The sequence below is a fragment of the Armigeres subalbatus genome, chromosome 2, assembly GCF_024139115.2.
Source record: "Armigeres subalbatus isolate Guangzhou_Male chromosome 2, GZ_Asu_2, whole genome shotgun sequence".
Taxonomy (NCBI): Eukaryota; Metazoa; Arthropoda; class Insecta; order Diptera; family Culicidae; genus Armigeres; species Armigeres subalbatus.
This window is the reverse complement of record NC_085140.1, coordinates 450,947,167-451,091,345: the sequence shown is the minus strand read 5'-3', so window position 1 is coordinate 451,091,345 and position 144,179 is coordinate 450,947,167. Positions and strand designations below refer to the sequence as shown.

The 144,179-nt window shown below is 39.6% G+C and overlaps 5 protein-coding genes across 8 annotated transcripts; 1 reads left to right on the top strand and 4 right to left on the bottom strand.

Annotated features, from left to right (window-relative positions):
• Positions 1-19,135: 19,135 nt before the first annotated feature.
• On the bottom strand, positions 19,136-21,003 carry LOC134218203 (probable cytochrome P450 9f2). The gene is made up of 2 exons (XM_062697111.1): positions 20,417-21,003; positions 19,136-20,354 (listed from the first exon to the last, which is right to left on the bottom strand). Exons 1-2 carry the CDS (start codon positions 20,950-20,952, stop codon positions 19,298-19,300), a joined length of 1,593 nt encoding a protein of 530 aa, XP_062553095.1. The 5' UTR covers positions 20,953-21,003; the 3' UTR covers positions 19,136-19,297.
• A 12,695-nt stretch (positions 21,004-33,698) lies between these two features.
• LOC134218202 (probable cytochrome P450 9f2) lies at positions 33,699-35,564 on the bottom strand. The gene is made up of 2 exons (XM_062697110.1): positions 34,887-35,564; positions 33,699-34,823 (listed from the first exon to the last, which is right to left on the bottom strand). Exons 1-2 carry the CDS (start codon positions 35,429-35,431, stop codon positions 33,767-33,769), a joined length of 1,602 nt encoding a protein of 533 aa, XP_062553094.1. The 5' UTR covers positions 35,432-35,564; the 3' UTR covers positions 33,699-33,766.
• A 7,446-nt stretch (positions 35,565-43,010) lies between these two features.
• On the bottom strand, positions 43,011-78,958 carry LOC134213738 (alpha-tocopherol transfer protein-like). The gene is made up of 7 exons (XM_062693060.1): positions 78,704-78,958; positions 78,308-78,491; positions 56,624-56,718; positions 56,299-56,452; positions 43,551-43,855; positions 43,334-43,484; positions 43,011-43,270 (listed from the first exon to the last, which is right to left on the bottom strand). Exons 2-7 carry the CDS (start codon positions 78,489-78,491, stop codon positions 43,236-43,238), a joined length of 924 nt encoding a protein of 307 aa, XP_062549044.1. The 5' UTR covers positions 78,704-78,958; the 3' UTR covers positions 43,011-43,235.
• A 244-nt stretch (positions 78,959-79,202) lies between these two features.
• Positions 79,203-120,140, top strand: LOC134213737 (retinaldehyde-binding protein 1-like). Of its 4 annotated transcripts, none has more exons than XM_062693057.1 (7): positions 79,203-79,345; positions 102,005-102,292; positions 103,452-103,546; positions 103,607-103,760; positions 103,829-104,133; positions 104,211-104,361; positions 119,917-120,140. In XM_062693057.1, exons 2-7 carry the CDS (start codon positions 102,112-102,114, stop codon positions 119,982-119,984), a joined length of 954 nt encoding a protein of 317 aa, XP_062549041.1. In that variant the 5' UTR covers positions 79,203-79,345; positions 102,005-102,111; the 3' UTR covers positions 119,985-120,140. The 4 variants fall into 4 exon arrangements, with proteins under 4 accessions (XP_062549041.1, XP_062549040.1, XP_062549042.1 ...); XM_062693056.1 differs by lacking the exon at positions 79,203-79,345 and adding an exon at positions 86,371-86,458; XM_062693058.1 differs by lacking the exon at positions 79,203-79,345 and adding an exon at positions 86,555-86,579.
• Positions 120,141-130,224: 10,084 nt separating this feature from the next.
• On the bottom strand, positions 130,225-132,853 carry LOC134218200 (alpha-tocopherol transfer protein-like). Its single transcript, XM_062697108.1, has 4 exons — positions 132,017-132,853; positions 130,990-131,294; positions 130,613-130,763; positions 130,225-130,516 (listed from the first exon to the last, which is right to left on the bottom strand). Exons 1-4 carry the CDS (start codon positions 132,447-132,449, stop codon positions 130,461-130,463), a joined length of 945 nt encoding a protein of 314 aa, XP_062553092.1. The 5' UTR covers positions 132,450-132,853; the 3' UTR covers positions 130,225-130,460.
• Between the last annotated feature and the right edge of the window lie 11,326 nt (positions 132,854-144,179).

The following is a 144,179-nucleotide window of genomic DNA, read 5'->3' as shown; positions in this document are numbered from 1 at the left end:
TGTCGTATCGAATACGAGTTTGGGTCAACCAGGCGAATAGCCATTTAGAGTGACTTTAAACCATTTAGTATTAATTTATTTCAGAGTGTAGATTCAGTTTTATACAGTACAACTGTCAAAAAATAAACGGTATAACGATCCGTTCTATTTTCGCAGATTTGAACCACGATTGAATCACGAGATTCAAATATTTTCAATTGTTTTGATGGATCGTCATTTTATCTACGGATCAATCCACTTTGCAATTCTGGCGCCTTTCGGCAGTAACATAATGATTTCCAAATTGAAAATTTGAAAAACATGAATAGAACACTGCTGGGGAAACTAGCGAGTTTGTTCATTTTGCCCAGATGCAAACTAGAATAGTGGTCGAAAATTTAGAATCAAACTGAATCACTCCTGATTTCACCTCATCCTCAGCAAAGATGTTCCGGACAGCGACGGCAGCGACAATCTTTATCTGCAGATAAAGTTACCATTAGGCTTTCTGTGAGCGTGTACGCCTAGTTAAAGGAAGATTACTCTAATTTGACCCTAATATGAGGTAACTCAGAAAGTTACTCTAATATTCTCACTAACTTAGGAAAATGAGACTAAATTCAGACAGATCTGCAACACTTTGTTAGAGCACTCCACAGGAGTCCCTATCGCTATTCTTATATAGCGCTCCTTCCTGAGTGCTATTTAATCTTCCCACCGGTGGTTTCTATTTTAGATATAGCGACTTTATAAACATATTGAGTTCTCACCGGCGTTGCTAAAATAGTCATCTTCTTCTTCAATGGCTCTAAATTCCAACTGGAATCTAGCTGCACAACTTAGTATTTTATTAGCATTTCCTTAGTTATTAATTGAAAGTTTTTCTATGCCCGCTTTTTCATTGAGTATGGTATTTTGAGTAACAAGCCAATGGATATACTATGTAGAAGCCCACTCGAAAAAAATTGGCCGGATCGGAATAGAACCCACCATCTCGGAAGGCAACTGGAGATTAATCTATGCTTTTGCTGCTAAAGCTAACTGAAGACTCAACCATAGTACTTAAATATATTATATCACATTTTTCATTTTTTAAGTTATTCCTTCTGGTTTCCTTCTCCTGGATTTTTTTTTTTTTTTATTAGCGAGACTTTTAACCCTACTGACTCGTCTCATTCCTGGAAATTTAACTCGAACAACTTCGGAAAGAATCCGGCGAATTCTCTTCAAAGTTTTTTAACCACAAAAAAAGATTATATAGGACAATTAATAAAAAATAAAAAGATTCTGGAAGAAAACCCTAAAACTAATCTGGGAACGGTAAAGATTATTAAAAGAACCAATGATTGCTGGGGAACTCCCGGAGAAATCTTCAGGGATCTAGATGAATTTCAGGGGAACAAAATTAAAACTTTGCGGGTCCTCAGAACCAATTGATGATGTCTTTCAGTAGATTTTGGCTCGCTGAATCCGAATCTGCGAAGATATGCTCTAACACGTCCAAATTTTGAGATATAGCTAGATTAATACCGCTAATTTAAGAAATTGGCATTTTCGAAGGACTTTCATGAAGATATAAACATAATTTTAGGTCAATCAATATCCGAAACGGTATAAACACATCTGATCTAATGAATTTCCATCAGATTTGCACGTTACAATTGTTTCTACTGGTTTCTTGAATTTAAGTTCAGTAATTTAATTTAAATATTCCATGTGTTGTTTTTCAAAACTTTATGTCAAACCCCACCCCAGTTCGAAGCCACAAAAATTCAACAACATGCGGCCAGAGGAACGGGGATATGAAAATGTTGAATGAAGTATAGAGATACTGGTAAGTTTGTAAATATATGTTTTACGCTACTTTCAATAAAATATCTTTTTTTTTTCATCATGCTCAACATTCTCCTCCTCCTAAATTGTTGTTCTTGCTCGATTTCTGGTTGTTTTTTATCGATCAACTTCCCAAGAACCACACGTAATCTCATTGGCGTAATTAACGAAAAATTTAGGGGGCTAACTTTTCAAAATTTTATTTTTAACGGTCAAATTTTTTTTAACAAAAGTTATCGTTTTTCGCCCTATGCTCAACAAACTTATGTATATTGTTCAAAGTTGGTCTACCAGTTCACCATTTCAACTTATCTTTCGACGACTTGGATATAACAAACGATATTTATCATAAGCTTCGACCTCATGAGAAGTCATAGGTGTTGTATGAATTCGTTTCAGTTTATTTACCCTCCCTGAAATCTCAAAGTTTTGACGAACTTTACCAGACAAGAAGACAGAAATAAATACGATGTGGCCATATACCTGTATTTGGTAAAACATTCTCTGAATGATTCTAACCAGATTCTAATCTTCAGGAATCCGAAGCATCTTCTAGGATTATGTTGAAAGCCAGATATTATTTGAATATGGTCGGGTTCTGCCAAACCGCACAAGCGGCTTTTGACTGACTTGTGGTATTTTCGTTCGTAAAGGTAAAAGGAAAACGTAAATAATTTCAATTCTACATACATTTGTTGTAGGATACCCTAGTTATGGGTTGATGGAGGGAGGCCCTCCTTTTGACATTCGATGTTTTAAAAATCGGGCGAGAATAATTTCAGTTTAAAACTTAATAAAGTGTAATCGAATTTCTGTAGTGTTTCGTAGAGATTCAATGAAAAAAATTTACTCGCTGTAGCAAAAATTCTAGGGGGCTATTAGATTCTAGGGGGTATATGTCCCCTATCTGTAGTTACGCTCAATGCGTAATCTGTTATCATGTTGCAATTGTGCTAGAATATAATGCGAACATGATGATCCGAAAGTTCTTCTTTTTATCAACAAGGAAACAGATTGGATTGAACAAATTCAAATCCTCTCCGGATCCCCTACCAGAGCATTCAAGCCACATTGACTAATAAAATAACCCAGCACTTCGAAAATAAGTTGAAACTTGAACTATGTAACTTCATCGTAAATTTTCTCATTTATGCGTTGTTTTAGAGAAATATCAGAGTGCAGAATTGGATCATCAACCATATGCTCAGGTAGCTGTACATGTTGAACAGCACAGAAGTGGAGCGGAGCCCAAGTTTTATTTTCTGGCGCATAACCTTGCGTCCTAGAATAACAAAGCTTGATAAAACTAGTGAACTTTTTCCGTTTCAATGACCATAGATAAAAGAAATTGCATTGGGATTATTGCAACATTCACGCAGCATTTTCAACGAGAATCAAAATGAAAAGTCCCACGCATCGAGTGGTTGTTGACGTTTTCCGGTTTCTGTTGCGTAGCCGTCAACGTCGCTTCAGCTGTATGCAATCATAACAAGAACTTGAATGCAACTTATCGATTCGTTGATTGATTTGCTAATTGATAGTGTTCTGCCCAAAATTCTATCATAGGAATATTGGCGATAATATAGCAAGAATAATCAAATGTATAGAATTGCGACAGTTCTCCTACTTGCTTTATTCGAATGAAAATAATAAAGGAGCAATGTGGCAAATACACCATATCACTTGAGCAATTATAAAAATTTATCGTGCCATAGGAAATACAATCATATTTCATTCAATAGAACTTACTTCAATGAAAACATATTATTTTGTTTGGACAAACGGTCTCGTCTGGGAACAGTTGGCACTTCATCCCACAGCTCCTATTTCTATCCCATCAAAACAAAGCAATGAAAAGGAATTTGGTTGGTTTCTATTTTGTGATTTTTTCACCAGTGAGCACGCGTGTTAGCAAAAAATGCGAGATTGCGCTGTATTTCTTGTGTTTGCGGTGAGATGAATATATGTTCAGTGAGATGGAAAGACAGTTCCCTAAATTGAATCTTTTACTTTTCTCTCAGGTTCGAGGTGGCTTTGCATAAAACATATTTTTAAATGAGCTTTTACTTACTGAAATGTAGATAAATCACACTCTTTATAGTTTAACCTGTTCAATGTCATACATTTCGAAAGATAAGATGTTTGTGATCCATTTTACCTTGATTGACTAGTAATTCTTTTTATAGGGTTAGATGGCTGCTCCAAAATGATCAAAATCATTGATTTTACGACATTTATTGAGGTATATCTCAAAATCTCGACGTGTTAGAGCAAATCTGAAGTCAGATTCGGATTCAGCGAGCAAAAATCTATTAGGGACACATTATTTGGTGTTAGGGACAAAATCTTGTTGAGCTGTGTTTCAAAGCAAATCATGTAGGGAACTGCTCCTGGATTTCATCTTGCATTATATTCACCCAAAAACAAGATATATATATATAATTATATAATATTATATAGAAAGGTATTAGATTTATTTTCTCTTATTTCGCATGTTTAAAAGGAGGCCCGAAATTGGCCGTTTTTCTTGTTTTGCGATGAGATATAGTTCAGTGATCTTCATGATCGAAATGAATCTTGTAATGAACAGAAAAAAGAAACTTGCGGTAGATTTTCTGAGGAACTCCTTGAAAACATACTGAACATCGAGCTTCTATTTGAATATAAGGAATGTTTAAGTTGCTTGACTTCCCTCTTAATAAAAGTGAGACAGCAAATTTTGTGTTTTATCACCCCAAGATAGAAAACAATGCGAACTTGCATTGAGGTGATAAACTGCAAAGAAATCCTTACTTGTCACTTTTATTCAAATGAGGGGAAGTCGATGAAGAGAATTTCTCTTACATTCGCCTTTACCAGATAGAGCTTGAATTATTGGTTCTAGATTCCTTGAAGACTCCTCCTGAAACAACTTGCAAAAAAACTGAAAGCAGTAGGATTTTCTTTCACGGAAAATCCATGGATATGTAGGCTCTACCGAGGCTCCTGATCTGTTGTGTAAATACTTTTATTTCCCTGATATTTAATTACACAGCCGAAATTTTTCTGAAAAAGATAAACAATTTTATCAATACTAAAGTGACGTTTCACAGAACAGCAACTGTACTAGAAATTTAGCAACCCAGTATAGGGCGCTAAATTTTGAAATTCACGGATAATTTTGAGTTGCGTTCTTATTTTACATTCCCGGTTAGATACTCACGGTAGAAGTGGGTCCCTATATAGGCCTGGAAATATGGATAGGGACCCAGATGGGGCCCCATACTGGGTTACAATTTCAATACAGGGTTTCTATTTTGAGAAACGTCACTTTAATGTTGATAGAAAATTGCAGGAAATCTGTTTTTATTTGAAGAACAATTTTGGCGTAAAATAAATAGCAAGGAAAATAATAATTTTATGGATCATTTATAATGAAGAGCAATGCGCACCGGCGCCAGAACCCGAAATATTAATGAATTGTTCGGCGAAAGAAAATTCAATTGTTTTCCTTTTGTAAGTTGTTTCAAGGAGGAGGTCTTCCAGGAATCCCTCAGAAAGTTTCATTAGTACATAATTGTTTATAATTGAACATACATAAGTATGTTCTTCAAGTAGTTCTTCCAGAAAATCTTCCGCAAGTTTATTTTTTTTCTGTCATTCATTTAAACATGATTTGCTTTGGAAATTCATCTAGGATCCCTGGAAGTTCCCCAGCAATCTTTAAGTTCTTGTAAGAATCTTTAGCAGCTCTCCCAGAATAGTTTTAGGATTTCTTCCAGAATCTCTCTGGATTTTTTTATTGAATAACCCTATGATTTCTTTTTGTGGTTTCATCTAAAACCTTAGCAAGTTTTTCCAAGAGACTTCTCCAGATTCTATCGGATGTTGTTATAAAAATTCTTTGGGACATCCTTCAGAGAAAAAAATGTGGTAGCATTCCTGCAGGGGTTTGTCAAGAGATTCCGTAGAAAACTGGTGGGAATCTCAGGATGAATTCTTCGACGTAAGTTGAATCCTGAAATAAATTTCCAGGAGGAAGGAACCGGAAGATGACGAGTTCTATTCCTGTTTCGGTCAAGGATGTTTTCAAGTGGTCTGTTGGGCGTAGTTGTCACATAAAATACATACTCATGCAATGGTGAGCACAGAAAAGCTTTCAATTAACAACTGAGGAAATGCTAATATAATTCTTACTTTTTCCTTTCTTTCTTCAGTATCTGTGCACGACCGAAGCCGGTCGGCGGAGTGAAACGAAAGAACTGTCAAAATTTAAAGAAAAATGGAATCAGTATAAAAGCAAAAAATGGTTATGTATTCGAGCCGTAACATAACCAACAGACCCAACCAGTGTCTAACTTCTCAGATTGTTACCTTGCACACGCACATTTCACTACACTTTTACTCAGTTTGTTTGCAACCACGAGCAGTTGTCACGGCAAAATCAAGTGGGATTGTTTGCAACCACGAACCGTGCGTTCGTGTTGGTGAGAAATGTCGGCGAGACCCTAATGGTAACTAAAATATCTTTTGTTAAAGACTTCTGTCAATAGATGGGAATAATCAGCGGGGGCACCCCATTAATTTTCAGTACAAACGTAAACAAACGAGCATAAATTCCATATACAAAATCCAAGATGGCTGACTTGGGGACTGTTGAGAGTAACCCACCCGTTCTAGTGCTACGGCATTGATTATAAGAGAAGGTAGATAGAAGGATCGCTCTCTGTATACATACCCGTATTTTAGAGGGTAATCGAAGCTTCACGATAAGCCGAAGATGGATTAATCAATAGGACCATAAGAGATTTATCGAGAAGGTCTCCCAGTAGGCTCTTTTGGTTAGAAGCTAGAATAGGTCAAAGAGCTCTACGATGATTTTATGTTTTGTTTTTATGATTTCTATTTTTATTTTATGATTTCTAGTGTTGTTGCTTCTCGCACTAACGCAAACGATTTTGCTAGCATGGCTTATAGCATCAAGTAGCGCATATAGTTTGGTTTTTGATGAGATGTTTCGTTGGTAAACAGCAGCTACCACCTTTGGTTCTATTTTTATTATTGTAATTCTTTTGAATCTCTACACGGTTAGAAAAAAGTGTGTAGTACATTTTCACATTAGAGGACAGGGAAGCAATGGATTGCGAGTGATTTGATTATGCGTCCAATTTGAGAATCTCGAGCTCGTTCAGTAGCCGCTAGGTTGTGAAGGCCGACGGAGGTCCTTCGTAGCTTAGTTGGTTAAAGCACCAGTCTAGCGTACTGTAGGGTCATGGGTGCGAGTCCCATCGATGGGAAAGTGGTTAACTCCAATACATTTTCCAAATCAAGCCTTGACCGGCACCGGGAATCGAAACCAGCCACTCTCGATGGTCTTTGCTTGTAACGCGTCTTACCGCACGGGTTTAGAAGAAGAGCCCCAAGCTTATTCCATGTATCTTCGAGTGGCCTTTTCCGTCTTTCTATTTAACTTCCTTTCTTCAGGTAAATAATGAATAAGAAAAGAAGGCGATGATAAAATCATCTCTTACCTCCTAAGGTTCGAGTCCCTCCAAGACACGTGGAATATTTTCGCAAATTTTATATCAATTTGTCCACTCTGAAAATGTGCTGCATATGCAGCCAAGATATTTAACAAAAATGATTTTCGTACGGCCGAGTTGCGAATAATATGCAATTAAAAGATAAGGATACACGTGCAGACCTTAAGGCCTATACTCTAGGTAATTCTTTGTAAAAATTGTTGAACCCTCATCAAATTCAATTCTACTGAACACAATAAGCATAAACGAGCTTGCAGCTCTCAAGGAGGTCAAGACCTATACTCCAGGTAATCTTATATGAATTGGGATGCAATGAATGTTGAAGGAATATCCATTTGTATTCTTTCACTATTTGAACATACTAAATTACCAATTACCATTCTTCTTATAACGAAGTATTTCACTCTGTTTTATTTTTGAATGCTTACATTCTGTGCGTACTGGTTACTGATTCATGTTCACAAAACTGATTTTGTTTGTCATCCAGCGTTTCTGGGTTACAATCAATTTCATCACTTTCACACTCATCATCCCACAGACCATTGGTTGTTTCAAATGTCACTTGTCCGTTCAGCTTATTTTGGAGTGGACAGAACTAGCGTTACAGTAGGCGTAGAAATAGCAATCGTACAAGTCTTGCATAGCGGAACCAAAACAGTCTATTAATCGAACATAATAAACGTCCGTTCATCGCAAGAATTAAATGACTTTTGAATGACTTCCATAGGGAAATTAACCAACGTGCATCCGCCATATGGAAAACAAAGGAACGGGAAGGATTCTACGTAATTCAATCATATTGCGGAGGGAACGAAAACCTGTTGGTTGTGTTGCAAGCATCACACCGCACCGGTAAGGCAATGATAAACCTTTCCTCTGCACCAGAGGAGTTGCGCGTCGAGCACGTGGTCCAGTGCGATCGCTTTCCTGCCTTTCTCGAAAATGTGGGTGATGTTTGGTTCTATAGCCTGTAGGCAGATGCGCATTAGTTTTGTTTGTTCGATTAAGGTGTACGAAAGAGAGTATTCGCTTCAAAACGTTTTTTGTTGTGTACAGCCAGTTTGTATTTTTGAAACTTTTCATTATTATTTTTTCTTGTAATAAAATGTAATATCATGCTCATTTGTACGTGCTTCATACTATTCATAAAGAAATATATGTACATAAGTCATGAAACAGAAATAATACATCAGCCTTAAAATTGAAATCGAAAAAAACTGCATTGGAATTGAAAAATTCACAAATGTTATTCTTATGCTATATTATTTTTATTATTTCGACGGAGCTATCTACCATAAATATGAGAATTTTCAAAGACTAGTTTACCCAGCAAACGTTGCCACATAGTAAGGAAACTGCGCGTTGTAAACCGCATGCGAAATTTTCTGTGAATTTTAATTTAGTTTTTCACGATTTACTCAACTTTACTCGTGATTTCATGAGGAAGGTCATATAACAGCAACCAGAGACCGGCGGAGGAAAACTGACGAAATGGCAACGATGAAATTGCATGAAATCGTGAGAATAATACTGGCATCACTTGAACTTTTTTTGCTTCTTGGATGCAAAACACGGGACTGACACTTGTATACCCTACCACAGTTTGTTTCGTAGTCAACATTGGAAATTCCACACTGACAGCCATAAGGATAATCACGGAAGAAAAGAGATAGGTGCAATCCACACCGAGTTCCATAAACGAAGAGCAGAAGAAAAGAGACTGCATCTATAATACGAAAACTCAACCAAAACATCAGACCCCGATGCAAAATGTAAACAAGTCAAATTGGAACCGCTTTTGACGGTTCGATTGGAAACAAGATGTCGTCCTTGCCGATAACTTATTATAGTATTTCTAATATAAACCCGTCGTAAAATAAACCATATACGTACATATCTGTTGAGTTATGTGGATATGAACACGGACCATTTTATTTTTATCTATAGAGATAATCTAATATATTTTTTTTTCTGTCGAGTATGTTTTATAGCAGGAATGATTCTTTATTGCTAGGTGGATTAATCTGCAGTTAGTTTAGGAGACCGATAAAGGACAAGAAATCATAAACACCTTTTGACTTCCGAAGAGTGGAACGCATAATTTGTAGTTAGACTCTGATTATGTGGGCTGTCGCGCCTTTCGTAGTTGAGTCAGTTTTTCCTTTTTTTTCGCTTCCCAATTCTATGCGTTTCTTATCATCTAATTGCGCCTCCTCCGATGTCTGGAACAAGAGTTCCGGTGAGTATCATAATAAAGAATATCCAGAAAATGTTTCAAATATCTGAAGATTCAACGATGATTCATTTCCATAAACCAACACCATCAACAGGAGTGGAAACCTCACCTACCCATTGATGGTGTTGGTTTGCGGAGAGCTATCAGATTCGTCAAATCGTCGTTTGAATCTTTGTTTACAAAAGCAGATAAGTCGTTTGTAAATTTGCCTTGAATTCTGAGAGCAACAATTGAACCTCTTCGTTCTACCTAAAGTTCTACACCAACAAAGCACAGCTTCTGGAAAGTTTGATTGCAATAGTCAGTCGAAACTCTTCCTCTTGGCCTTAGTGCTCAAATCTTCTATGATGATTTTGACGTCGTGTTCAGGTAGCTATCGTGTTCACGTTCGCGTTGCGCACATAATGTGTACTGAAGTTGAAGAACGCCTGAATCAAGGGTTTCTGATCCTCAACTTGTAATTTCTCTCATTGATCGACCACCACCTAACCTGCGTATCACATATCGCCATTGTGTGGCAGTTAAACAGCACTTGCCGTTTACTATACAAAGCAAATATTCAAATGCTTCTAAACCATCAAAGTAGGCCTAATGTGAACCACAACCGATGGTCGAATTATTAAAAATCAAAGCAATCGGGCTATATTTCGATAGACATGTAGTGAACTATCAGAGGTGTCCAAAGTGGTCTCTACTTGCCTACAATCAGATTAAACTCCACATAGGGAAAAATATTAAAAGTTGAAAGTTGTTTGTCTAAACTAGAGAGTGATGTGATCGTAGTTCATAACAACAATAAATGGATACAGTACTACTGTGGAGCAATCGAAAAAAAATAAGTAGTATAGGGTCAATTTCAGCCTATGGACCCGGTTCCCCGGTCTACCACACAGAAAAACAAATGATTTATACTGTTTCGAAGTGTAGGTTTATGATTGATAATTTTTCAAAAGTCTCCATTTATTTTCACAATATTCAATATCTTTCAATCACTTGTTTTATCTCTCAATTGATCCAATTGTAGAATAAAAGGTAGATTTCAAAATCTCACTCTCGATGCCACACCACTGAGCCGGAGTGATTCTTTCCACTTTTACAAAACGGTATCATCAAAAACACCTACCTGAAAATCGTCCTAGTGCTCTTTACAATCATTGCTTCAAGCTTTAATCATACCACACCATAATGCTCCACACACGACTTCAATCTAATCACTAGAACGTATCACTAGAACTAAAACATATTAGAATACATTTAAAATGTATTCTCAAACGAACAAAAATCACCTCGGCCCAAAACTTCTAGCCGCACTTCGTGCGCCAAAAGGCCAGGAGAATGAAATGATCCTTCATCGTTGATAGGAAAACTGTTTAATATGTTGACGCTATCATGTTATTTATAATTTTCTCGATTTCAAAAGGAAAAAATATTTTTAAGTATTTGGAAAAAATTGGATGAGTAAATATATCTTCTCAACCAAATAAAATGATTATGAATGATACCATCTGGCATCTTGTTGCGTGGAACGTGCATATTTTTGTTTACGTCGCATTTTCTACCATCCCGAGAGAGAAATGAGAGAAATGTTGAGAGATTAGTGAAATTTTCTTAGGCGGGAACTGGTTTGTGATATGCCGAATGGAAATTAGTATGACTGAAATGAGTGCTGCACCTCGTCAATTTAAATCAATAAAAGCTTTGAACGATATTTAGCACGAATAGCTATTTTTAAGCAGAAGTGAACCCCAATGCAGATTATACGCACAAAATTCAGGAAAAGTTGCCTCGTCATAGATATCAATTGAATAATGCAGTCGTACGCATGTTAGGCTGGGAATGGGGTAGAAACCCATGGTGAAATAAACACAATTTTTCCTCACTACATTTCCACAGAAAGTAGCCTGCTTTCTCACTTGTCATCCTTTTTGTGCCCAGCATTTGCAAAAGAATATCCCTTTATTGAACAATCAACCAATGGAATAATGCAGTCAATGTGGTGGTATGGCTGAAGTGTCCGATCACAAGCTATTTTTGTTGAAGTTCGAGCATCGAATCCGTTCCGGTTTAATATTTCCGCACGTTAAAAGTGATGAGGCATCAAAATTGTAAAACGAAAAAGGATTTTATCAATGGACACGATTTTCGTTAATCTTCCAGGTTTTAAGAAAAGAGGTGTGGAGTGAAAGATGTTTTCACCACAAACTAAAGAAAAGATTCTCCTTCGACCCGGAAATCGCTTGATTTTCATTTTATCGGAACAATAAATACGAACTCTGCTAACAGCTATACCACAACTCAGTATATTTCATGATGAAGTAACAGGTCCACCTTTATTAGCAAAGCAATTTCTATTATTGGCAAAGAATGTTCCTTTTGCCAACCAGACATGGAAGTAGAAAACTGTCAATATATTGGCCAAATTATGTTTATTAAAATCTTTTACTAGGAAAAATCACTCATATTAAAGGGTTAGACGCTCGTCTGGCTCTGACAATTTCAGGTCAGGTTTCAATTAATGATAGCTTAACCTAAAAATTGAGTTTGTAGCCTTGACATCAACTTTCATTTATATAGGCTATTACATTTGATAAAATGTATGGTCGGTGTATAAATATAGATAATGACTATACAGTGCCATAACGCATTACAAGAGATGGTACTCTATTACAATATTTTGATAAAGTATATCATAAAAAAACAACTATTGTTAACTATTATCGGTTAAGGCTACCAATTTAATAATTAGGTCTACGTAGTTGATTGACGACACAGTAAATAAATAAATAAATATAGTTTTTTAACAATTACCGTGGAGGTACCATATTTTGCGCATTTAAGAAAATTTTGAAATAAAATCATTGTTATCGAGAAACTATGATGATTATATCATTTATGTAGTAGTTAATTTAATCCACGGAAGACTATAACATTAAAATTTTGATTAAATTGACTAAGAAAATATATTATTAATCGATTTGTGGATTGGCATATGGTTCCTAATTCTGGGCAATATATTTTGAATGTTCATATTCGCACAATGTCTTAATTCTGCGCAAAATAATAAACACTCAGTTTGAGTATATTTTTTATCTCATGAAATGGTTTGAACATTTATACAAATATTTCATTACTTTTGCACGTTTTTAGTACCATGTAAGGTTTCTACCCCATTCCCGGCCTAACATGCGTAGACTGCATTATTTAATTGATATTTGTGACAGGAAGCAACTTTTCTTGGATTTTGTGGGCTGTATATATTGCATTGGGGTTCACTTGCTTGAAAAATAGCTATTCATAAATATCGTTCAAAAAGCTTTATTTGATTTAAATTAAGAGGTGCCACCTATTTCAGTCATAGCGATTGCAATCCGGCACTTCAGACCAGTTCCTGCCTAAGCAAAATTTCGCTCAATCTCTCAACATCTTACTCTCATTCACTCGAGAGGTAGAAAATGCGACGTAAACAAAAATATGCAGTCTAACGCCGACATGATGCCAGATGGTATTATTTATAATAATTTGTTTTGTGAAAGATATAGGAAGTGACCGTTTTGGCCAACTTAGTGCCAATTTGGCCAACCCTGAAAAATCTATTTTTCCAAAATAATCGATCAGTTGAAAGCAGCGTTGAACCGTGAGGGATATATCTTTGTTGAACTAATAAAACCTCGAATTGCTTTATTTTTGAGTTATTCGCAAATTGGCCAAATTAGGAACACGGCCAAAACCGGCAGCTACTCCTATTCAGTCATCCAAATTACTTCCAAACGCTTAAACACAATATTTTTTCAATGAAATCGAGAAAATTATAATTAACACGATAGTCAACGTATTAGATAATTTTCCTTGAACGATGAAGGATTTTTTCATACTAAAAGACTCTGGCCTTTTGGCAGCACGGTGCGGCTAGAAGTGCTTAAGCCGAGGTGAATTTTGTTCGGTTTGATGTGGTACATTTTAAATGTATTCTATTAATATGTTTATAATAGTTCTAGTGAAACGAACAAATAGAAAAGATTAAAGTGCGTGAGTTTAGAATTATGTGGGTGATCAACAGCTCCAAGCAATGATTGTATCGAGAACTGTGAGATTTTCAGGTAGGTGTTTATGAAAATACCGTTTTGTAAAGTGGAAAGATTCACTCGGCTCAGTGGTAGCAACGGAAAGCGAATGTTCGGAACCTGCATTTTATTTTCTATAATTTGACCAATTAGGAGGAATAAATGGTTGGAAAATATTGAGTATTGTGCGAAATAAACGGGATACTTTTGAAAAATTATCAATCATAAACCTACGGCTTCCAGAAAGTACAAATCCTTAGTTTTCTGTGCAGTGAGCCGGGAATCGGGTCCATAGGCCCAAGTAGTGATTTACCCTATGTTGCCTAAAGTCTATCTGACTACAACGTTTTACCGTTCTTGTACACTAAGTATACGAAAAAACGTCTACTCCAAAACGAACTTTAATATAAGACCTGCCAAATTAGACCCAAACCCAGTTGACTAAGCTGTGATGAATTGAGATGATGCCTGTGTGTGCGTGTATGTGTGTATGATGTATGTGCACAAAGATCTTATACACAGAGAAACAGACGTCTCACTCAACACATGTTACATCGTTCACCTTTTTAACGGTTGATTTAATTTTTTGTAGGTGGTCAATCGGCCACCGATTAAGCGCTTCCATAGATTTTGCTTGTGTTTGACCACAGAGAAACAGACGTCTCACTTAGAACAAAATGCAATCAAAATCATCGTCACGAAAACATTACCGCTCAATGCTAAAAGCACTGTAGGTGGACAAGCGGCAACCAGGTGGCGGTAGTGAGTAAACGTCAAACACAAGCAAAACCGATTGAAGCGCCATCGGTGGCCGATCGACCACCTACAAAAAATTGAATCCACCGTTAAAAAGATGAACGATGATACATGTGTAGAGTGAGACGTCTGTTTCTCTGTGGTTTGACGTTTGCGCACTACCGCCATCTGGTTGCCGCTTGGCCACACACAGTAATTTTAGTATTGGGCGGCAATGTTTGCGTGACGATGATTTTGATTGCATTTTGTTCTAAGTGAGACGTCTGTTTCTCCCTCCCCTCGGATATGTGATCTTGCCGCGATGGGTGGGCTTACGGCATTAGCACTGATATGGCAACCAAAGACATATCCTGTCGTGGTGGTATCACATGTGGACTATTTTTGTTCAATGCCGCGTCACAATTTGGCATTGACGCACTGATTTTACGAATGTGCATGTGATCCAACGGACATCATCGTGTCTTGGAGCCTGGGATAGTGATGCAGTGAGGTGGGCTTCTTTCCTCAGTAATAATGAAGTGAGAACTCCTCCTTTTTTTGCAATACTTTTCTGATGTGTTCCCTGAAGATGATGAGTCGTAGCTACGCTGAACTCTAGCTAGATAGGTATATATAGAGAAATTGTAATCAACTTTATCGACATTAATAGGAAATTGACATTAATAGGATTCACTGAGTAGAAGTCTTTTCAAAACTAGGAGCGTGGCGCTTCTTTTATTTTGTTATGTCCAAATTAAAGAGCCATAATATAAAATACCACACTTGACAACAATGGTATACAAACAATCTAATAATGGCTTCATTCTCGATAAATTTTATTAACAGATAGGGAATAGGCGTAATGAAGCTTTATGTTGCCACCGAAAAGTGAATCCTATAGCTGACCACGACTTAGATAATGATAGTTATTTTACTTGTAAGGATTTAAGACGATTAGATACGGTAGGGCAAATTTCATTATCTTCGCTCAACTTTAAAGCGAGCCTCTTTCAAACTTTAAAACTAGGTTTTCCATCTATGCAGAAACGACCCTGGGAGATTAGTATTAGACAAATCTAATGAAGGAACGACGCAACATAATCTACAATGAGTATTGACTTAAACTGAATTACGTAGAAAACAAAAAACTAAGAAAGACAATGGATAGGTGAATTAAACAAGATAAAACAAATGACATCTTACGAAATACTTGACAAAATTAGAAGTAAACTTACTGTTTGACTATTAAAACTTGTAATGCCAGACATCACTGTAATTGGTAGAAGACATAAAGATGGGCACAATTCCTGTCAAACGTGGCACATGACGTTACTCTTCTTATAGGACTCTACTCCAAACTACTTCTGATGTTTTGGTTGTGTTTTCGTAGTGTAGATGCAGTCTCCTTTCTTCTGCTTGTCGTTTATGGAGCTGTCAGTGTGGAACGCACCTATCTCTTTCTTTCCCATGATTCTTCTTATGGCTGTCAGTGCGGAATTTTCTATGTTGGCTACGAAATGAACTGTGGTAGAGGTATACAAGTGTCAGTCCCGTGCTTTAACCGCATCAAAATGTGTGAGAGAATGTATGTATGTTTTTGTGAGTGTGTGTATAAACCATCATCTGAAGAGTGTGTTTAATCTGTGAATCACACTATGAAGAACTGAATGTTTAATACGCTCATCAAGCTAGTTATCATTAATTAATAGTGTTTTCAAATATTTGGATCTGCTTCAAGAACAATAGCATAAAATTTGATTTAGGAAATGAGTGGAAAATTATGCTGAAGTGTTTTGGGTGATGACTGAGAAGTGCAAAATATAAATAATGTAAAAAATTATGAATCGATGTTAGATGGTGTTGGCAGTCATGGGTGTACATTAAGTGAATCAACTCATCATTAAACACACGACTGCAATATATGTTCAACAAAATAGTAAACAGGGACTTATACAGTGAACGTTCGCTAATTGGAGTTTTTCTAGTTGGGGCGCTTTTTAGTTGGGGGTTCGTTAATTGGGGCGAAACCCAATTAAAAAGCAGCTAAACGTCAGAATATGATGTCAAAAATGCGTTGACGTTTTGTTTCCGTGTTTGGCGGGATCGATATTTTCTGGCGCGTAAAATTTTCCTTTGTTCAATGCAAAAAGTAAACAACATTGACGCTTGTCAAAATGCCCCAATTAGCGAACGGCATTCGCTAGTTGGGGTGAGGTCGTGCCCCAATTAGCGAACGATCACTGTATACTTATTAAGGAGTGACGTGAATTTGGAAATGTACGGGATTTTGAACAAGGATGATTCTGAAGATTTAGTAATTTGATTTTGACCGTTTAGTGATTTCTCAGTGATCCGTTTCTGGGGATGGTTTTCCTGCCTAAGAGAGTTATAATAGTGGAGAAGTTGTGGAAGAGAAGAAATAACTGCCTAAGAGAGTTATAATAGTGGAGAAGTTGTGGAAGTGAAGAAATAACAATACGGTGATAGTGACCGCAATATTGTTGGTGATCGCGATGACTGTGCCAAGATTAACGTAATGATAGTAGGTGAATAGGATGAATGATTTCATTGCTTATACTGAGTGAAGTGACTGAGGTGATTAGAAGTGTCAGAAAAACGTATATATTTTTTAAAGTTAAAAGAGAAGAAATGAGTGATGTTGATGTTAGTGATAGTAGTTTGACAATACTAAGTGCTTATAATGATGGGGGTGGGCTGTTAAACAAATCCTTGTTTTCATCAACACGGCCCACAACAGTGACCACATGAGCAACATCGCTTAGGAACGTTTGTGTGGTGATGAAAAACGGGAGGCTCATAGAAGCCAATATGGGCGAGGTACAGTGTAGATTAATAGCAAGGGACAGCTGCCATTGTAACCACCACAAAAAAAAAAAAAAGAAAAAAAGTGAGACGTCTGTTTCTCTGTGTCTTATACATTTTTCAAGTCCATTATCCGATTGCTCACCGTCGCCACAAGTTGCTTTCGACCCGGGATACATTTTTTCCGGGGATCCTGGCTTTCGACGATACATTTTTTCCATTAGACAACTTTGGGGCCGTACACTAATTACGTAAGCACTTATGGGGGGAGGGGGGTCGGCCATATTCTTACACTCCATATAAATAAAAATAGATTTGTATGGGAAAAATCTTACATGGGGGGAGGGGGGGTTGAAAACCCCAGAAAAATTGCTTACGTAATTAGTGTACGGCCCCTTTCCAGATCGGTTATTGTGTTCATGCCAATGTTCAAGTCACTGTTTTGCCTTGTTTACTAAAGTTCGCTATTGATAAAAAGGCAATTTTTTATTCCGATCAAATCCGATATTTATATGGAATAGAAATAAATGTAATCCAACGCGAATAATAAGACCAGTCTTACATAAAATGCAGATGGTGCCGAAAGTGCTATTTATCTCAAATGTCGAAATGCCAGTCCGACCTAGGAAATCTCCGAGTGTCGATTTTTCAGGGAAAATTATACGTGCTAGTCACGTTGAGATTGAGATTAATATTGAGATTAGATACCTAGAAGTTTAAAAAACGCTCAGTGGAGATGTGGTGCGCAAGGCCAAGTAGCAGATGTCCCTTGTCTCTTTCCGGATAATCTATCTTCGCATTTTTTTGCCCTCCTTGTTTTATTCCAGCATTTTGAAATATGTTTCCTTGCCAAAACAGTTGCTACGTTCAATTTGGGGTGACAAGCCAGGCTTATTTGTACCTATGCATTCCGCGCGCACAATTAGGAACAGAAAGTAAATTTTGTGCCATATTCTGCGCAACATAAAATGCTTTCTATAAGATAGAAATTACACTCTGAAAGCCGATTTTCATCATATTAAAGCAACAAATGATCTGCTTTTGCACTTCACCTTAAAAAAAATGAGTTCAAATCTTTTTTTGCTCAATTTAGAGAAAAAATTGTTTATGTGCGTTTTAGCGCTGCTGCTAATGAGGCCATTTTTTGACATTTTCGATTTTACCAATTTTGTTTTTCTTCATATTCCCGTTATCAACGCTAATTTATTACTTTATTATCTGCCCATGACAACAATAAATTCCCAACTTTTTGATGATATGTAAGTAAATATAATAATAACAGTAAAGAAAATTTTAATTTTAAAGAATTAGGAGCCGCGCAGAATAAGGCACGCTCACGGTACAATACTTCGCGTTTCCGTTTTCTAAAGTTTTAAGCAAATCTTAAATATATTTGCTCGTTCTGGTAATAATTAAGTGGTGATCAGGTGAATTAAATGGTTTACTTCAAAAATTGATCGTGGTCATACACAACGCATCGCACCCTGACAATAATGCCGTATTTTACAATTCATTTAATTAGGGCAAACATCAGAGACTCGTGAGGAGAAAGTCGGACAAACAGAAAACTGAGTGGAGAATGGACCATTGGTTCTCGAAGAAAATTAATATTCATAATAATTAATCTCGAGAATCATTTTCGTATCGCTAATTAAAAAAATCCCCATTGCCAATAATAACTGTGATCCCTGATTTATTAGAAGGGTGGATTAAAGTTATATTGCAGATATGAGCCTGCAAATCTCTTGAATAAAGACAATAATAATAATTGTATTTGTTACTTTCAGAAGTAGGACTTTCAATTTAGTATCCTCGAAATGATCAGAATAATCCTGCTTGAACTAGATAAGTCTTCTTTTTGCATAAGTATCAATAATCAACGTAATTACATTAATAAGATGCTTACTATTATAAAAATTGACCATCTTGTCCCTTATTGAAATATGTTTTAGTTAGATGAACAACAGTGAAGTGTGTATTTTGATTTAAAAACATATGTAAAACAAAAACGAGCAAACATAGACAACCATTGGTGCATTAAAATAAGTGGCGACGACGGCAACGGTTTTTTTCCAAGCACAGCGGTAAAATCTCATGTTTGAAACTTTTCATGATGTAACTTTTCTTGGTGTCAATTTAAACCAAAATCCATTCAATGCGGTATATGTCAAAGATAACTTACTTATTTTGATTGGCACATCCATTTTGTTGGAATACTCCACAGAAAAATTTGCGAAAAAATAATACAACAAGCATTTGGCTTGCATCAGTGCCAGTCTTGATCCGATGCAGTTTCGGGGTCCACTTCCAAACGGTAGGAACGCATCCTGATTGATGTTGTGTTTATTTTCGTCGGAGAATCGTTCCGGATCGAATCGGTACGGATCGGGGAAGAATTTGGGATCTCGATGAAACGACTGTATAGGTATCTGAACAACTTGACCTTTTTCAACAGTTACTTTAGTTCCGTTGTGGTCCTCGAAGATGTACGGCTTAACGCAAACGCGGTTGGTGAATCCTAGAGGTGACCACCGCCGTAGACTCTCCGTTATGACCATGTCAAGGTATTCCATCTTCTGGAGTACTTCATAGGTCAAAGCTTTTCCTCCCAGTCCTTCTCTAACTGAATTAATTTCTGCTTCCAACTTTTGTTTAACTTCTCGGTTCCCCACTATTTCATACAAAGCGAAACAAAGCAAATTCGTTGTCGTTTCTATGCCACCAAAGAAGAAAGACGCAGCTACAGCTGTGATGTCCAAATCGGTATATTGACTGTTCTCCGTTGATGCTTCAATATGCTCCACAACAGTAGTAAATCCAGCACTTTTCAGTTCGTCGTCTGCCTCATCTTCTTTAAGTTCATTCAAACGAGCTTGAACTAACAAATGAATGAAATCAGGTCGCACGATTTTATTTGCTTCGCGTAGTTTGATGGTCTTCGATACGACATCAACGTAGAAATCAGCCACCTCCTTAGATAGGAAACTCAGTCTGAAAAATTTAAAAACACTATTTGGGATAACCTTCCATAAGAAAAATTTGAGACCCTGGAATCCTGCAGCGGCAGTCAACTGTTTCCCTCTTTTAAAAAATTCGTTGTTCGGATTATGAACGGAGTCGATTTCCACGCCAAACGAAACTGAAGTGATGATGTCGCTGATAAGTCTGAAAACAGATTGCAAAAACACATTAAATACTATTATGCGCACACTTTGAATAATTCTTACTTTTGAAACAGATCACGTATATCCAATTCCATCTCCCCATGTCCAGCATCCTGCGCCAATCTCTGCATAGCACCATCCACATACTTCGACAGCAAAGTAAACATGTTCCTCATTTTGCTTCCTGTGAAGGCGGGACTCAATCCAGACCGTCCATGCCGCCATCGTTGACCGTCCATGAAAAACAGCGCACGCCCCAGAATGGGATCCACATCCTCCGAAATCGTATTCAAATGCTCGGTGAAGTGATCAAAGTCTTTGATCATAATCTGTTTGGCCAAAGCTGGATCATGGACCAAATATCCCGGTTGGCGGAACGTGAAAAATCCTGAGAAACGATTTTCCGGGAACATGTTGTACCCCATATCGGCTACATCACTGAGGTGAGAGAAAACCGGCCACAGGCCCCCGAACAACGGATGCGGCTTCACGTATGGTACCTTTCGCTTATCGAAATAATCATATGTCGCGATGCTCCACCGATAGATCAGATACGCCGCAATGAGTGTAGCGAGCACAAACCACTCTGATACACCCATTGCTTCCGCTACGGTAAGCAACGCTGAACGAACGTTTGCTGTAGATGAAAACTCCATGGGAACTAACTGATTACGTCGATTAGCTCACTGATATATGTTGTTTAGAAGAAAGTGGGACACGTCAGTTCTAAGAGATAACAAAAATTTCATTACCAAAATAGATTCAGTTTTATCAAACACATTCTGATTCGAATTGTTCTATAATCTTCGCTATCTGCGGCGAATGTTATCGTTACGCATGAGTCAAGTTTACGTTTGCATCCCTTGTGGGGATGATCTGTGATTCTGGTACGACGAATAACGGAAACATCGTTTGAAAAGCGTTCGCGTGGAGAATAAACAGTATCCAGTCGACATACTCGCGAATCGGTACACCGAAATCTACAAGTAACAAAACAATAAGTTAAGCTCGGGTAAACGTTTACCCAAAAGTGTACTACAATCATTTTACCTAGTTTTAAGTTAATTAAATTTAAGGCCGATTTTTTTATACTTTTCTAATTTTATCAGAAGATCATTAGTTCTTGACATGATACTTCCAGATATCCATATAGCATTTTGGTAAATTATAAATCAATCCTTAGTACCAAAATTGTTAAATACGTTGTTTATATTTTAGATTGAGATTTCACTACAATGGTGAATCGAATGAACGCTTTTCTATGTTTCTTTTTATTGCTCTTTATTATTTTTTTCGTGGAAAGTTTTTAATTTTTGTGTAAAAAAAAATATTTATTTTGTTTAAAATTTTGTATTTGTATATTGCTAATATTGATTTGTTTATGGAAATTTTGTATTTTTTCCGTGCAACATTTTGATTTTTTAATGGAAAATTCATCGTTTAAAAGACTACTATGTTTGCTTTAAAAAGTGATTTTTTATGGAAAATTCCTAATTTGTTTATAGAAATTTTTGCATTATTTGTGAAAATGTTATATTTATTTATTGCTCATACTCTGATTTCTTTATTGGCTATTTACGGTTTACGGCTATTGCGGCCTCTTCCGGGTTATCTACTAAATATTATCTTCGCTTGTATTTATTCCGACATACGAACAACGTGACCAGCCCACCGTAGTCTGCCGTGAATCAGAGTAGTATACAGTGCGAGTTTTGTTTTTGTTTGCAGACTACGGGACTTAAGCTAATTACGAGTCCATAATAAGCCCTATTTGCAGCTGCAATACGCCTTTTCACCTCGCGTGTAACATCATTATCGCACGTCACTAATGTTCCAAGATACATCAAACTCTTCTACCACTTCAAATTTTTCACCATCCAGCACCATTTCGCTACCACCACCACCACTAATCGTAAGTCCAATCCTCGCTGTCTTCCTTTTAAAAGGCACAAAAAAAAATCTTGAGATCAAATTTCACATTATTGATACTGATGTCATCTATGCAAATGAATTTATGCAGCATCTCCCTCCGACGCGCGCTTTTAATTCTTTCTGTGGTCACCAAGCGAATGATTTTCACTTTGAACTAAATTCGTTCAAGTTTAACCTTCCCTTATAAAGAATATTGGTCCTGAGAAGAACCAATTGACCTTCCTTCCGAATCACTAACAGCAACCACTCACGACACGCGCTTGTGATTCTGCTGTCAAAGTCAAATTTCTGCTGTCGCCAAGCGATGATGATTTGCACTTTGATGAAAATTTCTCTTGGCTCTACTATAAAATTGAGGTGCTGAAAAGAGCCGATTGATTTTCAATAATGCGCCTTCCATATTAACTGCAACAAAACCAGATTCAGAATCATGCGAGAAAATGTCACTGGAGTGCCGCTGACGCCAACGATAGTTACTCGATAGCTTACCGCTGAACCGCTGCAGATGCAGAACTAACCGCCTTCGATACTGGGAACGCTCTAGAAGCTGTCGTTCTGTCCGTTCTCCGTGCCCGCTCTCGGTGACTATTCACTGTGGAACAGAAATGACGCTCAAGTGCGAAACACGGTGGGCCAACAGGACCGAAACCTACATCATTCTGATGTCCATGGTGGGAATGCATGAACGGGATTAGTTGGTTCTCATATTTTTGCTGGATAGGACAACCCAGGTAACACCGAAAACAGCATTTTTAGCGAAGACCTAAGAATCATGTAGCATTAAGGCCGGGGAAAGGAAATACAAAACATGTTATATGTTATGTTCGAAGAAAGCAATGAGAAAGTTTTTGCTTAACCATGTAATACCATCTCACGACTTGCTGATAACATGTTGGATTTTGTCATTTGGGGACCCTGAACGTTTGGGGAAACTGGAGGAACAACGCCCAAGACCGACGATTATGGAGCTCTACAATACGTCAGGCATAGGTGTATCGACGCTGTAGCCAACCAGGTATCCTGGTAGGTATTCAATTTGACTGAACGAATCTGTGTCAAAAGGTCGAAGGGCAAAAGGTCGAAGGACAAAAGGTCGAAAGGACAAAAGATCGAAACTACAAAAGGTCGAAAGAACAAAATGTCGAAAGGGCAAAAGGTCGAGAGGAAAAAAGGTCGAAAGGACAAAAGGACAAAAGGTCGAAAAGATAAAAGGTCAAAAACAAAAGGTCGAATGGATAAAATGGCGAAAGGACAAAAGGTCGAAGGTCAAAAGGTCGAAAGGACTGAAGGACTGTTCTAACGAGGTATGCCTTATGTTTTAAACCCTATAACACCAAATATTTGTTTTTGCTCAAAACAACTATTTTGCTTTCTAAAACTGATCTGAACACATTTTAGGCAATACATTCAAAATGGCGATTTCACCTTTTTAAAATTTTGTTTATAATTATTTTTTTAATCAGACCTTTTGTCCTTCGGCGTTTTTACTTTCGACCTTTTGACTCAGATTTTTTGTTTCGATCTTTTATCCGTGCGACCTTTTGACCTTTCGACCTTTTGTTCTTTCGAACTTTTGACCTTCGACCTTTTGACCTTCGACCTTTTGTCCTTCGACCTTTTGACTCAGATGTTTTGTTTCTGCCTTTTGTCCCTTCCACCTTTTGATCCTTCGACCTTTTGTCCTTTCGACCTTTTGTCCTTTTGACCTTTTGTCCTTTCGACCTTTTGTTCTTCCGACCATTTTGTTCTTTCGACCTTTTAACTCAGATTTTTTTGTTTCGACCTTTTGACCCTTTGACCTTTTGACCCTTCGACCTTTTATCCTTTCGATCTTTTGTCCCTCGATCCTTTGTCCTTCGACTTTTTGAACTTCGATCTTTTGTCCTTCAACCGACAGAGCCATGTTGAGAGACAGTTATTGAAAACTTGTTTGGTACTTAACTTTAGTCGTTTGAATGTGCAATCAAAAACTTGGTTGCAACTGAGAGATGTTGAAAAAATAAATAATTTTTGCGCTGTTTAGGTCGTGTGAAAGTAATGAAACAAGTTTTTAAACCAAAACATTCCGAGTCGATTAATATATAAATCTTCAAAATCTATCGGAAAATAAAGGCTCTATTAACGTTCAAAATCCTACATGATTTTATGACGATCCCCAATAAGGTACCAGTCGACACGTTCAATGCAAAAGATGGCTTTGATTCAGTGACCGTAAAATCGAAATTTCATCACTATAAAACAACTAATCACTGGGGATAAAAAAAGAGAGAGATGAGGAGATAAAGAGAGAGAGAAAGAAATGTAAGGAAAGTAATTACCTACAATGTAAAAAACTAAGTGCAGGAGATCATCTTTTCACCTCATACACCATACACCACCTTCTTACATAAATTTAAGAAATACCTGATTTTTCCATACATTATATCGAATTCCAACTAGGTTAAGTGTACCGGTTTTGGCCACCTTAGTGCCTAATTTGGCCAACCCTAAGAAATGCATATTTTCAAAAAATATCATCAGTTTCAACAGCGAAGAAATATAAGGGATATATTTCCTGTTATAGCTAATAAAACCCTCGAAAATAGCTTTACCTTTGTAGTTATGCGAGAAACTGGGCAAATTAGGAAAATGGCCTAAACTGGTTCAGTAGGACTTTTTTCCGTCCCATAATCGGTAGGAAGAGCCTTCACTCCGCTACCAAAGACAACGGCTTAGGGCTAGTAAATTGCGCTGCTGCCAGAAGGATGGCTCAACACCATTGCAAATAAAACCAGATAACATATCTTCCCTTCCAAAACCTCCACATACCAGATTTGGTGTCACTTGCTTGATAAATTCTCGAGTTATGATGAAATTGGTGTTTCATTTGTATAGCAGCCCCCCATTCCAAAGAGAGGAGGGGTCTCGAATATCTCAAGAACCTTCTGCCCCAAAAACATCTGTATACAAATATTTTACGCCGATCGGTTCAGTAGTCTCCGTGTCTACAAGGGTCAGACAGACAGAACTTCATTCTTATGTATATAGATAACTGGTACTGAGCATTTTATGCAGGCTATTGACATCCTATTGTTTAGCCCATCGCCAGATCGTAGCCAGGATGTCCCGGGCTATAATTTTTTTCATACTGCGTTTCAATGATGACAGCGGGCTATGTCTATTGATGATGATGACACCACGCTTGTCACCGGCTCGATTTTATGCGAGCACCACTCGCGCTCTTTACGAAGATTAGCAACGATAAGTCACACTGAGCACTATATGCGAGCACCACTCGCGCTCATTCAAAAATTTGCAACAAATAATTCGTGCTGAACACTGCTAAGCATGTCAAGTTGGCAAGTTGAATTAGCCAACGCATTTTATTAATTCTGGTATCAAAATTTATAGCACTATCAGAAAAAGTTTCAATTGTTGACCATGCGACCCTGTACGCGTGTGCTTGGGCCCAATTTTTTTTTAGATAAATCTTGAAGCGCAATTTTGAGGATTTAGTCGAAGAATTCATAGTGTTCTATGCAAGCACCTCTCGACACATCGAGACGCTCAGTCAAAATAAGTACCCGAAGAACAATCATGCGAGAAATGAATAAAATCAAGCAGTAACACAAGTGACTCAACGGCTATCAAACTGATCAGTTTTTAACTCAATGTATCTTTCTTTCCATTACCCATTCTTATATTTAACGAACACCAATAAAAGCAAGGAAAAGCAAACAAATGTACACCAGTTAGTCTATAAATGCGTTTTTGGGGTAAATATATTCCATTATTTTATCCTTGATTTTATCTTTCAAATTGGCGAAGGGCTTAGATTGCCAATAATAGGTATTTTCTCCAAACACAAACTTATTCAAGCGAACGATCGATGCGAAAAGGGAATCACATTTTTAAGGCAAAACTCTGGTAAATATTTCAAAATTGTTTTAAATGTAGGTGTGTGTTTCAAATTGATTTAGCAAAGGGTGTTTCAAAATCCATTGCAACAACAACGAAGTGAAAGCTATGCCCTTTCTAGACAAATTTCTAACGTACTGTTTAATAATTGGAACATATCTAAGTATTTCAACAGATTTCATTCTCCGAGATACACTCAAACCTCTTTCACGGCTCTTATTGGGGGCGGGACGTAGAATTTTTACCTAAATTATTAGTATTTGTAATTCATTGATCTTTGGACACTTTGACACATAATCATAGCAATAAAAAGACCTAAAATGGATATGTTTTTTAACATGTTCATGGGCTTCCAAAAGTCCCCTCCAGTTTAGGCTTTCAGAGCACCACGTGTACACTAATACCCATCCTTTTTTATATGGTACATGCTCCCAGTGGTCTATATATTAATATTCCTAGCGATTCTTGAATCTAATTGGACATTCCTTCAACATGCGTTCCATTCCAGGTAATCCAAGAACTCCAAGAATTGGAGTACATCCCTTAAGGTCAATACGCGTAACCAAAGATCTATTTGCTCCGTTTAGAAGTGAAACATGCTTTTAGTGAGTATTTGAGCCAAACTGGATATGAGTTGAATGCATGTTCCATTTCAGGCCATCCAAGAATTGGAGTTCAGGCCTTAAGGTCAGCTCGCGTAACAAAAAATCTATTTGCTTCTTTTTTTTTAGTTTTATAATGAACATTTTTAGTTTTATAATGGTCATGAAAACCATTATTGGCTCTAAATGACTTCTATAAAACCAGCATAAATCCAAAATGTTACTAGGGAAATGAAATATGCTTTTAGTAATAATTTGAATCAAATTGGTATTCAATGTCCAATGTGATTCTATGGATCACAAAATCTATGTTTGGAAAGATTCAATAACCGTAAGAGGGTAGAGTCCAAGAAAATGTTAGATGGAATGGATTTTTTATGGCGTTTCCAATTTGAATCTAGGGATTACGAAGGGTATTTGAAAAAAATATGTAATAGCGTTCATTCAATTCAATTGTATGAATCACAAACAGCATGAACGATTAAAAAAGATCAACAGCTCTCAAAGTGCCCAAGGACTATACATCAGAGAATTCTTGGATAAACTGGGATGCATCCTGGGATGTATATCCATTGTTTTTCTATGGAACACAAGGGCATCAATCATTTCTTAAGTTATTAGAGACCTTGGGCTATGCGTGTAGAGCTTAAGTCATGTGATCCAATAACTGATTACTTGAAACGGAACTTTTGCTGAAGGGTTATCCAATTTGGCTCTATGAATCAAAAAGGGCATAAACCATTCTTCAAAAAGACAAATGGCCTTTGGTTACGCGTGTTGATCTCCAGGGAATTCCTGAATGATCTGGAATGAAACAGTTGTTGATGGCGTATCCTATTCGCATTCATGTTTCAAAAGGTCATGGTTCAAAAGGTGCATGATACTGAAGTTTATTCTACAGATTAGAAAGTACATGAACCATTTGAAAAAAGAGATAACAGTACTTTCGTTATTGGTGTAGACCTCAAGTACTTTACTCTAGGAAGTTGACCTGAATTAGTACAGTTACTGAAGACGTATCCAGTTTGATTCTACGCTTCCCCTTTTTTCCTTGATTCTACGGATTAGAAAGGGCTGAACCAAAAAAGAGTTAACAGCCCTTTGGTTATGCATGCAGCTCATAATGCCTTTACTCCAGAGAGTTCTTGGATAAACTGAAACAAAATAGCTTTTGAATGTGTATCTTATTTGATTCTACGGATTAGAAAAGACATGAACTATTTAAAAAAGAGATATCTGCCCTTTCGTTACTCGTGTGGACCTCAAAGCCTAAAATCCAAAGAATTCTTGGATGGCCTGGAAAGAAACAGGTATTGAAGGCGTAAACTCAAAAAGTCTCTGAAAGTAGGACGGTTGAAGGTTGTAGCAAAACTTCCTTTTTTGCATAAAATAGTCTCATACATTAGTAAGCACATATCCGTTTAAAATTTAAATTTGCTTGCCTATGACCGTTTCTGCATATAGGGAAGTGGATAAAATGAAACATGTTTGAAACACAAAGTGAAACATGTTTTTGTAATTATTCTTCTGTGACTAAAATGTTTCCTTTGGTGTAAGTCATGTGGGAAGGTGTCCGCTACAACGCCTGCCAAATATTTTTCGACTGAGGTGTTTATTTTCGATAAAATAAACATTCGTTGCCTTTCGCCATACTGATTTCCAAAAGTTAAATCTTAGTGTGCCGCTGTAAGCATGCTCAAAGACCAAAGTACCTACAATTCTCCAATCTCTAGACGGTTTTTTGGCACTCATCCTTGACCGATTTACTCTCAACTCATCGACACGTCGAAGACGAAGTACATGATAGGAAGAGGTTAAAGAGAAGACAACGTGATCCACCCTCCAAGAGTTTGTATCGGCGGTGACGAAATCGTACGTGCTTTGGATCGAATAGAGTTCGCCGCCGTACCCAACTGACTATCTACAATACGATCATCAGACACGAGATGGACACGAGACCTGGACGATGCTCGTAGAAGATCAACGAGTTTTCAAAAGGAAAGCGTTGCGTACCATCTATGGTGGGGTGCAGATAGCTGACTGCATATGGAGAAAGCGAATGAACCACGAGTTGCCTCAGCTGTTGGGAAAACCATCCATCGTTCACACCGCGAAAATCGGACGACTGCGGTGGGCCGGGCGCCTAGCCAGAATGTTGGATAGTAATCCGGTGAAAATGGTTCTCGACAACGATCCGACGGGCACAAGAAGGAGAGGTGCGTAGCGAGCATGGTGGATCGATTAAGTGGAATACGATTTGCGGACTCCGCAGACTGCGTGGTTGGTGACGTGCAGTCATTAACCGAGCCAAATGTAGAAGACTTTTGTTTACTGCACAGGCCACTCTGGCCTTAGTATGAGCGTATACCTAAATAAATTATCGACGGGGAATCCTGTTACATTATTTTCTATCAAATGCAAAATGGTGCAGATCGTACCAACGTGTTGCAACGGTTCAAAAGCTATGGGTAAAATACTATTCTTGCAATACACGAGGGTGTCAATATTACTGCTAGGTTGATTAATCAGTTTTTTTATTTTTCCTGGATATTATCAAGATATCAACGGGAAAATCTTTTAAATATTCTAAATTAATGATTTCGTGTGTGTTACTTCTACGTGAAGTTAAACGATTTACAATGATATGGAAATGCTAATATCATCTTCCAAACTTGAACGTACATGTTCATGATAGCATTAGAGGCGAAAGTATAGAATTGATAGTTCCGTTAGGATACGGCAGGCATGAAGAATGATAGGTCGATTTGCGATATATGCCATCACAAATATTTGTGATGGCTTTCAAATCGACCTTCCTATATTCTTCATGCCTGCCGTATCCTAACGGAACTATCAATTCTATACTTTCGCCTCTAATGCTATCATGAACATGTACGTCCAAGTTTGGAAGATGATATTAGCATTTCCATATCATTTTAAATATTGCCGGAAAAATTTAATGATCGTCCTCAGAAAATTCTTCAAAGTTTCTTCAAAAATAGTTTTTTTTTTGCAGCACGAACTTGTCTAACGCTTAACCTACGGAGTAGTAACTGAAGAAGCCGGCTTCGAAGATAGCACTTAATTTCCGCCTGAAGACTGTCCGTGAGAGAAGGATTTACATGAAAATAAGAGTTCTCAAAATGGTCGGCGCACTTGTCGCACATACCATACAAGTTTTCCCGATGCGTGACCAGGGTGCCACGAGACGCACTACACTGTGTCAAAGAATTGTCACATTAGTTCTAGGCAAAAGTGCAATGTCTGCTTATGTATTTTCAGTGTTGAATTTAACAAATAAATTGCCTAATATTTTCATAAAGTTCATTACCAGAAAAAAGATAAAAAATAACGCCAAAAAATTGCCCTTATAATGCTCAAAACATTGTCTAAAGAGTGCAACACTTTATAATGGTTAATCCTTCATATTCCCATTTTTTCTACAATAAGGATCTGAAGACGACTTTCCATTGAATCCACCAGTTTTGGGTTGTTTCCAGGGAGATAGGGTATCTGTTCCCATATTAATAACAGTCCGTATATTAATCTCAACCGTCGATAAACCAAATAAAAAATCAATTTGATTACAGTTTCTCACATCGTATGTACACAATAATGAATAGACCACCTTCTCCAATGTTTGGAATATTATTTAAAATTCCGTTTGAGTAATGTTTTAGTTCACTAGACTCAAATTATTAAAAACAAAATTATAAAACACATTTATTTTCATTTTCCTACCTCTGAACTGTTGATTTGATGCACTGCTCGATTGCTACTAGCAGATTCATCTCATTTCAAGCCGTTGTTTTCCACTCAATTTCAAGCTGAAACAAATGAATCCTTTCAAAATACACTTCACAACACATAGAGCACATCCCAATTTCACTATAAATATAATCATATTTGAAAAACTAACGCGATTTCCTATAGTTTTATATAGGTTTATTTCGAACAACGTCTAAATTATCCTTGTCCGTCCTTGGCTTGCAGTACTCTCAAGGGTTGCCGACCTAGATTTTTAATTCAAAACGCTTGAATGAACTTTCACTGTGAAATTCAACTCTTATGTTTGTAAAATAAATTATATCGAAAAGATAAATTATGACAAACACAAAATTGAACTGATAAGATGGAATACTGCAACAAAAACAGCAATTTTGTAATTATATTTCAACTCAAATACAAAACATTGAAGAATTCGGCATCACTGTAATCATATCGTTACGTATACACACAAGTGATAGTGTGCGTATTTTATGTTGGAAACAGTATTATTGATATAGGTACAGGCATAGGATTAACTGTTTTTGAATGTTATTGAAATAGGTGCATGGCAGTGATGATGTTTTTTAGCTAAATACTCTTATAATGTGATAACAATTTCATTTTTTAAGTAAGCAAATTGTTATCAATTAAAAATGACGTGAGCCGAGCATAATTATTCTCATGTTTCTTGATTATTGGGTGAGAAATAAATGCATTTCATATGCGCATTGGCTTATTGTTATTGATATAGGAACAGATACCCTATTCTACCATTTTCCCACGAATGGTTTATGTTCTTCAATTGGTTTATGTTCTGTATCGTGTGATCACGAGCTTTCTACAAGGACACCTTAGGTTTTCATTGAGGTTGAGGTCTAGATATTGGGGAAACTTTACTCTTTGACGAGATTGTAAAAATGTTTCGCAACATTGTTTTGGACAAAATAAAGATTGGAGCTATGGCCCAATTTATCAGCGCTTGCCTTCAAGTTATTCTACAAAATGGCCAAATTAGCGGAAAAATCCATAGAACTATTGGCAAACGTTAGGTTTTTGATGATGTTTGCACTATAAGCACCCCTCCAAACCATTACATGACCACCTCTTTTGCTACGTAGTTGATGGTAATTTCGTTGGATCCAATAAGAACCCGATAAGGTTTAATTTTCTCTCGTCTATGAATATGACATTCTGCCAGAGCTTTTGCGGCTCTGCCACACTTTTTTTTCTAGCATGCTCCATCCGCTTTTTCATATTCCTGGCAGATACGATCGCGGTATCCTTCAACGACTACGATATCCGATATCGTTGACCTTGATTTCCGCACACTGTGTCAAGCTATCAGCTAGTTCAGGGGCAATCCTTAGGATTTTGCGTAATTTCGTGGAGAAGAATACACTTGTGATGATCAATATACTCCGACTTACGGCCAGTGTCGGAAACAGTTTCATATTATTGTGATCTTTAAAAGTTATGTATCACATACTGTACCGACGATCACAACAGATTACCAAAACCGGCTATTTCGGCCAGTTTTTTCCACCATTCTTGTTTAATTTTAGTATAACTATCAGAATTTTTCTTAATGGAAAAGCCATTTTTCTACAAAACAAACACATTGATACTAAAAATCAATCAAACTTGCTAGACAGTTTTATTAATCAATTGATAGTGTTTGTATACACTAGATAAAGCTTTCCGACAAAACTAGATATTGATAAACTGGTAGATCATTATGTTCTGAATAAATTTTCAAAAAACCCTTAGGCGAACGAACAACTTTTTGGCATCGGTTTTGTGACTTTTTCAGGTAAGAAGATTTTGTTTCCTCGATTGTGCTTTTTGTAAGCACAATTTTTTGACTAAGATTTTGATTAAGGTGAGCACTAGAGTGATTCAAATTTTGACTTTTCCGCTCCCCAATGTTTAAACTATGATACATATTTGCTGTTTTAATAAACCTCCTAAAATTTCAGCTAATTTGGAAGTAATTTAACTGAGCACGTCCAGTTTGAAGTTCGTATGAAAACTGCTATGAAAACAGTATTTTTTGTGGAAAACCGTTCCGTTGCGTTGCTTATTAAACTCTAAAATATATGAGTACGTTGGCAACATAGAAAATTGTGTAAGGGAACAGATCGTCTTTGCTGCGAAACGATTTGTTGTTTGCAAGAAAAGTTATTAGGAAAATAGTGAGTCGTGAGAAATTCAATTTAACACGTAAAAGAAAAACAGCAATATCAATAATGAGCATTTTTGTTTTCTTTATAACTATGCTTACAAAAGTCAGATCGCTTCGCAACAACAACTATCTTCTAGCTTGCAAAGTATTCTATCAAGTCCATAGGTCAAGTCAAGTCAAGTCCATTGATTGTGTTAAAATAGTTAATGGCGATTTATATAGTAATTTCCATACAAACTTCAATCTACGCGAGCTCAGTCAAATAACATCCAAACTAGCTAAAAATTTAGGAAGACTGTTAAAACCACAAATATCATCGTTTAACTATAGAGGAGCCAAAAAGTCAAAATTTGAATCACTCTAATGAACAACAATGAATCACATACAGTGGTTGGTTTCCTACCCGCCGTTGCCGTATCCAAGCGCTAACGTATAGGTTAAAATAGCCAGCATGAGTTAACCATCTGAAGTTAGTAAGTAGTAAAATTCTTCTTTATTGTTTCATTTTCTGTTCTACAATTACTTTTTACATGTACAGTGCTCGGCCGGCTTGGCCCTCCAACTTTAATTTTAAATTTTCATGTTTACATTGTTATTTAAGTGTTAATATGATATATCATGACGGCCTTTAGGAGGCGCTGGTGTGTGATCCATCTGAAGTTCGTTTGTCAAAAGGTCTAACGCAGGTTTTCTCACCAACAGGAACTTTTCACGAAAATCTATTTGGTACCAGTTATGTAGGAAGTTGTCCGCTACTACGCCCACCAAATATTTTTTCGATTAAAGTGATTATTTTCGAGATATTAAACCTTAGATGCTTTTCACCATTCTGGTTTCCGAAAGTTTACTCCTAGTATGCCGCTGTAAGCATACTCAAAGTAGGCGATTCATTAGAAACGAACAATCATGACCTAGGTATGTGCAAAAGAAAAGGAGAAGAGAATAACGTTTTTTTAGTAATGATATTATTTATTGGTTAAAACATTAATCTTAATAATGAATATTGACAATTTGGCAAATGCTCCACACTTCTCATGTTGCTACTTTTCTTGGCGTCAAATTAAACCAAAATCCATTTAGTGCGGTATATGTCAACGATAACTTATTAATTTTGATTGGCACATCCATTTTGTTGGAATACTCCACTGAAAAATTTGCGAAAAAATAATACAACAAGCATTTGGCTTGCATCAGTGCCAGTCTTGATCCGATGCAGTTTCGGGGTCCACTTCCAAACGGTAGGAACGCATCCTGATTGATGTTGTGTTTATTTTCGTCGGAGAATCGTTCCGGATCGAAGCGGTATGGATCGGGGAAGAATTTTGGATCTCGATGAAACGACAGCATTGGAATCTGAACAACTTGACCTTTTTCAACGGTTACTTTTGTACCGTCGTAGTCTTCGAAGGTATATGGCTTAACGCAAACTCGGTTGGTGAATCCTAGTGGTGGCCATCGACGTAGACCCTCCGTTATGACCATGTCAAGGTATTTCATCTTCTGGAGTACTTCGTAGGTCAAAGCTTTTCCTCCCAGTTCATTTCTGACTGATTCAATTTCGGCTTCCAACTTTTGTTTGACATCTGGCTTTCCCACTATTTCATACAAAGCGAAACAAAGCAAATTCGTTGTCGTTTCTATGCCACCGAAAAAGAATGACGCAGCTACAGCTGTGATGTCCAAATCGGTATATTGACTGTTCTCCGTTGATGCTTCAATATGCTCCTCAACAGTAGTGAATCCAGCACTTTTCAGTTCGTCGTCTGCCTTATCTTCTTTAAGTTCATTCGAACGAGCTTGAACTAACAAATGTATGAAATCAGGTCGCACGATTTTATTTTCTTCGCGTAGTTTGATGGTTTTCGATATGACATTAACATAGAAATCAGCAACTTCCTTGGGAAGAAATCTAATTCCGAAAAATTTGAAGACACTATTCGGAATAACCAGCGATAGGAAAAACTTGAGACCCTGGAATCCTCCTGTGGCAGCCAGCTGTTTACCTCTTTTGAAAAATTCGTTATTCGGATTATGAACTGAGTCGATTTCAACGCCAAACGAAATCGAAGTGATGATGTCATTTCCAAGCCTGAAAACAGATGCGCAAAAACACATTAAATACCATTGAACACTCTTTTCGAATAATTCTTACTTTTGAAACAGATCACGTATTTCCAATTCCATCTTCCCTTGTACGGCATCCTGCGCCAACCGCTGCATGGCACCATCCACATACTTCGACAGCAAAGTAAACATGTTCCTCATTTTGCTTCCTGTGAATGCGGGACTCAATCCAGACCGTCCATGCCGCCATCGTTCGCCGTCCATAAAAAACAGCGCACGCCCAAAGATGGGATCCACATCCACCGAAATCGTGTTCATGTGATCGGTGAAGTGATCGAAGTCTTTGATCATAATCTGTTTGGCCAACACTGGATCATGGACCAAATATCCCGGTTGGCGGAACGTGAAAAATCCTGAGAAACGATTTTCCGGGAACATGTTGTACCCCAGAACGGCGGCATCGCTAGGGTGGAGCTTGCCGGAGAAAACCGGCCACAGGCCCCCGAAGAACGGATGCGGCTTCACGTATGGTACCTTTCGCTTATCGAAATAGCCATAGGTTGCGATACTCCACCGGTAGATCAGATACGCCGCAATGGGAATGATGAGCACAAGCCACTCTGACACACCCATTATTGCTTCAGCGACTGTAAACAACGCTAAATGCAGGTTCGATGAGGGTGAAAACACGATGAATACTGATTCATAACATCGATTGAATCACTATTATACGTTGGATAAAAGAAAGAGGGACGACGCCAATTTCATAAGTGATAACACAAGTTTCAGTATCAAAAAAAGATTAATTTTATCATCTGCTTTTTGATTTGAACAGTTTTGTTATTTACGCTATCTGGGGTTTCTGTTATCGTTACACATGAGTCAGTTTACTTTTGCATCCCATACGATGGTGGGTAAAACGGTGATCAGTGGATCTGGTTTCAATGGCGAAAGATGAAAAAGGGTATTATTAGAAAAGTAAATAAATTATATCCAGTGGATATACATTGGATGTGGGCGTTTTATATATCGAACGGGTAGCAATTGTAAGATAAAACAAACTTTTATGGGGATTTAAGTACCGTTTTTAAGTTGTGGAATGCAATGCTCTTTAATCTTCTTCTTCTTCTTCTTCGATGGCTCTATATTCCAACTGAAACTTAACCGGCTTTTCAATTTAGCATTCTATAAGCATTTCCTCAGTTATTAATTGAAAGCTTTCTTATGCACGCCATTGCATGAGTATGTATCTTGTGTGGCAAGTACAATTAATACACTATGCCCAGTGAGTCAAGAATGTTTTCCACCCGAAAACGTCCTAGACCAGACCGAGAATCGAACTCGCTATCTCCGGATTGAAAATCCTACGCTTTTGCACGCAAGGCTACTGGAGACCCTTCAATATTTTTCAATACATAAATGTTGTATAAATATGTATTTTATGAACAAATATTAATTATATGAAATATGGTTCAGTTAGCAGTGTGAAACAGCTTTTTAACTATTCTTACGAATTTGGTACAAAGAGAAATGGCCCGAAAGTGTATTACATTGTCATAGTCCTCGGTGGGATTCGGCGAACTGGAGTGTTCTCCAGAAACATCTTAGAATAAATTCGCACAACGATGGCAATGATAACAACAACGAATGCTCTACATTCCAACTGGAATTTGGCTTGCAGACAAGTGGTCAGCTTTGTTGAGACTATCTTGAGTTCAGCTCCAATATCCTTATCAGCTGCTATATAGTTCTTGAGCTGTTGGATAGCGTCCTTGTTCTCCCACAGACCGGGGTTAGGTTCCCATCGTCAGCTGAACTGACGTCGTCTTATATTTCGCTGTCTTGATTCTTATTGCGTCATTGAAGTGTTCTTCGGAGTGTTGGTTTCAGTTTACATTCCTCTGGCCAGCTGCTCAAGTACATCTCAGTTGAAGAATCAGAAATAAACTTAACTTTCTGCCGAATTCCAGGTCTGAAATTTACTAAGCTACATTTTTTTTAGGATAAAATCGGTAATGTGACAAAATAAAAAAAAAAAATATCTTCAATTTTAAATTCATCTCACAAGTATAAACCAGCTTATGTCTTGGTAATGCAAAATGCGTGACTGTTATTTAGGCCGATACAAATATTTAAAAACTATTTTGTCTCCCCCCCCCCTTCGGATTTTTTTGCCAAAAAATAATATTAATAAAAATAATATTCTTTAACAAATCCGAGGAGTTTTTTTTAATATTTATTTTTTATTGGAACTTTAAATGCAATTAAAAATCAACCCCCCCCCCCCTCATTTCAGAGACCAGTAGGACAAAATGTTTATTAAATATTTTTAACGGTCTATGAGAATAGACAAGGATGAGGGTGACAAATTTGGATCAGAAACGTGATGATATCGGGCCGAAAGCGAATCGGGAGTAGTCAAAATCGGGGAGTGACAAAATCCGGTCTACATTGTATTTTATAATTTTGTTTTGAAAAATGACGTTATGCTTGTATAAATTTTCGCCATTAATTCTATGGTCCAACTACTTGACTAAAACATGCTTTCAAAACAGTTCCAAGAATTTTGATACCCATACTGCCAGAGTTTGTTTTCTGAACCCTCGGGAATCTGAGATCGCGGATGTGTTTTCTATTTTTGCCTGTCTGATTTTTTTTTCCTATTTTCCTCCATTTCGATGGAAAAGGGCATATAAAAATAAAGTTTAGTGTAGGGATCAGGAGAGTGATGGTATTGCGTTCCATTAAAAGAGTGACTAGGCTAAAGTGAAGATTTTTTAGCATTAACATTAGCATTGAGCAATTCGCACAAATTCGTAGGTGGTACAAGCCTGGACAAGTCGAGATTTGTCCTGGCCACGTCCTTGCGAATGCTGAGGAAGGGGAAGGATAGCTATTTGGACACATACTTAAGAAAGATGCAAAGAACTCTATAGAGTTCGTATATATATATATATATATATATATATATATATATATATAAAATATATATATATATATATATATATATATATATATATATATATATATATATATATATATATATATATATATATATATATATATATATATATATATATATATATATATATATATATATATTAGGTGGCTCAAAAACACTTTTTCAAATTTTTGATGGGCCGCCCTCTTATCCAATTCTATTTGATGCCCTGATGCTCTGGACAAAATTTCAGCCGAATCGGTCAACGTTTGGGCAATGCTAAACCCGTTCGAAGTTCATAGGGAAAAAAGTATGCAGAAACATCCAAAAACAGTAATTTGCAGTTGGACGGCACAATTTACGATCAAGAACCATGATACTCATTCAGTTCTTGCAAAATAAAATACAGAATGTTATGCTGAAAACCGCGAGAAGATTAGAGTTTATTACGCAAAGATATTAGCATTTTACTGGAGTGTTGTAGGGGTGAATTTATTTCTTTTCAAAGGTAAAAGAAACGAAATTTGCTCAAACCTCACTGCAGAAAAATGCTAATAACTTAACCGGGCAAACTCGAATCTTCTCGCGGTTTTCTGCATAACATTCTGTATTAAATTCTCCAAGATTTGAATGAGTATCATAGTTCTCCATGGTAAGTTGTGTAGTCCAGCTACAATTTACTGTTTTTGGATGTTTCTGCATACATTTTTCCATATAAACTTCCAACGAGTTTAGTACTGCCCAAATGTTGACCGACTTGGCTGAAATTTTGTCCAGAGCATCAGGGCATCAAATAGAACCGGATAAGAGGGCGGCCCATCAAAAAAATTGAACAAAGGCTAAAGTGAAGATTTTTTACGCATAAAATCGCAAGACGACAAGTGGACGATGACGGATATTCCTCGGCCTTTTCGCACACCGTTTGTGCGATCTACGCTGGAAAGATACGAGACAATACGACAGAACCGGTACCCTTTTGCTTGGTAACCATTATTAGCCCGATACAAAAAAAAAGAAGATACAGAAGCGAAAAAAAAATCCGAAGTATTTTTTTTTATTTTGAACAATATGCATTACTTTTCATTTATAGACCATAAATTTGTCACCAAGAGTATTTTGAACCCAGCTGCAAGGCCATACGAATTATAAATTTTAGACATCATCTGCGTTATGTTTCGAAAACTCGCGAAGGTAGCCCCAGCCTCGTTGACTCGTGCTTCCATGTCGATCTTAATTTCGCCATCTAATGATATCAGACTGTCAAGATATTGAAATCCTCCGATCGTCCAGCTACTGCAAAATTTGAGAAGCTGTTCCCGTTGAGACTCAACTACATGGTCATGCTGACGTTGATGGTGATCGATACCCGCCGTAATGAAGCAAACGGTCAGCTCGTTGTATTAATATAGCATTTCGTGAGCATTAGCCAAATTAGAGTCGTCTAGATGTTCCAAAACAATATAATACTGCTTATACTGGTACACGGTAGTAACAGTAGTAACAGTGGAGACGAAATGCATCCTTGCCTCACATCAGTAACTATCCGAATAGGGTCAGACAAAGCTCCAACCCTACCTGAAAATCCTTTGTATCCTGGGTGCCACACAGATTTTTGTGATTCAGACAACAGAAATCCCTTCCGTAGTCAATGAATACCAAATAAATACCTACTTGTAGGCCAGCTCCAGAATGATGCGGAGCATGGAAAAATATTGAATAGGGTAAATCACTACTTGGGCCTATGGACCAGATTCCCGGCTCACTGCACAGAAAACTAAGGATTAAATCCTCGCGTGATTTTTGAAATTTCGTCGTAAGTCCAAATGAGAGATTCTCTTTCATTACGCTCTCTTTTGCTAATATCTAGGCAAGTTTAAAATTTGTTGCAATATTTTCACCTCAGCACACTAGACAAAGCTATTTTCTTCATGTTGGTGCTGGAAAATCCGATGTAAATGTTAGTATGGCTTTGTAATAATCGAAAGAGAAAGTAAACAAAGAGAGCCTATCTTTTGGACTTACGACGTTTTCAAAAATCACGCGAGATTTATACTTTTTGGAAGACGTAGGTTTATGATTGATGATTTTAAAAAAGTCTCCCATTTATTTCGCACAATACTCAATATTTTCCAACCATTTATTTCACTCCTAATTGGTCCAATTATAGAAAATAAAAATGTAGATTCCGAACATTCGCTCTCCGTTGCTACACCACTGAGCCGGAGTGAATCTTTCCACTTTTACAAAACGGTATTTTCATATAAACACACCCAACCGGCGGATGTTAGATTTTCTAACAATTCTGTATAAGAATAGCGCCAGCGTTAGCGTTGTTACGGTATACTTCGTAGATTGGACACTAGTGATATTCATGTTTCTTATGAAGTCCTTATCCAGATTGCTATCAAGGTGGGGAGTTATCCTTAATTCCAATCTAAGATAAAAATTGCATAAGCATGAGGATCACTACTCCCGGCCACGCCCATCTTTACCGTAACTAGGGATAGGAAAGGAAATGTTGATGTAGAACTTACTTAACGAGAGGCCCCTGACTTGGCGACGCCCTCATAAGTTCTACGGAGTTGGTGGTTGGGTAGGGTAAGGTAGGTCATGGAGGTTTGCCTCAAGCTGGCAATTCGACCTATCCGTTGAACAAATCAAAATTTACCAAATTTGTACTTTCTGCTCAGTGAGCTAAACGATTCCTCTAGGTTCATCGAATACAAAAATCAACAATGCATTTTAAAGATAATTATACTAAACATGTTACAAAGTTTTATATGAAGTATTTTCGCGATTTCTGATATAAAATTCAATAGCTCTGTGACTTACACGGTCTAAATGCACCACCACCAGAAAATATTCATCATGCGCTAATCTACCTATTCCCGGAACAAAATGCAATAAAAACTAAAAACTAAAAATCGTTGCCAGGAAAAGTGGTACATGTGCATTTCCATTTTTTTGCCTTTCTCGTACAACAAAGTTGTACCGAAAGGCTATCATTTCACTCCAAAATTGAACTTTTTATAGAAATCTCGGAGACCCATGATGTTATATACCAATCGACTCAGCTCGTCAAACTGAACAAATGTCTGTCTGTCCGTGTCACTTTTTCGTTGTTGCGTTGCAAGATGCTTGCAAATAGAAGCCGTTTATGTAGAACACTCAATATTAACAAAAATGGTTTATGTACCACTTTTTCTGGCAACGATTCATATATAGATTATTCTTTCTTATTATCATTTAAAAGAAAAGATGCATTTTACATCCATCCTGTACAAAGCATGGCAGAAAAAAATCAAAGCAAAAAATGCACGCAGATGTGTAAACTTAACCACAACCCTGGAATACATATACTAACGCATTATGGGAAAAAATAGGGTCTTAAGCACATATTAAGGATAATCGGGACATGTTTATGGATTTAAGTAACTAAAAATAATAATTCTTACCTGAGAATCCAGATAGAACATGTCAAAACTGACTTACGTAAAATTGGTAGTCCCATTTGCTCTCACCACAGCGGAAAAAACAACATCCTCTCGATATTAACAACAGTTCACGATATTTTTAATTTGCCCAGTAACCTTCGAATAATTTTGATTTTTCTCGTCCGAAAATACTTGCGTGCAGAGCATGTAGCTGCCTTTGATCCGGATCGATCGGTCAAGTCACTACAATGTAAAGGTGGCCGCTAGCGTTCAACTCACTGGCATATTCTTCTCTCGCAGCTAGATTGATCCATTATGGTTGATCTCATCGAATGCGGTATCCTGCTGAAATCCTTCAAATGCTTTCACTAATTTGCCACAAAATTTTCTTAATTTCTCACAAAGAAAAATACTGGAGGCGAAAAAAATGACAGATCATTTGCGGATAGAGCGTATGACCTACACAAGCACTAACAATTCTGTATAAGAATCTACCAAAACCTGTATAAGAACTGGGCATATGCGAAATTGTTAGGTTCTTATACAAGTATTGTATAAGAATCTAACAATTTTGTAAGCTTTTCTAACAATATTTGTTTGAGAGCTTAAATTTTTTTTATAAGAATCTAACAATCTCGCATATGCCCATAGTTCTTATACAAGTTTTGTTAGATTCTTATACAGAATTGTTAGAAAATCTAACAACCGCCGGTTGGGTGCACCTACCTGAAAATCGTCACAGTTCTCGATATAATCATTGCTTGAAGCTGTTAATCACCACACAATAATTCTAAACTCACGCACTTTAATCTTTTCTATTTGTTCGTTTCACTAGAACTAATATAAACATATTAGAATACATTTAAAGATGTATCCTCAAACCGAACAAAAATTCACCTCGGTATAAGATCTTCTAGCCGCACCGTGCTGCCAAAAGGCCAGGAGTCTTCTTTAGTATGAAAAAAAATTCTTCATCGTTCATAGGAAATCTATTTAATATAATTAATTAAGAGAGAATGAGAGTAAGATGTTGAGAGATTAAGCGAAATTTTGCTTAGGCCGGGAATTGGTTTGGAAGTGGGCCGGAAACGAAATCGCTATGACTGAAATGAGTGCTGGCCCTCGTTAATTTAAATAAAATAAAAGCTTTTTCAAACGATGTTTACCAAGAAAAGCTATTTTTTAGCAGACGTGAACCCCATTGCAGTATTGCACGGCCCACGAAATTTAGGAAAAGTTGCTTCCTGTCATAAATATCAATTAAATAATGCAGTCGTATGCATGTTAGGCCGGGAATGGGGTAAGAAACCCTATATTTCTTTTTACTCGTTTCAGAGAGCGTACAAAGACTTATTAGCCAGTGCAAGCTTAATAACTTCGCCCCATCACAGCAAAATCATCAATAGAGTGACATAAAGGCAAATAATGTTCAATGCAGTTTGTTTTTATTGAACCAATTACAATATTATCTAAATAATCTTATCTAACTTAGTTAATGTCACGAAAATCGAAGATACCAACAACATTTATCAACCAATAATTGTGTCCAAAATAGCAAATTGTCTTTGTTTACAAAAGAAAAATGCTGACTATATATTCGTTACTGTATCAGAGGAGTATTGATGTGATTCTGTGATTCTGAAGTCTGTCTGCTCAAGTCTGATTAGTTTGCCAGTTTGTGCTCTTTCCTCATCAAAGCGACCAATAATTGTATGTGATCCATGATTGTGGGGGCACGTTATGCCGAGGGTACGTTTTATCGAAGATCACCTGTAATATGAAAGTAATACCAAAGCGGACGGGATGCAATGTGATACATAGAAGTGATCTAATAAACTGTCGTTCTAAAAGTATATTTATTTACACAAATGATCTAAAAACAAATAATTTATATCAAATTAAGTATTAAGCCAATGATTTTTGTTCAGGTGGTCCCATGGAATGATATTTTATCACATCGAATAGCGCATGCTTATCAGAAAAAAATGTGTTTCCCTTCAACAGGCATCCATACCGCATTTTAAAGTATCCATAAATATGTACATTGAGCTGCATACTAATATTACACTTTTTTAGTATATCCGTAGGAATTCGCAACTGAAAGAGACAGCATAAATTAGTTTAACAACCTGTTACTAAGGTAGTTTTCCAACAAATTACCTTCATACTCCTTATGGTACAGTGCGAACAGTTCTCCGACCAATCGTCCTTCATATTCTGGAACATCCATAGTACCACCATACCGTGACCATATGCAGGCCGGATCTACGTATGAAGTCAACGACTTCCAGTCCTTGGAGTGGAATATAATCTGTGGCAAACATTAAATGGCATTAGTCAAGTTTTTTTCCCCGGTGAAAGCATCATCCCTCCCTACCCTTTTCCGCAGCTTCTCCGACAGGAATGGCTTGAAGATGGTGAACAGCATATTGAACAGGTAGGAATTGTTCACGATGTGGACCGCTTTGAGCCGGATGGCCGTACACTCCTGAACCCAGTTGACGGCCATGGCCGCAAAACGGGGCGTAAATTGAAGAATGTGCGACAACGACAGTCCGTCCATGTCGAAAATGACGACAACACCGTTCAGCTGCGTCCTGGGCTCGGTCATGCCCGCCTCCATGGCGACCTGCAGCGCGCGGAACAAGTCGTTCAAGGCCACTTTCGAGGGTTTCCATTTTTCTGGGAAAAAATGGTAGAAACATTAATGGATTAAAAGAAATATGTTTCAATAGAAAATTAGGAGGTATCTGTTAGACAATCCAAGGCCACTGTTTTTTTACCACAAACTAGTTGAATAGAATATTTAATTGCCTTACAGAAACTGTTGCATTTTCTATATGGGTTTAATAACGTCTCACAAAAGAAAATAGTAGATTACAATACAACTACCACGGTAACCATGATTCAATCCGATGCAATTCTGTAGAATTTTGATTTATAATCAAAACCAATTTAATTATTCAGAACATGGCATACCCTTAACCAAGGTGTGCAATTGGATATCGAAGGCATATCATTACACGCAACAGTTCGGTATCGAAGTACATTGTTTCCGGAACTGTCAATCAATTATACATTTCTGATGACGGGGTTCGTCGTTTGCCTCAACCGCATCTTAATGAAAACAGGTCTTTTGTATCGCTTACGCATTTAACAACCGCTGTACACTGGGACAGGATCCGAAATCACTATGCAAAACCCATACCCGTTATCGGATGCTATATTTTCAGTTGAATTATTTGTGATGAATGAATTTCTATGAAATTTTATTTTTTTTAAAGCCACCCTCCTTTAAGGCCACCTTTTAATAAAAAAAATGCTTTGCAGCATTTGAGTTAAAGTTAAAAGTGCTGCTTTCAGTTGCTGCGCGTAGTCTTGGGCCAGTTTACCATCCTGTAGCCGCCCAATGTTCGACTTCGACATGTATTGTGTGGGGTTTGAGTAAAATGCCTTCAGCGTGTGTTTATAGATTCACACCAAAGGATGTCAATCGGTGAGCAGCAAGCCATGACTCTGCCTCTTCTGGTCAGATTTCCACGGCGTGCACACGAATCCACGGAGAGTCTCTGTCTCGGCCATTTAAGGTCACTGGCGATCCCGCCATTTTTTTTTGTGTCTTTATTAAGGAGACTTTCAGCCCGAGGCTGGCTCGTCTTCGGGATCCCGCCAGTCTAGTTTTTGGATTCTGACTCCGATTTCATGAGGTGAGTTGAATTCAAGTGGTTAAATTGTGACGAGTGATATATTTTAGTTTGCAAAATCACAAGGCGCGTCTGTAAGAATGTCGGAAAATGATTTAGGTTGGCGCGTCTGAAAGACCGCTGGAAAATGGTTGGTGGTTTGAAGAACCACAAGGCTCGTCTGAAAGACAGTTGGAAAATGGTTTTGTGGTTTAGAAAATTATAAAGCGTGCCTGAAAGGTGGCCGAAAACTGTATTACGATCTAGAATATCTCAAAGTCCTGCGAGTAGGGACACAGCAGGTATTTTCGTCTGTTCGTCATAGTCTCGAAAACCAATAAAAAAGACGCTTTTTTGTAAAACTCATACATACCAAATGGTAAGCTCAGAAGAAACGTTCTGCTATAGTGGAGTTCTAGCAAATGTACGTTGCTTTCGTTGGTTTTAGCCCCTACGACGAAGGACGGAAAAATATCTGCCGAGTCCCTATTGGTTTTAGTAAAAATAATAATTTAGATTTCATGTATCCTCTTGGCGGCGTTAGTGTACATGAGGCTACCAGTTGAGCTATGATATAACGAAATCTGAGAGAAACGGAGAAATATTCAATCCTGCACTGTTCGAAACTGTTCATAAAGCCAGTTATTTGGAATTATTGGCTAGCAGTACTAGTTTACACGTCTCTGATTTAGGTATAATATCTGCGAAATTTATGATAAATGTAATTTGCAAGGCGTTTCCTCGGAAGGTCAACATCAACATGCTGAAGTTCAGATTGATGGTGTACTATACGCGAAACTAAAAGTTGGATGAAAGGTACGGATTTGGATAGGATTTTGAATGAATTTGAATTGGATCTGGATTTGACTGGATTGGATATGGATTGAATTTGGATTGGGTTTGGACTGGATATGGATTGGATATGGATTGGATTTGATTGGATTTGAATTGGATTTGGATTTGATTGAGATTGGATTTGGAATAAGGTTGGATTGAATTTGGATTGGAGTTGGATTAGGATTGTATTTGAATTAGCTTTGGAATGGATTGGATTGAAAATCACGTTTTATGTTTCGCGATCCACAGTTTGGGAACACATGCTCTAAATCAGCGGTTTTCAACCTTTTTCTTAAGAGGTACCCCCTATTTTTTCACTGTTAGTGAAAATAAGCATAAAGCCTGTCCACGTTAAATTTCGGACAGTCAGATAATGTTCAATTCATTTGTCGCCATTTCATCAATTTGGACGAGAGCTAAAACATGCTGAAAGCAGCGGTTAAGGGAAGAGATTGAGCTGTCATGTAAATAGTACGTCTCAGTGGTTGGTAAAAATGGTTAAAAATCGCGTTGGATGATGGGTGTCCGAAATTTAACGTGGACAGGCTTTAACTTATGAGATGAATAAAAAACGGAGCTGAAAACTAACGAAATATATGCTGTCTATGATCTTGTATCAGCCCCATCTTTGCTGGATTACCTATTCACATAGGACAAATATGCGATTTTGGGTAGTATGGCTCTCCATAAAGTTGTCTAAAAGTTTTGTTATTCCGTGAAACTTTCTAGTTCAAATTTAGTTTCATCAGCATTCCTATAAGACTATAAAGACATGTGAAGGCTTTCGAGCCTCTTGAAAGTAAACATCGAAGCCTCCGAGCATCTTGAAAGACGCTTCTGAGCCTCTTGAAAGGAGGCATGAGCATTTTGAAAGGACCCTCTTGAGAAAGGGGGCTTTCAAGCTCCTTAAAAGAAGAATTCCAAGCTTCTTGAAAGCAGGCTTGGAGGGAGGCCTCCGAACCTCGTCAAAGAAGGTTTTTCAGCATCTTGGTAGGATGCTTCCGAGCCTCTTGAAAAGAGATTTTCAAACTCCTTGAAAGAGGAATTACAAAGCTTTCGAGCATCTTGAAAGGAGGCTTCCAGGCCTCTTGAAAGGAGGCTTCCGGGCCTCTGGAAAGGAGGCTTCCAGGCCTCTTTAAAGGAGGCTTCCGGGCCTCTTGAAAGAAGGCTTCCGGGCCTCTTGGAAGGAGGCTTCCGGGCCTCTTGGAAGGTGGCTTCCGAGCCTCCTTAAAAGCGACTTTCAAACAGCTTGGAAGGAGGCTTCTGAGCTTCTTGATGGCAAGCTTTCGAGTAAGCTTCTTGAAAGAAGAATTCCAAAGCTTTCGAAAGTAGGCTTCTGATCCTCTTGAAAGGACGCTTTCAAGCCCCTTGAAACCCCTTGAAAGGAGGCTTCCGAGCCTTTTGAAATAAGACTTCCGAGCCTCTTAAAAGAGGACTTTCGAGCCTCTTAGAAGGAGCTTTCCGAGCCTCTTGAAAGGAGGCTTCCGGGCCTCTTGAAAGGAGGCTTCCGAGCCTCTTGAAAGGAGGCTTTCGAGCCCCTTGAAAGTAAACATCGGAGCCTCCGAGCATCTTGAAAGACGCTTCTGAGCCTCTTGAAAGGAGGCATGAGCATTTTGAAAGGACCCTCTTGAGAAAGGGGGCTTTCAAGCTCCTTAAAAGAAGAATTCCAAGCTTCTTGAAAGCAGGCTTGGAGGGAGGCCTCCGAACCTCGTCAAAGAAGGTTTTTCAGCATCTTGGTAGGATGCTTCCGAGCCTCTTGAAAAGAGATTTTCAAACTCCTTGAAAGAGGAATTACAAAGCTTTCGAGCATCTTGAAAGGAGGCTTCCGGGCCTCTTGAAAGGAGGCTTCCGGGCCTCTTGGAAGGAGGCTTCCGGGCCTCTTGAAAGGAGGCTTCCGGGCCTCTTGAAAGAAGGCTTCCGGGCCTCTTGAAAGGAGGCTTCCGGGCCTCTTCAAAAGCGACTTTCAAGCAGCTTGGAAGGAGGCTTCTGAGCTTCTTGATGGCAAGCTTTCGAGTAAGCTTCTTGAAAGAAGAATTCCAAAGCTTTCGAAAGTAGGCTTCTGATCCTCTTGAAAGGACGCTTTCAAGCCCCTTGAAACCCCTTGAAAGGAGGCTTCCGAGCCTTTTGAAATAAGACTTCCGAGCCTCTTAAAAGAGGACTTTCGAGCCTCTTAGAAGGAGCTTTCCGAGCCTCTTGAAAGGAGGCTTCCGGGCCTCTTGAAAGGAGGCTTCCGGGCCTCTTGAAAGGAGGCTTCCGAGCCTCTTGAAAGGAGGCTTTCGAGCCTCTTGAAAGTAAACATCGGAGCCTCCGAGCATCTTGAAAGACGCTTCTGAGCCTTTTGAAAGAAGGCATGAGCATTTTGAAAGGACCCTCTTGAGAAAGGGGGCTTTCAAGCTCCTTAAAAGAAGAATTTCAAGCTTCTTGAAAGAAGCCTCTTGAAAGGAGGCCTCCGAACCTCGTCAAAGAAGGTTTTTCAGCATCTTGGTAGGATGCTTCCGAGCCTCTTGAAAAGAGATTTTGAGAGACTCCTTGAAAGAGCAATTCCAAAGCTTTCGAGCATCTTGAAAGGAGGCTTCCAGGCCTCTTGAAACGAGGCTTCCAGGCCTCTTGGAAGGAGGCTTCCAGGCCTATTGGAAGGAGGCTTCCAGGCCTCTTGGAAGGAGGCTTCCGGGCCTCTTGAAATAAGACTTCCGAGCCTCTTAAAAGAGGACTTTCGAGCCTCTTAGAAGGAGCTTTCCGAGCCTCATTAAAGGAGGCTTCCGTGCTTCTTGAAAGGAGGCTTCCGGGCCTCTTGAAAGGAGGCTTCCGAACCTCTTGAAGGAGGCTTTCGAGCCTCTTGAAAGTAAACATCGGAGCCTCCGAGCATCTTGAAAGACGCTTCTGAGCCTTTTGAAAGGAGGCATGAGCATTTTGAAAGGACCCTCTTGAGAAAGGGGGCTTCAGAAGAATTCCAAGCTTCTTGAAAGCAGGCTTGGAGGGAGGCCTCCGAACCTCGTCAAAGAAGGTTTTTCAGCATCTTGGTAGGATGCTTCCGAGCCTCTTGAAAAGAGATTTTCAAACTCCTTGAAAGAGGAATTACAAAGCTTTCGAGCATCTTGAAAGGAGGCTTCCGGGCCTCTGGAAAGGAGGCTTCCAGGCCTCTTGAAAGGAGGCTTCCGGGCCTCTTGAAAGAAGGCTTCCGGGCCTCTTGGAAGGAGGCTTCCGGTGCCTCTTGAAAGGAGGCTTCCGGGCCTCTTGAAAGGAGGCTTCCGGGCCTCTTGAAAGGAGGCTTCCGGGCATCTTGAAAGGAGGCTTCCGGGCCTCTTGAAAGGAGGCTTCCGAGCCTTTTGAAATAAGACTTCCGAGCATCTTGAAAAGAGGACTTTCGAGCCTCTTAGAAGGAGCTTTCCGAGCCTCTTGAAAGGAGGCTTCCGGGCCTCTTGAAAGGAGGCTTCCGAGCCTCTTGAAAGGAGGCTTTCGAGCCCCTTGAAAGTAAACATCGGAGCCTCCGAGCATCTTGAAAGACGCTTCTGAGCCTTTTGAAAGGAGGCATGAGCATTTTGAAAGGACCCTCTTGAGGAAGGGGACTTTCAAGCTCCTTAAAAGAAGAATTCCAAGCTTCTTGAAAGCAGGCTTGGAGGGAGGCCTCCGAACCTCGTCAAAGAAGGTTTTTCAGCATCTTGGTAGGATGCTTCCGAGCCTCTTGAAAAGAGATTTTCAAACTCCTTGAAAGAGGAATTACAAAGCTTTCGAGCATCTTGAAAGGAGGCTTCCGAGCCTCTTGAAAGGAGGCTTCCGGGCCTCTGGAAAGGAGGCTTCCAGGCCTCTTTAAAGGAGGCTTGCGGGCCTCTTGAAAGAAGGCTTCCGGGCCTCTTGGAAGGAGGCTTCCGAGCCTTTTCGAAAGCGACTTTCAAGCAGCTTGGAAGGAAGCTTCTGAGCTTCTTGATAGCAAGCTTTCGAGTATGCTTCTTGAAAGAAGAATTCCAGAGCTTTCGAAAGTAGGCTTCTGATCCTCTTGAAAGGACGCTTTCAAGCCCCTTGAAACCCCTTGAAAGGAGGCTTGAGCCTTTAGAAATAAGACTTCCGAGCCTCTTAAAGAGGACTTTCGAGGCCTCTTAGAAGGAGCTTTCGAGCCTCATGAAAGGAGGCTTCCGGGCCTCTTGAAAGGAGGCTTGGGCCTCTTGAAAGGAGGCTTCGAGGCCTCTTGAAAGGAGGCTTTCGAGCCTCTTGAAAGGAGGCTTTCGAGCCTCTTGAAAGTAAACATCGGAGCCTCCGAGCAACTTGAAAGACGCTTCTGAGCCAATTAAAAGGAGGCATGAGCATTTTGAAAGGACGCTCTTGAGGAAGGGGGCTTTCAAGCTCCTTAAAAGAAGAATTCCAAGCTTCTTGAAAGCAGGCTTGGAGGGAGGCCTCCGAACCTCGCCAAAGAAGGTTTTTCAGCATATTGGTAGGACGCTTCCGAGCCTCTTGAAAAGAGATTTTAAACTCCTTGAAAGAGGAATTACAAAGCTTTCGAGCATCTTGAAAGGAGGCTTCCAGGCCTCTTGAAAGGAGGCTTCCGGGCCTCTTGAAAGAAGGCTTCCGGGCCTCTTGGAAGGAGGCTTCCGGTGCCTCTTGAAAGGAGGCTTCCGGGCCTCTTGAAAGGAGGCTTCCGGGCCTCTTTAGAAATAAGACTTCCGAGCCTCTTAAAAGAGGACTTTCTAGCCTCTTAGAAGGAGCTTTCCGAGCCTCATTAAAGGAGGCTTCGGGCCTCTTGAAAGGAGGCTTCCGGGCCTCTTGAAAGGAGGCTTCCGGGCCTCTTGAAAGGAGGCTTGAGACCTCTTGAAAGGAGGCTTTCAGGCCTCTTGAAAGTAAACATCGGAGCCTGAGCATCTTGAAAGACGCTTCTGAGCCTTTTGAAAGGAGGCATGAGCATTTTGAAAGGACCCTCTTGAGGAAGGGGCTTTCAAGCTCCTTAAAAGAAGAATTCCAAGCTTCTTGAAAGCAGGCTTGGAGGAGGCCTGAGACCTCGTCAAAGAAGGTTTTTCAGCATCTTGGTAGGATGCTTCCGAGCCTCTTGAAAAGAGATTTTCAAACTCCTTGAAAGAGGAATTACAAAGCTTTCGAGCATCTTCAAAGGAGGCTTCCGGGCCTCTGGAAAGGAGGCTTCCAGGCCTCTTGAAAGGAGGCTTCCGGGCCTCTGGAAAGGAGGCTTCCAGGCCTCTTTAAAGGAGGCTTCCGGGCCTCTTGAAAGGAGGCTTCCGGGCCTCTTGAAAGGAGGCTTCCGGGCCTCTTGAAAGGAGGCTTCCGGGCATCTTGAAAGGAGGCTTCCGGGCCTCTTGAAAGGAGGCTTCCGGGCCTCTTGAAAGGAGGCTTTCGGGCCTCTTGAAAGGATGCCCCGGGGCTCCTGGAAGGAAGATTCCGGGCCTCTTGAAAGGAGGCTTCCGGGCCTCTTGAAAGGAGGCTTCCGGGCCTCTTGAAAGGAGGCTTCCGGGCCTCTTGAAAGGAGGCTTCGGGCCTCTTGAAAGGAGGCTTCCGGGCCTCTTAAAAGGAGGCTTCCGGGCCTCTTGAAAGGAGGCTTCAGGGCCTCTTGAAAGGAGGCTTCCGGGCCTCTTGAAAGGAGGCTTCCGGGCCTCTTGAAAGGAGGCTTCCGGGCCTCTTGAAAGGAGGCTTCCGGGCCTCTTGAAAGGAGGCTTCCGGGCATCTTGAAAGGAGGCTTCGGGGCCTCTTGAAAGGTGGCTTCCGGGCCTCTTGAAAGGAGGCTTCCGGGCCTCTTGAAAGAAGGCTTGAACCTCTTGAAAGGAGGCGTCCGGGCATCTTGAAAGGAGGCTTCCGGGCCTCTTGAAAGGAGGCTTCCGGGCCTCTTGAAAGGAGGCTTCGGGCCTCTTGAAAGGAGGCTTCTGGCCTCTTGAAAGGAGGCTTCCGGGCCTCTTGAAAGGAGGCTTCCGGGCCTCTTGAAAGGAGGCTTCAGGGCCTCTTGAAAGGAGGCTTCCGGGCCTCTTGAAAGGAGCTTCCGGGCCTCTTGAAGGAGGCTTCTGGCCTCTTGAAAGGAGGCTTCCGGGCCTCTTGAAAGGAGGCTTCCGGGCCTCTTGAAAGGAGGCTTCCGGGCCTCTTGAAAGGAGGCTTCCGGGCCTCTTGAAAGGAGGCTTCCGGGCCTCTTGAAAGGAGGTTTCCGGGCCTCTTGAAAGAAGGCTTCCGAGCCTCTTGAAAGAAGGCTTCCGGGCCTCTTGAAAGGAGGCTTCCAGGCCTCTTGGAAGGAGGCTTCCGAGCCTCTTCAAAAGCGACTTTCAAGCAGCTTGGAAGGAGGCTTCTGAGCTTCTTGATGGCAAGCTTTCGAGTAAGCGTCTTGAAAGAAGAATTCCAAAGCTTTCGAAAGTAGGCTTCCGACCCTCTTGAAAGGAGGCTTCCGAGCCTCTTGAAAGGAGGCTTCCGGGCCTCTTGAAAGGAGGCTTCCGGGCCTCTTGAAAGGAGGCTTCCGGGCCTCTTGAAAGGAGGCTTCCGGGCCTCTTGAAAGAAGGCTTCCGGGCCTCTTGAAAGGAGGCTTCCGGGCCTCTTGAAAGGAGGCTTCCGGGCCTCTTGAAAGGAGGCTTCCGGGCCTCTTGAAAGGAGGCTTCCGGGCCTCTTGAAAGGAGGCTTCCGGGCCTCTTTCAAGGAGGCTTCCAGGCATCTTGGAAGGAGGCTTCCAGGCCTCTTGGAAGGAGGCTTCCAGCCTCTTCAAGCGACTTTCAAGCAGCTTGGAAGGAGGCTTCTGAGCTTCTTGATAGCAAGCTTTCGAGTAAGCTTCTTGAAAGAAGAATTCCAAAGCTTTCGAAAGTAGGCTTCCGACCCTCTTGAAAGGACGCTTTCAAGCCCCTTGAAAGGAGGCTTCCGAGCCTCTTGAAATAAGACTTCCGAGCCTCTTAAAAGAGGACTTTCGAGCCTCTTAAAAGAGCACTTTCGAGCCTCTTAAAAGAGGACTTTCGAGCCTCTTAAAAGGAGCTTTCCGAGCCTCTTGAAAGGAGCTTTCCGAGCCTCTTAAAAGAAGGCTTCCGAACTTCTTGAAAGGGGGCTTTCGGGCCTCTTGAAAGAAGGCTTCCGGACCTCTTGAAAGTAGGCTTCCGGGCCTCTTGAAAGGAGGCTTCCGAGCCTCTTGAAAGGAGGCTTCCGAGCCTCTTGAAAGGAGGCTTCCGAGCCTCTTGAAAGGAGGCTTCCGGGCCTCTTGAAAGGAGGCTTCCGGGCCTCTTGAAAGGAGGCTTCCAGGTCTCTTGAAAGGAGGCTTCCGGGCCTCTTGAAAGGAGGCTTCCGAGCCTCTTGAAAGGAGGCTTCCGGGCCTCTTGAAAGGAGGCTTCCGGGCCTCTTGAAAGGAGGCTTCCGGACCTCTTGAAAGGAGGCTTCCGGGCCTCTTGAAAGGAGGCTTCCGGGCCTCTTGAAAGGAGGCTTCCGGGCCTCTTGAAATGAGGCTTCCGGGCCTCTTGAAAGGAGGCTTCCGGGCCTCTTGAAAGGAGGCTTCCGGGCTTCTTGAAAGGAGGCTTCCGGGCTTCTTGAAAGGAGGCTTCCGGGCCTCTTGAAAGGAGGCTTCCGGGCCTCTTGGAAGGAAGGCTTCTGAGCCTCTTCAAAAGCGACTTTCAAGCAGCTTGGAAGGAGGCTGCTGAGGCTTCTTCTTGAAAGAAGAACTCCAAAGCTTTCGAAAGTAGGCTTCCGACTTTCTTGAAAGGACGCTTTCAAAATGAGGCTTCCGAGCCTCTTGAAAGGAGGCTTCCGAGCCTCTTGAAAGGAGGCTTCCGGGCCTCTTAAAAGGAGCCTTCCGAGCCTCAGGAAAGAAGTTTTCCAAGTCTCTTGAAAGGAAGTTTCAGAGTTTCTTGAAAGTAGGCTTTTGAGTCTTTTGAAATTAGGCTTCCGAGCCTCTTGAAGGAAGGCTTCCGAGCCTCTTGAAAGGAGGTTTCCGAGCCATTTGAAAAGAGGCTTCCCGAGTCTCTTGAAAGGAAGCTTACGAGCTGTTCGGAATAAGGCTTTCGAAAGGCTTCGAAGAAGGCTTTTGCAACGTAGCTACTGAGATTTTTATAGGCTTCCGGGCCTCTTGAAAGGAGGCTTCCGGGCCTCTTGAAAGGAGGCTTCCGGACCTCTTGAAAGGAGGCTTCCGGACCTCTTGAAAGGAGGCTTCCGGGCCTCTTGAAAGGAGGCTTCGAGCCTCTTGAAAGGAGGCTCTGGGCCTCTTGAAAGGAGGCTTCCAGGCCTCTTGAAATGAGGCTTCCGGGCCTCTTGAAATGAGGCTTCAGGGCCTCTTGAAAGGAGGCCCTGGGCCTCTTGAAAGGAGGCTTCCGGGCTTCTTGAAAGGAGGCTTCTGGGCTTCTCGAAAGGAGGCTTCCGGGCCTCTTGAAAGGAGGCTTCCGGGCCTCTTGAAAGGAGGCTTCCGGGCCTCTTGAAAGGAGGCTTCCGGGCCTCTTGAAAGGAGGCTTCCGAGCCTCTTGGAACGAGGGCTTCTGAGCCTCTTCAAAAGCGACTTTCAAGCAGCTTGGAAGGAGGCTTCTGAGGCTTCTTCTTGAAAGAAGAATTCCAAAGCTTTCGAATGTAGGCTTCCGACCCTCTTGAAAGGACGCTTTCAAAATGAGGCTTCCAAGCCTCTTGAAAGGAGGCTTCCGAGCCTCTTGGAAGGAGGCTTCCGAGCCTCTTAAAAGGAGCCTTCCGAGCTTCTGTAAAGGAGTTTTCCGAGTCTCTTGAAAGAAAGTTTCCGAGTTTCTTGAAAGTAGGCTTGAGCCTTTGAAATTAGGGCTTGAGCCTCTTGAAGGGGCGCTTCGAGCCTCTTGAAAGGAGGCTTCCGAAGCCTTTGAAAAGAGGCTTTCCAGTCTCTTGAAAGGAAGCTTACGAGCTGCTCGGAATAAGGCTTTCGAAAGGCTTCGAAGAAGGCTTTTGCAACGTAGCTACTGAGATTTTTATAGGCTTCCGGGCCTCTTGAAAGGAGGCTGCCGGGCCTCTTGAAAGGAGGCTTCCGGCCCTCTTGAAAGGAGGCTTCCGGACCTCTTGAAAGGAGGCTTCCGGGCCTCTTGAAAGGAGGCTTCCGAGCCTCTTGAAAGGAGGCTTCCGGGCCTCTTGAAAGGAGGCTTCCGGGCCTCTTGAAATGAGGCTTCCGGGCCTCTTGAAAGGAGGCTCCGGGCCTCTTGAAAGGAGGCTTCAGGCTTCTTGAAAGGAGGCTTCTGGCTTCTTGAAAGGAGGCTTCTGGCCTCTTGAAAGGAGGCTTCTGGGCCTCTTGAAAGGAGGCTTCGGGCCTCTTGGAAGGAAGGCTTCTGAGCCTCTTCAAAAGCGACTTTCAAGCAGCTTGGAAGGAGGCTTCTGAGGCTTCTTCTTGAAAGAAGAATTCCAAAGCTTTCGAATGTAGGCTTCCGACCCTCTTGAAAGGACGCTTTCAAAATGAGGCTTCCAAGCCTCTTGAAAGGAGGCTTCCGAGCCTCTTGGAAGGAGGCTTCCGAGCCTCTTAAAAGGAGCCTTCCGAGCTTCTGTAAAGGAGTTTTCCGAGTCTCTTGAAAGAAAGTTTCCGAGTTTCTTGAAAGTAGGCTTTTGAGCCTTTTGATATTAGGCTTCCGAGCCTCTTGAAGGGACGCTTCCGAGCCTCTTGAAAGGAGGCTTCCGAGCCATTTGAAAAGAGGCTTTCCGAGTCTCTTGAAAGGAAGCTTACGAGCTGCTCGGAATATGACTTTCGAAAGGCTTCGAAGAAGGCTTTTGCAACGTAGCTACTGAGATTTTTATAGGCGTTGATAAACTAATTGCACCGCCATGCGTATTATGTACAATACAAAGTTTTGAAACTAAACATAAAACAATTATCAAACTAATAAGTTTTTATTCGAATGGTAGTACATCCGCCATTAAGCATTTCTATCCGAGGTACCCCCTGGAGCCAGCGAAGTTACCCTCAGGGGTACATGTACCCCAGGTTAAGAAGCTTTTAATCATTGTTCTGATATTAAAACCATGATGTTGAAACAAGTTTATTTACGTGTGCAGTCAATAAAGTTAAGCGGTTCCTCAAATGCAATATATGATACCTTCGTCTCGTTTAAATAACCCAGGAGAAAACCAAGCAATGCATTCTATGCAAAAAGTTTTTTTTTTGCGTTTTCAATGAGAGAAGAAAGGAAATGTAAGGTATGAGTAAAATGCCTTCAGCGGGTGTTTATAGATTCACACCTCAGCGTGTCAATCGGCGAGCAGCTAGTCATGACTCTGCCTCTTCTAATCAAATTTCCACGGCATGCACACGGAGAGTCATAATTTCGTTCCGGGAGCTTGTATTTAAGGCAAAGCTTAACTTCCAGCGGAAGAACAGGAGTAAGAAAAGTGTCCGGAAGACTGATTTTTTGCATGTAAAATGGTTTCCAGCGAAAGATCTCCAGACGAGAGAGTAGGTTGGAAAACTGGTGAGTCTCACCACCTGGAGTTGCGTCTAGGACGTTGGCTTTGTTGCGTCTTATTATCCGGGGTGGCCGTTCAAGAGGGGCAACTTACCTCCCGAATTAGAGGGTCCGAAATGATGAAAAAATCATCATTTAGCATTTTGTTGTATCAACAACTATTTTAAAACTGCATCTTTCATTTGATCAAAATGGGTTTCCCGTCCTATGTGCATAGCCGCTGAGATAAATCGCATGATGACAATTAAAATTCCATACTTACTGCCAACTTGCATTATTAGGATCCGGCAACCGTTCTGATCGCGCTGTGGCTGAAAGTGCAGCAGATCCTCATCGTACACGTGCTGCACCGTCGATGGTAGCAGCTCTTCGCACGCATCTGGGTGTTTCAGTTTGAAGCGGTAGTAGCGTTGAATCTGTAGCAAAATAGATGATCATCAGTGCGGGTGATCGCAATGCATATACCGAGCGCGATCTAAAGCAATCGACACGGAACGGAATGGGGGTTAATGAGTGGAGATTTCTAATTTGTTTAATGACTTCTACGTGGACGAGCACGTTGACGTTTGCCCTTGGGCTTGACTCACCAGACCAAACGCACTGGCCGGGTAGAATTTGCACGGTCGCAGGAACTTCATTAGAAAAGAGTCATCGTCGACGGGGATGTACAGGGATTTTTCCGCTAAAACGAAATAAAACAGAACCGAAAACAGATTATGATAGATGGTTTATACATAAAAGTGGACATTTGACAATTACGAGTGGTTGTTAATTAGTGGTTACGTTCAAGGACAACATCGTTAACACGAAGTTGCAATTCGATACAGATGTTTTCATTAAAATTTGATATTTGCAAATCAAGTTGATATTAATTCCGAGCTAACAAACTTAACTCATTACATTACATTGAAACCTCGCTTAACCTCGCTTTCAAAAAAACCTAAGTAACATTTGTTTTATGAATTAATTTGAATATTTTAACAGACCAATGTGAAAGCTTTTGATTGTACTACTCAAATTAATTCACGAAAAAAATGTACTTAGGTCCTTTTGACAAGTTAGGCGAGAAATCTAAACAATTATTTCACAGGTTTTATGTGATTTCCAATAATTCAATGGTCAAAATCAATTCAAATATCAAACAGTTGTGTTGTTGAGAAATTTGTGAAATTTCACAGAAATCTAGGTACATAAAATATTTAATACACATAGCAACGTTACACTGAGGGAAGTACATAATACCAGTATAAAAAGAAAACAAAAAATAATTAAGCGACTTCATTTGTTCTAGACGCGTAATTAAATGTCACGCTATTGAGTTACTGATTTTCTCGGAAGTGTAATTAACTTCAATGCAATCGAGCTTGGTAGATTCATTTTGTCCTTATATTCTCTAGAGGTGAACGTGTTGGAAGATTCTTATGTGTTCATATATCCAGCTTTCCGTGCTCGGTGATTGCGGATTATAGTGCCGAAAAACATGTTCAATCTTTTTCACTTGATCATCATCTTTTCCTATCTTCGATGAAAATGAAATTAGTTTAACCCCGAAAAAGGCATTAGGCCACTTAAATCGTTATTATCGATAAGTTCATAAGTTTTGTTCGTGTTATCGAATTCCTAAGTCGTGTTAGCTTTTACGCAGTTAAAAATAGAATTATGCAAAGAATAAACAACCGAACAATAATGTGGAGTGTGGAGCAACAATTATTCAAAAGTGTTCCGTTGTGACTAGCGAATGCCATAAATAAATCATAAGGCGTGAATATCTAATAAACTCAGTCATTATGTGTTAATTATTGACTGCGTGCACCGTAATCGATGGGCGATCAAGGCACTATGAGTAGATTCACAAAAGTTTGTGTCCAAACATAATTTATACATAATTTATATTATGAACACTTGTACAGTTATCAACTATTGATGTTGAACTGGCATATTATCATATTTATTTCATCTTTTGAAAATTCTCCGAGGCATTATTTGCAAATGAAAAGAAATGCCGCTATGTCAACATATTAAATTAAATTATTGTTTGAATAATTTGTTCTTCAAAATCTCGTGGTTGTATAGCTTTTCAAGAAAAAGTTTTGTTGATAATTTGTTTTGCAAACTCTACTCAGCTGTTACTACATAGTGCGAGGAGTCGTTCATTCAGTGGCAGAAACAAACTGTAAAGCATGTAGTTGTTAGTAGGTAACCGGCTAGGCTGGCCGCCTTCCCTCTCAAGGTCTAGGTTAACCGAGCAGCTCAACTTGAACACGATTTGCCAGACGTCCGCATTACTATGGGGCTGTGTGCAGTGCAGGTGCGTGTGTTCGGTATTAATGGAAGCGCTGGGAAACCCAAGCCCGGTTGCACTTCCAATGTTGTGCATTCCGATCAAAATAAAAAAAAAGTATTAGGTATTATTAAGGTAACTATCATTGTTGATTCTGTAGTGATTAATGATAAAACAGATGGTTCTGCTCTAGGTCCATCATTTTGCTACTGCGTGTATTTCTTTATATGTTGTCAAGCAAGGTTACATGGAACACATAAGTTCCTTAAGTGATCGTTCTAATTATTTTTTTTCAATTTAGAACAAACTGTTACATGTTACTTTAACATGAACAATTTACAGTTTTTAAATTTTTCATTTTTATGTAAGAGAACAATACTAACATTTTTATGTTCTTATTGACGCTCTCTTTGTTCAACCAGCCTACAGTAGAATGTCATACTTTTCGTTGACGTACATTCAACATAAAAGTTAGCGATGCATTAAAACTGGAGATTTATTTCATTCAATTACTAAAAGCAACAGTTCGTGTTATCGTAATTTTAGGTAATGACAATTGGAAGGGTGTCTTTCGACTGGATAAGACATACTGTTCGGAAGTTTGTTTTCTCAGTCTGAAGTATCAGGACGATGGTTTATTTACTTGCCTGACGTTTCGGTTGATGGGTTGTGGCCTTTTTCAAAGGTTGTATAGTCTATCATCTATCGTAAATTATTGGAGATCACGTTCAATCAATGGCGGATGGGGTGCTTTTCACGCTTTTTTTTTTTTTGAAAAAGTGGTTAAACGGCCACAAGCCATCGGCCGAAACGTCGGGCAAGAAAATAAACCATCATCCTGATACTTTAGACTGAGAAAGCCTACTTCCGAACAGTAATGACAATAATTTATGAAGAAAACTTATGTTTTATCGACCAATGTGGCATGTAACCGAAATCATTAAAAATAAGCCATTTTGGCAGACATATACTATTAAAGCTAATAAACTATAGAGGAAATTTGTCGCTAGCAGCAGTGATTTTTTTTGCTGGCGAAGATAGGTCGATAAAAAATCTAAACATATCGATAATTATGTATCCAACACGGACGATAGCAAAGAGAACCTCAGTGACAATATTCCTCTATGGCTCATTATCTCTAATCATTCGCCGTATCCTGAATTTGAGTAATTTCGGAGAATTGTGTATTTTTGACAATCCGCCCGTGCAGCAAGCTCAAGATATGCGGTGAAACGTTGTCATGCGACGTTGATAGCATCGAGTTATTTCGCAAAAGATTTCTGGACGAGATTTCAACGCGAAACTTGACTAAAGACATGATCCATAATGCTGACGAATCTGGTCTTTTCTATAAGATGCTACCATCAGAGACTTTGGTCGTAAATCTTCGAAGTTGCGCGTTACGTTCATGCCCTGCAGCCAGGGATTGAATCCAAAAGAGAATGAAACAGTCTCTCACTTATCACCTATATACATATACGATGTGTAGCATACCGTGAGAGACTTTTTTCGCAAGCTATGATAAAGAACTGATTCGCTACCGGCTATCCGAGCAAAGCTTGAGAGCAAATCGATAACTTGTTTTGATGTTGTGAAATCGCCGATTATGATTACTTAATTAGATATAATTTTGGTCGTTTTAATGGTTAAATTAACAAAACGTAGAGTAGAAAAATCTAATTGTGACATCAAATCGAAAACTATTCCTGCTATCAATTAGAGTAAATTGAAAACTAATTTTGATATTGGTTCCGATATCAGAGTAAATACTCAGTTTGATATCAGATTAGAACTCTACAGCAAAATGAGATCAAAATATGTAATCAATCATGATCATTCATATTTGAAAACAAAATATGATTTCAATTTGATGCACAGCAAAAACGGAATGTTCGATTGTTATGATTTTTTCAGCAAAGTTAGACAACTAAATGGTGATTCTTAAAAAATGTATTTTTTTTTGCTGTAGAAAATATAATTTTTGTCACAAAAACTCAAATATCTCAAAACCCTATCTTTTTACGAACGTATTTTTTTCATGGAAAACCGTCCATTATATTAGCTATGTACCATAAAAATTTGGTGATGGTAAACTAATAAACAAAAAAGTTATGACATTTCAAACATTTCACAATTTTCTCACATAGTAAACAAACAAAAATTTCCGTGTATTTTTTTTTCAAGAATCGCAGTTTGATGCTGATTTTATTGTTAAGGGCCTTGCGTGAGTTAAAAAAACTACGTTCGTAAAAAGATAGAGTTTTGAGATATTTGAGTTTTTGTGACAAAAATTATATTTTTAAAGGCAAAAAATTTTTTTTTGTTTTACATGTAGAAATACAAAAAAAACTAATAAATTTAAAAAAAATGCTATCTCTCCAAAAATTTGATATAATATTCTTTATTTGTATATATTGCTGTGGACAATTAAATGGACCATGCTTAAGTTTATTTTTTTGTGTAAAAGAGTATCAAAATCTGGAATGCGATTTTTATGCGAGTAAATATGAAAATGAGACAACCAAAGTGGGATTTGTTTTCAAATTTCTTGAACAAAGCCTACTATTTTATTAGTTTTTCTTAAACAGGAGAGAATTTGAAGCTAATTTCTGAAAGAAAATCAAAATCGCAAATAACTTACATGGGATTCTTATGTGAATCCTGGCAGAATTATAGTCACCTTTACAACCTCGTGCTTCTTGAGTCTCACTGAGTACAGACATTCTGTTATTAATACGGCAAAGTTAGCTTATGTCTGTATATAATGCAGTGTTTCAACTTGCCCCGATACGCGGGGCAAGTTGAAACGATGGATGTAAAAAAAAAATTCAAATACACAAAATATTTATGAAAAAGTTAGTAAGGGCTGCTTATTTTTTATGCATTATCTTTGGCCTGAACTAGCAAACACCGCAAACGGAATCAAAAAATATCAAAGGGTACACAGCAAATAATTTTGAAAGTTCAACGACATGTAAAATTGCACTCAACCATATCAAACAAATTAACATTCGATATTGAATTTTACAAGCAAGCACAGTTTAAATTTATTTCAATTTTAAAGAACAGTGAAATCGATTGAATGTTACGTTTATTTGCATGCTCCAAATATGTGCACAAACGTAACATTTATTTGCATGCTCCAAAAATCACAACATATTTTTATCTGTGTGATTTTTTTACAGCGCTCTGAATTTCAACTTTGAAAAAACCGTTTCAACTTGCCCCGGTGTACCTTATCGAAAAATGACGATTTAGATGAAATTGAAAAACTGTGCAAAGTTTCAGATATTTTCGAAATGGTCGCTCAGGATCGACTGGCATGCCTCTGTGGAATGCCTCACTTGTATACAAGTTTGATAAATTTGTTATCACGGTTTGTTATGATTCGGAACAGTGTTTGCCTTTCTTTTATCGTTGTTCGTTATCTATTGAGAGCGATTTCTGCAAACCCTGCCTGCAGCAATGCACTATGGTCCAGGATACAGATTTATGCGGAAAGATGCATTTTACGCCAAAACTATATTTTTTAGAAAAATCTGTTGTTCTACAAATTGTTCGAAATAGTAAGGCTATCATTATGGTGATACCAAAAAAATAGGGTGCCCCATCATATAAAAAATCATGTAAAAATTTACCCATCAAAAGCACCATTTTTTTGAGCTCTAAAAGTCACCCGAAGACGAGTTTTTCGAGAAATCTAGAACAAAAAAAGTAGATCAAAAATACTTGTGAGCTACAGAAAAAGTTTTTTTTAACTAAACTTATTTGAATTAGCTGCGCTACAACTTTGTAGAATATATCATGTCAGTATTCCGAGAAATAAAAAAAATGTTTTCTAAGTTTTTTATATGATGGGCCACCCTATTTTTTGGTATCATCATAATGATGGCCTTACTATTTCGAACAATTTTGTAGAACAACAGATTTTTCTAAAAAATATAGTTTTGGCGTAAAATGCATCTTTCCGGGTAAATCTGTATCCTGGACCATATTGCAATGTGACAGGAAGTCACAAATTACCTACACGCAGGAAAATAGTTTGTTTGCTCAACAAAAAATTGGTTCAATCTCGACAAACATGTTTGTTGTCTCAGGCCTTAGGGGAGAAGTGGGTAAGAGCGACACCCTAAGCAACATTACAGTTCTCCAATCTATGAGGCAATTTTCCGGTCTAGAAATTTCATACCAGCATACTTTGGCTCTTCATGCATCAGTCCATGAGGTTGCAGGACAATATTTCTTGATAGAATTTGATTTATGATGAAAACGCAAGCAGGCAATCTTCCAGCACAACCAGCTGGGTGCGGGTAAGATCGACACCACGTGAGGGTAAAACCGACACATCACATCGTTATAGAATCGAACATCAGAACAATTCTAAATGATGTTAAAACGTAATTGAAAATGTTTAATAACATTCATTTTGATATTTATGTATGAAATTCATGTTTAGGGGTCACTCATAAACGATGGTTGAACAAAATTTTGTATATTTAAAATCATCACCACATATCATATTTTATTTGGTTAGGAAAATTATTTTGAGCTTTTTAGTAGAATGTTTTCACTTGTCATAAGACGGGTTTGTACAATCCCATTGAATTCCACCACTTAATTGTACATTGACAGATACGTATTTCGACCTCAACAGTAAGGTCGTCTTCAGTGTCTCGTACTTGACTCGACTTGAAGAAAATACAATCAATCATCAACAAAAAGCAGTGGAACCTACGTAAAAACGAATTGACAACACTGACACCGGTCGACGAACCGCTGAAGAGGGTATCGGTCCCTATGATCAACACATTACATACCAGCTACGCCATCGACTGAGGAAATTCGGCATCGATTTAGTATTCTCCAGCAGAACCAATCAATTGAAGACACTGTTGGGCTCCACAAAGGATAGAGTAGAAATGTTAAATAAGGCCGGGGTTTATCAAATTAATTGTTCACAGTGGGATAAAGTATATGTAGGTCGAACAAAAAGATCGTTACATGTAAGGTTCAAAGAACATATTGCAGAAGTGAGTAAGGCTAAGAGGGAAACTGATAAGGGATTAAATTATGAGTTTAGGTCTAAGGTAGCTGAACATGTATATCAGGAAAATCATTCAATTACGACGTCAACAATTTTAAGAAATGTCTCTTCCCCGTGGAAACTTCATGTTGCATTGAAGAACATTACGATGACTGACGGATATACAGAGACTGAAGATTTCCCGGAAATTTACTTCTTCGAGATGTGAGATGTTCGCACTGGAAACAGCTAAGTTCATCAAATAGTTCTAGATACTAGATTGATCTAATATTCGTTTGTAACTTTCTTTGCATAATGATTCGTCTGAATCAATTAGCTAACTATAAAACAATTATTTTGAAAATGATAGATTTATTTGTCATTTTGAGCAATCAACTTTGGAGAATATTGTGTTTGTGATTATAATTAAAATTTAGGCAAATCGAAACTATTGACTTATAGTCGACTGCATAGTTTTTGTGCTTTACATTCATTCTAAATATTATTTTATTGGATTTTTGAAATAAAGGAACTAAATGAAAATTGAAGCAAAATTTGCCAGTTACATAATCTATAGCTTCAGGGTTGGCGAAGAAATTGATTTACAAGTTAAGGGTATAAAAACTCATATTGATCTCGAAATCATACAGTATGACTAAATTTTGGTTTCGTTTTTACTTATAACAAGATTTGTGGTTTTGCATAACCTTTACAACAGCAAACATTTTCTGTATAAGAATCTTTCAATTTTGTGGCTGCCAAGATTTTGTATAAAATTGAATCTCGACCAACGATCATTCTGGGTGAGAGCGTCATTTTGAACATACGACCCGACTATATCCTGTGTTTTTGCGACCCACTACAATAATATCCCGATTTTATAACCTTCTAGTAAATTTTGGTGTGGTAAAATAGGAAATGTGAAAAAATCGAAAAAAAAAATCAATTTTAAAATTTGTTTCACAAACGGTTCTGCCAAATCACACTAAGCACCAATAAAAAATCTCTAGTGTTTTGCCAAAGCTGTCGTGTAACAAATTCAAATAATCTCAAATCGCATCAGACATCGTTCAACGCGAAAACTGAACCAAGTTTGGCTGAACCCCGATTCCGATCAGTTTTTGCCTTGGAAAGGCAAAATACGTGAACAGAACCAGTAATTTCTAGTCGAAAAGGTTTACAAAATTCGTAACAGGTACTCAGAAATGATTCATAAGAAACCATGGGCGGTGAATGTTATTTCCTGAAAATCATAGTGGTTTGCGGTATTATTCAGAAAAATAAAAAGAACGGTTAAATTTTTCAAATTTGTTTGGGGTGACAAAATCAGGTCGAAAACGCGACCAGTAAATAAAAGTGAGGAACATAGAAATGGTAAGATACAACAACTATTGAAAAATATATGTATAATGAACTAAACTAAATACGCGCTGGATTCAAAATATGTTATATATATTTTGAATCCGGAAGTTTGATTATGATACCATTATCCATTTGATAAACGGTAGGCGGGGCTAACCAGGCGGGGCTTACTGTTAGTGATAGTGACCTCGGAGTGAACATGAACTACCAGGCACTCTGAAATGGGTCACTGGAGCTGCAGTAGAGCTAGCGCTTTCTAACTCCCGGATTAAATCTGACTGTTTTAACAGACAGCTTTCTTCCATAACATCACTGCCAGACAGTGGGGGTTAGTTTGTACACACACACACACACACACACACACACACACACACACACACACACACACACACACACACACACACACACACACACACACACACACACACACACACACACACACACACACACACACACACACACACACACACACACACACACACACACACACACACACACACACACACACACGCACACACACACACACACACACACACACACACACACACACACACACACACACACACACGTTGCAAAAAAAACTTCCTCACCATCAAGAAACTAGTTTGTTAAATCAATTAACAAAATTGTCGGACCCGCAAAACGGGTTTATTCGTACGACAAAAAATATTGTTGACTTAACAAAAATAGTTAGTTGTATTTGACTAACCATTTTATTGATACAACCATACTAAGTTTCTATGTCCGGGGCTGGGACAAGCTTTTGTAGCGCACTTTCGTTTACGGCCTATCCCTATCCCCAAACCGTTTCTTCTCTTCACATAGTGGTCTCATGTTGTTTTTTTTTGCAATTATTCTTTCTAATACCGGGCACTACACGTACAGAAAAAAACTTATAAGTTATGACCATAGTCCATTCGAAAATATCAATACACTTCATTATAATATATGCCACCTAATGAATGATCCCATATCAAAAGCTAATAACATTCATAAGTTAATGAAAAGTATAAGTTTTGGAATGTATGTTTCTTATACATATCATTAAGCGCCTGCTTTGGCAAAAAAGTATTAGAAATCTTCATAATGAGTAACATTAATGTTTTTTACGTGCATGTCGCCCTTTGGCAATTTCTTCGTTAGGTCACTATCACCGATCACTTCGTGGACGCGTGACCATCTACTGACTAAATTGAAACCCTAAGTTTTTGATTTGGATCCGAATCAATATCTCATCGTTCGAATTGAAAAATTACAAACATATAAAAACGATTGACACACAAGAGCAAAATATGAAAACAGCCGTCATAATAAATTGCGCCCGAATAAATTGAACTCATTCTCCAAAAAAACAATCTTAGCCGCACTCCTGATTTGCGAATGCCATCCTGGTCGTGCTGGATAGAACGAGCAAGCATTCTTACAGGATTCCTCAAAATACAACAGCGCACGTGCTCCAGTGTTAAAGGCTTAATTAAGCTAAAATATTATTAAGTAGACTAATGGAAACGAATCAGGATCCTTCAACTGCCGTATTTTAGTATTTCAAAATATGTAGACCAAATTGCAACATCTAAGCCTTGATTGGCGAAAAGCATGCTGCAACGGAAACTGTTCTAACCAGTTGCTCGCGCTCATCGAATTTCGTCTTCCCGGGGAATTTTACTGCCATATAAAAAGCAAGCAGGTTTTGTGATCATAAACCTGTTGTGTTTCTTTTTTCGCGAGTTCGAATTTGGTTTTCGTTTTCGTCATAGCTGTGACATTGGGACATTGGCGCAAGTTCAGAGAACCCTACCGAACGAAAATAGCACAACCACCTGGCTGGCTAGTAGCTAGTCTTCATTACGTCTATCACCGTCGGAGGCTTGAATCGCCAAAGAGCTGATTATGCGTATAAACCTATATTGAAAAAGAAAAAGCGTTTCTAAACTTATGTGTATTAGAAGCTGATAGCATATAAATTGAGTAGACAACCCGGAATCTATTTATCATATCTTTCTTGTCTATGAATAATTTACATACTAGTTTAAGTCGAGACGAACACGAGCCACTAAAGTCGACCTTGCAGTTGTGGTGTATTCGAAAATTTGTGTCGACGGAAGGAAGAGATTTTTGCGAATAGCTTTAATGCTATTGTTAATACCAAAGCTAAAAATCTAGTAGATTTTAAAATGACATGGTTTTATGCTGAATTGTAAGAAAATCTGGCACTAATCAAGGAAACATGAAATAAAGTTTTTACTAATAAGCTATCGTAAGAATAAACATACAAACAGATTCAAAGCTATCTTTATGCTTGCAAAAACAAATACATCTTTAAATTGACAAATTTGTCAGGTGAAAATGGAGTGATTGTTTGGAGTGTTCGTATTAGTCTCTACTCAGCTTGATTTTGATTAAAATAGCATTTACACCCCTTTGGACTATGTCGAAAATTGGGACTCAAACAAAGTACGCTAAATGCCTCCCCTTTTCCAGAATCAATTTCATCTATCGGAAACACAAACAACTAGCAAATACCCACAATTACGTTACTCCGTTCCAGCGCCATCATCCAACCAATAATCAAACAGCATTGTGAACTATAATAAAACCCGCATACTCATCAACGTTAAACGATCCGGTGGAAAATGGGTTTGGATTAACGACGAGTCATCACTTTTGTCACGTGTCATAATCAGCGCCAGAACCGTAACTCAGTGACGAGAATCCATAACCAAGTGGCAGATATAGCACAGGACAGTGTCAAACGACTAAACGCCAGCCGGCGAATTTGCAAATCTAAGCAACCCATCGCGCATGCAGAAAAGTTCAACCAAGTTCGGAATCGACGCAATACGAGCTCCGTTGATGTCGCATGCGTGCGGTTTGATTCGATTGAGCTGAAAGTTTACAAACATTTTTTCAGCTTTCCTTTCCTACTGGATGAATTCGCCATGAATTTAGAGTCATTTTCGTCACCTATAGGCTGAAATAAATGCGTCTAATTGCATGACTTCTACGTATGGGAATTACTGAACTTATTATTCTTGACCAGCCAGTGAACTTGCACTTGGCCGATCTCAAGAGCATATGCTGTCTCGACGATATGCATGCCAAAGCACGGAACCGTGTAGTCGTAACACGTTGTCGCTGACTAGCACCGCAAGGTCGGCATCGCCTTGTTGCATGGATTACGCTCGTTTCGGTGAATCGTATTGGCTCGGCGATCGGAAACATCAATCAGGTTATTTCTTTGACTAAGGTTGTTTGCAGTTGCAAAGTGGGCAGAATTCTCCAAAATTCTGCTCACGTGCTGTGGTGAAGATCGAATTGTGGGGGTGCATATTTTTTTCGAGATAACTGGGCACGGTTGAGGTGATGCGGTGCGTCACTTATTGCTGGTGTCCATTCCGATGCAAACACTGCACTGTCGCACAACCTTCCGTGCGGTATATGACAATGACCTTGGCGGAAGTGTTAATTAGCTTTCGGATAGAAGATGACAATTTTGTCAAAGTCCATTTGAAATTTCAAATTTATTCCGGTAGTCGGAGTCTTCTTCTTAGTTCAGCTGAGGCATTACAGACGCGCAGTTGTTCATTAGGCACGTTCGCAGTTATTTACTTCAAGGTTTTCAAGCTACTTTTAGTATGGTTTTGCTTCCTACCGAAAGCCTAGTACTCAAGTGCTTTTTGACAAAAATTAGAAAAATATTAAAAGCTAGTCGATTTAACATGTTTTTCTAATCTATACATCAAAATGGTATATCTATTTGCCCTTCAATTTTGAAATAACGAATACACCTCTATTTCAACCATTACTGTAATAGATCATGTAACTAACGGTTTTGATGCCGATTGGTTATTGTAACAGTTTTTTTTGCACCTTAGATTTATTTAGGTTTTATATGCTACTAGTCGACCCGGCTGACGTTGTCCTGCATAGTAGGCCAGAAAGCATGTTGTAACTTTCGATGCAAAGATTCCGATAAGAATCCAAATTTTTAGTTTTTCACGATTTTCTCAACTTTACTCCCGATTTTCACATGGGAGAATACCCTATAAACCTGTCGGAAACTATAACGAAAATATCTCGCTCATGATGGGGGGCTCCCTTACAAATATAACAAAAGTTTCTGCATAACTCGAAATGTGGGGTGTGTGTAGGTGTCAGCTAGTGTTTAATATTGAAAAGTTGACAACATAAATTGTAGACAAGCGTGATGGCCAAGTGGCTACCGCTTCTGCCTCATAAACTGGTGGTCGTGGGTTCAATCTCAGGTTCGTCCCTATTCTTCTTTGTACCAAAACGATTCTTACTATTTCTCTGCCTTTTTCTTAAGTAAGTATCAAACTAGGGGTTTGTTAAAAAATACTCCATCCCTCATTCAACAAAAAGTAACATATTTGATACCTCCCCAAAAAGTAGCATTTTGTGATACCTCCCCCCATGTAACACGTAACTATGCAAATTTTTGTGTGTGCTCCCTATGGGTTTTTGGTATTTGTATGAACACCAGTAGATATTGTCGGTTACCCATCCACTCTGCCCTACTTCAGTTGTATCTGTGTTCATAAAGTCGACCCCAATCTGTTTTAGGTCTAGCTTGAAGCTTGAAGCTATAGCTCTAAGCAGTGAGTTTGAGAGTCCCAGTGCCTCAAATTTCCACTAGGGACACTTCTCCATTCCAATGTTTTTGGCACCCGCTATAAGGAAAACCAACTTTTTTTGCTGTGTGCCTTTGTTTCGAGAAATTTCGATTTCTGAGGGTAAGTTGCATTTCTGTTTTCCTTACAAGAAAACAGATAGCGTTTCTGAATTTCAACCAAATCAAGTATTAGCTAATGAAAATAATAATTAAAAGCTTATAATATTCTGCAAACGAGTGAGAGCCATTTACACTCAAAAACAACCTGCTTAAGGCTTACAAGTGTCGTAGATTGATTACGAAAATGGGAGATCGACTTCTTTTTGCCTTTCTCGTACTCACTTTCTCATTTTATTCATTTATGTTATATTTCCCACCCCTTCGTTATCGAAAAACTAACAGGACAAAAGAAAAAATAATATTTGTGCCGGCCTAATTTGTTACGCAGTGTAATTTATCTGTTATAATGGTTTCTGGTTTGAAAGTTTAAATAAATTTATTTTGCTCGGCTCGGTCTTTGTTTTGGTAAATTTGCATGCAAACTATCATCAATTCGTCATCATCATCATCATTTCATTCCAAATGTTCCTTGAATGTTCCTGTCATTTGAGTTTTCTATAAAATAGCTTATGAGGCAATAATCAAATAGCTATTAAGGGAAGTGCACCGGTTTTGGCCACCTTAGTGCCTAATTTGGCTAACCCTGAAAAATACATATTTTTCCAAAATAATCGGTCAGTTGAAAGCAGTGTAGAAGTGTGAGAGTTATATCTGTTGTTGGAACTAATAAAACCCTCGTTGCTTCATTTTTCGAGCTATTCACAAAATTGGTACAGTTCCCCTATACCTTTAGCAGATTTGTTTGCTTTAATTTCTGTCACTTTTATACACATCGGCGTGTTAAATTTGGGTTATCCAAGAACTTCTTGGCTACAGACCCAAAATTAACGAGCGAAGCGAAGAAGCTCTAATCTCATATGTATTTTTTTTTTTTCAGAAATGACTTTGGAATTTCTTCCAGAAAGTCCAGGAAGAAATTCCTTCAGTAAACCATACAAAATTCTTGAAAGGAATAATTCCGGGAAGAATTCTAATGCGGAGGAATTTCTAAAGGAATTTTCGAAGAAATTTCCAAACCAATTTTAAATTAAAAAACACTTAAACAACGGTTCGAAAAAAAAGTAATTTACAAACGAATTTCTGAAGAGATTTTCGAAATAATTCTTAAAGGAATTTTTAAAGAAATTTTTGGAAGAGTGGCTAAAGGAATTTCCAGGGGAATGTCCGAAGGAATTCCTATAGGAAATTCGGAAAGAATTCCTGGAGAAAGTTCTAAATAAAACACACTTAATTTTTTGTACCGTAATCTCAGCAAGATGATAAACTTTTACCGAGATTCGCACAGCCGAGCCCCGGCAATCATATTTTTTGCTAAGATTTTTGTCAAAGTTACTGCAAATCAGCAAATGATTTGCCGAAAATCAGCTAATAAACGTCATTTTTGCCGGGATATCAGTTTCTATCATGCTGTGCAGACGGCTGTGCAGGTTTTTGCCGAGCTGCAGAAATAAAAACTGAGTGTGAGAAATTACTGGAAAAATTTCTATTCTATTAAAAAATAAAAAAAAAACTATAATCAAATTCCAAAGGATTTCTCCTGAAGGGAGTATTCTCATAGAACATTTCCATGGTTATTTTCTAAGGAATTCTTTTTCAAAGGAATATCTGAAAAAGTTTTCGAATTAATTTCTGAAGAAATTCCCAAAAGATTCCATAAATGAATTTCCGGAGCAATCCCTAAAGTAATTTCCAAGGAAATTCCTGAAGGAACTTCTGGAGACATTTCGGTAAGAATTTCCGAAAAAATACTCAAATAATTTTTCAAGGGAATTCTCGGAGGAAGTTCTGAAAGAATTCATTAGGGAAATTCAAAATTAATTCTTATAATTCCTTTTTTTTAATTTTCTGCGGAATACCTTGAGGATTTTCCAAACGAATTTCTGGATTTGTATCCGAAGTACTTTCTTTAGCTTATGTGCTGTGATGTGGCAATGTCCTATTGGAGGATGTAATGTAAACTTTTGCTGTACAGTTACAAGCTTTAGCTAGTAGGATGTTTGACTGTAGCTATCAATTATTCAAAAATCCTTAAAATTCATAAAAAGCATGATATGCCTTGCTCCGTGAAATTTTTTTTCTGGGCCCAAATTCTTCACGCCGATTCACGCCGCCGCCGCCGAACATTGCTTACGGCGTGACGCCACCGACGCCGCCGGTTTAAAAATGGCCTTACGCCGCTGCCGTTCTCAAATACTTCGGCGCACAGGTCTATTCTTAAATCAAAGAATAAATAAAGTTTTGGAAATACTTAAGAAACCATCAGGCGTAAAATCAGTACTGTTCAATCTACTATCCAAATTGTACTTTCCCTTTCAACTATGGCAAGTTTATTTACTATCACTGTTTTCATCGTATTTTATCGCGTCTTCATGTTTGTCTTCCTGTATAGACCGGTCATCGGACCGGATAGTCTGCATACCGTATCGAACGACAACGGGCAACGATGCATAAACTTTGCAGCCTCCCGCGGAATGGTAGTCCGAAGCACTTCCTTCCCCCGCAAGAATATCCACAAGGCCACATGGAAATCACCTAATCAAGTAACGGAAAACCAAATCGACCACGTTCTAATCGACCACGTTCTAATCGACGGTAAATTCTTCTCCGACATCACGAACGTACGCACTTACCGCAGTACGAATATTGAATCCGACCACTACCTCGTCGCAGTATGTCTGCGCTCAAAACTCTCGACGGTGATCAACACGCCTCGGAGTCGTCCGCCGCGGCTTAACATTGGGCGGCGACAAGACGGTAGACTAGCCCAAGACTACGCGCAGCAGCTGGAAGTGGCACTCCCAACGGAAGAGCAGCTAGGCGCAGCATCTGTTGAAGATGGCTGGAGAGATATTCGATCCGCCATTGGAAGCACCGCAACCGCTGCACTAGGCATGGTGGCTCCGGATCAGAGAAACGACTGGTATGACGGCGAATGTGAGCAGTTAGTTGAGGAGAAGAATGCAGCATGGGCGAGATTGCTGCAACACCGCACGAGGGCGAACGAGGCACGATACAAACGGGCGCGAAACAGACAAAACTCGATTTTCCGGAGGAAAAAGCGCCAGCAGGAAGATCGAGACCGTGAAGAGACGGAGGAACTGTACCGTGCTAATAACGCACGTAAGGGCCACGTGCCACAGCCCGATATGTGTAAGGACATAAACGGGAACCTTCTTACAAACGAGCGTGAGGTGATCCAAAGGTGGCGGCTGCACTACGAAGAGCACAACGGTGGCGGTATGGTAATGAACCTAGGAGCACGCGCGCAGGACATGCGACTTCTGGCTCCGAATCTCCAGGAAATCCAGGAGGAGATCGGCCGGCTGAAAAACAACGAAGCCCCTGGAGTTGACCAACTACCAGGAGAGCTATTTAAACACCGTGGTGAAGCACTGGCTAGAGCGCTGCACTAGGTGATTACCAAGGTTTGGGAGGATGAGGTACTGCCGCATGAGTGGATGAAAGGTGTCGTGTGTCCCATCTACAAAAGGGCGACAAGCTGGATTGTAGCAACTACGGCGCAATCACATTGCTGAACGCCGCCTACAAGGTACTCTCCCAAATTTTATGCCGTCGACTAACACCAATTGCAAGAGAGTTCGTGGGGCAGTACCAGGCGGGATTTATGGGTGAACGCTCTACCACAGACCAGGTGTTCGCCATACGTCAGGTATTGCAGAAATGCCGCGAATACAACGTGCCCACACATCATCTATTTATCGACTTCAAAGCCGCATATGATACAATCGATCGGGACTAGCTATGGCAGCTAATGCACGAAAACGGATTTCCGGATAAACTGATACGGTTGATCAAGGCGACGATGGGTCGGGTGATGTGCGTAGTTCGAGTTTCAGGGGTATTCTCGAGTCCCTTCGAAACGCGTAGAGGGTTACGGCAAGGTGATGGTCTTTCGTGTCTGCTATTCAACATCGCTTTGGAGGGAGTAATACGAAGGGCAGGGATTGACACGAGTGGTACGATTTTCACGAAGTCCGTCCAGTTATTTGGTTTCGCCGACGACATTGATATCATGGCACGTAACTTTGAGAGGATGGAGGAAGCCTACATCAGACTGAAAAGCGAAGCTAAACGGATTGGACTAGTCATCAACACGTCGAAGACGAAGTACATGATAGGAAGAGGCTCAAGAGAGGTCAATGTGAGGCACCCACCCCGAGTTTGTATCGGTGGTGACGAAATCGAGGTGGTTGAAAAATTCGTGTACTTGGGCTCACTGGTGACCGCCGATAACGATACCAGCAGAGAAATTCGGAGACGCATAGTGGCTGGAAATCGTACGTAGTTTGGACTCCGCAAGACGCTCCGATCGAATAGAGTTCGCCGCCGTACCAAACTGACTATCTACAAAACGCTTATAAGACCGGTAGTTCTCTACGGATACGAGACCTGGACGATGCTCGTGGAGGACCAACGCGCACTGGGAGTTTTCGAAAGGAAAGTGTTGCGTACCATCTATGGTGAGGTGCAGATGGCGGACGGTACGTGGAGGAGGCGAATGAACCACGAGTTGCATCAGCTGTTGGGAGAACCATCCATCGTTCACACCGCGAAAATCGGAAGACTGCAGTGGGCCGGGCACGTAGCCAGAATGTCGGACAGTAATCCGGTGAAAATGGTTCTCGACAACGATCCAACGGGAACAAGAAGGCGAGGTGTACAGCGGGCAAGGTAGATCGATCAGGTGGAGGACGACTTGCGGACCCTCCGCAGACTGCGTGTGGTGAATGGAGAAGTCTTTTATGTGCAGCACAGGCCACTCCGGCCTTAGTCTGATGATAAATAATAAATAAATGTTTGTCTTCCTAAAGACTTTTAACAATACGCTAATCCAACCACTCCTAGACAGTTTTTTAAGAGAAATCACATTTGTGTTTTATGTAATAACACGTACCACAGAAAAAATGATGATGTTACCAGCCTTGTATGATCACGATCGTGGTATTGATGGTAGTCTGGCGACCTCGATCCATCACAGACACATTTGATCTTAAAATAGGCCTCGGAATGAAAGTCTCGATAATAAAGAAAAAAAAAATATATTCTATGTGTCACAATCTATTCGAGAACCAAAATACTTGCCTTACTAAAAAAAAATGTTATTTTCAATTCCACCATTTATTATGGAACGTTTATACAGATCTTTCAAGTCGGCCCTTTGCACCACCAGAGGTGTACAGGATCCATAAGTAAAGTAAGTTTATACAAAAATGTTAGGATTTAAAAGTAACCCAATCGGACCTTTCATTATACTTGAAACAACATGTTCAACTCATAAAGAGATCAAGGGATCAAGTCTCCCGCATGTTTTAAAAAATGCTAAATTTTCTATTTATTGGAAATATATATTTTTTGATAACATTCATGGAACAATAATTGCTTCCAATGATGATTTTGAATAACTAATTACAATGTTCTTCAAGCCCATCTTAAATCGTATAAATTTAAGCACTTTGCATCGAGTAACACCCGAAACAAAAAGTGGGGATCATGTACTGTACGTCCAGTTTCCCCTAATTATGGTAAGCGCGGAAAGCTGGATTAAGTAAACGCCGTAAAGTACGATTTCAGGCAAAAATTGTATAAAAATATTTGGGGGTCTGTGAATTGATCTGTTTCTAAAAATCTGCTTGATGAAATTAAAAGGTGATTTTTGAATAGGCTAGATGTAACAGTTATAGCTATAACACCAGTTATATGCCAAAAGGCCAATCAAATCCCCGCAAACCAAGTTCATATCGATAAAGCATATTCATATGATACGATAACACCTTTGATTTCCTCCAAAACAAGCAAAGCATAATTGTAAAAATTGATTTTGCTTAATTTTTGACATCCTTTGCACCAGTTGTTGCACTAGTGGTCCCAATTTGGCCAATCCCATAAGAAAACAATGGGATTTGCCAAATAAGGAACCAAAATTTAGAATAGTGTCACAACTAGTGCGTGCGTTCCTATTATAGATTAATCAATTTTGAGGATAATAACAAATTTTATTGTGGTTTGCCCAGCTGTTCTAAGGAGCAGGAAGTAAAACCTTTCGCTTGATATATAAAGTCCACCCACATGCCTTTTACATATTTAAAAAAAAATAGTTGTTCTTATGTATAGCGACAATTGGTACACCCACGCTATGTCTCTTTCAAAGTACGTGGCGGCTCAATTTTCTAATATTTCAAAGTAGTTTCTTTTACTTAACGTATGTTTTGACCCTTCCTTCGGAAGTGTCTATTATTTCACTTTGTATGCGTTACACAGGTGTGTTACGTATTAATCTTTCAAGAAATCTCGTGAATTATTAAATAAAATGTATGGTATTTGAAACAAATTCACTTTGACATTGATAATAAAATTATAACAAATGATATGATATGGAAATATGCCTATTTTTCTAATTTGTTTTAAAGAAACAAATGATTTTATTTGATTAACATATAGAAGCATGTACAACAAAATCTTCTCAGAAAAGCAAAAACGTAAAAATTGAAAGGGATTTTAAAAATTTCTTCAGTGGAAGCTAGATAGCAAATGTGAGCATGTTTTGAGACACTAATAGATCTCTTATATGCATGTATGTGCGTATGTGTGCAAATTCTGAAATTTATTACCATAAAAATCTAGCTCATTTTTAAGGTATTGAACGAAATTAGTTTTATCAAATTAGACATCCATAAGGCGAAATATATGTTATTATTGAACGCTATTGAGTTTCGTTCAGATCAATGACTGATTTAGTAAGTTCTAGATTAATTAATATCAAGGTCTCTGGAAATTACGAGTACATTATAAGCAACCAGCGTTACGATAGTTACTAACCATATCACAATAGTTATTCAATCCAACGAGCGCCTTATAGATAGGCAGCATGAAGTACAGTACGTTATCATTCGTTGAGTTGTCACTCAACCCATGACATCCGCCTTTGGGTAGGCAATTATTATGTTACTTTTACGGTAAATCGCCGTGGGAAGTAGAATAGTTTAATCTTGTTTTAAATACTGGAGTCTGAAAATTCCTTATAACTAAGGAAGGGTCAAAATCTCACTGTAGGTGGATTAATCTGGGTTTTTTAAGCGAGTATTTGGGGTTTATTTTTGGTTGCGACTGAAAGTTTTCTTTTTATGCGCCATACTGGACATTATTTTTTTTACACGGGTGGGTTTTAGTCGATTAAGACCTTTAGCTTCAATGAAACTGTAAGTCAATCCAACGAAAAAATTCACAAAAAATCAAAGAAAATCCAGGCGGTATTTAAAAAGCTGTGAAAGTTCACGGTTACCGAAAAAATAATGTATACCAACCGCGTAAAAAAATATTGGGTGCATGCAAATTTTTCGACTTGCTGTGCGTATTTATGAACGTGTGTTTTTATGAAGTTCAATTATGACAACTGGCTAAGACGAGTTTAGTACTTTCCATTTAATTCCACTACGTTTTGTTATCTTCACAGATACGTATTTCAACCTCAACTGTGAGGTCGTCTTCAGTGTCTCGTACTCGACTCGACTTAAGCCGAGTAGATGGACGATAAGTATGGAAATCTAAATGGTTTTTCCAAAAATTGTAAAAAAATAAAGAATTTTAAGCATCATTAACATTACTTGGTATTGTGCCTTGTAACAAAATGACAACTTTCGTGATCATTTCCCAAGGCTCTCATAGATGTGTAAAATTTATCTACAGTAGAAATAGCACGTGCTATCAAATTTTCAAAAATATCATAATAGTGTTTTTCCTGGAGGTATATTTTTCTTACGTCTGGCGCTTATTTTTCGTTGCGTAGGAGTAGATTATTTATGAGTGGTATACTGCCGCGATTCACATAAGAGTCCCATGTCGATTTTTGACGATTTTGATTTTCTTTCAGAAATAAACTTGAAATGAACTCATCTTCAAGAAAAACTGATAAAATAATAGGCTTTGTTCTAGAAATTTGAAAATTAAAACCCACTTGTGTTGTCCCATCTTGCTATTTATTCGCATAACAGTCACATTCCAGATTTTGATACACTCTCGCACAAAACATCAATGTAATTTCGGTCCATTTAATAGTTCCATAGCAATGTATACAGATAAAGAATATTATGCCATATTTTCAGAAAGCTTGCTGGTTTTTATCGATTTAGAATTTTTTTAATTTCTCCATGTAAAACAATATTTCTCAAGTTGAAGAAAACTGACATGGGACGTTTATGCGAATAGGGGCAGTATAGTATTTGAGTACAAATTAAATGAGTAAATTTATGTTCAATACACAACGCACACCGATTTCAAAATTTTGTCGGTGTTACTGTTGTGGGGTCACTTTGTTCAATGTTACAAAACAGCTTGATAGTTTTTTCATGTTTTTCAGAGCAATCCTTCAAATTTCCTCTGGTCAACTGAAAGAACCAACAATTTGAAGACTATTCAGAAGATTAACTCAAAATCGAAAAAATGTAAATGTTACAAATATGCGATGATGAGCAGTTCTGTCCTCGGTGAAACAGAGGGATCAAGTCTCCGCACCCTCCCTTAAGCAATTGATATTCAATTGATTCTCCATGTAGCTATCTACCTCTGTTATAAACCTGTGATGAGTCACTATTTGTTTTTGTAAATAATGACGAGCCGTTCTGAAGCTGAAGTTCTAATTCACTTGTGAAAGGGACACACCAGATAGCCTTGTTTGACTTACATTTGAAACTACGTGACCTATTCCCTTATCAATACAACATTAGTCAATCGCATTTCCATATAGAACTACTCATTTAGAAGCAAACCCGGTTCCAAATACGAAGCACGAAGAACAAAACCAGTTTCCAATTGCGTTTGCGTCTTCAATTACTGACCTTGAAGCATGCCCCTCAGCTCCTTGAGCGCCTCCGCGACAACTTCGGGCGTTTCTCGCAGCTCGCGTGCGGCCTTTTCCTTGGACTTGGCATCGGTGAACTCACCGTTCTCGAGCCGCACGACGTAGTCCTTGCCCAGGTCGATGTAGGGCACTTTGTTTTCGTCAAATTTGAGCGCTGCCATCTGCGTTCGGATCGAGAATTGGACGAAACAAACAAACAACACAATTTTCCAGTTAACTTGATTTACATCAATCGCGCACAGAATCGTCGTTTCAATTTCGGTTCTTCACTCTTGAATTGAAAGCGCTTTCCGGTGCTTAGCAAGCAACGAAAGGCCCACACCAAGGGGACTCAAACCGATTTAGAGACTAATGAAACAGAGAAGTGCTTTACCCTTGCCGCAGATTTGCAAGTTGGTTTATTTCACTGGTTTTTGTTGGTAATTATGCACCCGAATGGAAACGTAGAAGCGTGTGACCTCCAGAAAGGTGTGCAGCTGTGCAGTGATTCTTCTCGCGGATGACCACAAGCCCAATAAACGAACGTACGATCGAGCGCGCGTGTTTTTCGACTTGGATTGGGATCCCACCGAATAATGTGCCAAACCGATCGCGACGGAGAACAAATGCGAAATGATCAAACGTGGTGGGCTATGCGCGATCGGTGTACGATCGTACGATGGGGAATTGAGTTCCGTCAGCAAAGTCAGCGCCAGCTCAGACGAGGTGAGCGGGTTCTAATGGCATTGTGTGGCTGTTAGCAACCTGTGCGATGCGAATTCTTCTGGGCAACAATCGTTGCTACTCATTCTTTGTATCTGGGAATGGGTTTTGTTGCTTCACGTCTGCTGTCTACACCGTTGTTGTCATATGCCAGTGCGGTGTGGTGGGTATTGTTTAGTTGCATAAGTGAGAATTTGTTGACTAGTGATTAAGTTTACTGATTTGTGGAACCCTTTTGACTGTATTTAAATCCGTTTGTGTATGTGCTGATTCATGATTAACAGGCGAAATATGTTAGAATGAATTAACAATGGTGAGAGATGAATTTGAGTGAAATTCTTTTTTTTTTGTGTCTTTATTAAGGAGACTTTCAGCCCGAGGCTGGCTCGTCTCCGCGAGTAAAATTCTAAACATAATTATTCTGGTAGCGATCGCATCTCGGAAAACAAAAAAGGGCTAAAATACTATTGGGATTGTTTAAAGATTGTGCAAATTAAGGATAGAACATTCTGTACTCTTTTGAACACCGAAATGAACTATTCGATCCAAGTATCACGCAAAGTATTGAAGTATGACAGGTTTCTTATATTTCTTGACAACATTTTTGTATAATTTTAAAGGGATCAGTTTCTAGTTACGGGAATAAAACATTGTATTAGTTGCATGTTTCCATTGCTAAATAGAGCTGCTGCCATCATGGCATCATACCCTGTACAGTACAAACAGTCCCAATATTTGCAGTACTGCATGTCTCTCGCATGTCGCACTTAAATAACAATTGTATGCGAGGATGTGCAACTTTGATTCGTGTGCTTACGAACGCGTATTTAATCAAATAATATTCACTAAGATTGTTTTCATTGTTTCATAGGAGTAGATAATCTGCACGCTTGAAGCACCGGTGACCTATCTAGTATGTTTGATCTACTTACATAATAAGTTTACTCAGTCCGGTCCTGAGTTTGAGAACATTGCAATTGCAATTCTGCCGTTATACGCATAACTGTCTCACGTACATAGGGAATCCCAGCAAACATGGAACAACTATGCGTATGACGGCAAAATTCCAGATAGCATATACATATAATATAATAATGTTATCCGGGGCAAATTTGTTATTTTTAAACTTATAGATTTATTCCTCTGGTTGGATAGAACTATGTAGGAATATTTAGAAGAGAGTTTTGTTAAAGGATAGCAATATTAGTATTGTGCTACGTAGAAACAACACTTGTTCGTTGATGATGACGGTGATGGTGCTGTTCATCAATGGTATGTATAGACGAAACGATGACGCTGAATTGATCAAGCTGTGACCTTTCTGCCAAATGACCATTCGCAGCCCATTTGCAGCCCAGTTCAGCCAAATGGCCACTTCGGCAAGATGATGTTTTCGAATAAATTTCCCTTTCCGCCAATAGAAGTGGGTACGCCGGTCTGGAAATCATGGCAGCGGCAGCGTGAATTGGGGTAGCATTTCTTGTTCTATTTGATTCCCTGCAAATTCCCCATGATTTACAGAGTTTTTTTCTAGAATTTTCTACGAAAATTTATTAAAATTTTTCGAGTTTTGAGAATATTCTTCCATTCGATTTTTTAAAATTTTCACGAACCGCTGAGGAGATCAATGACCACGACAGTTGAATCTCTCATAAAGTATTTTTTCAGCGGGTTTTCCTTCTTGTCCAAATCAGTTGGCCACTGTCTCAGTGTCCGAAATTTGACAAATTTGACATATGAAGTGCTTGGCCGACTTAACACTTAATTTTTGAATATGAATTTTCTCTGATTTTCATTTACAACATGATTTTCATATTATTAAAAATTTAGAAGCATAACCTTAAAAGCTGGGAAATTCATGATAATTTGTTTATGTAATTCATTACTTACGAAATTTCTTAGGAAATTCTCCGGAATTTCCTTGGGGAAAATTATCAAAATTTCCTTCGAATTTCCTTGGGAAAATTCGTTTTGAAAGCCACGGGAACACCTTTGTAATGCACCCTTGAATTATTTTTTTTAATTTTTTAAAGAGCTCTTCGGAATTTTTTTGGGATTTTTTTCGGAATTTCAAAATGTTTCGTTATCTTTGGGAAATTCTTCGTAATTTCCATTGGGAATATCTTCGAAATTTCCTTTTACAAATTCTCTAGATTTTTGTGATATTCTTCGAAATTATCTTTGATAAATTCTTCGGAATTTTGTTTACGATATGCTTCTAAATCTCCTCGGGAAAGTTCTCAATTTTTCTCTATTTTTTTTTCATTCTTAGGAATTTACACAAGAAAATCATTTGAATTTCGATTGGAAAATTATTCGGAAGCTTAGCAAGCTACGAAAGCTTCTTTGTAACGTATCCGGTAATTTTTTTCTAAAGCTCTTTGAATGAATTCTTCGGAATGTTTTTTTTAAAGAATTTTTCAGAATTTCTTTTGAGTAATTCTTCGGAAAGTAGAATTGTAGAAAGTAGAAAAGTAGAAAGTAGATTGATTGCTGTTCACCGACAATGAAGAATCCTTTTTCATTCGGTGTTTATTTGTGTTACTGCAGTTTCGCTAATATTCGGTAGAATGAAGTTCAAATATTTTTGCTGGAGATGTTCAGGTCTTGAATACCGTCTGTATGTTTTCGGCTGGTTCGGATGAGTTTCCAGACAAAATGTCTTTCTTGAATGGGACAAAGAACGATTAAGGTTGTTTGAGCCTCAGGTGCACTATTTGTACTCCGTTGGAATGCCGAGGAAGGAGTGTTCTCGAAAACTTCCTCATAATTTCACTAACAGAGTTTTGAAATTTGTCATGCACTTGACCGTCAATGCTTCCTTGTCTTTCTCTATACACAATGGGATCTTTACTCATTTCTCGTTCTCAGAACATTGCTAGGAAATTGTGAAAAAAAATCATGGCATTTCCGAAGCATTTTTCAAGTTAATAGCGAAGAATGTTCTGTAGAACTTGCAGAGGAAAATCTAAAAAAAATCGACGAAATTTTGAAGATTTTTATAACAAAAATTAAGAGAACTTCCCTTAGCAGAGAGTTTTTTTTGACGTAAACTACATATAAGGGGAAGACTCGGATACATGGTGACAATTGAATATTTTCAAATTCGAGACCGTCACGAAATTAGAGGAGATTTCAAACGCTAATAGCTCCTATATCTTTCGATGGATGTTCGAGATTTGATTATCAATCAAATCGGAAACTCTCCAGCATTTTTTAAGCCCGTTGGAACTATTGGTTGTAAACGAAAAACAGTGCGGTGCGGTTGGTTTTTGCGCTCTACTTTTGTGCGGTGATTAGAAAAGAATATTTTATTTCATTTTTCTTCAAATAGTTGCTTCTGCTATAAAAAAATATTTCATATAAGTCAAAACGAAGAGTTCGTATTCTATTTCGTTTTACCGTTTCAATAGTAAACATACTACGGATGGGATTCATGCAAATACGTGATGGGAGCCATCAGGAGCGCTCATGGGCGTAGCCAGGATTTCGAGAAGGGGGGCCCAACTTTTTTGGTCTTCTAAATCGTAGTTTCATAAAAACACATGAATATTAACACATGAAACCAAATCCAAACCAAATCAAAACAATAATGATTAAAACAATAATGGATTTAAAAATGCGTGATTTATTGCTCATCAGATATTTTTAAATAAAGTGAGAAAAATATTAACGAACTTAGTATTCAGAAAGAATATAAACTCGGCTATAACAATTATTATAAAAATCCTGCATTCTTCCATAAGTTTAAGAAAACTAGAACCATATATCTGAATTTCTAAACAAATTCTCTCTGAAATAATATTTACTATAAGAAAAATCAATATGCAAGCTTTCTCCAGGAATTCCTTCGACAATTGCTCCTGGCATTCGATCCGAAATTCTTTAGGAATGCCTCCAGCAACTTCTTCGGCAGTGTCTTCAGGAATTTCACCACAAATTTAGCCGGGAATTGATCCGAAAGTTCCACCATTATTTACTCCAAGAAATTCTTCACGAATTTCTTTATAAGTTCTGCAGAATTCCCTGCAATAATTCAAATAATTTCGTGCTGTTTCCCATAATTTTTAAGAATAAGAATATTCCGTGGAAATTCCGCAGAATTGCCAGTAAACATTTCTGAGCATTTCACGAAAAATCTTCGAATTTCTTGTGTAAATTCCATAAAATTTTCCGTGAATTGTTTCGAATAATTTCTTGTGAAAATTTCAAAGAATTTCTCCAGGAATTCCACCGGAAATTAATATAGAAATTTTACCGAAAATGAAATCAACAATGGAATTTTCGGAGGAATTCCTAGATTAATTCCCAATGAAATTCTGATAGAATTCCGGTGGAAACTTCAAGATTTCCACCGGCATTTCCACCAAGAATTTCTCTAGGATTTCCTTCGAGAATTATTCCGGTAGTTCTATCGGCAGTTAATCTGAAAATTCTTCCGGGAATTTCGGCAGAATTGAAATTTATTTAGGCTTCTTCAGGAATTTATATAGATTTTCCACCAGAAGCTCCTCCGAGAATTTCTCTGCGAACTCCTCAGGGAATTCTCCGGGAGGTCCTCTGATGGTGATGATGGTCCAGCTACAAACTCCAACAAAGGTTTCAGCTAGACGAGATTTGTCTATAAGATGAATTCTCTTGTTTCCGAGAATGCTTCTGGTAGTTTCCCCGGGGTTCCTTTGAAAATTCTCCCGGGAGTTTCTTCAGAAATTCTTCCAGAAAATTCCTTCGAGAGTTCCTCCGGGAATTCCACCAGCAACTCATCCAGGAGTTTCTCCAGAAATTTCTCCGGGAGTTCCACCAGAAGCTATTCCAGGAAATTATTCAGGGTTTTTTTCAGGAAATCATTTAGGCTTTCTTCAGAAATTAAGCTGGAAATTCCTCCCGAAGTTCTTCTGATAGTTTCTCTGGGAGCTCATCCGGGAGATCCTCTAGGAATTCTTCTAGGAGTTCCTCCTGAAATTCCTCCGGGAGTTCTTACGGGAGATCTTACGGGAGCTCCTCCAGCAGTTCCTTCAGGAATTCCTACGGGAGATCCACCAGCAGTTTCTACTTGAGTCCCTCCGGGAGTTTCACCGGAAGTTTCTCCGGGTGTTTCTCTGAAAAGGAACTCCCGGAGGAACTCCCAGAGTAATTTCCGGAGGAACTCCCGGGGGATTTTCTATAAGAATTTCCGGAGAAATTATCAGAGGAATTCTCGGAGGAACTGTCGGTTGAACTTCTGGAGGAATTTATTGAAGAACTACAGGAAGAATTTCCGGAGGAAATCCTGGAGGAACTCTCGTAAGAATTCTAGGAAGAACTCCCAAAGGAACTTCCGTAAGAATTCCAGGACGAACTCCTGGAAGAATTCTTAAAAGAACCCCCCGGAGGAATTCCCGTAAGAACTCCCAGATAAGTTCTCCGAGGAACTTCTGGAGGAATTTGTAGATAAATGCCTAAAGAAATGCTAAATAAATTCCTGGAAGAAAGCCTGATTGAATTCCCGAAGGAACTACTGGTGGAACTTCAGAGCAACATCCGGTGGAATACCCTAGAGGAGGAGAAAAATATTTCTGAAGGAACTTCCGAAATCCCATTTCCCGGGAAATTCCTGCCAAACATCGTCCAGGAATTCCCTGTGAAGTTCCTGGAGGTATTACCGGAGAATTTCTTGGAAAACTCCTGGAAGAACTCCCGGAGGAACTCCCACAAGCACTTCCGGAGGAATTCTCACATGGAAGTCCTGAAATAGTTCTTAGAGAAGTTCCTTAAGGAATTTCCGAAAAAATATCTGAAGGAATTCCCAGAAAAATATCAGGAGAAATTAATGCAGAAATTCCCAGACGAAATCCTGAAAGTATTCCCAGATGAATTGCTGAAGAAAATCCTTGCGGATTGTTCCGAAGAAATTTCTGGAAGAACTCTTGACAGATATCCGAGTAAATTCCGAGTGAAGTCCGGAAGGAATTCTAGTACACTTCCGCGGAAAATCTCCCGGAAAATTCCTGAAGGAATTCCTGGAGAAGTACCTGAAGAAACTCCCGAAAAAATACCTGTAAGAATTTCTAGGGAAATACTTGGACGAATTCCAGGAGAAATTCATGAAGATATTTCTAGAGGATTTCTTGAAGGATACTCTGAAGTAATTGCGAAAAGAATGCCAGATTGGAATGCTAGATGATTTCGCTATTGAATGTTTGGAGGTCGCATAATCTTATAGAGTTCGTCGATCGATCAATACAAAAATCTTTAAAATCGGTTGGAAGACGACAAAGTTATTAATTCATACTTCCTGACCACTTTTCGTAACGGTCTCAGATTTGAATCTGCAGAATGACCCCCCTATTTCCCGAAGGACGTAATCCTACTTCAACTTTGGAATTTCCAAAAGAAATTCTTTGTAACTTGTAAGGGGAATTCTCCGAAACTTCCGCGAAAAACCCTTCAAAATTTTCACTGGAAATTTTCTGGGAAGTATCCGGGAAATTTTTCCTAATTCCGGAAATTCTACGGAAATGTCGAAATGTCCTTGGAAAATTCCTCGTATATTTCACGAAAATTTCTTTGGAATTATCAATGGAAAATCTTCAGAATTTCTAGAGATACTGTTGAAAATTTCCACGAGAAATTTTTCGAGCTTTTCCCTCCAAGAACCTTTTAAGATTCCATAATAAAAATATTTGCTATTTTTGGAAGAAAACCTTCGTAATTTTCATGATTATTTATTCGAAATTTTTACGAGAAATTCATCAAAACTTCAAATGAAAATTATCTACAATTTCCAACGGAAATCTTTCGCAAAATTCTTTGGAAATTGCTTTAAATTTACAAATATTTTTTTTTTTAATCGTAGGAAGCCGTTCTAAAATTCTACGAAATACGACTGATTAAGCTTAAAATTACCTCGGGAAATAATTCTAAATTTTCACGTAAAACTGTAACGACTCTGTGTTAAACTGCAATGAGATTCCTTAGGAATCCCATTAAACAACTGGCAGTATGTGGCTGTGCCGTCTCTCAAGAAAAAGAGAAATTGTTACTCTCGCGTTCCGTGTTCATGGCACCACCCCAAGGTCTCTCTCACCATCCAGAAACCAGGAAATTAACCGACCATGAGAAATCTGAGTGTCTGCGCAGTGAGGTGGCTCGCACCCACAGCAATGAGGATTGCATACGGGATTGTGGAGAAAGAATCTAGAAAGAAGATCCTCGGATCGCGTAATGGATGGCAGATGAGGATTAGCCTTGAAGGAAATTCCCATCTGTATTTGTAGATGACCTAATCCAACAATAGCTCCGAAAATTTTGCCCTGCTATGAGGCAGATTAAATTGGAAGCCGCCGATCACTTTCGTGAAACCCAGCAATTGAGTCATACGACAAAAATTAAAAGGGAAAGTTAGCCTAAAAACTTTGGTATTATATAAGCGAACTATTAGAGTGAGGTGAGATAAGACTGAGTACATCAAAGATATATGTTAATGAAATCCAATTTATAGAACTATCGAATTGTCGGAAATTTTTCTTAAAAGTTAATCTAAAGTGCGAGGAGTGAAACACGTATAGGTAAGCCTTTTTGATGCCTACTTGATCCAATGGCAGTAAAACTAATATCGTTGCGGGATAGCTTCCCTTCAACGAAGGGTTTTTTTCTTGGGTTTAGGCCCCTAGGGCTTGAGGCTCGGACTGGTATCTTGTCCGGAATCACCGATCTCACCAATATCCGGTGAGTAGATGAGAAGTCCTTCACCGATGAGCAGTGCTGCAGTAGACTCGAGGCTCATCGGTCGAAAGATCTAGCCCATAACTTTGGCAGCATCAATGTCTCTCGGTCATCTCTCGGTACCCGCCACCACTATCGTGAGAAAACCTCGACGATTACCTCTACGCTCCCGCTCTCTAAGTGGTACTCTATCTCGACAAACCATCTACCCTTCGGTCGACGCCGACTCAACCAAGGCGCGGTGGGTATCTCTCGTCGTTTCGACCTCAGTGCACGAGAACTCACTACTCTACGGACCGTTCCAACCGGCTCCCATAAGGCATCGTTAGAGAGCGTCACACATCGTGAGAGAGAGTCGCACTTGCTGAAGCCTCAGGATAGATTCTGAACCAAGAGTCTCGCCCTCTCGATTTTCCGCTAACCTGGCGCACCATCATCCATTTATATCTCGGTGAGCCACCGGGGTACCCATCTCAAGACACAGAGAGAGGAACTCACACTAGTTGTCGCCGCTGGACAGTTCCACAGCAGGGTACACCTCCATCGCGACGCTTCGTCACCGATTCTGGGTTGCCGTGAGAGATCGCGTCACAGAGGCCCGTGACAGCGAGACCAACCAATTTGTTGCATGCGGTGCATCACATTTGCAGTTCGATCTGTCGCAATGACGTCCAACGTAAAAACAAAGCTTGCAAGTAAGTGATTAGGAACTTTGAGCTCAAAGTAGGATCCCCCCAAAGATTGTAAACCTCTTTAGACCTAAAATACAATTGTTTCTTCGCGAAAGTGTGATCTGTTTTCATGATTAGTTTTTTTTAAATCTGAGATCTTCGTTCTAATTCTTAGTTCGATTAGCTTCCGTTTGGATGGTCGAAGAATCACGAGTGTTTGAGCCACTTTAGAAAACTCGCCCAAAGATAGGGTCGCAAAGTCGGATCTATAGAAAGCGTCAGCAGTCTCTCTAACCCGGGAGTGGCGCTTAAGCTGCTGTACGTTGTGTGCAGGACACGAACGTTTCAAAACTACTGGGAAGTATAACGGGAAAACTTTTGGAATTTAGAAGGACATTCATAAGATTTCGAAGGACGATTATTTAGCGGATTATTGCATGGAATTTTCAAAAAAAGCATCATTTTTTTTACGGAAAGTTCTTTGGAGTATTACAGGGAAACTTTAAGGGTTATCAATCAGGAAATTTTACGAAATTTTCCCAAAAAACTTTTTTTTCCAATTTCGTTTATTTGGTAGGCTCAGGCGTGTATAACACTTTACGGAGCCACGTTTCTTAGAGATACGTACAATCGACATAATCTTATTATTAAATTAGTAAGAGAGGGAAATAAGCCAACGTACTCGTGGTGACTCGAGGTTAGGTTTACAATGTTTAAGGATGGACGGGGATTAGGATTCGGGAATCAGGGAATCATCATAATCAAGGAATTTTAGCAGCTCATCCGGTCATTTGGTGTCGGGGACAATGTGGTGTGTCGTCGTGCTTTCCCAAAAAACTTATTGGAATGTAAACCTAACATTCTCGGAATTTCAACTCGAAATTTCCCAAAATTTTGAAATATTTTCGGTTTTCTAAAAATTTTAACCGGCGTGAAGAATTGTAGGTCAGAAGCGTGACAGATTTGACGCAGTGGCGCACCGATGCAAAAGTGTCGATGGCGGTGGCGCACACTTCTGGAAGGCATCGAATTCAAAAGACCCAAATTAATTGGCTTGGAGATTTGGTTTCAGGATATGTGGACCAGAGGATTAAATTTGATTTCGTTTTAAATTGATTTTTATTTTGTTGGGTTTTGTTTAGTTTGATTTTTTTTATGTTTGTAATTTAAATTTTATTGTAATGTTTTCATATTGTAATGTATTTTGTTGGGTTTGAGTAAATTACCATCAGCGTGTCGATGTGCGTAGCAAGCCATGGTCAGTGCGTAGCAAGCCATGGTTCGGCCTCTTCTGGTCAGACCTCCGCGGCGTGCACACGCACCCACGGAGAACTGCTGTCATAACAATTCGCTCCGGTCATTTGGCGCCACACATCGGGCCCTCCTTAGCCGTACGGTAAGACGCGCGGCTACAAAGCAAGACCATGCTGAGGGTAGCTGGGTTCGATTCATGATGCCGGTCTAAGCAATATTCGGATTGGAAATTGTCTCGACTTCCCTGGGCATAAAAGTATCATCGTGTTAGCCTTATGATATACGAATGCAAAAATTGTAACTTGGCTTAGAAACCTCGCAGTTAATAACTGTGGAAGTGCTTAATGAACACTAAGCTGCGAGGCGGCTCTGTCCCAGTGTGGGGATGTAATGCCAATAATAATAAGAAGAAGATTTGGCGCCACACAGATTAGAATAGCTGAATTGCTCAAAACATGATTGATTTCCAGATTTTTCCTATCACATATAATATTTTGCATAATTTGGAAAAGTCTACGTAGGCTTCAAGGAGGAGTGGAGTGGTTTCCATCTACTACGGGAGTTTTTAAAAATGTGAATTTTCGGTCTACGTGGTTTGTGAACAGCCCCTAAGTACTAACAAGTACGAGACACCAGAGCGTAAGATATTCAACTTCATGAAGCTACTTCAGTCCGATTTATGACCAACATCGCATGATTATTCAAAACATAGAATGACGTAGTCAGATGACTTTTCCATCGACTCATTCATTCGACTGTCACTGAAAATGCTTACTATGTGCAGAAAAAACATAATTAGTATTGTTTCTGTTGACGTTTACCTCTGAAATTGCCTCACGGACGCAAATCGGACTCATTTCTTTGTGATACATAACTTTACTCATTTAAAACGTGTTTAGATTTGATATAATATATAAAATTGTGGAAAGTGCAAAAATATTCAATGACAAAATATTCATCCGAATATTGACAGTCCAGAGCTGACTATAGTCAGTCATGTATGAATGTGTCTGTAAGTGAGCTGACAAGTGAAGAAAGGTGGGCTTCACCAAATAATTTCGATTCTGCACTGAAGACGACCTTACTGTTAAGGACGAAATATGTATCTGTTAAAGTTTTCAAGTAGTGGAATTAAATGGGATAATCGATCGCGCGATTAACTTTTCGACCGCACACAGCAGAACAAAATAAAGCGTGTTCAGAGTGTTCTCCAAATCCAAATAATTTTCGATCGCGTACCAATTCTTTTATTACCTATGTTACTGGTTTCGAACAAATTTGACGTAACTCAAAATATGAAAATAATTGGATGCGACAATTTAAAATTTTCACTTAAAAAGCATAAATTCATTCCCCAGTGGTAATGATGCCTTTCTCCAACTATTGTTCGACTTGGAGTGGTTAATGCATCTCAAAGGTAATTACCTAATTGTACTACGATTTTTATTAAAATTTTGACAAGTTACTCCTCGCTTAATAAATTACTGTTGAGCAGCAATGGAAAAATATTTAAATTCCTAATGAGACTGGTATGCGGGTACATTCAATATGGGGCAACGTTCGTTTACTATTTCGTTTCATTTTTTTTAAATTCTTTATTAGGGTGATTTTTTAATATTATTTCAAGTTCATCACCACTATTCCGTTTCATTTATTTAAAAAAATCTCATATTTCATTATTTTATTAAAAAGCAAGGATGTTATCGATCATTTAGTAATCTGCATTCGATCATTTAGTAGTTTGTCAATAACTCATTCCAGAGGCCTAATTTCAAAATGCATTGTATGGTGGGACTTTTAGTGCGAAGGTTTTTCTATAACTCTCCTTAACAGGAGAGTTATTCCGAAATTCCACTATTAAAGGAGTTACGGTGCTAGTTGCTATACTTATACTAAATGATAACAAAATATGCAATCATTTAGTCTAAGTTACTGCTACCAGCGATATAGCTCCGTTATTAGTGTAATTCAAACAACGAACTGTTAGGCAGAGTTGTAGATGAACCTTTGAACTAGAAGTCCACCATACAACACATTTTGAAATTTAGCCTCTGGACTGAGTTATTGACAAACTACTAAATGATCGAAGGCAGATTACTAAATGATCGATAACATCCTTGTTAAAAAGATCCATGAAATGAAATGCTATTTATGGAATTAACTAGTATGTAAATAGCGATTAAATGCTTTGAAGTGCTATTTTAAGGGGTGCTGCCTAAATGGTAAGATAACCTTAAGAACATTATTTTGAGCTTTTAGTGGAATGTCTTCACTTGTCGTAAGACGAGTTTGTACAATCCCATTTAATTCCACCACTTTATTGTTTTTTTTTTTTTTTTTTTTTTTAACTAATTTTATTTGCTAATTATCTAATACATGCATTCATCTCTTAGACTAGGTGTTCCGTGTTTTCTTAACACTATCATCCTTATTTGCTATGTTATATTTTTAGTTATTATTAATACATTTCAATTGCCTCTGGCAGTTAGAATTTTTCCTCTGGTTGAATTGAACCATGTAGAAATTACAATGTTTTCAACTTAAACTAATCTTAACCTATATTATACTAAGGGTACAGGGAGTTAATCGTTGCAATAGAAGATTGCAACGATTTTTGTCTAAAATTGGAAATTATTTTGTTGGACATTTGTTGCAATGTCTCAATATTAGAAATTCTATGAAGTTCATTGGTACTATACCACGGAGGCAACTTCAGAATCATTTTCAGAATTTTATTTTGAATCCTCTGAAGTGCCTTCTTTCTGGTATTGCAGCAACTAGTCCATATTGGCACAGCATACAACATGGCAGGTCTAAAAATTTGTTTGTAAATCAAAAGTTTGTTCTTAAGACAAAGTTTTGATTTTCTGTTTATAAGTGGATATAGACACTTAATATATTTGTTACATTTGGCTTGAAGGCCTTCAATGTGATTTTTAAAAGTTAATTTTTGATCTAGCAGAAGTCCTAAATATTTAGCTTCGCTAGACCAATTAATTGGAACCCCATTCATAGTGACAATATGTCTGCTAGAAGGTTTCAAATAAGAAGCTCTCGGCTTATGTGGGAAAATTATAAGCTGAGTTTTGGAAGCATTCGGGGAAATTTTCCATTTTTGCAAGTAAGTGGAGAAAATATCCAAACTTTTTTGCAATCTACTACAAATGACACGAAGACTTCGCCCTTTGGCTGAGAGACCTGTGTCATCTGCAAACAAAGATTTTTGACACCCTGGTGGTAAATCAGGTAAGTCAGAAGTAAAAATGTTATACAAAATGGGCCCCAGTATGCTGCCTTGGGGAACACCAGCTCTTACAGGTAATCTATCAGATTTAGAATTCTGATAGTTTACCTGCAGTGAGCGATCTGATAAATAATTTTGGATCAGTTTAATAATGTACAGAGGAAAACTAAAATTCATCAATTTTACAATCAAACCTTCATGCCAAACACTGTCAAATGCTTTCTCTATATCAAGAAGAGCAACTCCAGTCGAATATCCTTCAGATTTGTTGAGCCGAATTAAGTTCGTAACTCTTAATAACTGATGAGTGGTTGAATGCCCATGGCGAAAACCAAATTGCTCATCAGCAAAAATAGAATTGTCATTAATATGAACCATCATTCTATTTAAAATAATCTTTTCAAACAGTTTGCTTATTGAAGAAAGCAAACTGATTGGGCGATAACTAGAAGCCTCAGCAGGATTTTTGTCCGGCTTCAAAATTGGAACAACTTTGGCGTTTTTCCATTTATCTGGGAAGTATGCCAATTGAAAACATTTGTTAAATAAATTAACCAAAAAGGATAAAGAGCTCTCAGGAAGTTTTTTGATAAGTATGTAGAAAATACCATCATCACCCGGGGCTTTCATATTTTTAAATTTTCTAGTAATAGATCTCACTTCATCCAAATTGGTTCCCAACGAAGGGTCAAAAACATTCTCTTGATTGAGAATGTCTTCGAAGCTCCGTGTAACCTGATCCTCAATTGGACTAGTGAGACCTAGACTAAAATTATGGGCACTCTCGAACTGCTGAGCAAGTTTTTGAGCCTTTTCGCCATTTGTTAATAAAATTTTATTTCCCTCTTTAAGCGCTGGAATTGGCTTTTGAGGTTTTTTAAGATTTTTTGTTAATTTCCAAAAGGGTTTCGAACTGGGATCCAACTTCGAGACATTATTCTCAAAGTTGGTATTTCTCAGAATAGCGAAACGTTTTTTAATTTCATTTTGCAAATCTCGCCAAATAACTTTCAACGCGGGATCGCGAGTTCTTTGGTATTGCCTTCTTCTCACATTTTTAAGACGGATCAGTAGCTGAAGATCGTCGTCAATAATAATGGAGTTGAATTTAATTTCACATTTAGGAATTGCAATGCCTCTGGCTTCGACAATTAAATTTGTCAAAGATACGAGAGCATTATCAATATCACTTTTGGTATCGAGAGGAATATCAACATCAAAATTCCTATCGATATACGTTTCTAGAGAATCCCAATCAGCTCTATGATAATTAAAGTAGAGCTGATTGGATTATAAATGGCTTCTTGTGAGATTTCAAATGTCACAGGAAGGTGATCAGAGTCAAAGTCAGCATGAGTTACCAATTGGCCACACAGCTGACTTGAATCCGTTAAAACTAAATCAATTGTAGAAGGATTTCGACTGGAAGAAAAACAAGTAGGGCCATTGGGATATTGAATAGTATAATATCCCGCAGAACAATCTTCAAATAAAATTTTGCCGTTGGAATTGCTTTGAGCATTATTCCATGAACGGTGTTTGGCATTGAAGTCACCAATTACGAAGAATTTTGATTTGTTGCGAGTCAGAATTTGAAGATCAGCTTTCAACAAATTCTTTTGCTGCCCATTGCATTGAAAAGGCAAGTAGGCTGCAATGAAGGAAAATTGTCCAAAATTTGTTTCAACAGAAACTCCCAAGGTTTCAAAAACTTTGGTTTCAAACGAAGAAAATAATTTATGTTTGATACGTCTATTAATAACGATTGCGACCCCACCACAGGCGCTGTCAAGACGATCATTTCTGTAGATAAAATAGTTTGGATCTCTTTTAATGGAGAGTCCTGGTTTTAAATACGTTTCAGTTATAATGGCAATATGCACATTATGAACTGAAAAGAAGTTGAATAATTCATCTTCCTTACCCTTTAGAGAGCGGGCATTCCAATTTAGAACTTTCACACAATTATTTGGATCCATTGAAACGGAGTCCGATAACAATTTTTTGTGTGTACTTTATACCAACCTGAACAGCTTCAGGAATGGTATTTGCTTTGAACATTGCATCAATCATGTGATGCAATTGTTCAGTTAAAAAATCAAAATCGGAAGCAGTCATGCTACCTGAATCGGCAACATGACCGTTATTTTCCGTTTGGACATGGGTATAAACCTCATTTTGAGAAGAGAAATTTTGTCTACCAGCAGCGATGTTTGCATACGTAGGTACATTCGAAAAATTGGAATTTACTGAAGTGCTTGCTACCCGTTGACGAGCGGCAAAATTTGTTTGTGAATTGTGGTGGGTATGAATTGCTCGACCGGTAACCGGTTTCGAAATTTGAGCGTTTGAAAAATTTCTACCCGTCGAATCTGGGATCCGATTGGAATTTCCGTCATCAATTTTGCACGGGAATTCAAAACTTTTGCGTGAAGGGCATTCCCAGAAATTGGATTTATGATTGCCCCACAATTTGCACATTTAAATTTATTGAATCTTCTCTCACAGGACATGCGTCCTTGGCGTGAGAGGTTCCACCACAAATCATGCATTTAGCATCCATGTGACAATGTTTGGTTCCATGACCCCACTTTTGGCACTTACGGCACTGGGTAGGGTTTTGGAAATTTCCCCCAGGCCTGCGGAAATGTTCCCATGTAACACGGACATGAGACATAATACAGGCCTTTTCCAAACTTTTCATATTATTTAGTTCACTTTTGTTAAAATGAACTAAATAAAATTCTTGAGAAATGCCCCTCTGGGAAGTACCAGAATGGGATTTCTTTTTCATCTTAATTACTTGGACTGGTGAAAATCCAAGTAATTGAGAAATTTCAATTTTAATCTCATCCAGTGATTTGTCATCACTGGGAGACCTTTCAAGACGACTTTGAACAATCGCTCAGTTTTGTCGTCGTATGTGAAGAATTTATGGCGCTTCTCAGTTAAATAGTGAAGAAGACGTTTGCGATCGTCAAAGGATCCCGGCAAAACGCGGCAGTCACCCTTCCTAGCAATCTGAAATGAAACCTTGATCCCCTGAAGGTTACTCAAGATTTCATTCCGAAAGCCAGAAAACTCGGCAACAGATACCACAATTGGCGGAATCCTTTGTTTCTTCGCATGAATCGAATCACCTGGGCTAGAGGTAGATTCGATTTGCTCAATATCATCATTAATCAAATCGAACTGATTGCTCAGTTCGATTGGAGAAGAATTATTTCCGATATTAGAGTTAGAAGGAATATCTGAATTCTCCAGCTTCCTTCTATTTTTTCCGCGCTTGGGCAGGACGGTCTTGAAACCTTGTTTCTTTGAAGGAAGTGAAGAATTCAGAGACTCCCCCTTCCTCTTGTTTTTGTTAATACTCATTGCTGAGGGTGGAGACGTGACCTTCTAAGAGGTTTTTTCCCAGAACGGTGTCCCTGCAGGATTACCACCGCCTGTCGGAATTTTACTTCCGCAAACGGGTCCAACGTAAAACGAAGGCACGGGTCCTTGCAAAGATCGTAACGGGATCAGTGGGTACAAATAGCGCTAAGAAGCACCGTTGAAATGAAAAAAGGTTCGGGTAGTATTAAAAACTTCCTTCCGCAAAGAGAGAAAGAACCGCACAGCACGAAAGCACGATGCGGTCTAACGACCACTTTATTGTTAATTGTTATGATTGTGTGGCCCCAAATGGCCGGAGCGAATTGTTGTGACAGCAGCTCTCCATGGGTGCGTGTGCACGCTGCGGAGGTCTGACCAGAAGAGGCCGAGTCATGGCTTGCTGCGCACTTATCGACACGCTGAGGTGTTAATGGATAATCACACGCTGATGGTAATATACTCAAACCCCACATTTCCCTTCTTCTCTCATTAAAAAAAAGGCAAAAAAAATCCTCTAGCATAGAACGCTTTGATTTTTTTTAAGTTATTTGCGCGAGACGAAGATGAACATATTGCTTTTGAAAAACCGATGATTTTCTTTGAAAACTGAACTCCAAAATAAACTTGTCTGATCATAGTGGTTTTTAATCGCAGAACAACGAAATGCAAGTCAATAGGTTGTATCATTTAAATGTTAAACTAAATTGGTTATTAATCTCACAAAAACATTTTATATTGTAGCAATAATCAAATATCTTAAACCTTCCATTAAATCCAATTATCAGCTTCATATATAGTAATACCAGCAAGCTGACCTTCAGCATATCGATGTTGAACTTGCTAACAACCGCTTAGAACATGTGTTCCCAAACTATGGGCCGCGACTCTTAGGGAGGTCGTGGGTTGATCAATGACGAGTTGCAAAAGACGAATCTTGATTCATTCTTTTGTCCCTATTTTGTCCCACAAATCTATCACAGCCATTAGATTTGGATCTATGTAGTGAATGGAGAACAATAAATTTTGAGATTTTGTCAAATACAATGAAATCCAAACAATTCAATCCAATTCCAATAAAAATCCAAGCCACATTCAATCCAATTCCATTCAACATCCAATCTCAATTCAATCTTAATCCAACCCAAATCCAATCCAAATCCATTCCACAGTCAATCCGTATCCGTTCCATATCCATTCCAAAACCGTTCCAATCAAAATCAAATCCAATCTAAAACCAATCTAAATCCGTTCCAAATCCAAATTCAATCAAATGCAATTCTAATCCAAATCTTAATCAAATCCAATTCAAATCCAGTCCAAATCCAACCAATGTCTAATCCAAATCCAATCCATATCCAATTCAAATCCATTCCAACCAAATCCAATTCCAACCAAAATCTAATCCAAATCCTATCTAAATCCAACCCAAATCCAATCCAAATCCATTCCATATTCAATCCAAATCGAATCAAAATCTAATCCATATCCAATCCATATCCAATTCAAATCCATTTCAATCAAATCCAAATCCGTTCGAATTCAAAGTAATATAATGATGAGATATGAAGCAATTCATAATGGTTTGTTCAATCTAACGCAAACTTATTTTTATCCAAATTCTAAAAGCCAATGTGGGAGGGTCGTAACCAATATGCGATTGTGCTAGGTGGGTCGCATGTACAAGTAGTTTGGGAACATCTGGCCTAGGATATGATATTTATCTAAAATTTCGCAGAGATATAATACTTAAATGAGATAGCATAAGTATATACCTAAATTTTAGACTTATGTTAACCAGTCCATTTAGTTTTTTGAGCTTCGTTGGATATCTCATCCAACGGGTAATTCCACTACGACTACTAAGTCAGTAGATTCCAAAATAAGTTTCAAGATAATATATTAAGCCTTCCAAACAACTTTGTAGCATACGATAGATCTCCATATCTCTCAGATTTCGATAGAACTAGCTTTACTGGGAGTCTCATGTACACTAAAGTCGCCAAGTTGTACATTTCAATCTAAATTTATTTTAACAAAAATAAATGCTTCCATGACCCACCTTGGGATTTTGTAGATTGTCAACTTTTTTTTCTCGGCAGTCTCCCAGACACGACTTGTGATATTGCAAACCACAAACCAGCGGTCTCCCATGCTTTATGATTTTCCAAACCACAATCCATTTTCCAGCGGTCTTCCAGACGCGCTTTGTGGTTTTCCAAACCACAAACTATTTTCCAGCTCTTCCAGGCGCGCTTTGTGATTTTCCAAACCACAATCCATTTTCCAGCGGTCTTCCAGACACGCTTTGTGATTTTCCAAACCACAATCCATTTTCCATCTTTCAGACGCGCTTTGTGATTTTCTAACCACAATCCATTTTCCAGCGGTCTTCCTGACGCGCTTTGTGATTTTCAAACCACAATCCATTTTCCAGCGGTCTTCCAGACGCGCTTTGTGATTTTCCAAACCACAATCCATTTTCCAGCGGTCTTCCAGACGCGCTTTGTGGTTTTCAAACCACAATCCATTTTCCAGCGGTCTTCCAGACGCGCTTTGTGATTTTCCAAACCACAATCCATTTTCCAGCGGTCTTCCAGACGCGCTTTGTGGTTTTCAAACCACAATCCATTTTCCAGCGGTCTTCCAGACGCGCTTTGTGGTTTTCCAAACCACAATCCATTTTCCAGCGGTCTTCCAGACGCGATTTGTGATTTTCAAACCACAATCCATTTTCCAGCGGTCCTCCAGACGCGCTTTGTGATTTTCAAACCACAATCCATTTTCCAGCGGTCTTCCAGACGCGCTTTGTGATTTTCAAACCACAATCCATTTTCCAGCGGTCTTCCAGACGCGCTTTGTGGTTTTCCAAACCACAATCCATTTTCCACACGTAAAAAAATTTAATGTTATTTATTATTAATATTTCTAATACTTTTTTGCCAAAGCAGGCGCTTAATGATAGGTATAAGAAAAAACTTATACATCGCATTAGTCACATACATTCCGAAGCTTATACTTTTCATTAACTTAAGAATGTTATTAGCTTTTTGATACGGGATCATTCATTAGGTGGCATAATGAAGAGTATAAGTATTTTCGAATGGTTTTTTGCCATAACATATAAGGTTATTTTTTTACGTGCAGCGGTCTTCCAGACGCGCTTTGTGATTTTCAAACCACAATCCATTTTCCAGCGGTCTTCCAGACGCGCTTTGTGGTTTTCCAAACCACAATCCATTTTCCAGCGGTCTTCCAGACGCGCTTTGTGATTTTCAAACCACAATCCATTTTCCAGCGGTCCTCCAGACGCGCTTTGTGATTTTCAAACCACAATCCATTTTCCAGCGGTCTTCCAGACACGCTTTGTGATTTTCCAAACCACAATCCATTTTGCAGCTTTCTTCCAGACGCGCTTTGTAGCAATACAACCCTTTGCCTTGTGTTTTTTTTAATTATCAGATATTTTAACACATTAGCACATTACCGATTCAACTTACCTTTTGAAATCAGCGTCAGGATCCAACAAATCTCCTGGCAGGATCGCCAAAATGTGTGGCCCCAAATGGCCGGAGCGAATTGTTGTGACAGCAGCTCTCCATGGGTGCGTGTGCACGCTGCGGAGGTCTGACCAGAAGAGGCCGAGTCATGGCTTGCTGCGCACTTATCGACACGCTGAGGTGTTAATGGATAATCACACGCTGATGGTAATATACTCAAACCCCACAATGATGATACTAAGATAGTTTAGTTGAGTGTAAAATTAAGGTATTTGTTTCTATTTGGAAATGAACAAAAGCCTTAAGCTGAAAAGCCTGCCTAAGTGCCAACGTTTTGAATAAACTACGCTAAATACGCATACAATGGTGCCTCACTGTTGACTAATGCTTCTTAAATAAAGCTCTTGTTGGCTATTATTTTGCGTTCTTTGATTGCCAGTCTGATCTATGCGCCTTTTGTTAGTCAACCGGTGTGGATTTTTCAACCGTATACTGCAGTAAATTTGTTTGTTAAGAGTGTAAAAAAGCGAGATTGACAACCTTTCCAACCATATGATTTTTAGAATCATATTTTCTAAACTTCATAGAAGGCATGAATCTCAGTTGGATGCCCGTGAAGTCTTGAAGAATCTTATAATCATTTTATTATCATAATCCATTTTCTTCACCAAAATTGGGTAGCCATAAAACTCATCAATGGAGCTTTCAGAAAATGACGTCTTTCAATGGATTTATTTATGCCATGTTTAATACCGTCCCTTCTTTTTGCTCCAGATGTGAGTTTTTTGAGACTGACTGTTGAATCGGATATAGAGAACGAAAGAGAGAACTTCAGGAGCGAATTTGGCATCTCTTAAACCGGTTGCGCAGTAGTTGGTGCGCAAGCGTGATTGAAATATCAAATAGCAACAACAGTCGTCATTGGATACTGATGCGGTTGTATTAGATTGAGTCCAAAATATATAGTCCCATGAAGAACTTAATGGATCAAGAACTTAATCAAGGTAACTCAGTTTGCACTCACCGTATCAAAACAACAACGATACCTTATACGTATATTTCAATTCATGTGATTTTAACAGAAGAATTCTATTGCTTTGAACCCATAATATACTCGATAATTGATTTTAAATGTTCATATTGTCAGGCAAATTTTAATAGATATTCGCTTATAAGCAATACTAGTTTAAGTGCATATGACGAATCGACATTTATTCGAAGTTTTGTTTTAAAAAGAAATAAACAACTGTAGCGTGCGTACTGCTAGTAAATAAATACTCGGCATGATTCCTTCTCAAACCCACACCATTGCATTGTACGGATAGCTTTTTATATCATGAATGCAAGAAACTGTTGATTCCCCATATCCCGTCGATTTTGACCATTTCACATGCTATAGTGCATTAGTGAAGGGAAAGAAAAATAACATTATTAAGAGTAGGAGTGCTTTGTTTGAAGTTCAGGGTTGAAGATGCGATCAAAGGCTATTAAGGCTTTGGTCCGATTCGTGAATTAAAATCAAATTTAACTTAAAAATGACAGTTCAATAATTTTCAAATAACCCTGCTCGCAGAGCTAGATTACTTTTGACAGATGTTGAATCATTTTTGATAGATATTTTTTTGGTCTTGCTGGGTAGCACCAGCCATGAGCTAGGAGAACCGGATGAATTCTATCATCAGAGAAAAAGTAGAATCACTAAAATTTACCACGGCAAGGTATAGCCAACGGCATTCAAAATAATTTTCAAAATTACAAGCTGATTTTTTGAATATGGTTTTTTGCACGAGATTAAAAATTCAATAAACATCAAGAATATTACCGTTTCTGGGATCAATTCGAGAAAAAACATTTATTATCATGAACAATCATATAAATATATTTACAATGTAGGGGAACGGTTCGCCACTTCATCTCATAGCTCCTATTTCCATCCCATCAAAAACAAAGCAATGGAAAGGAATTTGGTTTGTTTAATATTTTTGCGATTTTTTCAGAAGTTAGCACGCATGTTGACAAAAAGAAGCGACGAATTTGGTGCCGTATTTCCTTGTTTAGCGATGAGATGGATATATGTACAGTGAGATGGAGATCGGAACATTTACCCTAGATAATCAAAAGTCTAACCCTAGGCTCAAAATTATTTACAATTATGTATCATATAGAAATTTTTAAAATTATTTTAAAAATTGCATCCCATATCTCGCTGTGGATTTTTTTTTGTGATTCTACTTTTTCTTTTTTGACGTTTCTCCTAGCGTATTCTTATGAGCGGGGGATTTCATAATTTCCGAACTGTCACTTTTAAGTTTAATTTGATTTTAATTCGCGAATCGGGCCGATGCCTACACGTAAAAAATAACCTTATGTTATGGCAAAAAACCATTCGAAAATACTTATACTCTTCATTATGCCACCTAATGAATGATCCAATATCAAAAAGCTAATAACATTCATAAGTTAATGAAAAGTATAAGTTTCGAATGTATGTGACTAATGCGATGTATAAGTTTTTTCTTATACATATCATTGGGCGCCTGCTTTGGCAAAAAAGTATTAGAAATATTAATAATAAATAACATTAATTTTTTTTACGTGTAATTGTATGCTGCGATTAGCCATTCTATACGTAAAAAAATTTAATGTTATATATTATTAAGATTTCTAATACTTTTTTGCCGAAGCAGGCGCTTAATGATATGTATAAGAAAAAACTTATACATCGCATAAGTCACATACATTCCGAAACTTATACTTTTCATTAACTTATGAATGCTATTAGCTTTTTGATATGGGATCATTCATTAGGTGGCATAATGAAGAGTATAAGTATTTTTGAATGGTTTTTTGCCATAACATATAAGGTTATTTTTTTACGTGTAGAAATTTAGTGAAGAATTTTTTTTCTAGAAATTTAGTTTAGTGAAGTGGCGGTGTACCCAGGAACAGATGGCCAATTTCGATCCTTTATAAGGTGATATCCTTCAATAATTATGGCATAAATCATTAAGTAGTTTGTACTATGATCTATCAAGAAATGAACTTCATCCCTGTCACGAAATTGAGAACTGCACTGTTTCTTCCATTCTATCTTTCACCCGCGCTTCGCCGCGGCCCAACCTCACGGACGGACGGGAGGAAAAACACGCTCGTACCAGCGACTAAATCAGCGGTTAATAATGGCCTTCCTCTGCTCTTTCTGTTTGTTTCCATTTCGCTTGAATCAGTCTCTGAGCGGTGCCGGTTGAGGAAAGAGTAATTTTTGAGGTCGTTTTCACGGCTACGGACCACGAGTACTACCAGCAGCGGCGCTTGTCAACATTTCGGTGGAGCAATGACCCTACGGTTCGACGAGAACGATCAACCTTTCATAGATTTAGGGAAGGATGTCCACCTGAGGTTGGATTTCAGCGAGTACAGTGATAAGAAAGCAGTGCAAAAAGCGCAGGACGAGCTGCGGGAGACACCTGAAGTGGTTGACGCTGCACTTAAAGAACTGAAAGCGCTGCTAATCGGTACGTATATCAAGTGCATATTGCTGGTGTTGCTTTGCGCAGTGCACATAATCTCAAATTCGATATTCATTCAGTATCATTTTTGCATGAATTGTCTATTGATAATTTTTTTGTTTGCACGTCAGATGTTTGCAGTAATCAATACATCAATTGAGTCGTTTGTTTGAGAAACTGCATATATAACATTTTTGGCCAAAATGAGATCTTTATGTAATTTGAATTCTCGTCCAAAATTACGTATTCTGGCAAAAGTACGAAAAAAATACAAACTGTTGCATGATTGAACGACATAGCAAATCATTCAATTTATCTTCAATCGTTTCTCGGAACTAATCAATTCCTCATTAAACTTTGTCCGTTTGAACTTTTTTAGTTTGGTAAATAATCAGTACTCCAATGCCATGAACATGTTGATTGCGACGATACAGATTTAAGTTAATATGCCTGGTCACTGCTGAACTAATTATACAAAGATTCAACGCGTAACGTAATTAATTTACGATTATTTGGACTTGAAATCTACTCTAATGTGGCGGTGGTTTAAACGTTATAGTTGAGTACACTGGCTTCAATTAGAGTTCTAGATTAGTGGTTCTCAACCTCTAAATAAGTGACCTTAGTAAATAACACGATCTAGATGTGTTCCATAGTCGACTTTCAGCGCATCTTTTTCTGAAACTCTACCTACTCAACAGTTTATTGTTTGAATTCCTCTACGGCGTTAAAACATTAATTTTATTTGTATTTGTATTTGTATTTGTATTTATTTATTCACATTCAACTGACCTTAGTGGTCTTATTGAATAACTTAATACTAAAAAAAAATACATTGGCGCTACAATAATGACATCTTTAAACTACAAGCAATTAATAACATATTGTATCACATCAACCTAACTTATACACAGGCATTCAAATCAAAAAAGTTTCAAGTTTCAATATAATAACTCATAATAAATTATTGAATTTTCGTTTCCATTCAGTGTAGGTAACTACAACTATCGATTCAATTCCGTAATTATTTAAAAATGTTGCGCGTGAAGTTCTTATTTTAAAATTTAGCCCAAATTTATCGTAACAGATAGAAATTGTTACTTGAGTGCAATAAATATGTGTTTTCTGTAACATGACACAACTATTTTTCTTTTCCCTTCATCAGATGATAAAGATATCACGGTTCCTATTGAAGATGATGCATTTCTTAAGAAATTCTTACGACCAAGAAAATATTATCCTGAGAGTGCATATGAATTAGTAAGTTGATGTCAACCTGATTAAATCGCACCTTATTCAACAATCAATCATCTCCATCAGATCAAAAGTTACCACAAAATGAAAGCCAAGAAGGATTTTGTGCTGGATAATATTTCAACCGAAGCCATTCGAATAGCCGTAGAAGAACGAGTAGTGCAACTGCTTCCACATCGCGATTCACAGGGACGAAGAGTGATCTTTTTGGAAATGGGAGGTAATTTCTTATATATCTGTTCTCCATAAAAATATTTTTAAATCGATCATTCATTCTCAAATTTCCAGGCAATTGGAACTGTGCGAAAGTGCCGTATGCAGAATTGATACGGGCGGCCCATGCAGTACTGACCATTGTTTCACTGGAGCCACTAACCCAGCTTAATGGGCTGATCTACATCGTCAACGTCGACAAAATGAAACTGTCGCAGCTCAGACAGTACTCGCCGAAGTTGGTGAAATACAGCCTGGACTATGGTCAGAAGTGCCCACCGTTGCGGGTGAAAGGCATCCATCTCATCAACAATGCAAAGGTTTTCGATTTGATGTTCATGATCTTCAAGCCGTTCGTAGGAAAGAAGTGGAGTCAGAGGGTACGAGGAGAGAATATTCTATTCAAACTTGTACCTATTCGGAATAGATAATGAAGGTTAATGGTTTTTAATTTTAGATATTCTTCCATGGTAGCAACATGGCATCATTGCACAAACATGTCGATCAGAGCTGTCTGCCGACTTGGCTGGAAGGAAGCAGTGAATATCCTCTGCTTGATGGAAAGGTGCTTTTGGAACTTCTCGAGCGTTATCAGGATAAATATGATGGTGAGTTGAAAAGATTTTTTTTTCATTACATTTTGCAACATGAATTTAATTTCTTGTATAGAACTTTAAATGAAGTCTATCCGGAAAATCATAAGAGGAAAATGATTGACGATTTAATAGCCATATTATTCCTCAAGTTTTATTAAATTCAATCATTAACAAGAATTCTGGATTTGAAACAGTTCCTAATGCAGCTTTAACTTTTAATAAGTCTTTGCATGTTAAAAGTTTGTTTTTACAATGATTTAAACAATGACATCGATTTATTAGTGTGGTTCAATAGTACACATATCTCTGATAGCTTATTGTAGAACCTTAATCGTCGGTCTTGGGCGAAGTTTTTCCAGCTTTCCCAGGTCTGATTCCACCACGTGCAGCCAGCGTCTTTATGGCCTTCCACGAAGTCGCATGACCTCTACCCGGTTCTATGTGCCTAACACTTCCTGCGCTGATTGCCCGTTCGTGCAGCTCATCGGTTGAAGCTCTTTTGAAGGAATATTAGTTTTTTTTTCGTAGGATGAGACGAGTCTTATAAAGATGATCGTTCTGCTATTTCGATTGTATAACATTTCGCCGAAAACTATTTCGCGGAATAACATTTGGTGGTTCGTAACTTTTCGCTGTACGACATTTGGTGGTTTGTACCTTTTCGCCGAATAACTTTTGGCGGAATGTACCATTTCGCGGAATATTAATTATTATAGCTTAATATCCATTAAGCACTTCCACAATTATTACCTGCGAAGTTTCGCACGAGATTAACACGTTAAAACTTTTATACCTTAAAAAGTCGAAAAAACATTTTCGATAAATTTCCTAGACCGGGCCAGAAGTTGAACCCAGCCTCCTTCAGTATTGCTTTGCAGCCACGCATCTTTCAGCACGGCTAAGGAAGGCCTCCCAGAATATGTAAAAGTTGTTTTCAAAATATCAATTGTTTCTTACAAATCCTTTATAGCAGATGCACAGACAAACAGACAAAACACTCGTCAAATTTCCATCGTTCACTAATTTACTGGTCGATTCAAATAATCATTAGTTGGTTGTTCGATCACTCGTGGCGCGCGCATCGGATTTGCTTGAGTTTGACGTCTGCTCACTACCGCCACCTGATTCGTGATTTGCCTAACTAACTGGATGTCGTTAGTGTTTGAATGACGATTAATTTGATGAGTTAATGTTCCATGTGTTATGTCTGTTTGTCTGTGGCAGATGGGTCAGATATTATAAAGAGATTATCTCTTTGTTTATCTTGTTACGGATAGGCTTTTTTTTCATGAATAATCCTTTATTTCTTCTTTTAGCCTTTTACCGAAAAGACGTATTTATTTAAATAAGGCATTACATCCTCCTTTTGCCTTGTAGCGGACAGATGCTACCATTCAAAGAAGGCATTACCATTTCCTTCGCCTTATACCGAGCAGATTCGTTCTTTTTAAAAGTCTTATGAACTCCTTTCGCTTTATACCGGGCAGTCGCATCCATACAAACAAAGCATTACAATATCATGTTCAGGTCGGGTACGGGTTTGTGAGATAGAAAAAAACGGGTCCGGGTCGGGTACGGGTTTAAGAAGACACTGAATATTATTTTCAGGGATGGGAAAAATCAAATTTTCAAAAAATCGAGGATGATCAAACTCACCCGCGATCTTACTTTTAAATTATCAAGAGATAAAAACTCGCCAGCGATTAGGAATCGTTTGAAAATCGTATCTTGATTTGAAGCATTTACTATCGTTTGAGTGCAACATGTGAGAAGTTGTCGCCGGCGACAACTCGCCTACTAATTTCACATGAAAAGTTTTCACATGAAAATTGCAATCATTATCGTTTGATAATGATTCAGCACAACACTGATTATTTTATTCAGTTTTGTTAATTGTGAGGTTGATTAGGGCTTACATTTATTTTCGATTTAAAAAAAAAACCGAAAATATCTAGTTTGAATTGTCGGGCAAAACTTTAGTGCGGGTTTAAATAATTAAATTGTGTCGGGTTTGGGTCGAGTACGGGATTACGAATGCAAAAATACTCGGGTGCGGGTCGGGATCGCTATTTCCATTTTTCTCTTGGTTGGTAATAGTTTTCATTAATTTTCCAACTGATTCATTCAAGCCATGCACAAAAACATCTTTTACCAGGGACCGAAATCCGTCCACTTCGTGAGATACTAAATAAATTGAAGGGGGTTTGAGGGAAGTATTTGAACTGTTTTCAGTGGTAGTCTGGTCAATCGATTTGTAACTATTTAAATAATTAGTAAGAAAATAGTTGTATAGGATTATGATCCTATGATTCGAAATTCGTTCACGGTGATTATTGATTTTGTTCGTCCTTTTATCACATTTTTCGTTGTTTTCAATGCAATACAGTGAAGCACATAAAAATAGAAGCCCTCGTGCACCTGTATCAATATCGAACGATCTATTTGCATGCGGTTCGTGAGTCTTTTTCAAATACTAAAGTGCTTTGGAGTACGGATTTCGAAGCACTACGGTAGAAGAATTCGCAAAAGTGTAGAATTAGTTTAATCATGATTCTTATATCGGGAAGTTAACAGAAATGTATACACTGTGTCAAAAAATTGTCCGTACAGCGTATAAGCATATAAAAAATCAGTCATGAAATATTTAAATAATACCTTACCAGAGTTGCTTTAGACTTGATTTACTTGACGTTCGAAGTATTGAAAAGTATGTCTAATAATTTAAAATGATTTACTTTAGTAAGACACAAAACGGACGCCAAATTTTGTTTCGGCTTTTTAGAAAGGGGAAGAGTCGAAGCCTACTAGGCCGAAAGTTGTTTGGCCGAATATACCATTAGGACCTCCTTAGCCGTGCGGTAGCAAGACCATGCTATGGTGCTGGGTTCGATTCCCGGTGCCGGCCTAGGCAATTTTGGGATTGGAAATTGTCTCGACTTCCCTGAGCATAAAAATATCATCGTGTTTGCCTCATGATATACGAATGCAGAAATGGTAGCTTGGCTTAGAAACCTCGCAGTTAATAACTGTGGAAGTGCTTTATGAACACTGAGCTGCAAGGCGGCAATGTCCCAGTGGGGGATGTAATGCCAATGAAGAAGAAATGTTACATCCCTGTAGAATGTGACCAACCTCCCTTGTGCGAAATACCTTGAACGAAGTATAGGATCCTACCGACTGCGCCATGTCGGGGCCGAGCGAATATCCTTAGGACATCCGTCGAATATCTCGATTATCATAGGCTGTGTACTCGCATGAATGCTCTGACAGAACGAGTAGCTCTAGTGATACATAGAGGATGTACCCAATATTCGAATTAGTATCGTCTCGTTCTTTGTTTCGGTTCTGACAATCGAGTTCATATTCGTGTGCTAATGGGCGCCTACTATTCGAAAGCCGTTTGCTTCGATTTAGAAATTCAAATTTCATTCAAATAATCCATGCTTTCATTTCGTATCTCCGATTATTATTTTAACACAATCCGCTACTACCACAGTCTTCTGCATCCTTCAAACTTGGTAGGTGTCATAGCTACACTGACGACATTGTTTGGGAGGCCGGAGATAATAGTGCATTCATTGGTTAACAGAATCCGAGAGATGCCAACCCCGAAAGCGGAGAAGCTGAATACATTAATCGATTTCGGAGTGGCAGTACAGAACGTCTGTGCAACCATCAAGGCTTCAGGTCTTGACGAATACCTTTGCAACGTGGCTTTACTACAAGAGCTGACTGAAAGATTACCTCCCTCTATAAGGCTAAACTGGGCGTATCATCGTCAAACCTTGGGCAACGTTACAATGTCGGAGTTTGGAGATTGGTTGGGGAAGCTAGTGGAAGCAGCCAGCGTTGTAACTATCCCATCCATCGGCGACATGAGATCCGAGCGACGGGGTCGAAGGGAGGATAATTACATCAACATTCACTCGGATGGTAGTACCAACGAAGATTTCGCCAAGAAGAAGGGTTGTATGCCTGGAAGAATGCAGTGGCCTAGAAACATGCGACAAATTTCTTAACTTGAATACTGGGGCGCGTTGGGAAATTGTCAAGGAACAGAAACTCTGTAGAAAGTGCTTACAGAAGCATTTCGGGGCTTGTCATATCAAAACGCCATGCGGAAAGAACGGTTGTTCATTCATGCATAACAAACTGTTACATGACGACAAACGGTATAGCCATTCAACCGCTCCCGAACCGACGGCATCCACCAGTGGGAACGCAACGGTGCAGAGTTGCAATACTCATTCGAATACGACCGGGAAAGTACTTTTTCGATACGCTCCCGTAATCATCTATGGGAAAAGAAAGCCGATAAAAACATTTGCCTTCCTTGATGATGGATCATCGGACACCTTTGTGGAGCGGAGTCTGGTAGAGGAGTTGGGTCTTGTAGGAACCTCACATCCGCTATGCTTGAAATGGACGGGAGGACAGCAAACTAGCGTTGAAGATTTCCGGTGCGCAAGATGCAAGTAAGGTCTACGAACTTCCGAAGGTTCATACCGTAAGAAACCTCTCCCTGCCGAAACAGTCTGTTTCAATTGAGCAATTAAAAGCTAAATATAGCCACTTGAAAGGGTTGCCGTTGGAGTCCTATGATGACGTTTCCCCTAGAATCCTAATCGGAATGGATAACTGCCGCCTAGGTCACTCGTTGAAGAGTACCGAAGGAAATGAAAATGAACCTATCGTGTCAAAGACCCGTATCGGTTGGCTCGTATATGGACCATGCTCCACAACATCCGGGGCAGCTAGCTACAGCGCCTATCATAGTTTCCACATTTGTCCATGTAGTTTGGAGACCGACAAGGACATGAATAGCGCCTTAAAGGAGTACTTCTCAATTGAGTCGTTTGGAATCACCGGATCATCGAAACCGTTAATGACGATGGACGAAGAGCGAGCGATGAGGATTCTTTCCACCGAAACACACCTGAAGGGAGCCCGCTATGAAACTGGACTATTATGGCGATACGATCGTGTGCAATTACCGGATAGTCGAGCAATGGCGGCGAGGCGACTAGCGTGCTTGGAGAAGAGGATGAACAGGGACCCCAAACTAGCAACAGCTATACGTTCTAAAATGTTGGAATACGAAGCGAAGGGGTACATTCGAAAACTTTCAGTAGCGGAGACAGCGAAAAAGTACCCAAATGATTGGTTTCTGCCTATTTTCCCAGTTGTCAATCCCAATAAACCAGGGAAGATACGAATCGTGTTCGATGCCGCTGCGAAGGTGAGCGGCGTGTCGCTGAACTCCGTGCTTCTTACTGGTCCGGATCAATTGGTGTCGTTGCTTGCAGTTCTCTTCAAATTCCGTGAGTTCAGTATCGCCGTGGTAGGGGATATTCGCGAAATGTTCTTCCAGGTGCGGATGAAGATCGAAGACCAGCGAAGTCAGATGATTCTGTGGAGAAGTGAGGCCAACGTTGCAGATCCAGAAGTATACGCAGTGACTGTTATGACATTCGGCGCCGCTTGCTCACCAAGTAGTGCACACTGTGTAAAGAACATAAATGCAGATAGATTCAAAGAGCGGTTCCGCGAGCAGCAGAATGAATTCAGTACGAGCATTATGTAGGTAGATGATATGTTGTCCAGTGTAGAGACCGAAGAAGAAGCCATACAATTGGCCAAGGATGTCCGTTTTGTGCATTCACAAGCAGGCTTTGAAATTCGAAACTGGATTTCGAACTCTAGCAAAGTCACGTCGTCATTGCAGGAAGGCACCGTAACCGAGAAGAACTTGAGCCCATACACGGAGATTGCAACGGAAAAGGTGCTTGGTATGTGGTGGGACACCGTTACCGACTCCTTCACGTTTAGACTATCGCATAAGCATGATGCAGAGCTATTGTCTGGTATCAGGATGCCATCGAAGCGAGAAGTTTTGAGAACGCTGATGTCCATCTACGATCCGATGGGGCTTATTGCTAATTTCCTAATGTACTTGAAAATACTTCAGTAAGAAATTTGGCGATCTGGTTGTTCTTGGGAGTTACCGGGCAAGTTAGCTGAAAAATGGAGAATATGGATAGCGGTACTACCTGATGTACGGAAGGTGAGCGTACCCCGGTGTTATCGTTACATCACGTCTGCTGAAGCCACGAATCTAGTGCAATTGCACGTGTTTTGCGATGCAAGTGAAAACGGGGTCGCTGCCGTAGCTTACTTCAGATTTGAGGAAAATGAAGTGATAGAGTGTGCAGTGGTTGGTTCAAAAACAAAGGTAGCGCCGCTAAAATTCCTCTCGATTCCGCGTCTAGAGTTACAGGCAGCTGTAGTCGGAGCACGGTTGGCAAACAGTATTACAAGTGCACACAGAATAAAAATTTCTCGTCGAATATTCTGGACGGACTCACGTGATGTGGTATGCTGGATACGATCGGATCACCAACGTTCTAGTCAATTTGTTGCGTTCAGAGTGAGCTGCTGGAGACTACCGATTGCGATGAATGGAGATGGATATCCACAAAATCAAACGTGGCTGACGACGGAACGAAATGGCAACGGCTACCAGACCTTCATCCCGGCAGCCGCTGGTTTCGCGGACCAGATTTCCTACAGGAACCAGAAAGCAAATGGCCTGTAGAAAGTGGAAATACGGGAACGACCGCAGAGGAAATTCGTCCAAACGTACTTCATCACAAAATCAGCGAACCGTTAGTGCATTTTGAACGTTTCTCCAAATGGAATCGACTGTTGAGAGCTATTGCATACGTTCACCGATTCATAACGAATCTTAGGAATAAAACCAAGCGCATACCCATCGAACTAGGACCGCTTGTTCAAGAGGAGCTTAATCGTGCTGAACAAAACATCTACCGCCAAGTTCAACAGCAAACTTACCCAGACGAAGTTCAATTGCTGAGAAACGTGGATAAGGTTAAACAGCCCTGGAAATACACAATACAAAAGACCAGCCCGCTTTACAAGCTAAGTCCGACTATCGACGAGCACGGTGTACTGCGAATGCTGGGAAGACTTGAAGCTTGTGAATGGTTGGATGAATCCGTTAAGAAACCAGTACTACTTCCAAAGCGTCATTGCGTAACGGATCTAGTAATCGCCGACTATCACGCCAAATACCTTCATCAGAACCATCAGACAGTGATCAATGAGATCAGATTGAAATACATGATTCCTCGGCTTCGGTCAGAGTACGATCGTGTCCGCAGGAATTGCCAATATTGCAAAATACGTCGAGCGACCTTCCTGCTGCTCGATTAGCGGCATACCAGCGACCGTTTTCATACACTGGTATAGACTACTTCGGACCAATGCTGGTAGTAGTAGGAAGACGAGTAGAGAAACGGTGGGGTGTACTACTCACATGTTTAACGACGAGAGGCATTCACATCGAGCTTGCGCACTCGCTCACAACAGATTCGTGTATTCTTGCTCTAAGAAATTTTGTCGCAAGGAGAGGATCGCCGCTTGAGATCATAAGTGACCGAGGTACGAATTTTGTTAGAGCGTCACGAGAGCTACGAGAAGCTCTGAAGTACATCAGTGAAGAGAAACTAATGGCTACCTTTGTTCGACCGAACACTAAGTGGACATTTAACCCGCCGGCTGCCCCTCACTTCGGTGGTTGTTGGGAGCGTTTAGTGCAAACAGTTAAAAAGATCCTGAAAGAGTTCAACCCTCCGCGGCTACCGACTGACGAGATTCTGCGAACTATGCTCATGGAGATCGAGATGATCATCAACTCTAGGCCCCTCACTCACATACCTTTAGACACCGATACTGACCCTCCTTTAACGCCGAACCACTTCCTACTGGGGTGTTCCAACGGAAATAAGCCCCCGATCGCCTTTAACGACCAGCCTGCAGTTCTGAAACAAACGTGGAAGATGTCTCAGTTGTACGCAGATGAGTTCTGGAAGAAGTGGGTGGCCGAGTATTTGCCAACACTAACCAGAAGGACGAAATGGTTCCAACCAACGAAGCCCATCGAAGAAGGCGAGCTAGCCTTGATTGTGGACAGCAATCTCCCTAGAAACTGTTGGCCAAGACCGACCTCGTGAAAGTAGTCCGCTCTTCCGACGGGCAAGTGCGACGCGTGACAGTACAAACAGAGAACGGTATACTGGAGAGACCAGCGGTCAAAATCGCTATTCTGGACGTTGGTTCAGAAGGAAGTAAGCCGCTTCAACACCAGCGGCGTACTGGGGGGGAGTGTTACATCCCTGCAGAATGTGACCAACCTCCCTTGTGCGAAATACCTTGAACGAAGTATGAAAGCTGTCATCAGTTTCATGCCCATAACGATGATAAAGCGTAAGTTTACGAATAAGTGAAACATAGAGTACGGTGCGATTTTCAAGATTTATTATTTGCCCTTATTACTATTTATTTATTTATCATCAGACTAAGGCCGGAGTGGCCTGTGCTGCACATAAAAGACTTCTCCATTCAGCTCGGTTCATGGCTGCACTTCGCCAACCACGCAGTCTGCGGAGGGTCCGCAAGTCGTCCTCCACCTGATCGATCCACCTTGCCCGCTGTGCACCTCGCCTTCTTGTTCCCGTCGGATCGTTGTCGAGAACCATTTTCACCGGATTACTGTCCGACATTCTGGCTACGTGCCCGGCCCACCGCAGTCTTCCGATTTTCGCGTGAACGATGGATGGTTCTCCCAACAGCTGATGCAACTCGTGGTTCATTCGCCTCCTCCACGTACCGTCCGCCATCTGCAACCCACCATAGATGGTACGCAACACTTTCCTTTTGAAAACTCCCAGTGCGCGTTGGTCCTCCACGAGCATCGTCCAGGTCTCGTGTCCGTAGAGAACTACCGGTCTTATAAGCGTTTTGTAGATAGTCAGTTTGGTACGGCGGCGAACTCTATTCGATCGGAGCGTCTTGCGGAGTCCAAAGTACGTACGATTTCCAGCCACTATGCGTCTCCGAATTTCTCTGCTGGTATCGTTATCGGCGGTCACCAGTGAGCCCAAGTACACGAATTCTTCAACCACCTCGATTTCGTCACCACCGATACAAACTCGTGGTGGGTGGCTCACATTGACCTCTCTTGAGCCTCTTCCTATCATGTACTTCGTCTTCGACGTGTTGATGACTAGTCCAATCCGTTTAGCTTCGCTTTTCAGTCTGATGTAGGCTTCCTCCATCCTCTCAAAGTTACGTGCCATGATATCAATGTCGTCGGCGAAACCAAATAACTGGACGGACTTCGTGAAAATCGTACCACTCGTGTCAATCCCTGCCCTTCGTATTACTCCCTCCAAAGCGATGTTGAATAGCAGACACGAAAGACCATCACCTTGCCGTAACCCTCTACGGGTTTCGAAGGGACTCGAGAATGCCCTGAAACTCGAACTACGCACATCACCCGATCCATCGTCGCCTTGATCAACCGTATCAGGTTTATCCGGAAATCCGTTTTCGTGCATTAGCTGCCATAGCTGGTCCCGATCGATTGTATCATATGCGGCTTTGAAGTCGATAAATAGATGATGTGGCACGTTGTATTCGCGGCATTTCTGCAATACCTGACGTATGGCGAACACCTGGTCTGTGGTAGAGCGTTCACCCATAAATCCCGCCTGGTACTGCCCCACGAACTCTCTTGCAATTGGTGTTAGTCGACGGCATAAAATTTGGGAGAGTACCTTGTAGGCGGCGTTTAGCAATGTGATTGCGCGGTAGTTGCTACAATCCAGCTTATCGCCCTTTTTGTAGATGGGACACACGACACCTTCCATCCACTCCTGCGGCAGAACCTCATCCTCCCAAACTTTGGTAATCACTCAGTGCAGCGCTCTAGCCAGTGCTTCACCACCGTGTTTAAACAGCTCTCCTGGTAGTTGGTCAACTCCAGGGGCTTTGTTGTTTTTCAGCCGACCGATCTCCTCCTGGATTTCCTGGAGATTCGGAGCCGGAAGTCGCATGTCCTGCGCGCGTGCTCCTAGGTTCATTACCATACCGCCACCGTTGTCTGCCATATCGCCATTCAGGTGCTCTTCGTAGTGCTGCCGCCACCTTTGGATCACCTCACGCTCGTTCGTAAGAAGGTTCCCGTTTATGTCCTTACACATATCGGGCTGTGGCACGTGGCCCTTACGTGAACGGTTCCACTTCTCATAGAACTTTCGTGCGTTATTAGCGCGGTACAGTTCCTCCGTCTCTTCACGGTCTCGATCTTCCTGCTGGCGCTTTTCCCTCCGGAAAATCGAGTTTTGTCTGTTCCGCGCCCGTTTGTATCGTGCCTCGTTCGCCCTCGTGCGGTGTTGCAGCAATCTCGCCCATGCTGCATTATTCTTCTCAACTAACTGCTTTCATTCGCCGTCATACCAGTCGTTTCTCTGATCCGGAGCCACCGTGCCTAGTGCAGCGGTTGCGGTGCTTCCAATGGCGGATCGAATATCTCTCCAGCCATCTTCAAGAGATGCTGCGCCTAGCTGCTCTTCCGTTGGGAGTGCCACTTCCAGCTGCTGCGCGTAGTCTTGGGCTAGTCTACCGTCTTGTAGCCGCCCAATGTTAAGCCGCGGCGGACGACTCCGACGCGTGTTGATCACCGTCGAGAGTTTTGAGCGCAGACATACTGCGACGAGGTAGTGGTCGGATTCAATATTCGCGTACGTGCGTACGTTCGTGATGTCGGAGAAGAATTTACCGCCGATTAGAACGTGGTCGATTTGGTTTTCCGTTACTTGATTAGGTGATTTCCATGTGGCCTTGTGGATATTCTTACGGGGAAGAAAGTGCTTCGGACTACCATTCCGCGGGAGGCTGCAAAGTTTATGCATCGTTGGCCGTTGTCGTTCGATACGGTATGCAGACTATCCGGTCCGATGACCGATCTATACATTTCCTCCCTTCCTACCTGAGCGTTCATGTCACCGATGACGATTTTGACGTCCCGCAGTGGGCATTCATCATATGTCTGCTCCAGCTGTGCATAGAACGCTTCTTTCTCGTCGTCGGGCAGTGCACTTTGATGATGATATAGCTAAAGACGGCCTTTTATCCTCAGCTTGCACATCCTTGCGTTGATTGGCTGCCACCCAATCACGCGTTGGCGCATCTTTCCCAGCACTATGAAGCCGGTTCCCAGCTCGTTGGTGGTGCCACAGCTTTGGTAGAAGGTAGCCGCTCGATGCCCGCTTTTCCACACTTTCTGTCCTGTCCAGCAGATTTCCTGCAGCGCTACGACATCGAAGTTGCGGGGATGTAATTCATCGTAGATTATCCTATCGCAACCTGCAAAGCCTAGCGACTTGCAGTTCCATGTTCCAAGCTTCCAATCGTGATCCTTTATTCGTCGCCTAAGTCGTTGCCGATTGTATCGAGTCGTATTATCTTCTATGTCGTTCGTAATAGTTGTTTTTAAAGGCGGCTTATTGGGCCTGCGCAAACCTCCTGTCTCGTCGGAGGGCCGTCGTGTCAGGGCTGTTTAGCGTCCCACCTAACACCAGGACTTGGGCTTGTGCGCTTTGAGCGGCACACGGTCGCTTTGGCGGAGCCTACTTGCGGATACATGCAGCTTTTTATAGAGGTTTAACAGGGCCCACTGTCAAACCCCACCACATCCTAGGCAGGCGCCACAACTCGCAGATGGCCTGGGGAGGGATCGTCAAGCCCTTGGACATAGTCCCTGCTGCCCCCAACTATACATCATTATTACTATACATCATGCTATTTTCTATACCTAAATCTAGTTAAAACTTAAAATCTACCTTAACTGAATTATATACTAGAGGATTCTAACTAGAATTAGTCACAAATACAGGTAAATCTGTTTATAAATTTGTAGTGCATATGCGATGTGAAATTCTAACCTGCTTCCTTTAGGCAGACCCACCCCGCAGAACGAGTAACCAAGAATATTGTTATTGCAGCAAGTAATACTAAACGTGAGTAAATAATTATAAGTTGTTAGAACTATTGAACCTATATACTGCACAATGAAATCGTCTAAACCTAAATCAAAATCTAAAATACTTAAACTAAAATTAGCATAGATCTAATGTATTCTATTGAATTTGTCATTAAAGGAATTTTTTAACCCTTTCGTCACCGGGTTACCAAATCGGAAATAAACAGTTTTGATTGCAATCGCAACAAGAAACATTGAGCCAAACAGATCATTAGGCCAAAAGTCATTTGGCCGAATAGGACATTTGGCTGAATAGGACATTTGGCCGAATGGGACATTTGACCGAATATACTTCCCACTCTTCATTTCTCACAGACGTCTCACTTCTCACTTCGTACTACTTATTTTTCACAGTGAGAAGTGAGACGTCTCACTTGTCACACCTCATTTCTCACTTTTCAAATGACCTATTCGGCCCAATGTCCTGCTCGGCCAAATGCCTTATTTAGTCAAATGTCCTATTTAGGGAAATAACCTATTCGGCCAAATGTCTTTTTCGGCCAAATGTCCTTTTCGGCCAAATGTCCTATTCAGCCAAATTTCCTATTCGGTCATATATCCCATTCATCCCAATGTCCCATAAGGCCAAATGTTCCATTCGACCAAATGTTCCATTCGGCCAAACGTTTTATTCAGTCAAATGTATTGCTCGGCCAAATGTCCTATACGTTCTGAACATTTTTTAATTTGAGAGGGTTCGAAAATAAATTTCTTCTAAAAATTTTGTCTCTAGGGGGGGTTCTATGTCCAAAACCACCCCCGTGTCTATGCCACTGCGCTTAATGAAAAGGTTTGACTGTTTATTTGTTGAATTCAACGCTGAATAGACATAAGCATTGGCCGTTAGTGCTAAGCGTTACGAACCCTTCCCCAGCGGGCCTGGGTTAAATCCCAGTCGGCACCGTTGGCATTTTCTAAGATGAAAATATCACGCCTTTCCTTGGATAGGAAGTAAAGCCGTAGGTCTCGGTCCATGTGTTGATGGGTACGATATGTAGGGCCCAGATGAAGCCGTCTTCCTGGCATCGTCGTTGTTTGTCTTCGGAAGAAAATAGGCCAACGGATAATTAAAGCAGTACAAAAAGAAAACATAAGGAAACATCGTGTTTGGGAATGTGAATGCGAATGTGATGTCTGTTCTGATCTATTGAATAATTGAGTTGACCCAGCAGACGATGTCCTGAATAGTAGGTGAAAATGCGCTTTTTGAACTGGCCATGCAAAATTTACATATGAATTTTAAATTTGTTTTTTTTTGAGATTTTCTCAAATGTCTTCTCAATTTCGTAATTGTTACATGATCGTATAAATCCGTCGGAAACTATAACGAACCCATCTGCTGAAGGAATAAAGAACATCCATTCAGCCGTTTCCGAGTTATGCGGATACGAACACGGACCATTTCATTTTTATTTTGTTTGAATGCATTTAGATCACTTATTAGTTTTACACTAATTCAAACATGCTCTATCGATTTTTCCTCTACCACTTCCCCCAGTGTACCTTACATAAGAAGAAGAAGAAGAAGAAGAAGAAGAAGAAGAAGCAGGAGAAACAGAAAAAGAAGATTGAATAGAAGAGTAGGAGGAGAAGTAGAAGAAAAGATGTTTTATAGATGGTTTTATATCTGAGCCATCACCCAAACTTAGCCCAAACTGTCGAAAGATGTTTAAAAAAACGACTTCGGAAAATTTGGAAATGATATATTTTTTGTATGGAGAAACAGATCAATAGAAATCAGGAACATTGTCTTCGATCAGAGGTCGTACAAACTGAACCAGTGGAGAAGTGGACCATTGGAGAATTTTTCGTTCACAAAACGTTTCCTCCTTACCGGGCAGGAATCGAACCCACACTCCATAGCACATGCACATTGACGGTGCTATCCGCATGGCCACGATGCCAACAAATCTCGCTTAACTTTTCAAAAGGACCTAAGTAACATTTTTTTCATGAATCAATTTGTATAGCGCAATCAACAGAAAAATGAAAGCTATTGATTGCTGTATTCAAATTAAATCATGAAAAAAATGTTACTTAGGTCCTTTTGAAAAGTTAAGCGAGAAATCATCAATTATCGTACTTGTAATATTATAGATAGACACTGCCCGCTCGTGTTGCTCATTGGTTATTAACCCTTACTCTCCTGGGATGAATCATGATTGCCCCCTGATAGCTCGTTCGCATCATTGAACTGCTATAGGTTTTATGTACTATCCATCAAAGAATAATTATCTGCTTCAAGGTTAAACAATTAAAAGAACATGCTTCTGATTTTTCTGTTTCTCTGACTTTGAACTAGGAAATTACTTTTCGTTTTAATCCCTCTATTCATATAAGAGTATGTATTAACGGATTTGCTTATCATGTATTACTCAAACTTGTAAGGTCGATGAAAATATTCCAAGTGGAAGACCTAAAACTTTTCTCATGCTTTGATTTTGGAATTAAAAGGAAAGAACATAACATTTTGTATTTTAGTATTTCTCCCTCAAATACTCAAAAATTCGCTAATAAGTTTTGATTCATTTCACATAAAATAATAGCATATCTTCTTGCTGACAACAAAAACTTTCCATTAGAACTGTGAAGCGTGTAAGTGCAAGCGCAAGATTGTTGAGAGTTAGATGCATGATAATTGTCATATCTCGTCATAGGGTGATTATACAATTAATCCTGTGGTGAATTTCTAACTCATCAAATGTTTATCTACTTCCATTTCCAAAAGCCCAAATCTTGGTTCAGTTCTGAAATTTAGGTCGATTTTATATTGCGAATTTTGCGCCGTCTTAGACTCCCGTTCAAAAAATATTGTCCCACCAAAATATGTTCCACCAGTTTCTCCATATATGGATGACGTCAACTTCAAGAAAAGCCTTTTTGGGTTTTGACGAACGGTGACGACGTCGTGAACATTTTGTATGGGATTTTTTTACACGGCCGTGTAAAAAAAACGTGTAAAAACAGAATCGGGAGTATATAGCTCAAATAAGCAAATTGTCTGCCGTTGTTTCCATCCTAAGCGCGTTACGATTTTCGTGGAAAAAGCACGTGGTTTCCAAGATGGATGATTTGTGGTTTTGTTGAATAATCACCATAAGACGAGTTAGTACTATCTCATATAATTCCACCATTTGATTGCAATTTTACAGTTACGTGTTTCGTTCTTTAACAGTATAAGGTCGTCCTTAGTGTTCAATACTTGAACAAGCACAAGAAACTGAATACTACCTCACTGTTGAGGTTGATTAATGTATCTGTAGAATGACAATCACGTGGGGGACAAGTGAAGGCAATCCACTAAAAAGCACTTAATCATAATCAATAACCTTGCTACGATACGAAAATGATTAAATAATAATTAAGGGCTCGATAATAAAGTAATAATAATGATATTAATAAAAATAAGCTTTCTGAAACCTAGCAGAAGCTGAAGATGGTTTAATATTTATCTCATATAATGTTCTAAATTTCACATTTATAATTTCATTGCTTACGATCTTGAATGTAAACTCTTTAGTTGTTCTGCAATTTGAAGAAAGCAAAGGGAAACCCGTTGAATGAATGACGAAATGTTTATACCGTGAAGTTATTGAATAAAAAACTATTTTGTTTTTTCGTAACATTTTGCAAATATTCTTCATATTCACATATTTTTTCAGCACTGAACTCGTATGGATACCTACAAAAAGCTAAGGAGGACAAAGAAGAGCCCGTTGTAGAAAACTGAAATGCAAAATTATGTTCCAAGTTGTGAATCCATGGAAGGTAATGTGATATGCCACTTTTGAATTTTTTAGGATAAGATCCAAGACTGTCTCGTCAAGAAATGTTTGGCAAAAAAACATATTTCCGGTTGTAGAATAAAAGATTTTTCCATGCAAAACATTATTTTCATTATGTATATCACTATCCACAGTTTTATAATGTTATAGATATGAAGCATTTAACGTGCATGCAGTGTTATGTGGAACGATGCAAAGGAACGATCCCACCAAGTTAGGCATCTTTAAATAAAGGTAGTATGCAATTTTTATGAAAAAAACGGAAAGGTCGGTTCAACTGTTTCAGTGTTCTCATATATTTTATAAAAGGAAAGGTCACCTCCTAAAGGTTTTCGTAAGGGTCATCATAGGATTGGTAGGCAATAGATTTCAAGTGAAACATATTTTTGCGTTAAAATGGATATTTTTCATGCTGTGCGTTCACTGGAAGCACCTCACATGTTTTTGGAGTGGCCCACATTGGGCGGAAATTATTTCATGGGCTACACAATATCATTCAATGGGAACCTTTTTTTTATTTGTCAGGTGAAGGCCAGAGTGGCTTGTGCAGTGCATAGAAGTCTTCACCATTCAACTCGATCTATGGCTACACGTCGCCTATCACGCAGTCTGCGGAGGGTCCGCAAATCGTCCTCCACCTCCACCTTGCTCGCTGTGCACCTCGCATTTTTGTTCCCGTCGGATCGTTGTAGAGAACCATTTTCACCGGTTTACTGTCCGACATTCTGGATACGTGCCCGGTCCACCTCAGTCCGATTTTTGCGGTGTTGGTTGGTTCTCCCAACAGCTAAGGCAACTCGTGGTTCATTCGCCTCCTCCATGTACCAACCCACCACCATAGATGGTACGCAGCACTTTCCTTTCGAAAACTCCCAGTGCGCGTTAGTCCTCCATGAGCATCATCCAGGTCTCGTGTCCGTAGAGAACTATCAGTAGATGTTAGTTTGGTACGGCGGCGAACTCTATTCAATCGGAGCGTTTTGCGAAGTCCAAAGTACGTATGATTTCTACCATGACGCGTTTCCGAATTTCTCTGCAGGTATCGTTTGAGGTTTTGGCTTTCAGTCTTTTGGGATCAAAAACGGGGTTTTATGTTTTCATCCGACGTTTCGGACACATGTATTGTGCCTTTTTCAAGGAGTCTGTGGACAATGAATGTGTTTATGTTTTTATGCTTAGTGTACTTACTAACTATGATCCGTTTTATTGTCACATTAGCCCTCAGCATAGGACCTATTTGTCACCACAATTCGCTACAACGAGAAAAACAACGTTATCCGGAGCACTCACGGTGTAGGCGGTCATTTTTGGATCAATTAAACTTACTTTGCCCTGTCTTGTGTGAGGTAGGGCGGAAATTTGAATTGACCCGGCTCGCAGAAACTTTTTGGTGCACTTTTCTGTTTGGCGCCACTTTTACTCTGGTTGTGTCGGATTGTGTTGTGATGGCTGTCCTATCTGTTGATCGGCTCTACTACATCTATTGTTTTTCAATGTATGTAGTATGCCGGCGTACGTACTGCTCAAATTGTCTGTGTCTGTACGTTTATTGACTGTGTGTTGTGTGTTTACAATGTGACAAGTTTCGAGAATGTGTAAATTTTGTTTCTTAAAACTAGAGTCTAATATTTGTGTGCGGTCGAATGCAAAGACGTGTAGGTTGACGATGGAGTGATCGAGTAGCGCTGTTCGTTCCCGAAGGATAGCTATCTCTTGATCCTCCGCAGTTTTGCCTTGATCCCACAAGCTTTGCAGTCTGTTGGAACATGAGCGGTGGCTGGAAATCCTCATTTTCAGTTTGTTTGACGTCATACCTACGTAGCACGCTAGACAACTTTCGGGGGGGGGGGGGGCTGGATGGCTTCGATCGTCCGTTAAACTGACGCAGTCGATTGTACGACAATTCCCCGAAAACCAATTCCCCGAATGCAATTTCCCCGAATGTAATTTCCCCGAATGTAACAATTCCCCGAATGCAATTTCCCCGAATGTAACAATTCCCCGAATGTAACATTTCGAATGGAACAATTCCCCGAAAATAAAATACCTGCAAACACATCTTCGCAATCGACTGTATGCGTCCGTAAAAGCAGTGTTTAAAGATACATTCAAGAGTGTCTTATTGGAAATTATCAGCTGAATAGCCTTTGGTAGTGTTTGTAGTTCTTGATCCTCCAAGATGTGTTGCTGAATTATAAAGATATCAGAGTACAGTGTTCTCTAAGGTAGTTTTTTTTCCTAAAATAGTATAAAACTGCAATTCTGATTGAAAGCCTTTCGGTAAATATTTTTCCTATCTTCGGAATCATACTCCTGTCTTGCATATACCTTCTTCAAATATATAAGGCAATGGTGGATGTGAATCCTTGTAAACAAAAATAATGCGTTTGCCCGGAAAGAGGCAATGGTGAATGTGATTCCTTCTTTAAAAAGAATGCATCTGCTCGGAACAATGCAGTGGTAAATGTGTCCCTTCTTCAGTGGGTGTTGCACCAGATAATGAATGTTATTATTCGTTCTTTTATAACCTGTATCTGTCATGATTATGGGGGATAATGGGGGATGTGATGCATTCTTTAAAAGAAGGCAGTTTTACAAAGTAAGAAAACGGTAGATGTGTTCCTTCAAAAATAGACGTTAGCTAGAAATAATGCAAAGATGAATGAATTGAGAATGAGAATAAGGACTAATCTGATCTCTTATTTTGATGCAGGCGAATTTGGCCATAATAAGGGAAAAAATATACACACCAAAAAATTATTAATGTTACAAGTGACGTAATGGAACAAACTGACACAATACCGCAAGATGTAATATGAATTGAGATGTATTTTTTAGTCATTTTGGATGCACACAAAAGTTTCAGTACAATCGCCACAGTTTTAATCAAAAACAAACTGAAATTTACATCCATCGAACCCAAAGCACAGCAACCGGTGCGATGAACGTATGAAACGACAACACACGCACCCAACAGCCAAGCAGCCGACAGGTTGATGCAATGAACAGAGCATGCGCAGAAGAATGTAGAACTTGTTTCACTTTGAACTCTGCTACCTCATGAAGCGGTGCTGGCTGTGTGGTAGCGTGAGTGGCACTCACGCAGTGAACCAATGTTCGATTCCTGTCTGGTACTTTATCATTTTTGTTAATATAATACAGCCAAGTAAATTTAAAAGTGAACTTAGTTTCACATTTATCATAACACAATTTCGCATCCATAATGATGCTCGTGGGTGTCGGTCTCGAAGCATCTAAAGTTACATGGCTTTTTCGAAGTGTGTATAAGATTCCTTATTACGCAATATGTAGGGTAAAGTGCCCAATAGTGGACCCTCAACCAATAGTGGACCCTCCAGCCATTTTTGCATTATTACAGCACAATGTCAACATTTCGCTATGAAATTCCATCTGGAGAACCTACCTTACAGTCCTATGATTTGATTCCATTCATTGGAAATGCTACGGAAAGTAAAAATTAGATGATTTTTTACAATTCTATAAAAATAAACACGAGAGTGTCCATTATAGGAATATTTTGGGGGTCCATAATAAGGAAGAAGAACGTCCTGAAACGGAACATAAAAATCAAATTGAAGTGTCGACTATAGGGAAGCAATTTCCTATTATGGACCCCAGGGGTTTAATAATAGGGCGAATTCAGTCAGACTTTGAAATGTTAATTTCAACGAATAACGCCGAGTATTTGAGTGTTTTATGTATGTATCGTGAAGAAGAGATGCAGAGTTTGATATTAGATATCACGCAAAATTAATATTTTGAAAATTTCCACTCCTTATGCCAGGAAGAGTAAAATTTCGCTACTAGGGGTCCACTATTGGGCATTGTACCCTATTAAATGTATTATTTTTCACTGAAAACATTTTGCCGAATCCAATTTTCTCAACATGGCATTAGGCGGTCTGTAACTTTCGCGGTGTGACTTTTGATGGATTCTACCTTTTCAGAATGACCTTTGGAAGAATGCCGTTTTTTCAGAATGTTATATTAAACAAATAAGCATTTTCTTAGATAAGTGTGGTGTAATATAACAGCAGTTTTGAAACATATAATTGCTTCATATCAATCATTTATTATACCTGGCAAGCGTGATACTTGCTTAGTAAACGAATTATTTCCTCTTTTTGCTATATTGCGGACAGAATTTCTGTCTCGAGAGACCTTAATTTAAAGAAGGCATTATCTCCTCCACTCTCATTACACCGGACAGACGCGATCATTTAAAGAAGGCGTTGTTTCATTCTTTCACTTTATTTCAGACAAACGAGTTCATTTAAAGAAGGGACTATCTATCCTCTTTGCCTTCTCTTCTTCATTGGCATTACATCCCCACACTGGAACATTGCCGCCTCGCAGCTTAGTGTTCATTAAGCACTTCCGCAGTTATTAACTGCGAGGTTTCTAAGCCAGGATACCATTTCTGCATTCGTATATCATGAGGCTAACACGATGATACTTGTATGCCCAGGGTAGTCGAGACAATTTCCAATCCGAAAATTGCCTAGACCGGGCACCGGGAATCGAACCCAGCCACCCTCAGCATGGTCTTGCTTTGTAGCCGCGCATCTTACCGCACGGCTAAGGAGGGCCCCCCTCTTTGCCTTATACCGGGCAAATGTGTTCATTTGAGGAAGACATTATCACTTTCTTTCCCCTAATACCGAGCGATGCTATCATCTGAAGAAGGAATTATCTCCTACTGTCATCTTATACCGGACAAACGCGTTCATTTCAAGAAGACATTCCCACAGTTATCGCAAGCTTTCCGGTACCTGCCAGGTGCATGAATGTCTTGTGTAGCAAGTACAATGGATACACTGTGCACAAGGAGCCGAAAATACTTCTCACCCTGAAGCATCTCAGGCCACACCGAGAATCGAACTCGCAACCTCCGGATCGGCAATCATACGACTTTGTTCGCATGGCTAACTTAATACCCATCGCCTTGTGCCTCACTCAAAAGGAAGGGAGATGCATTCGGGGAAATGTTACATTCGGGGAATTGTTACGTTCGGGGAAATGTTACATTCGAGGAAATGTTACATTCGGGGAATTGTTATTCGGGGGAATTGCATTCGGGGAAATTGCATTCGGGGAATTGTTATTCGGGGAATTGTCGTACAATCGACGCAGTCATCTCCTCCGCTGCCTTGACTTTCACTGCCTGTACTCTCAGCGCCACTCAAATGTTCCTTGTAGTGCTGCTTCCACCTTTCGATCACCACACGTTCGTCCATCAAGATGCTCCCATCCTTATCCCTGCACATTTCGGCTCGCGACACAAAACCTTTGCGGGATGCGTTTCGCTTCTGATAGAACATGCGAGAACGGCACAGCTGTTCCATCTCCTCGCACTCCGCTTCTTCCAGGCGGCGTTTCTTCTCCCGAAAAATGCGGGTTTGCTGTCTCCGCTTCCGTCTATAACGTTTCACGTTCTGGCGGGTACCTTGCTGCAGCGCAACCGCCCGCGCTGCGTCCTTCTCCTCCAGAATCTGTCTGCACTCTTTGTCAAACCAATCGTTCCGTCGATTTCGTCCCGTACAACGTTGTTCTCCGCTGTGTTGTCAATGGCTGCTTTGACTGTATTCCAGTAGTCCTCAAGAGGGGCCCATCGAGCTCACCCTCTTCCGGCAACGCTGCCTCAAGATACTGCGCGTATGCAGTGGCGATCAGGTTGCTTCAGTCGCTCTAGGTCGTATCGCGGCGGTCGTCGGTACCGAACATTGTTGATGATGGATAGTTTTGGGCGCAGTTTAACCATCACCAGATAGTGGTCAGAGTCGATTATAGCGCCACGATATGTCCTGACGTCGATAATGTCGGAGGAGTGCCGTCCATCAATCAGAACGTGGTCGATTTGTGATTCTGTCTGCAGTGGTGAGCTCCAGGTGTACCGATACGGAAGGCTGTGTTGGAAGCAAGGATGTTAACGATCATTCAGTAATTTGCGTTCGATCATTTAGTAGTTTGTCAATAACACCGGTAAGCGCTGAACTTCCCAATAGTCGGTCTAAACTCCTCCTCTTGGCCAACCTGAGCGTTCAAATCTCCTATGATGATTTTGACGTCGTGGCTTGGGCAGCTGTCGTACTCACGTTGCAGCTGTGCGTAGAATGCGTCCTTATCATCATCAGTGCTTCCGGAGTGTGGGCTATGAACGTTGATTATGCTGAAGTTGAAGAACCGGCCTTTGATCCTCAACCTGCACATTCTTTCATTGATCGGCCAACACCCGATCACGCGCCTTTGCATATCGCCCATCACTATGAAAGCTGTTCCCAGCTCGTGTGTGTTGCCGCAGCTCTGATAGATGGTATGATTACCTCTAAGCGTTCGCATTGATCCCTTCCAACAAACCTCCTTCAGCGCTACGATGCCGAATCCACGGTCCTTGAGCACATCGGCGTGTATGCGTGCTCCCGATGAAGTTGAGAGATTTGCAGTTCCACGAACCGAGTTTCCAATCGCTCGTCCCTTTTCGTCGCGGTGGTCTTCGCCGATAGTTCCGGTCGTTCATTTTCATTTATTTAGTCTACATCTATACAGATAACACTGAATCAACAATTTGACGCCACAATACACGGTTCGAGGCCGCATCTCTCCATCCTCGAATACGCCCCACGCTCGCCAAGTCGTTCTGCACCTGGTCTGCCCATCTCGCTCGCTGCGCTCCACGTCGTCTCGTACTTGCCGGATCGGAAGCGAACACCATCTTTGCAGGGTTGCTGTCCGGCATTCTTGCAACATGCCCTGCCCATCGTACCCTTCCGGCTTTAGCTACCTTCTGGATACTGGGTTCGCCGTAGAGCTGGGTGAGCTCGTGGTTCATTCTTCGCCGCCACACACCGTCTTCTTGTACACCGCCAAAGATAGTCCTAAGCACCCGTCTCTCGAATACTCCGAGTGCTTGCAAGTCCTCCTCGAGCATTGTCCATGTTTCATGTCCGTAGAGGACTACCGGTCTTATTAACGTCTTGTACATGACACATTTGGTGCGGTGGCGAATCTTTTTTGACCGCAGTTTCTACTGGAGCCCGTAGTAGGCCCGACTTCCACAGATGATGCGCCTTCGTATTTCACGACTAACGTTGATGTCAGCCGTTAGCAAGGATCCGAGGTAGACGAATTCCTCGATCTCGACCTCGAACACTGCTTCCCAGGCGGGCCCTGTCGCGCTCGGTTCCGCCCACAAGCATGTACTTTGTCTTTGACGCATTCACCACCAGTCCAACTTTTGTTGCTTCACGTTTCAGGCGGGTGTACAGTTCTGCCACCTTTGCAAATGTTCGGCCGACAATGTCCATGTCATCCGCGAAGCAAATAAATTGACTGGATCTGTTGAAAATCGTTCCCCGGCTGTTACACCCGGCTCTCCGCATGACACCTTCTAGCGCAATGTTGAACAACAGGCACGAAAGTCCATCACCTTGTCTTAGTCCCCGGCGCGATTCGAACGAACTGGAGTGCTCGCCTGAGATCTTCACACAGTTTTGCACACCATCCACCGTTGCTTTGATCAGTCTGGTAAGCTTTCCAGGAAGCTGTTCTCGTCCATAATTTTCCATAGCTCTACGCGGTCTATACTGTCGTATGCCGCCTTGAAATCAACGAACAGATGGTGCGTTGGGACCTGGTATTCACGGCATTTTTGAAGGATTTGCCGTACAGTAAAGATCTGGTCCGTTGTCGAGCGGCCGTCAACGAAGCCGGCTTGATAACTTCCCACGAACTCGTTCACTAATGGTGACAGACGACGGAAGATGATCTGGGATATCACTTTGTAGGCGGCATTAAGGATGGTGATCGCTCGAAAGTTCTCACACTCCAGTTTGTCGCCTTTCTTGTAGATGGGGCATATAACCCCTTCCTTCCACTCCTCCGGTAGCTGTTCGTTTTCCCAGATTCTGACTATCAGTTTGTGCAGGCAAGTGGCCAGCTTTTCCGGGCCCATCTTGATGAGCTCAGCTCCGATACCATCCTTACCAGCTGCTTTATTGGTCTTTAGCTGTTGAATGGCATCCTTAACTTCCCTCAAGGTGGGGGCTGGTTGGCTTCCATCGTCCGCTGAACTGACGTAGTCATCTCCTCCGCTGCCTTGACTTTCATTGCCTGTACTCTCAGCGCCATTCAGATGTTCCTCGTAGTGCTGCTTCCACCTTTCGATCACCACACGTTCGTCCGTCAAGATGCTCCCATCCTTATCCCGCCACATTTCGGCTCGCGGCACGAAGCCTTTGCGGGATGCGTTGAGCTTCTGATAGAACTTGCGTGTTTCTTGAGAACGGCACAGCTGTTCCATCTCCTCGCACTCCGCTTCTTCCAGGCGGCGTTTCTTCTCCTGAAAAAGGTGGGTCTGCTGTCTCCGCTTCCGTCTATAACGTTCCACGTTCTGCCGGGTACCTTGCTGCAGCGCGACCGTACGCTGGTTCGGGCCGTACTCTCTTGTTGATTGTTCGTTGCTTATGTTTTTTAAAGGCTGGCTTGCAGGGCCTGACACCAAACCCCCTAAATTTCCGGAGGACCATTTCTCCTTATTCCCGGTGGACCATGGTGCACAGTTTCACTTAGAGTCCCTCGCTGGCACTCGGACGATGATCAGCCGCCCCTAACATGGAGAACAGACGCTGTTGTGAGCCGATCCTGACATGGAGAACAGACGCTCAATAAGATTTGCACCTCCGGAGAGGAGCGAACCCCCCTTCCCTGTCAGCATACGACCATAGCTCCCACCGGGGTTGATTACCCGATCTTCCCTAAGGTTGCTCGTATCCCGTCTAGAACCACGGCGAGGTAGGGATAGGAGTAGCTGGGTAAGAGGCTAAGGACCGCGAGATGGGGTCTATTTTATTCCTTCAGGTACGCGAAGTACTAATGGTACGCTTTACCCAGCATTTGCCGTGCCGTTAGGTACACTTAGTGTTCGAGAATAAAAAATTGCCGCCCCATAACTATTTTAAAAAGTTACCTAGTTACCTAAAAGGGACCTATTCCGGTAATTCACTGAAATTAATATACAAAGGATACTCAGAGCAAATATAATTGAAGGTAAAGGTAAATTGGGGTTTCCACTTAACCCAGTCCACTGGGGTTTAATAAAATAGTTGCTAATTTTTTAATTTTTTTCACAACTTTCAAGCGACCAAAATGGTATGAATTATCGCACAGTAAGTTGATAGCCCATAATGATTGAAGGCATTTAGATCATTCAATCTGGCTTTACACTAATGTGAACAACAACTGTCTATTTTTCGTTATCCACTTCCTCCAGTGTACCTTAAACAAATTTTTAGGGGTTTTATCTTCAAATATGACATTGTTTGCATGCGTTCAGACACATGCGCCTTATTAGCAGTTGACACGGAAATATTTCTATCGCCCACTATAATGTCATGCTGATGTATTTGATCTGCAGTAACCATATTCTAGTTTTTCGAGGTGACCAATCTAATGTGGTCATCGACCGTAAATCCGTACAGCAAATATTAAGTGAAGCAATAGAGTGGAGAATCAAATGTTTCGGTCGAATGTCATACTCGTCGCGGAACTATTTGAGTCAACACACCTGCCGACTATTTCGCAATCTAAGGCGTCGTTTATCATTGAGCAAACAACACTGGACGCAAGAAGTTGACACCCGTTCTGCATTATCCATGCCAGTGAAGAATTTATGTAGGCATTACGCATGCATACTAATCACTACTAATTAAGCATTCAGGCAGCATCAGAACGCTTGAATTGTGGTAAACCATCCGTCGCCTTGCACGGTTCGTCGCTTGTTGGGGCGGTATGATCATCACCCGATTCGAGTCGAAATTATTGACGTAATTCGGTTCTCGCGAATGGGAAGGTTAGTTACGCCTTCAGAAAGTTGAATTCATCAAACAGAAAACATGTAAGTAAATACAACTTGCTAATGGCACTTTTTTTTTAAATGTCTGACCTGTGATAATCGGAGGGTGTGTTCTTGCCCTTTCTGGCTACGATAATGATCATATATCTATCTGCTTTGCATTCGTAAGCGTTCAAGAAAGGTAAGATGGTTTAATTACCCAAGCCAAGCTTAGTTCAATACTATTTTGTAAGCCTTCTAAATGGGGCCAGGCCATGATGGCATTTGTCATCGGACGGTCGTTGTATAACGTAGAACACAGCATTTTTAAGTCAAAGAATTTATTTTTCGTTTTTATGAGTCTTCCACAAAAAAAAAATTTCCCACCAAATAAATAAACATAAGTACTAATGTATATGAACTATCACTGTCAGCGTTTTGTCATGAGGCATTGAAGGGGCTCAATTTCGGAGCATCGAAAGCTTACCGAACGTATGTAGAGCGCTGTCCAAGTAGGCGGTTGGCAAATGGGCCTTTTTAATGCTACTCAACGGAGAAACGAAAAGGGCGCTCACTTTGATCTTCGTTGACTATCAACGGTATCCACATAGCCGTACGAATCGAGTGCTAAAAATAAAAGCAAGACAAAAATAGGAAGTGTGAACCGTGAATGAATCCAAGCAAATTCTGCAAAAAAAAATAAGGCTAAAACTGGTTTCTTACTATCGAAATGTTTGTCGTAAAGCTGCATAAAATCGCCGAGTAGACGGCCTTTGTACTCGGGAGCCGCCAATGATCCACCGTATTTGGGCCGCAGAGAGCTTGGGCTGATCTGCTTCGTGAGAGATTTCCAGTCTTTGTTGTGGAAGAAGATCTGGGAAGAAAAATGATGATTCATTGATACGGTTGAAGCTAGATTTTTATGCACATATGGGTGCTAAATGCTCATCTAAGTAGATGGGAGGCACGAAAGTGAAAGCAGACAGACAGTTTATGGCTGAAAATTAAAACTCCCACCAGAGTGACTAAGCACAAAGCTCAGCAAATCCGTTAGTAACGGTCATCGACCGAACTCATGAATTCTGATTGTGATTTATTACCTTTTCGCGCAGTTCTTTCGAAATAAACGGTTTGAAGATGGCGAACAGTATGTTGAATAGCATCGAGTTGTTCACTACGTGGACGCCACGCAACCGGAACGGACACGCCTTCTGAACCCAGTCCAGGATCATGCAGGCATGCTTCGGAGTGTTTTGGGCTATTTGCGACATCGAAAGGCCCTCGGTGTCGAAGATAACCTTGATTCCGTGCAGCTGGGTTTCCGGATCAAGCAGCGCACATTCGACGCAGATGCGGATGGTGGCGATCAGTTCGACGATTGACACCTTGGATGTGTTCCATTTTTCTGCGAAATTGAAAATGCTGTGTTAGTGGGGCAGTATTTTGAATAATTTCGATTTAGATGCTTTGAGGATATTTCTGTTGAGTTTATCGTGGAAATACGGAAGGTCAATATATTACACAAACATGATGAAATCTTTATCTTCGTAAAACTATCGTTAGCTTGAATATAGGGTTGCTGTTCCTTAAATTCATAACATGTACCCATATCATTCACAATCAAAAACAAATTATTGGAGCACAAATTGTTTTGTTTCTCAATTTGTGTTATTTTAAGCAGTAAGCATGCACCATAGCAATAAATAAACCACAAAGTTTGAGCCAAAATAGTCCATTCTACGATTATAATTTATATAGGAAGCCTATTATTAATAATAGTTTCACAATGGTAAGTCGAATACAATTTTCCAAATACTTTTGGAATATCTTTTCAATAAAATATGTCGCAAAAAAGGTTACGATTTCATAATGTAGGAATTTGAATAAGCTTTCTACGTCTTATTTCATATTCAGGAAAAATGTATCTATTCCATCATGCCGGCCCGGTTTATTTTTTTATCCATCACAACCTCAATGAAATACTTCACACTCCGTTGGAAAGTTTGTCTACTACCGATACCGCTCCATGCAACAAGGCGTAAAACGGGAAAACAAGTTTCGCACACAAAATGTTTAGCATCGTTATCAAACGCGGAATCGTCAATGAGAAAAAAAAATCGCACTCACTTCCAACCTCCACCACACACAGCGCTGCTCCATCGGTGTCACGTTCCGGCATGAACCATATCATCCCCTCGTCGAAAACGTGCCGAATCGAGCTTGGATTCGGGGTGTGCTCGTAGTATTCCTTACTCTTGGACTTCAACCGGTAGGCATTCTGAATCATCTGAAACGTTTTCTGCACGTCATAGTGATTCGGTCGAAGGTACATCACCAGGAAGGAATCATTCTCCACCGGAATAAAAAGATTCTTTTCCTCTTTCAACAGACATCGCAGTTCCGAGAGAGCTTTTTCAACGGTTTCCGGTGTTTCATTCAGTTCCGCTTTGGCTTTAGCTTTCAAGACGGGATCTGTGTATTCATCAGCCTGCACGTAGATTTTGAACCCATCTCCCAGGTCGATGAAGGGGATATCCTTTTCATCACGTTTGATCGACATCACTACTGATTTCTTTGTTCTTGGTTCTTGTCCAACGTTCTCGATGCAACTAAAGGCAACACTTTTCCTACGTTTCAAGTAGTTTTCGCACTGTGACTTATTCTTCTGCTTCGGATCGGATGCACTTCTCCCCCCAACGAAGCAACTTCTTACTTCTTGAACTTGAAATTCTAGTTAGCGATGCTGATGCACTTTTGCAATTGCAACCTTTCGCTCCCTCACGTTGCTCTCAATAACCTTGACCAGTGGTCGTTGTCTTCCGACTCTTCACACGAGGGTGGTGACTTCTTAGCAATTACACACGAGATTACGATGGCCGTGCACTACGCAAGATCCAGGCCCCGAGTGGTCCACACAGACTGTACGATTGGTCGGATGGTGATTGAATAAAGCTCGCTCCGATCGCAGCCGGCCGCTTTATAGATTAGTTGTGCTAATTTGGGTTTCCACGTTCTTTCGCTGCGGATGCACGGGCACAGATAGGCATTTGCTCAACTTGGCTGGATATAATGTTTGATAGTGTACCTCAAATTAACGTTGCATATGTCTGTAACATATTCAAGTAATCGAAGAAACTTTAATTTCAAATTGTTCTAACATCAATAATTAGTGAATAATGGAAAAATAACGCGTCCCAGCTCGCATTTTCTTGTTTCAAGTTTCAAGGAAAAATTCCACTCGGAAATTTCCTGAACCGAACCCAGATGTCATGAACATTAATGGCTTTATTGCCGAACAGCTTAACGTTGAGCTATGGAAGGCCCCAGTTATTATAACCGATTGCTATGAATGTGTAGTCAACGGAATATTTTCACACTTTTTCAAGACGAATTCGTAGTATCCTATTTATTTCCAATATCAGCAGTGTGAGTAACTTTGGATCACTGTCAAAGCAATCGCGAGATAATCGCTCAAGGAAAACAAGCTTCATTAACGAACCACTTTAGTATTGCACACAGAAAAAAATAATGAAAACTAAGAAGCGCGTAAAAAAAAAAAGACGTGGAAAATTAAACTATTTTGGGCGTACATGGATATTTTCCAACAAGTACACCTAAATGTATGCAATTTCTATAGCATTATGTCAGTTTCTATAGCATACATCATATGAAAAGTGACATAATGCAATGGAAATTGCATACATTCAGGCGATAGAATCGTTTAAATTTACGCTCTTTTTGGCATTCCCTTTATGTGCATTACTTTCGTGTAAATTTCAACAACTTTTTCTATCTGTGCATTACAATTAGGTTGACCCTTTGACTACGGGGTGCAGTAAAGACACAGATAGAAAAATCCACTGAAATTTACGCTAAAAATCATGCACATAAATGGAACACCATTATTAGCGTAATTCCAGACGGGATATAGCCTAAATGTATACAATATTTGACATGAATCGTCAATATTGCATACAAGTTGTAAGCAATCTTGTTAGGAAGTGGATGATTTCAGCGTACAATTGCGTAAATTTTCGCATGTCAAGTTTTACGCGCTGTTTATTTTTCATTATTATTTTCTGTGGAGGTAATTGCTATCTGTATAGAGGATTAATTTTACCTATCTATAAAAGATTCGGGCATATTTTGCAGTTAACGTAAAATTTAACTATTGCTAATGATAACTCGTTTGTTCTTATTCAGTATTTATTGCCGATGTTTGCAATGATGATTAGTTTTTGTAATTCTGGATGAAATCCAGTCATCACGGAGTGTGCTGTGCGTTAAATAACATTTTAAAACTCATTTGGGTACCATAATATTAGTTTTAAAATTATTTGCCAAAATTTTTGAAAAAGAAGGTTGTTCTATCATTTTACCTTTTCAGGACGAATGGGTCATTTATGCCTAGCATTTTGGATTGTCTGTATTAAAGCACAGAAAAGAGCTAGGTCCACACTTTAATCTGTTAAATTGTTTATCAGATTGTTGGCTTCAGGAACATCAAGGACTATGTCCAAAGGCTTAGAGCCCCCTCTCCAGTCTACTGCGAGTTGTGGACTTGCCTAGGATGTGGTAGGGTTTGACAGTTAGCTCTGTTAATCTTTCATTAATAGCTGCATGTATCCGAAGGCAGTTACCAAGCTCAAAGCGCACTAGCCCAAGTCCTAGTGTTGAATGGAATACTAAACAGGCCTGACACGAGGCCTGTAGGAAATTTGCGGGACAGGACAGAAAGTGAGGAAAAGCGGGCATCGAGCGGCTACAAAAGCTGTGCTCAACTAAAGAGCTGGAAACCACGCGCTGGGCAAAATGCGCCAACGGGTTACGGGTGGCAGCCAATTAATGCATGCAAGTACGTGCAAGCTAAGAATCAAAGGCCATTTCTTCAACTATAGCAGCGGTTCTCAACCTTTCTCTAAAGAGTTACCTCTTCGAAGTTCTGCATTAATTTTGGTACCCCATCTTCAAAGTAGGCTTCCAAGCCTTTTGATAAAAATTATTCCGAGCCATTTCGAAGGAGGATTGTCAGCCTCTTGAAAGTAGGCTTCCGTACCTCTTGATAAGAGGCTTCTGAGCCTCTTGTAGAGAGGATTTCAAGCATCTTGAATGACAGCTTTCGAGTCACTTAAAATAAGGCATCCTTTGACGCTTCTGTGCCTTTTGAAAGTATGCTTCCAAGCCTCTTGAAAGAAGAATTCCGAGCTGTAGAGTATAATAATAATGAGGAAACTAACTAAAAATCATTATGTGTATTGATGATGATGATGATGATGATACTACCATCTATTGTAGCAAGGCACCTGCCGATAGCACTGGCCATATCTGACAAACGATTTGATCATGATTATACTACTGTTTGTATTTCATCAGACTCCTGTATGAAGGGCCAAAATGGGTGAGGTGGTTCCATAAGCAGAGACACTTATGCGAATCCACGGGAGGAATAGAGAATCTCCTTCCAGAAGAAAGTTCATACATACAATATTATAATCTAGCCCTCGTTTCCCAGATTGACCCAATAGATGGGGAGAAGAGCCCGCCCTTTATCCACGAAATGTTAACAATAGGAAGTTGGCGATTCCACTCTTCCTATCCAAATCGCTTCAATCGGGTGCCCTGATGGTTGTTTTGTGTTTTTTTTTGTGGTTTATGGTATATAATCATATAGTTTCAATATAAATTGGTAAATATATATAATGGAATTCTCTCACCAAGTTTTCATTCGTATGTCCTGAATGATGGAGGATCTTTCTTCAACACTAGCTAGTTTTAGATACATGCTATCCTCTGAGTATATTTCATTCTGGTTCAAAGATCGAAAAATATACTTCTTGAATTCTGAAAAAATGAAATAAAAAGACGGATGGCAGTATCATACATAATAGCATGAGCGTTTGAATAAAATTGAATGATTAAAATTGAAATTTAAATGAATATGTATATACTCTATACTATATTATAATACACCGTTTTTTCTTTGTTTTTCCTGTTTATAAACTATACTCTTTTTTCGAACACATTTTTTTAATTTTCGTGATAATCTTATTTATAATTTATAAACGTAATAATTGTAGCCAAAATCGAATGTAGCTAAAATTGAATACTGCCAAAACAAATTGGGTTAAACTGTGTTTGTAATCTTGATTTCAATAGCAGAAAACCATTAATTAGAAGAAATGCGATAAATGTAATTAATATACAGTATATAATGAATATCATGCCACCGAAATTTTCCGTTCCATAAAATTCCGTTTCAGGTACATGTATGATGGATGTACGAAAAAGTACAATATAATATTAAGAATAATACATAATTAGAATAATATCCATTCATGAAAACATCATAAAAATAGCAGTTAAACATTGAATTTAACAAATACCTATGAACATAAAAAAAATTTAGGCCGTTACATATATTCAATGAAAATTATGTCCTACTGGTCTTCATAATGTAAAGGGGGAATATATTAAATATTAATAAATATTAAAATGAAAAAAAAAAATAAAAACTCCTCGGATTTGATAAAAGTAATGAGCGGATGGAAAAAAAAAATTAATATATGAAATACATTCACTGTGTCATAGGAAGTATCGGATTATATAGTAAGATGAAATTAGTATGAAGAATAAGTACGTTACAATAAGAAGAAATATTATTTCACGTAGCATAAACAGTTTTTAATATTTTCGTTATTTATCCTGTAGAATCGAGTTCCTCATGGCACTTAATACTCTAACTTTAGGAGCAGGCAAGTGCACTTGATTTGGAGAAAAAGAGGTTTTGAACTTTGCCTTCTGCAGGGGTGAAAAAAAAACTTTCAATCTACGCATAGCTTATCAAACAAGGATGAATAATTGTTTGTATACCGTCGTGCGGGGCTTCTTTTGACTCCGGGGGCAAATTTGGATTTTTGATTTTTTGAAAAAATTAAACGGAAAAAATACCAAATTTGAAACAGAAAGTTGCCATCTAACTATCAACAAGACACCCGATTGATGATAATGACAATTTTATAGTAATTTTCGTTATAATTCTTGTTTTAAAATGTCCAAAGTAGCCCCTGATTTGTCAAAAGAGCGGGGCTTCGACGGTATTGGTAATGTGCGAAATAATAAACGAGAATTCGTCTGAGAATAAGATGGAATATGTTTTGAAAGCTCTGGTAACATTCGGAGCTGAATTGGCCCAAGTATACAGTATTACCACCGACGATGGCATAGTGTACCCAAAATGAAAGAAGAAAAACTATGCGTAAGTATAAAGAGTTGTACGATAATTTAAAGGGATGAATATGAGGGTATAAATTGCAATAATACTCACGGAAACGATAGGAAGTGAATATCTATAATTGTACATATGTAATAGACATACCGATACTATAAAAGCTTATGTTTCAATATGAGAACACACGCGTAATTAGAAACTTAAATAATTTACAGACAATCATGCAAGAAAAAAGAAAGCAATGTCCAAAGCATTTGGTACATCTGACTCCTCAACGTCGAAAATCATCACTTAAACGTGATTCACAACTTATTTTAACGGCCGTCAGTCGAAGCCATTATGATTAAATATATGTATATATATGTATGTATGTGCTTTATTAGCACATTATTCAAAGAATACTAAATAGAATCTAATAGAAAATACTAAAAAATATATGAGGAAAAATAACTCTGACTGATAATACTTTCGCATACACCCTGTAGTAATGTTTTCCGTGCATCACTGTAGCAGACTACGACGATCTCAATGGGATGATTTAGCATTGAAATTTAGCTTCTAGGTTTGCCAAGACTTCTTGCTGCGCCAGGTCAAAGTTTGGGGATCACCGGTCCGCCACCACCGCGGTGGCATTTCCATCTCCATCACCAATATGTGTCAATTGTTCCGTCAGTGTCCAGACTTCAAATGTTTTGTGGCATCGACTGTTGTTATGTGCTTTTGTCCCAAGGTGTTCAAACGTCTCCAGTAAGATATTTTGATCGCGTTATAAAATCAGTTAAAAATCCAATTTGCAGTTTGCGCAAAAACAGTGACAGGAAAATTTTATGTAAACCGTTCATCGTCAGCCTACTCTCCTAAAAATCATTATGTGTATTATACCTAAACTTGTCAATTTTCCGAGAGCGTGTAGGGCTTTTGACAGTTGGATCCTTGTAATCGACAGTCTTATGAAATAAGTGAAGAAAAGAGGAATGCATTTTGGTCGCGCTCACCGTTTTATTTCCGCTGGAGATTCCAGGATGGCATCTAAAGTGGAATTCAAGACACGAGCTTCTTGGAGGGAGGCTTCCGAGCATCTTGAAATCAGGGGTGACATTGCGCATCTCGAATCGAATCACTCGATTCGTACGTTTTTGCATTCGTTTCGTAAAAATTGCGGCATTATGTATTTCGTTCGACTTCATTCAGTCGCAGTACAAGATTTCGAATGGTGCTGTACTAGCTCAATCGAGTATGTTCTGTCAAACGAAATGTAAACAGAGAGAATAAGAGATAGCTGTCTCCGTGTTTATCATGCCGCCCGCTGGAGAGACAACCTTCAGCGCATTGCGAATGTGAGTAAACAAAGAGAATAAGAGTAATTTCATCTGCGTGTAGCATGTTGCCTGTTGGAAAGGCATCCTCCATGGCATGAATTGGCAGTTAATTTATAAACAAGCAAATCGTGCTCAGTGACTATAAAAGCAATATTATTTATTGAGCAGTTGAAACCGATTAAAACATTATGCCGATACGACATGTTTTATAAATTGAGATATAGTTACGACACAAATTATAAGTTATAATAAATTATAAGCAATTCTCGGCCGTACGAAAACCATTTTGTTTTTGTTAAATGTCTTGGCTGTGCATGGCTTTTCTAAAGCATTTATTTAGTTTGATTGCTCTAATTGTAATCAAGTGTCGGTCTTCCACTGTGATTAGTCGTCTGAGTACACGCGACCGCAAGCGTAGAGCAATCAAACTCATCAAATGCTTTAGCATTTATTATATTTATTCGAGTTTATGCCACATATCCAATTTTGAGCTAAATAATTTAAAGCTAAAAAAGGATTCGATAATAAATTACTTTGATGTGTCCATGTGTTTTAGTTAGATGCACTTGGATCATCTCTTGCGCGTTTTTTTTATTTAACTAATTTTACGTAGATTTTGGAATATATACGTTTTTACGCAGATTTTCCCCATACATTTTTCACGCGGTTTATCGAAATTGTCAAGAAATACGTGAAAACCGCAAAAAAACGATTCAAGTTGAAGATGTTTTTACGAGGATTTCGGGATAATTAGAGGTTGCATATTGTCTGGAAACTATAAAAGTAGGTATACTAATGACATTCTTTCCTTCAAGATACAATAATGAAACATTTATACTCTTCCTGTAGAGAAATAATAACGAATATAATGAAAAACTTTCAGCAAGAAATGACTCTCGAACAACATTCGAAAGCTATAAAGGTGACGAGTGATTTTCATTCGACTTGAGTCGTTTTTCAGTGTGCTATCGAGTCTCCATAATGCCAAAACATCTCGTTATTCTTGTACCTCCTCGACCATACTCGAACGATGAGTCGTTTTCGAGATCGAATCGAAAGCCGTAATGCCAAGCATGTTCGACTCGATAGAATTACGTTCGAATCGAGATGCACAATGCCACCCCAGGTTTCCGAACCACTTGAAAGTAGGCTTTCGAGCCTCTTGAAAGTGGGCTTACGAGCCTCTTGAAAATAGCTTTCCGAGTCTCTTGAAAAAAGGATTACGACCCTCTTGAAAGGAGGCTTTTGTACCTCTTAAAAGTAGGCTTACTTGAAAGGACGATTCCAAGACTCTTGAAAGGAGGCTTCTGAACGTCTTGAAAGAAGGCTTCGAAACATCTTGAAAGAAGGGCGTCTAAAAATCTTGAAAGAAGGCTTCCGACCCTCTTGAAAGGAGGCTTCCATACCTCTTGAAAGTAGGCTTACGAGCCTTTTAATAAGAACCTTAAGCCTCTTAAAATGAGACTTCTGAGATTTTTGAAAGAAGGCTTCCGAGCCTCTTAAAATAAGGCTTCGGTGCCCCTTGAAAGGAGGCTTGCAGACTTCCAAACCTTGTAAAAGGAGGTTTTCAAACATCTTGAAAGGATGCTTCCAAGTTTCTTGAAAGGAGGCTTCCAAGCCGCTTGAAAGGAGGCTTCCAAGCCGCTTGAAAGGAGGCTTCCAAGCCGCTTGAAAGGAGGCTTTCAAGCCTCTTGAAAGGAGGCTTTCAAGCCTCTTGAAAGGAGGCTTCCAAGCTTCTTGAAAGGAGGATTCCAAGCCACTTGAAAGGAGTCCAAGTATCTTGAAAGGAGGATTCCTTGCGTACAAAGGCGGACAATCCGGAGATGCCAAGTTTTCGGATGGGAAATATATCTTTTATACGAAGGCTTCCGAACCTTTGGATTCTGGATTTTAGTTGAAAAGAATATACTCAAAATATTTTTCAACATTTCATTTAGATCAGGAAGATTGCATTGGAGATTTTAAAAATTTGCGCGTTAGACGTTTTGTCCGTTTTATCTTTTGTTCCGTAGCCCTTCAAAAACACTGTGCTGGTTGAAGATTTGGCTTTGATTTACTAATCATCATGCATATTATGCCCAAGACAAAATTATGATATAATAAATACACAATTATCAAAACTTCATCAATAAGTTTTGAATTGGTATTGTAATACGTCTGCCATTACGCATTTTTGCTCGAGGTACCCCAGGTTGAGAACCGCTGAACTATAGCATCATCAACGTGCAGTGCCCACACAAAGGGACAAACCCGACGACGAGAAAAAAGCGTTCTATGCACAGCTGCAGCAGACATTATGATGGATGTCCACTGCAGAACGTCAAAATCGTCATCGGCGACATAAACGCTCAGGTAGGAAGGGAGGACATGTGAAGTTTTTGTCTCCGCTGGTCTCTGGTTATAGGGTTACTAATATACTCTTGGTGACCGAATAGTGCTTTTCCGTGTGGGATCGATTGCTGCAAACAGCGATTGTCCAACTGTCGTACAACTTGCCCACAACATAATGTAGGTAATAGAAACCATGTCTAGATTTGTATGCAATTAAGTATGTGCTGACTTATAATATACATATTTCAAAATACTTGGATTTTTTACATAAAGTATGTGTGGATTTTCCCGAGTGAGGGGCGCTTCAGACACCAAGGAGGTGTTGGTATTGTGTAATGTCAAACAAAATTATAAAGTACAGGGAAAGATTGTCACTGTCGTCGTTATCCGGAACATCTTTCGATGGCTTGGATAGTCTGGGACATCGTTTAACGCCATAAATGAAGATATCCTACAACAAATGTACGCATGATTTGACGGAAAATACTTTCCGTTTTAGTTTTGCGAACAAAATATTACTAGTCAGTCAAATAGCCGGTTGGTGCTGAACCCCGACCAATTTATTCTAAAAATCCTCCGAAAATTCCTTTGGAAATTACGCTAGAAGTTCTTTCCCGGAGGGATTTCTTCAAAACATTCTCCGGAAATGAATCCAGTAATTCCTTTGAAAATTCTTTTAGGAATACATCCGGAATTTCTATCAAAAAATCATCAAAAAGCTTATTTTTTTTTTAAATAAGCCTAAATGTAGCGTCATCAAAAAATGCCACTGTGCGCTAGTGTCGTTATACATGCAAGAGCATAGCAGCGCCATCGTGTTGTCAAAATGAGATTGTGAGTTGCAATGTCGACGTCGTTGGCGTTGCGGTTCGGTTTGTTTTTTACACATGTTTTGCAAGAAATTTTGTCCGAGCCTCCATGTCTGTTCTCTGTGCTTTAATCTTCTATTCCGTTAAAAATTCCATAAAAAATGCCTGGAAATGTGTTGTTGAAAAAGCCTTCATAAGTTCTTTCCAATATTCCTTCGGAATTTAATTTAGGAATTCCTCCGAAAGTCCTTTAAGTGCTCCTTCGGAATTTCCATTAGGAATCCCATCTGAAATTATTTCTTCCTTTAGCACAGTAAATTTCTGGAAGAATTCTTCCAACAAATTATCTGATAGAATTCAGATATTTTGTATGATTTTACTAAATGAAAGAACTCCTAAATGAATTTCAATGGAACTGTTTCAGGAATTCCTTTGGAAGTTTCGCCAAGATTTATCAAAAATAATACCCCTCGGTTAAACCTGCTAAAGATCGCTGATAACCATTTTAAGAATATTCATGCAAACAGTATAATGAAAAGCAAGTCCTTACAAATGCCCTTTGCTTTTAATAGATTAACCGAATGTTCTAAGTTCTCCAAAACATTCTGGAGCTCAGACGAATTGGTCTATCAAGACAACTGGACTCGATATCAATCCAATAACATCCCATACAAGCTCTTAGAGGCCATGTGTTTCATTTACGGTCTAGATATGTCCAAACCGAATGTTCTAATTTCTTCAAATCATTCTGGAGTTCAGACTAAATTGGGCTCAAATCAAAGATATTAGCAACCCATGGTGTACATACAGCCCTTAAAGGCCATGTGCATGATTTACAGTCTAGATATGTTCAAACCAGATGTTCTAAAACCTTTAAATCATTCTGGAGCTTAAACCAGTTGTTTTACCAAGTTCACTGGGCTCAATACAAAGTCAATAGCGACCCTATAGAGATCATATCACCTCATATCAGCTGACTTGATGGCCTCATATGTCCTATCAACAAGAAAGGGCACAAACTCTATAGTGATAATTATCGTGATACAACACTCCTCAATACAACCAACAAGGTAATCTTTCGACTGCATATGTTTGTCGAGACCTTTGTCGGCGAATATCGAAACGGTTTTCAACAACGGATCAGATGTTTACTCTGCTTCACTGGGAATACAACTTCCGAACTCATCATTTGTAGATTTCAAGGCAGCGTACGTAGGGTGGTCGGTATTGGCCATTTTTGACAAAAAACGGTATTTGGTGTAGTCAATACCGGTTAGACCGGTAAAATTCCGGTATTTGTGAAATTTTCAGAAATATGAAAAAAAAAACTTTTGATTTGGACTTTTGTGTTATAAACAATATTTATTGATAAACTTTAAATGTTAAAATCGTTGCTTGCTGAAGTGGGCAAAGTGAAACCCACGTGGACATAACCAGATAGTATACTGAATGATGCATCTCCCAATCTGCCTCGGATTTTGTTGGAAATGTTGCGAGCTACTGGACATGCTCTCTCTAGTTCAACGGAAGTTGGACGAATGATGCCAAGAGCGTCGAAGATCAGTGTCTAGTACATTCGCTTAATCCCTTCTGATTCATTTTAGAAAAATTCTTTCCGGATCGCTTGCAAGAATCCTAACGTCAACGTAGTTTCCACCGGCTACGCAAGTATTTTGCTCTACTGCAGTATCTGCAGTCTCTTCAACGATCGCATCTGGAATGATTAGACGTTTCAAGATCTCGTCTGGATATCTTTAAGGAAATGTCCAAATCGTTTCTAATCAATTGCTTCACTGCAGGATTATTCAAAAAAGCAAAAAGATCGGCATATTTTGATCGTTGCTCATGGATTTGTTTTTTGAGAGCATCGAATAAGTTATTGGCGGCAATTTCTGTGGCTTGATTTGATAATTGCTCCAACATAAAATAAAGGGCATCGTCGATTTCATATAACTGTGCAAAGTTGCAGAACTCACGTCAGAGTAGTACGACAGCAGCTTGAACAGGTTCGAGGGCTTGATTTATTCCTTCACTGAAGTTGTATTTGGATTGTAGCCTCAAATCGCTTAGAGTTTTTTGAACGGATTCCTTTAACAAATAGAATCGTTTAAGCATGAATAACATTATATTCCAACGTGGCTTGGTATCAGCCATCAATACATTTTCTTTACCGAATTCAGAACGAACATATTTTTACAGCAAATTATTTATCACAGGTGATCTCCGGAAAAGAATTACTACGGCACGTATCTTTTTCATAATATCAATATATTGCGGGAAAGTTCTCGACGACATAAACAAAGTTCATTGAATTAAAAAGAAATTGACAATTATGATTAATGACGATGTTGATCGATTTTTGCTTTAAGGTGATCGTCGTTAATGGTGTTTATTTGTGCATAAATTTATTTATTCTGTGAGCAATTGTTGTGTTTGTTGCACTGTGAGTCTTTGACTGATATACGTGAATGTAGGGGAAAACTATTTAAGATTTTTCATATTGACAGCAAAATTTGAAATACCGAAAATACCGGTATTTTCCGTCTTCAATACTGATATTTTCGGTATTCGAAATTGGCCGGTAATATCGGTATTACCGGTTT

Coding starts and splice junctions, on each gene's coding strand:
- LOC134218203 (XM_062697111.1), bottom strand. CDS start 20,952: ATGGGTGTATCAGAGTGGTTTGTGCTCGCTACACTCATTGCGGCGTAT. Junction 20,355..20,416: donor ATACGTGATCTGTTTCAAAA/GTAAGAATTATT, acceptor ATCTGTTTTCAG/ACTTATCAGCGACATCATCA.
- LOC134218202 (XM_062697110.1), bottom strand. CDS start 35,431: ATGGGTGTGTCAGAGTGGCTTGTGCTCATCATTCCCATTGCGGCGTAT. Junction 34,824..34,886: donor ATACGTGATCTGTTTCAAAA/GTAAGAATTATT, acceptor ATCTGTTTTCAG/GCTTGGAAATGACATCATCA.
- LOC134213738 (XM_062693060.1), bottom strand. CDS start 78,491: ATGGCAGCGCTCAAATTTGACGAAAACAAAGTGCCCTACATCGACCTG. Junction 56,719..78,307: donor GCTGAGGGGCATGCTTCAAG/GTCAGTAATTGA, acceptor ATTTCGTTTTAG/CGGAAAAATCCCTGTACATC. Junction 43,856..56,298: donor CCTAATAATGCAAGTTGGCA/GTAAGTATGGAA, acceptor ATTTTTTCCCAG/AAAAATGGAAACCCTCGAAA.
- LOC134213737 (XM_062693057.1), top strand. CDS start 102,112: ATGACCCTACGGTTCGACGAGAACGATCAACCTTTCATAGATTTAGGG. Junction 103,547..103,606: donor CTGAGAGTGCATATGAATTA/GTAAGTTGATGT, acceptor CATCTCCATCAG/ATCAAAAGTTACCACAAAAT. Junction 104,134..104,210: donor GAAAGAAGTGGAGTCAGAGG/GTACGAGGAGAG, acceptor TTTTAATTTTAG/ATATTCTTCCATGGTAGCAA.
- LOC134218200 (XM_062697108.1), bottom strand. CDS start 132,449: ATGTCGATCAAACGTGATGAAAAGGATATCCCCTTCATCGACCTGGGA. Junction 131,295..132,016: donor GTGTGTGGTGGAGGTTGGAA/GTGAGTGCGATT, acceptor TCAATTTCGCAG/AAAAATGGAACACATCCAAG. Junction 130,517..130,612: donor TTACGACAAACATTTCGATA/GTAAGAAACCAG, acceptor TTTTATTTTTAG/CACTCGATTCGTACGGCTAT.